Source organism: Oncorhynchus clarkii, chromosome 25, assembly GCF_045791955.1.
Source record: "Oncorhynchus clarkii lewisi isolate Uvic-CL-2024 chromosome 25, UVic_Ocla_1.0, whole genome shotgun sequence".
NCBI classification, from domain to species: Eukaryota; Metazoa; Chordata; class Actinopteri; order Salmoniformes; family Salmonidae; genus Oncorhynchus; species Oncorhynchus clarkii.
Window position 1 is genome coordinate 21,143,972 of NC_092171.1, and position 121,896 is coordinate 21,265,867.

Below are 121,896 nucleotides of genomic sequence, written 5' to 3' on the forward strand. Positions count from 1 at the left end.
TCGCTCTCTCTCTCTCTCTTAGCTTTGTTCTGTCTGCCACTTTATTTTGTCACTCTGTTTGTCTGTATTTGCTAGCACCAGTAAACAGTGTGTCCTGTGCTCCAGGAGTGAGGGGAATCAGTCTACATTGTGATCATAGTAATGTGGCATCAGTACAGTAGTTTACACCATTTGTTCATGCAGGTTGGCATTAGCTCAGACCAACACCCAGCACCTGCTCATGGAGTGATCAGCCAATTTGGTGCTCATCAGACAGCCAGTGGACAGTTACTGAGCAAAGAGGAAGACAGGCCAGGATAACACTGTGGGATATAGGCTAAGCTAGGGGGATGGCACTACTGGCAACTCATTTACATTATTATGTTAATGATAATATATTGCATTGTTGATATTTAGTACCATATCAAGCATTCATCAGCACCTTGGAATACCTTGACCTAGGCTTTCATACATTATGTTCTGTGAACAGGAAAAAGGAATAATTGAGTAGACATCTCTAGTTAGGATTTCCATAATTAGAGTCCCTGAGGATAATCTTATTATATTCTTTGTTGGGTTTATTATATGCGCAGACATCCTCTTGCAGATTATTAAATCATCTTCCGAAAATGTTCTACCAGGGTCTGTTCTCTTGTTAGATGAGTCCCAGGCCGACATGCTGCAATGTGTGTGTATTCATCCTAGATTGGACATTAGCATGCATTTCGCTGTGGTCAGTAGGATGTGCTCTTCCATAAGCCTTTTAAAATAGAATGAACCCTCTTGGTTTCCTCCAAGAATGCTGATGCTAATTTGATGCATGGTTCTGATGCCGCAACTCAACTGCTGTTAACAAGACTATACACCCAGTCAGATGACCAAACAAATCCCCAAAATGAAACATGGATGCCCAACATTTATGGAAAGAGTCAGGCCATGAACTGAGTGAGCAGTCATCCAGGCTACGCTCTAACAGCAATCTGCCGTAGCAATTGAAATAGGACATTCTCAGTGACTGAAAAATACATTTTGGGTGGTTAAAATCATCTGCAGTATTTATGATCTTGACATGCTTCCTGTACTAATTGACTCGGAACATAACTCGTGTATAGCGTTTTCGAACATAAGCGAAGGGTCCAGCACACATTCTTAACATATAATACGAATTGCAGGATGTTTTATTTGATTTTTTACAGCACCTAACATATCATATGAAATGGAAGACGTCGTACACAATTGTGCACCATTTTTGGGGCACATTATGGCTCGTGAGTGCTACTTTCAAAACTACTGGCTGAAATTATACAAAACCTTTATAATGAATCTTAATGTCCCCAACATGGTGAAAGTCACATGACTGTCTTTCCATAGGGGACCATCAGTGTTTTAGATGTGTCTAACCTGGAGCAGCGAGTCGACAATGCTTGGTCTTTTGTCCTCCATTTTATATCATCATATGAATCACAGATTGGGGATTAAAATCTCCCGCCTCCTCCCCCTCCTTTCTTCCAGGGGATGGGTCTGTCAGCCACACTGCACACCTTCCTGCATAATTTAACAGCCTTGATTAGTTTAACATTTTCCAGGTGTATTTATTCCATTTAAGTGGGGTGTGAAATCAGTGGCAACATGGGTAAGTAAATTGAAGCTCTTTGCTTTGCTCATTTGAGTGTGAGAGTACTGAATAATACAGAGCTAGTGTCTCAAGATTACTCCTTTCAACTCTCAAGTCCTGTGGTTTTAATTATGCTATTGGAATTCTGTCTAACTGTATTGCTTGCCTAAGTACATTTCTTGATTATTTTTGAATTGGGGTTAGAACAACAAAATATTCACTTAAATTGTTGTTTATATCTAAAAATTGAACAAATTGTCTGGACTGTTTTGCATTGAATTTGAGTCACATCTCATTTTAGTCACGTTTTCTTTGCGCTTTTAGATTTTTCTCAGAATTTGGATCGTTAAATGCACTCTACCTCAGAATTGAAGTTGATTTGGGTGGAAGAGCACATGGTTGTTGGTCAGAGGTAGAGTTAAGAGAGTGTTAAGAGAGTTGATAGAGGAGCTGTATACTGCTGAAGGGAATGACCAGTGGTCCTCCCCTCCAAGCTGCATGCTGGGCCCTTGTGTGCTGTGTGTGCAGGTGGAGGGATGCAGGGGCTGCTCTGGCCCTGGTCCCCCAGGGCCCTGACAGATGTGGGATTATCAGCCCCAGCACCCCTCTTCACGGGCCGGAGAGCCACACATGTAGGGCCTGGTGTATTGTACAAAGACCCAGGGCAGGACCCACTGCTTCTATGAGGGGCTGGAAAGACACATCACACCCCCCACTCCTCACACGCATACACACGGGTGCATGCAGGCAGGGACAGACATACACACACATACGCTGTCTAGTAATGGATGAAAACACAACTAGAACAAGCTTAAAAGTGGAGGTGATGGAGCCATCCCTGGTTATCACCTGGGTGGAAACCACATTTTCTATTTGGTCCAATGGCGCTGGGCTGAAAGCGTTTTGGGGTCTAAATCATTGAACTAGACCACTTGCTTGCTGAGCATAATTGCAGCAGGAAAGGAGATGATGTTTATATGTTCATACCCTAGTCCCCAGATATGACACACACACACACACAGACACACACAAGTCCTTCCCTCAGCCCCCCTGCCACCTCGATTCCACATACAAACACAAACAAGCCCACCCCCCTAGGTTATGTTACACGCACAGACACACCACAAAACACAAATCAGCATATCCCTTTCTTCAAATTCACACACTGTCCCATATTATCATCTGCACCAAAACATGGAATCAGTCTGTATCAGATACAGAAAAAATATATATTTATCTAGGTAGCTCGCAGGATTGCAGATTGTCACTACTGAAAAAAGCGGTGATTAAAGGCATTTTAAAAGGACAGGCACCAACATGTACACATACCCAACACATACATTCACAGACACATATTTGACAGCATGCATCCAATAGGATATCTTTCCAGATGAATTAAAATATACTCATAAATATAAATCTGACATCAGTTCAGAAACAGATAGAGATGACATCCCTTGTGTGGTGTTGTCTGGGTGGTTTAGGCTGGGCAGAGATGGGGGAGGAGATGTGGGTAATGTGTGCAGAGAGTAGCCTGAGGGATCCCCTGCCCTGCTCCACTGCCCCATGCTGGGACTGATAATGGCTGGACATGGCCCTCTCCCTAACAGGCAGCTGCTCTCTGTCCTTGGCCAGGGGAACTAGAGGAGGGTTGGGGAAGAGGTGGGGGGAGGTTGGACCCAGGCAGTACCACAGTCAATGGGCTGGTGTTGACAGCAGAGCCCCTGGCTGGCCTGGCTGGGAACAGGACAGTGAGTACTGGCCAGTCATCATGGTTCAGTCTGGGTAATCTGACCCAGAGCCATGCCAGTAGTTCTGGGTCCAGTGGTATCAGGCAGGCAGGCATGTTGATTTACTTTACTTGCTTTATTGTCCCCATGGGGATTTATTTTTGCAGTGTCATTTACACGCTTAAAGTGGGGTTAACATTTTTTTTTTTACGACAATACAACTTTAATAACAGTTAAATACCAATAAAAAGAGACTAGCCTGCTGGCCTTACTGGGTCAATGGGAATATTAGACCAAGCTATTTAAGAGGGATATCACACCTGGCACAAATTATTGTCTAATTCTATTTTTCCTGCTGAGGGTTGTCCTATACCTGCTCCCAGAGGGGAGTAGTTCAAAGTCCAGGTACAGGGGATGGCTTGGGTCTAAAATGATTTTGTGAGCCTTGCGGAGGGCCCTGACCTTAAAGACCTCATCCAGGCATGTCTGTTTGACTCCAAGTACCTTGCTTGCTGTGGTGATAATCATTCTCAGCATATTTCTCTGGCTGACAGTGGCATTGCCAAACCAACAAACAATACAAAAAGTTAAAATACTCTCAATAAAAAATTTGTAAAACAGAGTCAAAATAGTAGTCAACATTAAGATCCCAGCTTTTTGAGAAAGTACGGTCTCTGTTGACTCTTTTTGTGGATCAGGTCTGTACATTTACTCCACTGAAGCTTATTGTCCAAGAGGACACCCAGGTATTTGTATTCCTCTACAATCTCTATATTCTGACCTGATAGATGTTGCAGAGGTAGGTGTTGTACGCTTCCTGAAGTCTATGCACATCTCTAAGCGTTACCGTAGGTAATACTTTTTTGCCTCTTGTCCCCAACTCTGAGATGTTCTTGAAATCTAATCATGCTAAAACTCCTACACCTCCATCTCCCTCCCTATGTGTCTCTCTGTGTCTGTCTCCCATGCTCACATCTGTCGTTGGTGATTGAAGAGCCTGTTTCTCGCCAACTGATATTTTCCTCTCTTCCTGTGTTGTTTCTAGAGTATGTGATGTGTGATTCCTGAGACAGCCGGTGCTGGTTAGGCATCATGCTGGGGGACTTCCTTTGCTCAGGTTCCAAGAAAACAACACAGGTTAGCATGGAAACCAGATCTAAAGAAGGGAAAACTGAAGGTGACAGTGAGAGACCCGCCCGTATCCACCCTGACAGACGAACGGCTGGAGGAAGTTAGACTAGGGAAGGGATGGAGAGTATTTTCAATGCACCAAAGTGGGAAACATGTCAGATAATCAATAATACACCACTTGGTTAAGAAAAGAGAGACAGAAAAAGTGCGATATGAAAGGGCGAGAAGGAGAAAGAGCGAAGAGGCTTTGAGGTAGAAGACAATTAGAGGTAGAATTGGAGAAGGGTGATAGAGGGAGAGGGGACCCCCACCAGATGTGAGAGCATTAATTATGCCTAATCAAAGCCAGTGTCAGTCTGGTGACAGCAGCAGACAGCCACGAGACAGTCAAGGTCACCAGTGACACACACACTCCTGTGTCTCCTGAGTGTGTGTGAGGAATGGATAGGAACACTGACCCACACCATGACATTGAGTTCCCAAATCCTTCTAAAGTTACAGCTCCGCATCCCTGAAGCTCAGGATGTAGTTTCCCTTTCATCCATCTTGGGAAAGACAATGCTGGTGTTTACACAATAAATAAATAAATCCTATCATATGGAAATGTATGAGGTTATTTACCCACTAACTATGGTTAGTGTTAATGTGTGTTCTGTTGTGTCTGCGTGGTGTTGTATATTAAATTAAGAGGATTACAGGTTGCTTGTTGAAGCGCAGGACTGGCTGATGGAGATAACGCGGTGTGAATGTGGTGCAGGTGTTGTACTTAGAGCTTGACAAGGTGCACTGTGTTAGCTGGCATCTGTAGCAGATGTAAAATCACATCGCACCACAAAGTTCACCCCAAAGTTCCTGAAGTTGTGGGACATCATTTTCCTAACATGGTACATACAGTATAACCTCCACAGGTTTCGTTAGTTTAACCGGATTTTTTTAATCTCTTGGGATTGTCCTTGATCTTCTTTAAGGGTAATCATTGTCATTGAATTTGAATGGGTAAAACAGCTTTGGCTGATTCACCACATTTACATGGCATTCAGCTGTTATTTATATTGATGGTAATATGAAATATGTACGTATGACCACACCTGTTACATGATAGATATTGGTAAGATACTATTGTATTTTAATCTGTAATTCAGTTCAGGTTGGAATTTGCTTGTGCTCATGTAATTACTCCTGTGTGTGCTAATGTAACTACTCCTGTGTGTGCTCATGTAATTACTCCTGTGTGTGCTAATGTAACTACTCCTGTGTGTGCTAATGTAACTACTCCTGTGTGTGCTCATGTAATTACTCCTGTGTGTGCTAATGTAATTACTCCTGTGTGTGCTCATGTAACTACTCCTGTGTGTGCTCATGTAATTACTCCTGTGTGTGCTAATGTAATTACTCCTGTGTGTGCTAATGTAATTACTCCTGTGTGTGCTCATGTAACTACTCCTGTGTGTGCTAATGTAACTACTCCTGTGTGTGCTCATGTAATTACTCCTGTGTGTGCTAATGTAACTACTCCTGTGTGTGCTAATGTAACTACTCCTGTGTGTGCTCATGTAATTACTCCTGTGTGTGCTAATGTAATTACTCCTGTGTGTGCTCATGTAACTACTCCTGTGTGTGCTCATGTAATTACTCCTGTGTGTGCTAATGTAATTACTCCTGTGTGTGCTAATGTAATTACTCCTGTGTGTGCTCATGTAACTACTCCTGTGTGTGCTAATGTAACTACTCCTGTGTGTGCTAATGTAACTACTCCTGTGTGTGTTAATGTAACTACTCCTGTGTGTGCTAATGTAACTACTCCTGTGTGTGCTAATGTAACTACTCCTGTGTGTGCTAATGTAACTACTCCTGTGTGTGTTAATGTAACTACTCCTGTGTGTGCTAATGTAACTACTCCTGTGTGTGCTAATGTAACTACTCCTGTGTGTGCTAATGTAACTACTCCTGTGTGTGTTAATGTAACTACTCCTGTGTGTGCTAATGTAACTACTCCTGTGTGTGCTAATGTAACTACTCCTGTGTGTGCTAATGTAACTACTCCTGTGTGTGTTAATGTAATTACTCCTGTGTGTGCTAATGTAACTACTCCTGTGTGTGCTAATGTAACTACTCCTGTGTGTGTTAATGTAACTACTCCTGTGTGTGCTAATGTAACTACTCCTGTGTGTGTTAATGTAACTACTCCTGTGTGTGCTAATGTAATTACTCCTGTGTGTGCTAATGTAATTACTCCTGTGTGTGCTAATGTAACTACTCCTGTGTGTGCTAATGTAACTACTCCTGTGTGCGTTAATGTAACTACTCCTGTGTGTGTTAATGTAACTACTCCTGTGTGTGCGAATGTAACTAATCCTGTGTGTGCTAATGTAACTACTCCTGTGTGTGTTAATGTAACTACTCCTGTGTGTGTTAATGTAACTACTCCTGTGTGTGCTAATGTAACTACTCCTGTGTGTGTTAATGTAATTACTCCTGTGTGTGTTAATGTAACTACTCCTGTGTGTGCTCATGTAACTACTCCTGTGTGTGCTAATGTAACTACTCCTGTGTGTGTTAATGTAACTACTCCTGTGTGTGCTCATGTAACTACTCCTGTGTGTGTTAATGTAACTACTCCTGTGTGTGCTCATGTAACTACTTCTGTGTGTGCTCATGTAACTACTCCAGTTCTTAAAGAGAATGATTGAGAAATCCCAGATTGGCTTCAGATATTACCCATGAAACCTAATGTTCAAATTAGGAATATACGGATGGACATGCAAATGTGTCTGTGTATTCAGTGTCTTACATTTCCCGGCTCAGTTGAGCAAAAGCACACCTAGATGGAGAGTGGTGGCTGTCATCATTCCAACCCCTCTCTCCCTGGGTCCCCTGGGGGCCTCCGTACCATTGGCCACACTCCAGTGCTAATAGTCCCTGTTTGAGAGCCGGCCAGTTACCTTTCTGAGGTAATGCGCCTCACCACAATTTAGCCTGCTGCCATCCTACTGTAGGGAATTTCCCCAGTAGAATCTCTTTCTTCGATAGCCAGAATTATGAATGATAATGCAGAACAAGCCAATCAGTCTGCCATATACACAGAAATGTGTGCGTGTCTGTCTGTCTGTCTGTCTGTCTGTGTGTGTACATGCATCCATGCATGTGTGTGTAGTATACATTATTGCGTAAACAGTACTGTGTGTGGCCCCTGATGTCTTTTTTGCTGCTGAGTGAACAACAACTGGCAGCTAATCAGAGTTCCCCACAGCTTCATCCTCACCCTGTGGTATGTGATATTGTGCCTAGTATGGATGATATTGATATTATTCTGTCTGCTACTGGTCGTCATGAATGCCTGAGTCTCCTCCTCCCCTATCTGGCCCTGTAGGCAGACCATAGAGAGAGGAGCTATAAGCCTCAAACCTCCTCAGATAGGCTTGGCTGGGTAATCGAGCAGCGCTCAATATGAATGCTCAGCCCGTGGATTACTCCTCAATATGGGTTTACAACCCAATGAATGAATGGAGACACAATTCTGCAGCTCAGCTCACAGAGCTTTAATACACCAGAGATTTAGAGAGAACTGAAAGGGAATGTCTTCTGATCTGTATCGGTTACAGTAGATTGCTACTGTCTCGTGTCGTTGTCACACTGCAATACTTAATCCTGGATACATATCTCAAGATGTGACACTCTATAATCTTAATGCGAAAGTATGTCTGAAAGTCCTAGCTATAGTTCTGGACAGGATGAACAAGAAAGACTGAATGACAGGTTTTATCTGTCAACTTAGTCTCTGTGAAGAACAGTGTGTTTCAGATTCAGTTTCAGATTCAACACAGTATGTCTCCAATGGGTTTGGCACTGTCACTCAGGCCTCTGTGGTCTGACGGGAGTGACCCCAGTCTCACTCAGGCCTCTGTGGTCTGACGGGAGTGACCTCAGTCTCTCTCAGGCCTCTGTGGTATGACAGGGGTGACCCCACCCTCACACAGGGCTCTCAGTGTGAGTGTCAGTGTGTGTCTGAGGTACTGGTGATGTCGGTGCTGCGGACCCATTTTCCTGGGTTCTGTCTGGTAGGTATCAGCCAGGAGCAGCAGGACAGGTTTAAACCTAACACAGCCATCCACCTCCAGCCCGACAGGGTCCTCACAAACAGCCCCCCACCCGCCCACTCCACCCTGCCAGGATGCCAGTCTTCACACGTTTTTCTCTTAATTAAACTGGTGCATGTTCACTGTGTGTTCACTGTGTGCTCACTGTGTGTTCACTGTGTGCTCACTGTATGCTCACTGTGTGCTCACTGTGTATACCGTGGCTAAGACACAAGACAGCAGTTTCCTAAGTTGCCCAACAGGAAGGAAGGGCTTTCTACAGTAGCAGAGCCAGCTGATGCTATTGGATCAAGATAGCCTGTCTTTGTAGAGGGATTCAAAGAGGGTTTTCAGTGCTAGTCAGAGAGAGCATTCAATGGTACTTCAACATGGTCAAGGGCATGAGCCGGGCACTTAGTAGGCATTACTGCGTGATATCAATATTTGTTTTTCATGAAAAGTAAAAGGAGAAAGTAAAGGGAGTAAGAAGGTTGGTTGAGATAGGAAGGTTATGTTAGGAGAACCCATTGAAAACTGTGTATTGGGTTCCAGCTCGAACCCTTTTGAGTTCCATGTAGAAATCTTTCCACAAAGGGTTCTACATGGAACCCAAAAGAGTTCTATCTGGACCCCAAAAGGGTTCTCCTATAGTCACAGTCGATATTCACATAATTCCCCTTGACCACGCCCACAAATTGGGGAAAACCAACATTCTTTCTTATAGACCCCCATTGTAAAAGAGGCAAATTCGTCGTTTGCTGCTGTGTTGTTCAAAGTGCATGTAGCCAGGTAATAAATTATAGCCTACAGTTCGCAATACTCCCACATAGGGAAATAGAGCCTGTGAAAAGAGCCCTGTGGCTATTCAGTGTGGGAGAGTGTAAAATGTGGGGACCTGGTGTCCAAGTAGGCTACACGTAGCTATGTGTGTGGAAAACATTTCATCACAGGTAACGCATTTAACTTGTCCATTTGTAACTCCACTCACTACCTGTAGCTGTATAGTCTCTTTGTTTGTGTTGTTGGTGTTGGCTAGCTTAATGTTCCAGTCAGTAGCTACTGCAACTAGCACTCACTCACTCAAGTGGCTGCTAGCATCGTCATGAAAAGGGGCATGAGGGAAGCCTTACAACATAACATTTTTCTAAGTAGTGAGAACACTAGGGAGAAGGCAATGTTTAAAAGTAATATTTGACATGTCGTACTTGGCCTCCTGAGTGACGCAGCGGTCTAAGGCCCTGCATTGCAGTGATTGAGGCATCACTACAGACCCGGGTTCGATCCCAGGCTGTGTCACTAGCGGCCATCACCGGGAGACCCATGAGGCGGCACACAATTGGCCCATTGTCGTCCAGATTAGGGGAGAGGTTGGCCGGCACGGATTTCCTTGTCCCATTGCACTCTAGTGCCTCCTTGTGGTGGGCTGGGTGCATGCAAGCTGACCTCGGTTGGCAGCTTAATGTTTTTTCTTCCGATGCATTGGTGCATTGGTGCTTCCGGGTTAAGTGAGTGTCAGGGTCGTGTTTCGGAGGACACATGGCTCTCGACCTTTGCCTCTCCTTAGTCCATAGTGATGGGACAAGACTGTAACTACCAACTGGATATCATGAGAAAATATAATACATGTTGTACTTTTCTAAAATGTAGTTGTGTAATTCACTAAAACAAGCAGACTACAAGAACATTGTGTTTAACAAAGGGCAAGTTTTTGCTGTGAGAGAATGGGGAGCCAATGGGGTAACCACAGGTTGTTTTCCCCACAGGCGGACATTCTATCTAATACTGACTGGGTCTATGGGGACAGCTGAAGAACCCTTTAGGTATCTTCTTTTGTATGAGTATGTGATGGTCTGTTTAAAGTGGTTAGTCTATCACCATCCAGCGTTTCCTTCTATCTGCCAGTAGAAGTGGAATTGTGATTATCAGAGAGGATCTAAACTGGGTGAGGATATTTCAAACGAGACACTGTTTTCCTCTCACTGTCTTCCCCCTCTCCATTTTATTATTCTATTCTCCATCTCTTTCAAACCACTTGAGCAGATTTCAAAACCACTCTGCATTTGGAGTTTATCATTCGAGAGATGCCCTTTAAGAATAAAGGGAGAAAAGACTACCTTAATTGTGAGCATGGAGAAGTACACGGAGCTATCCTTCCATACTGGCAGAGGCCCTCCCTTTTGTCATAAAAGGAGTAATCTCAGTCAAAGGAACAGGGAAGCCTTTATGGTGTAAATCAAAGCACCTCGAAGACTGGCCTCCTCCCAGGCAGCCAAACAGGGGGCTTTTGACTTCAGCTCTCTATGTCTCTCTTTTTTACCCCCTGTACTGTCTCAGTTCTCTCCCAGGCCATCTACCTCCAGTTAGAGCAGAGTAGGCATGTGTTGTGTATTTCATGTGTGTAGAGATGAGACTCTGTTGAAAGGGGTGCATGTGGGGGAATATCTGTAGTCTGTCTCAACACACAGCAGCATTCTTTAGAAAGCATGGTTTAAAGACTTGCATACTAACATGTAGGGTTGTTGTAGCCTTGGAAGACATGTTTATCGAACTACACAGCCAACTGGAATAAGGTCTTTATATTTCAATGTCACATTTTATGTGTTTTGAGTATCACCACAGAATGCCCAATAGGACTACCAGGGACTTCAACTCTAGGGGAAACGGTTTGGTTGTCACACTCTTTACTCACATGTGTATTTCCCAGGACCAGTACATCTTACAAGACTATTTTTGACATTAATAGAAATACCAAGGTCTTTGGATGAAATAGGGACCCTTTTTATCCTCATATCTTATTCCAACAAGGAGTTATAAGCCATCAAACACACTCTGTCCACTTGTGACAACCAGCCCCATCGCAGGGTTTATGCTTCGAGAACAACGTATTACATTTTGAGTAAATGTGTATGTGTATACGTGTTTGCACATGCATGTGTTTATGTGTGGGTACGTGACGGAAAAAAAACATGTCTGTGAGAGAGAGCACAGATACCTCTGCCCAACGGATGAACAGATGATGCATCGGGAAGATGCCGTTTAGACATCATTTGCTAATTGGCAAGAAGTCTCACAGATGTATTTAGAATACCTCCATTCTAAATTCTACAGTTTATACATCAACATTCTATTCTGATGTCTCGGCGAAATCTTCCCAAACACCCTCCATATTCCCTACACATTTTGATATGTCGGCCAAAGGTGTTCGTGTTTACTGGGAAGAGAGCAACAGCAACAGCCCAAAAGAGCTGGGGATTTACAGTATACTGGCAGTGGCAATGTCCCTGAACAATAATGGAGTTGATAGTGACAACCAACTATACATTTCATGTGACAACCATCCCCCCAATGCTAATTAAGATGCAAATGACCTCGTGGCTTGACCTAGCAACTCACAAGAAGGTTTGGAATGTAGCTCTCTCTTTCCTCTTTTCAACAAACAGATTTTGTCATGTATAATCCCATAATTCAAACCTTTATAAAGAAAATACCAAGACATCTTTCTCACCTATGAAAAAAGACAAATTCCCCTCACCTCAACATTTTGTCATGCCGACTTGAATTGACAAGGTGGAGAATTCACACATTATAATCTTAAAATTATTACACAGCACCCTCAATATTGGGAGTAATAAGCACTGTGACAACCAACCAAATCAAATCAAATGTATATATATAGCCCTTCGTACATCAGCTGATATCTCAAAGTGCTGTACCGAAACCCAGCCTAAAACCCCAAACAGAAAGCAAAGCAGGTGTTGAAGAAACCTAGAGAGGAACAAGGCTATGAGGGGTGGTCAGTCCTCTTCTGGCTGTGCCGGGTTGAGATTATAACAGAACATGGCCAAGATGTTCAAATGTTCATAAATGACCAGCATGGTCAAATAATAGGTCTGGGACAGGTAGCACGTCCGATGAACAGGTCAGGATTCCATAGCCGCAGGCAGAACAGTTGAAACTGGAGCAGCAGCACGGCCAGGTGGACTGGGGACAGCATGGAGTCATCATGCCAGGTAGTCCGGAGTCATCATGCCAGGTAGTCCTGAGGCATGGTCCTAGGGCTCAGGTCCTCCGAGAGAGAGAGAAAGAAAGAGAGAATTAGAGAGATCATACTTAAATTCAGAGACAGCAAGGGTGTTTCGTTGCTCCAGAGCCTTTCCGTTCACCTTCATACTCCTGGGCCAGACTACACTCAATCATATGACCCACTGAAGATATGAGTCTTCAGTAAAGACTTAAAGGTTGAGACCGAGTTTGCGTCTCTCACATGGGTAGGCAGACCATTCCATAAAAATGGAGCTCTATAGGAGAAAGCCCTGCCTCCAGCTGTTTGCTTAGAAATTCTAGGGACAATTAGGAGGCCTGCGTCTTGTGACCATAGCGTACGTGTAGGTATGTATGACAGGACCAAATCCGAGAGATAGGTAGGAGCAAGCCCATGTAATGCTTTGTAGGTTAGCATATAAACCTTCAAATCAGCCCTTGCCTTGACAGGAAGCCAGTGTAGGGAGGCTAGCACTGGAGTAATATGATCAACTTGTTTGTTTCTAGTCAGGATTCTAGCAGCCGTATTTAGCACTAACTGAAGTTTATTTAGTGCTTTATCCGGGTAGCCGGAAAGTATAGCATTGCAGTAGTCTAACCTAGAAGTAACAAAAGCATGGATACATTTTTCTGCATCAGTTTTGGACGGAAAGTTTCTGATTTTTGCAATGTTACGTAGATGGAAAAAAGCTGTCCTTGAAACAGTCTTGATATGTTCGTCAAAAGAGAGATCAGGGTCCAGAGTAACGCTGAGGTCCTTCACAGTTTTATTTGAGATGACTGTACAACCTTTAAGATTAATTTTCAGATTCAACAGAAGATCTCTTTGTTTCTTGGAACCTAGAACAAGCTTCTCTGTTTTGTCCGAGTTTAAAAGTAGAACGTTTGCAGCCATCCACTTCCTTATGTCTGAAACACAGGTTTCTAGCGAGGGCAATTTTGGGGCTTCACCATGTTTCATTGAAATGTACAGCTGTGTGTCATCCGCATAGCAGTGAAAGTTAACATAATGTTTTCGAATGACATCCCCCAAGAGGTAAAATATATAGTAAAAACAATAGTGGTCCTAAAACGGAACCTTGAGGAACACCGGAATGTACAGTTGATTTGTCAGAGGACAAACCATTCACAGAGACAAACTGATATCTTTCCAACAGATAAGATCTAAACCAGGCCAGAACTTGTCTGTGTAAACCAATTTGGGTTTCCAATCTCTCCAAAAGAATGTGGTCATCGATGGTATCAAAAGCAGCACTAAGGTCTAGGAGCACGAGGACAGATGCAGAGCTTTGGTCTGATGCCATTAAAGGGTAATTTACCACCTTCACAAGTGCAGTCTCAGTGCTATGATGGGTCTAAAACCAGACTGAAGCATTTCGTATACATTGTTTGTCTTCAGGGAGGCAGTGAGTTCCTGCGTAACAGCCTTTTCTAAAAAATTTGAGAGGAATGGAAGATTCGATATAGGCCGATAGTTTTTTATATTTTCTGGGTCAAGGTTTGGCTTTTTCATGAGAGGCTTTATTACTGCCACTTTTAGTGGGTTTGGTACACATCCGGTGGATAGAGATCTGTTTATTATGTTCGACATAGGAGGGCCAAGCACAGGAAGCAGCTCTTTTAGTAGTTTAGTTGGAATAGGGTCCAGTATGCAGCTTGAAGGTTTTAGAGGCCATGATTATTTTCATCATTGTGTCAAGAGATATAGTACTAAAACACTTGAGTGTTTCTCTTGATCCTAGGTCCTGGTAGAGTTGTGCAGACTCAGGACAACTGAGCTTTGAAGGAATACACAGATTTAAAGAGGAGTCCGTAATTTGCTTTCTAATAATCATGATCTTTTCCTCAAAGAAGTTCATGAATGTATTACTGCTGAAGTGAAAGCCATCCTCACTTGGGGAATGCTGCTTTTTAGTTAGCTTTACAACCGTATCAAAAATACATTTCGGATTGTTCTTATTTTCTTCAATTAAGTTGGAAAAATAGGATGATCGAACAGCAGTAAGGGCTCTTCGATACTGCACGGTACTGCCTTTCCAAACTAGTTGGAAGACTTCCAGTTTGGTGTGGCGCCATTTCCGTTCGGGTATTTTCTGTATACCAGAGAGCTAGTTTCTTATGATAAATGTTTCATGTTGGACAAAACCCACTGAGTCGATGATGGCTCCGAAAGCCTTTTGGAGTGGGTCTGTGGACTTTTCCATGTGAATATTAAAGTCACCAAAAATGTGAATATTGTCTGCTATGACTACAAGGTCCGATAGGAATTCAGGGAACTCAATGAGGAACGCTGTATATGGCCCAGGAGGCCTGTAAACAGTAGCTATAAAAAGTGATTGAGTAGGCTGCATAGATTTCATGACTAGAAGCTCAAAAGATGAAAACGTTATTTTTTTTTTGTAAATTGAAATTTGCTATCGTAAATGTTAGCAACACCTCCGCCTTTGCGGGATGCACGGGGCATATGGTCACTAGTGTAACCAGGAGGTGAGGCCTCATTTAACACAGTAAATTCATCAGGCTTAAGCCATGTTTCAGTCAGGCCAATCACATCAAGATTATGATCAGTGATTAGTTAATTGACTATAATTGCCTTTGAGGTAAGGGATCTAACATTAAGTAGCCCTATTTTGAGATGTGAGGTATCACGATCTCTTTCAATAATGACAGGAATGGAGGAGGTCTTTATTCTAGTGAGATTGCTAAGGCGAACACCACCATGTTTAGTTTTGCCCATCCCAGGTCGAGGCACAGAAACACGGTCTCAATGGGGATAGCTAAGCTGACTACACTGACTGTGCTAGTGGCAGACTCCACTAAGCTGGCAGGCTGGCTAACAGCCTGCTGCCTGGCCTGCACCCTATCTCGTTGTGGAGCTAGAGGAGTTAGAGCCCTGTCTATGTTGGTAGATAAGAAGAGAGCACCCCTCCAGCTAGGATGGAGTCCATCACTCCTCAGCAGGCCAGGCTTGGTCCTGTTTGTGGGTGAGTCCCAGAAAGAGGGCCAATTATCTACAAATTCTATCTTTTGGGAGGGGCAGAAAACAGTTTTCAACCAGCAATTGAGTTGTGAGTCTCTGCTGTAGAGCTCATCACTCCCCCTAACTGGGAGGGGGCCAGAGACAATTACTCGATGCCGACACATCTTTCTAGCTGATTTACACGCTGAAGCTATGTTGCACTTGGTGACCTCTGACTGTTTCATCCTAACATTGTTGGTGCCGACGTGGATAACAATATCCCTATACTCTCTACACTCGCCAGTTATAGCTCTAGCCAGCACCATCTTCAGATTAGCCTTAACGTCGGTAGCCCTGCCCCCTGGTAAACAGTGTATGATCGCTGGATGATTCGTTTTAAGTCTAATACTGCGGGTAATGGAGTCGCCAATGGGTTTTCAATTTGTCAGAGCTAATGGGAAGCTTCGGCATCTCAGACCCCGTAACGGGAGAAGTAGAGACATGAGAAGGCTCGTCCTCAGACTCCGACTCGCTGCTTAATTGACTCAACCCTTGAGTAAACCACCCCCGGTCCCACATACTTTGCATTGCTTTGATGCTAAAATCTTTTTAGAACCAGTCTTCCTAACATTACACATAAGCCTTCCCTGTGACATTTGCTTCATGTCAATGCCTCTGAAGCTTCAAGGACATCTGAAACTTGCTAGTGACTCGTTATCACCTAATTGATATATAATTTATGAGCAGTCCTGGGAACGCTAATTGCCTGTCACTCTTCTTTCATAGCGTTCCTCTGATGTTTATCAACAAAGCCCAGTGAAATACAAACTAGTCTACATTCCTCACTGAAAAGACAGTCTTCTCAGCATCTCTGCTGACTCAAAAGTAAGCCCCAGCCTTGGTTTAGCCCTCATATTATTGCGGGTCAATTTGACCCATTTCCACTTTTGAGTTGTCTAAAATACTAGTGAACCTCTTTTTTCTCCATTAAATTAAATGGCTTTTCCTCATTTAGGGTCATGAACCTAACTTCATAATGTGGACACACTGATTTGTTGTGGAATGTCTGCGTAGATTTTGTGTACAAACATGATGTTGTGGGTCATTTTGACCCAGAGCCTTTCATGTGTATAGATATTTGCACGGGTCCAAAATAAACAAGTGTCTTTGATGTATTTTGTTTTGACTGGTTCTGGATGCACTTTTATAATTCTGTTTGGGTGAAAAGGAGCTTTCTCAAGCTTCTCTTATTGCGAAAGCAGCAGATCTCTGACACAGACACTCAAAGATGAACTCCAAACAGAAATTGCTTGTTTTTGAGAAAGGTCATATGTTTAGCAAATAAATCTTAAATATAGAGTTTTTGGAATCAAATGTTCTTGTATTTCTTCTTCCTGAAAGGTCTGACAAGACTAAATCAAGTTTGGGCTGTTTTTACTTGATTCTTTGACTGTCTTGAGTGTGTTTAAACTGTGCGGGTCAATACCATAATGGACGTTAAAAAAAAATCAGCAAAGCACAACAGTTAGTTTAGCGTCTACAGATGTAGGATCTTAATTTGATTACTCTTTAGTTGTTGAGAATTTTTCTGCACAGTTTAAACATAAACTTTAACATTTCAGATTGTGTTTGCCTAACAAAAAATGTATCAGCCCCTACAAAAAATGTCAATGAATTATAATCCACATCATAATTCACATTTCCTGTTGCTGAAAGATTGTTTTCCTGCTGTAGCAAACTGGTTCAAATTAAGATCCTACATCTGTATGTGCACATCTCATATGTGCCGCTATTATGTCTTTCACGAATCATTTCCCCTCAGAATTATTATCAGTGTATGCATGCAGAAGGTTGTCTGCTTATTGAACACAGAGTTCCTTTGTAGCCAATCAACAGAGTGGTGATATGTTCTGTAACAGAAAGTTCTTCATTATCACATTGAAGCCCTCAAAGGAATTGACAGTATGTGCGAGGCCTGCTGTATGAATGAAGAAGAAAGAAACACCCTTAACTGTAGATTCTCCGTTTGTGTGGGCTTAAATCTTTCCTCTTTATAACCCAGACCTGGTTCCGTGAAATGGCTTTCATATCTCTGGAATTGAATCATAGGTATTTCAGAGAACTGCCTCTGACATCTGGTTCTCCTTCCACACACCTTATTCCTCAGCAAAAGTGTAGGCGGCTGGCATACCAAATCAATTTGCACACTTCTACTGCAGACACAGGAGACAGATTGTTGTTTGGCATTCCTTACAGCCACAGAAAATCTGCTTTTGGACAGTTTCCCATGCCATATGTGTACAATATGTTGTATACATGGTATATGTGTGTAGACTCTTGAGGAGGGAATGTGCAGAGGCTCTCACATAAAGGAAAGGCATTGGTAGTTGACTCTAATCCAGGCTGTGATATTAATGAGGGGAGGGTAATCTGTCATTTTCCACTCTGTGTCTGTCAGCCTCATTCAGGCGGCCATCCATCAGGCTGCCAGGCCAGGCAGGACTGCTGTGTATGCCCACCGAGTGATTGTGTTTAATGACCACACATAATTCATGCCGCAAGATTAAGACGCTCCACTTTCTCGCATTGACAAACTACCCGTTTATTTAAGATTAACACTCAAAACGGCTACAGGCCATATAACTACAGAAGATAAGGACCCTGTCTGAGATAGAGGCATGAGGGTTTTAATTCCAGATAGTTGTCTCCCCTCAGTGGTGGCTGTAGGAAGCGAAAGCTACTGGTCTTCTGTTGCACCCAGGGGTGCAACTTTGGTTTTAGAAGTGTGGGGGCACAAGTATTATACACTGCTCAAAAAAAATAAAGGGAACACTTAAACAACACAATGTAACTCCAAGTCAATCACACTTCTGTGAAATCAAACTGTCCACTTAGGAAGCAACACTAATTGACAATAAATTTCACATGCTGTTGTGCAAATGGAATAGACAACAGGTGGAAATTATAGGCAATTAGCATGACACCCCCAATAAAGGAGTGGTTCTGCAGGTGGTGCCCACTTACCACTTCTCAGTTCCTATGCTTCCTGGCTGATGTTTTGGTCACTTTTGAATGCTGTCGGTGCTTTCACTCTAGTGGTAGCATGAGACAGAGTCTACAACCACCACAAGTGGCTCAGGTAGTGCAGCTCATCCAGGATGGCACATCAATGCGAGCTGTGGCAAGAAGGTTTGCTGTGTCTGTCACCGTAGTGTCCAAAGCATGTAGGCGCTACCAGGAGACAGGCCAGTACATCAGGAGACGTGGAGGTGGCCGTAGGAGGGAACAACCCAGCAGCAGGACCGCTACCTCCGCCTTTGTGCAAGGAGGAGCAGGAGGAGCACTGCCAGAGCCCTGCAAAATGACCTCCAGCAGGCCACAAATGTGCATGTGTCTGCTCAAATTGTCAGAAACAGACTCCATAAGGGTGGTATGAGGGCCCGACGTCCACAAGTGGGGGTTGTGCTTACAGCCCAACACCGTGCAGGACGTTTGGCATTTGCCAGAGAACACCAAGATTGGCAAATTCTCCACTGGCGCCCTGTGCTCTTCACAGATTAAAGTAGGTTCACACTGAGCACGTGACAGACGTGACAGTCTGGAGACGCCGTGGAGAACGTTCTGCTGCCTGCAACATCCTCCATCATGACCGGTTTGGCGGTGGGTCAGTCATGGTGTGGTGTGGCATTTCTTTGGGGGGCCGCACAGCCCTCCATATGCTCACCAGAGGTAGTCGGACTGCCATTAGGTACCGAGATGAGATCCTCAGACCCCTTGTGAGACCATATGCTGGTGCGGTTGGCCCTGGGTTTCTCCTAATGCAAGACAATGCTAGACCTCATGTGGCTGGAGTGTGTCAGCAGTTCCTGCAAGAGGAAGGCATTGATGCTATGGACTGGCCCGCCCGTTCCCCAGACCTGAATCCAATTGAGCACATCTGGGACATCATGCCTCGCTCCATCCACCAACACCATGTTGCACCACAGACTGTCCAGGAGTTGGCTTTAGTCCAGGTCTGGGAGGAGATCCCTCAGGAGACCATCCGCCATCTCATCTGGAGCATGCCCAGGCGTTGTAGGGAGGTCATACAGGCACGTGGAGGCCACACACACTACTGAGCCTCATTTTGACTTGTTTTAAGGACATTACATCAAAGTTGGATCAGCCTGTAGTGTGGTTTTCCACTTTAATTTTGAGTGTGACTCCAAATCCAGACCTCCATGGGTTGATACATTTGATTTCCATTGATAATTTTTGTGTGATTTTGTTGTCAGCACATTCAACTATGTAAAAAAATAATATTTAATAATAATATTTCATTCATTCAGATCTAGGATGTGTTATTTTAGTGTTCCCTTCATTTTTTTTTAGCAGTGTATATATTATTTTTATCCTGTCGGATAAACACTCCAAACAGCCTACTGGACTGCTCGGAGTCGTCCGAATGCTTCTAAACCACACCGTTGACTCGTATCATATCACATTCCAATGATCAAACCGATGGGGACAAAAATGCAATTTCAGAATGTGGGGGGGGGACATGTCCCCCTGTCCCCAGTGAAAGTTGCGCCCCTGGATGCACCTATCAGAGATAATAAAAGGTGATCATAAGGACCTCATATTTCCTGCTTATGTCATCAGTTATGGTGAAATGGTCAAAGCTGATGCAATGTGCAGTATTGTATCTGACCGTTCCATCCTCATATGCTATTATTACTGTGTGTTTGGAAAAATGTGTTATTCACTCTCTCTTTGTCTCCTTCCATCACCCTCTCTCTCCTTTCCCCTTTCTTCCCACCTCCTTCTATTGTTCTCTCTCCTTTCTCTCCATCTCTCTCTTTCTCTCTTTCTTGCCATCGCTCTCGCTCTCTCTTCCTCATGGTCTCCGCAGCCTTAAGTTCTTTCTACTAAACCCACCGTAGTGTGCCTAATGAACAGCATTCATGAAAGTCCTATCCCTTTGATCAGAGCAAATTCCCTCTGCTGTGCCTAGTACTGTGCTCTCCAGATCCCCTCTTGGCTATGCCTAGTACTGTGCTCCCTAGATCCTCTCTGCTATGCCTAGTACTGTGCTCCCCAGATCCCCTCTGCTATGCCTAGTACTGTGCTCCCCAGATCCTCTCTGCTATACCTAGTACTGTGCTACCCAGATCCCCTCTCGGCTATGCCTAGTACTGTGCTCCCCAGATTCCCTCTCGGCTATGCCTAGTACTGTGCTCCCCAGATCCCCTCTCGGCTATGCCTAGTACTGTTCTCCCCAGACCCCCTCTCGGCTATGCCTAGTACTGTGCTCCCCAGATCCCCTCGGCTATGCCTAGTACTGTGCTCCCCAGATCCCCTCTGCTATACCTAGTACTGTGCTCCCCAGATCCCCTCTCGGCTATGCCTAGTACTCTGCTCCCCAGATCCCCTCTGATATACCTAGTACTGTGCTCCCCAGTGTTGTTCTGCTGCCATTCCCTATACACTCGTAACTTGTCATGTAAAAGGCACTCCTATATTGTACTATGTTATTATAGTGCTGTCCTCCCCCTACTCTGCTGCGTAATGCGGCCATGTTGATATGATGTTCTCCAACACTGAGCGTCTTATTGTGTGATGGATGCATAGCACTGTGTGAGAAAGAAGAAATGACAGAGAAAATATTTTTTGCTATCTCTTCAGTTTCTCTAGAAAATATAATTTGTCCACCAATAACCCACCAGATATCAATTTAGAATGGCATTCCGTTGTGTTGATTTAGGGAGAACCATTTTGATTCCGTTACAGTACACAGAGACTCAACAATGAGGTACAGGCATTATTCATCCATAGCCATCAGTGGATGAGCTCAACCATCCCGATAAAGCCTGTGATGCCCCCATTCACTCCAAATGGCTGCAGAGTCATTAAGCAGCTCCTGTGTGTCTCAGAAAGAAAGGGAGAGAAAGAAGAAAGAATAGTGTGACAATGGTCATGTGGTCAGGGTCTCGGGACAGATGCAGGGGGAGGAGGAAGAGGAGGCTTGTTGGCAAGATAAATCTATTAACCAGTCTTACAGATTTCCCTCGCTGCGTACATACCCCAATCATCCCCACCACCACCCCTGCCAGTGTAAAAACTCTGGTCCGACCATTAGCATTCATCAGGCTGTAAAGAGAAAATGATGGTCTGTTTGCAGCTGGGGCCTGTGCCATGTTTGGCCCGCCGAGCGATCACTCGTGGAGGGGATCCAGCACCCTCAGAACCCCTCCATCTCCCTCCTAATGAGGGACGGGATACACCACCACAGCTAATGGAACAGTGGTGAGGCAAGGCTGGCTATGGATCATCATCTTCTGCTGCATTCCACAAAGCCAGTGAGGCAGGTTGGGGTGTAATTAACTAAGGTTTTATTCAGACTGAGGAGATGGGGACCTCACAGAGATAAATCCATTGGAATCACATGAGTACACTACCTTTGTGTGCATCCTTTTATGTTTGTACTGGGATCTTGTGAATGAGAGGAGACATTGGGGTATCTGTGTCTACATACACTGAGTGTACAAAACATTAGGAACATTTTCCACTGACCAGGTGAATCCAGGTGAAAGCTATGATCCCTTATTGATTCACGTCAATCAGTGTAGATGAAGGGAAGGAAACAGGTTAAAGAAGGATGTTTAAGCCTTGAGACAATTGAGACATGGATTGTGTATGTGTACCATTTGGAGGGTGAATGGGCATGACACATTATTGAAGTGCCTTTGAAAGGGGTATGGTAGTATGTGCCAGGCACACTGGTTCGAGTGAGTCAAGAACTGCAATGCTGCTGGGTTTTTCACATTCAACAGTTTCCCATGTGTAATGTGTATCAAGAATGGTCATCCACCCAAAGAACATCCAGCCAACTTGACACAACTGCGGAGGCGTCCCTGTGGAACGCTTTCGACACCTTGTAGAGTTCATGCCTCGACAAATTGAGGCTGTTCTGAGGAAAAGGGGGGGTTCATATCAATATTAGGAAGGTATTCCTAGTGTTTTGTACACTCAGTGTACTGTGTGGAGAACATCTCTGCTTTTAATGAGTGTGTTCCAGTAAACCTGTTACTGAAGGGTAAAAGCATAAATCCACACTCTATTAGAACACAATTGATGCATATTGAGTTTCAGCTATATATTCAACAAGAACCTCAGGCTAGTCCTGACTCCTAACGACTCTGCCGAGCACTGTGGCATGAACAGCCATTCAAATCCTAAATAGAAATGTTCAAATGAAATATCAATTAGGCTGTAAGAGAAGGCTAGTGTTACTTTGTGATTAAAGGGGCTCATTAAGAGTGCCAGCATTATTGTTAAAGCCGTCAGAATTTTCCCACAGACAATCTAACTAGTCTGTGTTAGACTTTTATTCCCCGTGTGGAAACCTTTGTTATCAGACTGAAGTTTCACCATAGTGGGGAAGCATAAATCTGAGAAGGTCCTTAAATATATATTATGATGTTCTAATGGGAGTCCATAATCATCATAATAATCACTTCATATGCATAGATGTTTTTGTGAGCTCTATAAAGCGCTCCGTATCATTCATGTACTGTATCACGCCATCTGAATTGAGCTACAGCTGGTCACTACAATCAGTTTTCACGTATTTATGCATACATATTTTTGAGGATTCTGCTTTTGATAGCATAGGGATTGAGGATAATCATTCCTGCTGATGTAGGCTATTTCAGCTCTCATCACGGGAGACAATAAGAAAACATACATTTTTAATCATGGGTGGGTTTTTTATTCCTATTCTGACCTTCAGCCCATAAAAATTCCTCTCAATAATTCATTATTTTCCCTCTATGGACCACACATATATACAGTGCCTTGCGAAAGTATTCGGCCCCCTTGAACTTTGCGACCTTATGCCACATTTCAGGCTTCAAACATAAAGATATAAAACTGTATTTTTTTTGTGAAGAATCAACAACAAGTGGGACACAATCATGAAGTGGAACGACATTTATTGGATATTTCAAACTTTTTTAACAAATCAAAAACTGAAAAATTGGGCGTGCAAAATTATTCAGCCCCCTTAAGTTAATACTTTGTAGCGCCCCCTTTTGCTGCGATTACAGCTGTAAGTCGCTTTGCGTATGTCTCTATCAGTTTTGCACATCGAGAGACTAACATTTTTTCCCATTCCTCCTTGCAAAACAGCTCGAGCTCAGTGAGGTTGGATGGAGAGCATTTGTGAACAGCAGTTTTCAGTTCTTTCCACAGATTCTCGATTGGATTCAGGTCTGGACTTTGACTTGGCCATTCTAACACCTGGATATGTTTATTTTTGAACCATTCCATTGTAGATTTTGCTTTATGTTTTGGATCATTGTCTTGTTGGAAGACAAATCTCCGTCCCAGTCTCAGGTCTTTTGCAGACTCCATCAGGTTTTCTTCCAGAATGGTCCTGTATTTGGCTCCATCCATCTTCCCATCAATTTTAACCATCTTCCCTGTCCCTGCTGAAGAAAAGCAGGCCCAAACCATGATGCTGCCACCACCATGTTTGACAGTGGGGATGGTGTGTTCAGGGTGATGAGCTGTGTTGCTTTTACGCCAAACATAACGTTTTGCATTGTTGCCAAAAAGTTAAATTTTGGTTTCATCTGACCAGAGCACCTTCTTCCACATGTTTGGTGTGTCTCCCAGGTGGCTTGTGGCAAACTTTAAACAACACTTTTTATGGATATCTTTAAGAAATGGCTTTCTTCTTGCCACTCTTCCATAAAGGCCAGATTTGTGCAATATACGACTGATTGTTGTCCTATGGACAGAGTCTCCCACCTCAGCTGTAGATCTCTGCAGTTCATCCAGAGTGATCATGGGCCTCTTGGCTGCATCTCTGATCAGTCTTCTCCTTGTATGAGCTGAAAGTTTAGAGGGACGGCCAGGTCTTGGTAGATTTGCAGTGGTCTGATACTCCTTCCATTTCAATATTATCGCTTGCACAGTGCTCCTTGGGATGTTTAAAGCTTGGGAAATCTTTTTGTATCCAAATCCGGCTTTAAACTTCTTCACAACAGTATCTCGGACCTGCCTGGTGTGTTCCTTGTTCTTCATGATGCTCTCTGCGCTTTTAACGGACCTCTGAGACTATCACAGTGCAGGTGCATTTATACAGAGACTTGATTACACACAGGTGGATTGTATTTATCATCATTAGTCATTTAGGTCAACATTGGATCATTCACAGATCCTCACTGAACTTCTGGAGAGAGTTTGCTGCACTGAAAGTAAAGGGGCTGAATAATTTTGCACGCCCAATTTTTCAGTTTTTGATTTGTTAAAAAAGTTTGAAATATCCAATAAATGTCGTTCCACTTCATGATTGTGTCCCACTTGTTGTTGATTCTTCACAAAAAATACAGTTTTATATCTTTATGTTTGAAGCCTGAAATGTGGCAAAAGGTCGCAAAGTTCAAGGGGGCCGAATACTTTCGCAAGGCACTGTATATACAGTGGGGAGAACAAGTATTTGATACACTGCCGATTTTGCAGGTTTTCCTACTTACAAAGCATGTAGAGGTCTGTCATTTTTATCATAAGTACACTTCGACTGTGAGAGACAGAATCTAAAACAAAAATCCAGAAAATCACATGGTATGATTTTTAAGTAATTCATTTGCAAAATACATTTAGTATTTGGTAGCATTGCTTTTAAATTGTTTAACTTGGGTCAAACGTTTCGGGTTGCCTTCCACAAGCTTCCCACAATAAGTTATATATATATATATATATATATATATATATATATATATATATATATATATATATATACACACAATATATATACACAAACACTCACAATCACAGTTGAAATAGAGGAGGGTTTGTGGGGGATGAGAGTTGCCTGCTGATGATTTACTTGGTTCTTTACTAGAAAATTGCAACATCGGCATCGGCCTGATATCGAGTTTAACAGCGATGTGAAAAACCGATGTCAAAGCTGCATACCTATATAACGACGTCATGACGCCGCGTAAAATCTTGCGCTACACGTGCAACACAGCATTCCTAACCTAGCTCACAATGTCTGCTGTGTGAATCGAGCAGTCAACTAGTCGAGCAGTCATTTGAAAGAGTAAGAAAATTTCAGCGAGACAACTCTAAGGTGAAATCCATTAACGCCAAGATAATGGAATTCATTGCCCTTGACAATCAACCGTTCTCTGTTGTGGGTGATGTTGGCTTTCGCGACTGGTCGAGCACCGGTACACACTAACGTTACCAAATGTGTTATTGTTCAGATGTTGTCCTACCGGAGTTACACAGTAATAGCGTCACTGCTATTAGCTACACGACATACTATGGAACGCCTTTTGGGTCTTTGCGTGTCAGAAAATATACACATCAAATTTGACAATAACACTATTTGACGCGTTAAATAAGCTTTTCATTTGACACGTCAAATAACCCAGTTCTATTATAGAATGTTGTGTGTTCTGAATTTGCACGTGAAAGCCAAGCACCACCACTACTATCAGTTAGCACTGTCAAAACTGTACAAAAAGTCTGCAAACAAGCAAACACCGGCCACAAATGATGTGTTTACAATACTACATTGGTAATAAAGCATTATTTCTTTGACCTCAACTTCTGGGATAGCTAGCTAGCTTTAGCTTGGTACCTAGCTAGCACCAATAGAACCAGCCTGAATATAATAACCAGCAGAAACTGCAGTCATTTTCACTATTCTAAGCAATGATTTAGGCATCCTTGTGAGTAAGTATTAGCTAGATACCCACTTGTTGTTCGCCTATTGAAATTTAACTTTAGTTCATAAAAATAAATAGCTAACCAGCTACTTAACCCTGTTGCCCAAAGCGAACGTTATAAGCAGCAACTAGCTTCATCTGGCTAGTGAGGCTTGACCTGGCCGGGTTATGTGTTATGAAGCTAGTACAATAAGGATTAGGGACAATGGTTGAATTTGTGGTTTGCCTTCAAAATAAAAGTACCTCTTTGAGCGTGATGCAGAAGGTTACAATTGGTGGAATCGTGATATATTTAGACTAGATATTGTTAAACAAGGTTGGAATGTGAAGCAATGAAATGGGGTATCAGTCTAATCGATGACACCCACAGAACACAACTGGGAAGAGTTTACGCAAATATTAGCGATGTAGTTCTTATCGCGGGACTGTGACTGTGTGATATCACCTCCCCAGTCAGCCTATTGTGTGTATTGACATTCATATTGCACTGTACAGCTTTTTTCTAAGGATTGGGATCAATGAAAAGGGGTAACAGTCTACTCAATACCCAATATATTTTTTCCCAATGTCCTCCTCAGAGTTATCAGACTCCAAAACATCCACTCAGTATTGTTTTTCTCTGGTAGTGTTTTTCCTCTGTGTTCAATACACATAGGTTGTCAATAAATGTGGCTCAATTCACAGAAGTTTCAGAGTCCCGCTGTCACGAATCCCGCTTCCTGAGTCTGTGTTTGCCTGTGTTTCTGTCCTGGAGTGTGTTTCCGGTGTCCTGGAACGCACCCTGTCTGGTTGCCGGGCGAATTAGCTTGTTGGGAGATCGGTGTTCACCCTCACCTGTATCCCATCAGTAATCTGCACACCTGTCCTGATCATCACCTCTCCCCTTCAAAAGCTCTGACCTGACATCCATTCCCTGCCGGATCGTTAGCCATAAACAGTATGTTGTGCCATAGTATCAGCCTCAAGTTGGATAGAATTTGTTTGTTTTTTACGTATTGCTTGCCTTAAACTTTCCTCCGTTTGTTCTGTCTTCAGTTACTCACCCGGATCATTTACCCCATTCCCGCCTGGTCGTCGGAGGATTCCGCTACCCCATTGGATCCACCTATTTACTCCCATCAACTCACCACCGCTGCCCGCTACGCCACCTGGATATATCTACCCATTCACATTCACTTGTAAATAAATACTCACCTTCTTCCTACTCTCCTTGTCCTGGTCTGCTTCTGGGTTCGATTTTGAAAGAACGTGACACCCGCAATAAGAACTACAATACTAATGTTGTCTGGCTGTCACTGAGTAGACTAATACCCCGTGTCTTCCATTTCCTAATAATTGCTCCCACAGTTGATTTCTTCAAAGTGGTGGCCTAGCCAGTCTCCAGATCTCAACCCCATTGAAAATCTTTGGAGGGAGTTGAATGTCCGTGTTGCATATATATAGGGTATATAACAAAGTATTGAGAAACTTTTGTTATTGACGAAATGCTTATTTTCCACCATAATTTGCAAATTCATTAAAAATCCTACAATGTGTAAAAATCCTCATCTTTTTAAGTGGGAGAACTTGCAGAATTGGTGGCTGACTAAATACTTTTTTGCCCCACTGTATATGGTTTGTGAAGTGGCCAACAAACTTCTTAAAATGAAGCACATTAATCCACTCTACACCAGTTGTAAAGCGGATTATCTGGCAAACATATTCAGCGCGTGAGTTTCAAGTTAGGGAAAGATGATTTTCACCATAATGCACCTTTATAATAAAAGCTTTACATGCATAATTGCATTTGTTACTTTTAAGAATGTTTTTTTCCTGCTAATGGAACATTCGAGCTTATACTGCCGTATGCGCATTGCTGCACTTATAATGTGAAGAAACAGCTCAATAGTGTATCAACATTTTAAGCCAAGCATTCTCATCTGTTTCGTCAGGCTCATTGCTTAAAACAGTTTTCATGCTAGTGGTTGTATTCATTTGGGATCTATCGCATACCACAACTGTCCTGGACTATTTAAAAAAAAAAAAAAAAAAAAATAGGTCAACTTTTGCACTATGGGGGATAGTAGATTGACATAGGCTAGTGCGTTTATTGTTCGTTAGGCCTACACATCTTGGGCACAGGGACTATGGTGGTTTGCTTGAAACATGTAGGTTTTACAGACTGGGTCAGAGTGAGGTTGAAAATTTCAGTGAAGACACTTGCCAGCTGCTCAGCGCATGCTCTCAGTCCAGGTCCTGGTAATCCGTCTGGCCCTGCAGCCTTGTGAATATTAACCTGTTTAAAGGTCTTACTCATATCAACTACTAGAGCGTGATCATACAGTCCTCCAGAACTCATCTGGTCGGCTCACTTCCCTGGGCAAATCTCGGCTGGTTTCCCTTTGTAATCCTTGATAGTTTGCAAGCCCTGCCACATCCAACAAGCTTTAGAGCCGGTGTAGTAAGATTCGATCTTAGTCCTGTATTGACGCTTTGCCTGTTTGATGGTTCGTTGGTGGGCAAAGCAGGATTTCTTATAAGCGTCTGAATTTGTGTCCTGCTCCTTGAAGGCAGCTCTAGCCTTTAGCACAGTACGGATTGCCTGTAATCCATGGCTTCTGGTTGGGATATGTACCAGTTGAGGCTCCTCAGAGAAGGAAGGGGAGGGACCATCCTCCTCAGTAAATTTCATACACATAAAAATAGTGAAACATTAATAAAGTTATCATTTTTAGATCAAACTATACTAAATATATTCACATCACCAAATAATTGATTAAAACACTGTTTTGTAATGAAGTTCTATAATAGCCTCAACTGCGTTCTGTAGGGTAGCACCATGGTGTAGCCGGGGGACAGCTAGTGTCCGTTCTCCTCTGGGTCATTAACTTCAATCCAAAACCTAGAAGCCTCGTGGTTGTCACCCCCTTTCCATAGACTTACACAGTAATGATGATAAATTCTGGCAGACATCCTCCAACCTATCAGAGCTCTTGCATCATGAACAGACATGTTGTCCACACAATAAAAGGATCAGAGAATGAATCTAGTACTGAAAGCATAGGCTACAGCTAACTAGCACTGTGTCACGCCCTGACCTCGGCGCCTTTTTATGTCTCTATTTTGGTTTGGTCAGGGTGTGATTTGAGTGGGCATTCTATGTTCTTTATTTCTATGATTTATATTTCTATGTTTTGGCCGGGTATGGTTCTCAATCAGGGACAGCTGTCTATCGTTGTCTCTGATTGGGAATCATACTTAGGCAGCCCTTTTTCCCCACCTGTGATTGTGGGAGGTTGACTTTGTTAGAGGCATTATAGCCTATGTCAAGCTTCACGGTCTTTGTTTTGTTGGCGACATTTACCTAAATAAACAGAAATGTACGCTCACCACGCCGCACTTTGGTCTACTTCTTATGACGCCCATGACACACTGCTTGCATACAATGTGTTGAGTAGTCTCTCTGAGAGAAATACAATAGTTCAACAGTTTTGAACAAATTAATTTCTTCAAAAATGAAGGAGAAGCAAGAGCTATATTTCATATTTTTTCACTTTCACTCACTTACCCGGCAGCTAGCGAGGTTAGCCTACTCAAACACCCGGCTCAAACAGAGAGGGATGCTATGTTACCTAGCTGGCTATGGCTAGCTATCCAACACTCAAATTCTTCCAAGTCATGGTATTTTTGTGTGTAGTGATTAGCATGTATAATATGTTTTTCTTTAGCTTAGTCACAGACAGCTGATGTGTTGTGCACTGAAGTCCACCAGCAAAGTGAAAAGGTAAGAGGAGGAGTGAGCGTATATGCGAAAAGGAATTATACAACAATCTGGCTGCTTTGAAAGTGAACTGTTTGCATCTAATCATTCCACCAATTCTGTTGAATAATATTTCTTAAATGGAAGCAAACTGAACGAAACTGGGATAAACAACTGAACTGTTGGTATTGAACCTGTCAATGTCTGTCAACTTGATTACTCAAATTTCTCTCAACCTGTGTACCTACGTTGTAAACTTTAATGTATAGGCTAAATTGTAGCAACCTCATGATGGGTATGGGGAAAATAAGAGTATCATGTAGTAGCCAAAAACCTATCGCTGTTACATTGAACTGGCTGAATGGAATATGAATAACAGTCATCCAATATGCTGTAATAGAAGTAATCCCTCATCATAAATGGCACAACCCAGCCCCTCTGCTGCACTCTACACCTGTATAACAACCCAGCCCCACTGCTGCACTCTACACCTGTATAACAACCCAGCTCCACTCTACACCTGTATAACAACACAGCCCATCTGCTGCACTCTACACCTGTATAACAACCCAGCCCATCTGCTGCACTCTACACCTGTATAACAACACAGCCCATCTGCTGCACTCTACACCTGTATAACAACACAGCCCATCTGCTGCACTCTACACCTGTATAACAACCCAGCCCATCTGCTGCACTCTACACCTGTATAACAACACAGCCCATCTGCTGCACTCTACACCTGTATAACAACAAAGCCCATCTGCTGCACTCTACACCTGTATAACAACCCAGCCCATCTGCTGCACTCTACACCTGTATAACAACACAGCCCATCTGCTGCACTCTACACCTGTATAACAACACAGCCCATCTGCTCCACTCTACACCTGTATAACAACACAGCCCCTCTGCTGCACTCTACACCTGTATAACAACCCAGCCCCTCTGCTGCACTCTACACCTGTATAACAACACAGCCCATCTGCTGCACTCTACACCTGTATAACAACCCAGCCCATCTGCTGCACTCTACACCTGTATAACAACCCAGCCCCTCTGCTGCACTCTACACCTGTATAACAACCCAGCACCTCTGCTGCACTCTACATCTGTATAACAACCCAGCCCCTCTGCTGCACTCTACACCTGTATAACAACCCAGCCCCTCTGCTGCACTCTACACCTGTATAACAACCCAGCACCTCTGTGTCTCTCTACACCTGTATAACAACCCAGTCCCTTTGCTGCACTCTACACTTGTATAACAACCCAGCCCCTCTGCTGCACTCTACACCTGTATAACAACCCAGCTCCACTCTACACCTGTATAACAACCCAGCCCCACTGCTGCACTCTACACCTGTATAACAACCCAGCCCCACTGCTGCACTCTACACCTGTATAACAACCCAGTCCCTCTGCTGCACTCTACACCTGTATAACAACCCAGTCCCTCTGCTGCACTCTACACCTGTATAACAACACAGCCCCTCTGCTGCACTCTACATCGGTATAACAACCCAGCCCCTCTGCTGCACTCTACACCTGTATAACAACCCAGCCCCTCTGCTGCACTCTACACCTGTATAACAACCCAGCCCCACTGCTGCACTCTACACCTGTATAACAACCCAGCCCCTCTGCTGCACTCTACACCTGTATAACAACACAGCCCATCTGCTCCACTCTACACCTGTATAACAACACAGCCCATCTGCTGCACTCTACACCTGTATAACAACCCAGCCCCTCTGCTGCACTCTACACCTGTATAACAACCCAGCCCCTCTGCTGCACTCTACACCTGTATAACAACCCAGCCCCACTGTGTCTCCACACCTGTATAACAACCCAGCCCCTCTGCTGCACTCTACACCTGTATAACAACCCAGCCCCTCTGCTGCACTCTACACCTGTATAACAACCCAGCCCCACTGCTGCACTCTACACCTGTATAACAACACAGCCCATCTGCTGCACTCTACACCTGTATAACAACACAGCCCATCTGCTCCACTCTACATCTGTATAACAACACAGCCCATCTGCTCCACTCTACACCTGTATAACAACACAGCCCATCTGCTGCACTCTACACCTGTATAACAACCCAGCCCCACTGCTGCACTCTACACCTGTATAACAACCCTGCTCCACTCTACACCTGTATAACAACACAGCCCATCTGCTCCACTCTACACCTGTATAACAACACAGCCCATCTGCTCCACTCTACATCTGTATAACAACACAGCCCATCTGCTCCACTCTACACCTGTATAACAACACAGCCCATCTGCTGCACTCTACACCTGTATAACAACCCAGCCCCACTGCTGCACTCTACACCTGTATAAAAACCCTGCTCCACTCTACACCTGTATAACAACCCAGCCCCACTGCTGCACTCTACACCTGTATAACAACCCTGCTCCACTCTACACCTGTATAACAACCCAACCCCTTTGCTGCACTCTACACCTGTATAACAACCCAGCCCCTCTGCTGCACTCTACCAGTGGCCTTAAGGTGAAGAAGATTAATCTTCTTTAACAATGACTTGTGGCTTGTTTGAAATGCTTTCAGTGTTGTGTCAAGATTAGCAGTTTTGTAGAATTAACAAAGAATGATAATATCCATTGGAACTTGAATGCTTGTGTAGGTTAATGAAGAAGAGAAGCACCCAAAATAACAGCTCAACCACAGCCATGAGCAATTGAGATGGCACCGAATAGCAGTGTTCACACACACGCAAACACACACAGTCCCGGAGCGTACAGGCTGTGTTGATCCTGGCGCAAATTCTGGCGCTTGAAATGGGAAGCATGTTACCATGAATTATGCAACAAATTGCATCAGACTAACAACCTGTTCCTCTCAACTGGTGGTGCCCCCTGGTTCAACTGATTAAGAGAGCTCAACTTCAAAAGTCTAACAGTAACCAAGCTGTGAGTTTCCCAGGTCCACTGTGTACTGTCGTTGCTACTCCCTTTATGCTTGTTTGGTTGACGTCTCATGAACCAAATGTGCATGCAGTAGATTCAAAACATTTTTCTTTCCTGTTTAGATGACATATCACATGTAAATCAACTCTATGGAAACTGAGGATTGCCGTTGATCTAAACACAGTACTGTACCGGACCAGTAAGACGAGTCTGGCCGTCTGACACATTTGTATGGATTTGAAACGGATGCTATATTTGATCTGAGTACCTGTCATTTCCTATAACATACCAAGTCTCTAACTTAATCCCTTTCTAAATCTTGAAGCATGGCAAGTTGATTAGATATGAGCTTTACCTAGATGTTTTAAAGGAGAGAAATCTACCCCTCAAATACCTAGCTCCTATGGTATGATAGTATTCATAGATCTTTAAAGAACCTAATGGGAGCTTAAGACAGATTGTCGTACAGTTCCGTACTGAAACTATATGCAGCAAATACATGATATCTTTATGTGGTTCTGTATTGCAGGGTTTATACAACTACTGTTGATTTTATAACTCTTCAGTGTTCCAGTAACTACTGGAAGTGATTGGCCAGAGAGACACCTCACTCATGAGGCAAGGCTTAAATCCACTGCTGCTTGAAATGGAACAACGAAAAGCAGTAGCAGAGACTACTGCTCTCAAGGACGGCAGCAGCTGAGCATCCCTGCAACATAACAACCTCAGGCGGATTTATAGAGCTGGTAGAATTAGCTGTATGTCTCTGCAGGTTTACACTATTTCCATCTCCTTCCATGACATTTAGAGAGCAACAGAGATCCTGTGTGGCAAAGCATTTATCCTGGCTCTCCTCAATAACTCCCCTGAAGAACCCCATAAAGTCCCTGCTCCAGGGAGGGGGAGTGAAATGCCAATGGACATTTGGGAAATTGAAGGGAATTTGATTGTTCATGGTCCATAGCAGATCTAGGGGGGTAATTGGTAATAGTGTAAGCTATGATATTCTTACCTCATCTGTTGGTGGTGTGTAAAGACAAGTCCATGCTACTTCCTCCATCCCCAGGACTGGATCAATACTGAATTAGCCTCGCTGAATTATTCAGAGTTGACTTATGATGGGCTCTCATTAGTGTTACACTGCTGACTAACAGCAGGTGGCCATTTGAGCCTGAGAAAGGTCCCGTTTCACTAAACAGGTTCTATAATTCACACTGTGGAGGCCAACATCTAAAACTACCTCACTGACTGTCTGCATGAATCCATTTTATATTCTACTGTATGCTACAGTATATATTGCAGCAGGCCTTTGTATTTGTCCTTCTTACTCACCACAGTGTTACCAACCTGTCTTTCCCAAACCAGCAGCACGCTGGGCCAGGCATAGTGTGGCATAGTGTGGACACCAGATGTGGTGGTGGTACTGGCGGCCGCTTGGAGGAAATGGTGTCACTCACCCAGCAGACAACCTAGTTCTCCTCTTGATCACTGTGTTGAATATTTCAGGAGGTGTGTGCTGCATTCTCCTGAGTTATCTGCCATCCCACTGATGATACCAGGTCATTATCATTAGTCTGAATTTGTGCATGTTCAGTCAGATTATAAATAATATTTTAAGGAAACTGCTAAATGGAACGTGGGAAACATTGTTATCTGAAATTGAACTAGACAGTCTGGATTCTAGGGTGGAATTCGGTCACGGAAGGTGTATGTCATCAGGTGGAGATTGGGATGGTTGCCAAGCGGAGATAAATGGCTGTGTATAATTATGTGTCTTTTATCAGGCTGAGGCAGCCAGGCGCTGGTACACAACAGCTCTGCTCTGTCACGGCTCCTGAATGGCAGCTTTGGCCAGGAAGTACCATGCCAGCATGGAGGGACCAATGGCACAGAGAGACAAGGTGCCTTTCAGGGAACTTACGCTCTTTATGCAGCGCAAAACCAGCCAGACTAACACAGCTATTGGAAAATACTGGAAGTTACTCTTTTTCTACTGTTACCTTTCCTCCTCATTTGTTGTTGTGAGTTTTTCATGTAAGGCTGATATGAAAATATTCCAGAGGCCTTTGCTGCAACCATCATATTTTTCTGTGACTGCGGTCATTTACTATGTTGAGTGTGGCTTGGTAGACATGGGTAGGGTCACAAGCTATGTTTCTGTGCTACATGTATATTGTGATGTACACTGCCCCCTGTATTCCATATGAAAACATGCTGGAAGGCTAAAGCAGGAAACTTTCATAGCAGTATGTGTCAGTCAAGAATTCTACATGCAATTCAGTTACAGAGAAACCCCTCCTGTCTGAGTGCTGGTGTTTGTGTATGGTATTTGTGGGAGGCATTATAGACAGAAACGGGTACATCTTACTACCCTGCTCAGCATTCTTAATACAGCCTCCATTTGCCCTGACTGGGGATTTCAGATGGGTTTTAGCCCCCCTGCCCCACCTACTGTAGAGACGCACATACATACATCACACCTGGTGCGTGTGATGTGAGTTGACACTGGAACACTTACTGTATGCTGGAATATTCAGGCCAATGAGCCATTACCAGTAGATCAGCAGTGCCTGGGCCAAGTGACAAAAGGATGCTCCTTACACGCTGCGTTAGAGCACTGTCCCGGAAAGGGAAGACAAGACGTGTCTGCTCCCAAGGTGAAGCAGGTTATGCAGCTGGAAAGGATGACATTCAGTTCCTCATGCAGACACACACATGCATGCACGCGTGCACACACACAAGATGAGTAATCGATAGGATAACAAAATGTAGAGGAAGCTACCATGGCCCTATCACTAATCCAAAAAGTAACAACTATAGCAAATGAACAGTTATGGGATAGCTTTCTCTTATCCTCTCTTATTTTGGTTGGTCTGTTTTGTCCTTTTTGACACAGGTCTCCCTCTTCCCTCTCACTGTCGGCCATTTTGGCCTTATCTTCAACTGACTCAAGGTGACAGTTGCTTTTTCTTTCAGCTGAGGCCATTTAGAAGATGAAATAGGAGTTAAGCTTCAATAATGTGCTCTGTTTTATGATGAGTAACATTATCAGGGAACAAAGAAAGCATTAGGATGAAAACAGACTCCCATTTACTTATTCATTTGGTTTTCTCAAGCCACACTTGATTTAATCTCCAGCCCAATAACGCTCTTCAAATTACAAATATTTTTGTGAAACACTCACATCTTCCCAGATGCATTACCACTGTAATAACCAAGCTTTATCCCCCAGTATCAATTCACAGAGAAGGCACCGGTGAGATCAGCATAAACCTGATTACAGTATGACCCGTCGGTGATAAAGTCATTTCCGTAAGCTGTTTGGAGGCCATATTACATGTCACACGTCTTTGAGATAATGCACTATTTAATTAGAAACGGGATATCCCACATTGTTTTTTACGAGGGACACTTTCAAAAAGCTAGAAGAGGCATCAGAGAATTAGACAGAGGATAGGATGGATAATTGTTGCTCATGCAACAGGGATGTATTTCTACTCGAGCTCTATTCAGAAATGTTGTCCTTCTGATTCACACCCAAATTGACAGAATTAATTCTGATGGATGTCATTTCATGTGGAGGATGACGTTTTCTAATTTGCAAGATCCTAGGAAGTTTCTGATATTCTTTGTCTTTTATTTATTTTCTTATAGTATGCTCATTTGAATACATTCTACCACGTAGTTAACGCTTTACTTGACATCCAGCGTCATATGACACGGTCATAACCATGTTGTGATATGTCATAACTGACATAACTTGTCATGACCCATATAGTTACATCTGTGTCATATGACACGGTCATAACCATGTTGTGATATGTCATAACTGACATAACTTGTCATGACCCATATAGTTACATCTGTGTCATATGACACGGTCATAACCATGTTGTGATATGTCATAACTGACATAACTTGTCATGACCCATATAGTTACATCTGTGTCATATGACACGGTCATAACCATGTTGTGATATGTCATAACTGACATAACTTGTCATAACATTGTCATGACCCATATAGTTACATCTGTTGTGACATATATTGCATGATTTTATGGCTGGTTATGACACCTACATAAGAGTGTCAAACCCACATTTATTAAAATGTGTTTTTTCCCTGCCAAGAAGTTTCCATTCCTTGTTCGGGCGGTGTTCGGCGGTCGACGTCACCGGTCATCGCCGATCCATTTCTCATGTTCCATTTGTTTTGTCTTGTTTTCACACTCACCTGGTTTCCATTCCCTAATTACATGTTGTATATTTTCCCTCTGTTTCCCCCATGTCCTTGTCGGGAATTGTTTATTGTAAGTTCTTGTGCGATGTGTTACTGGTGCGCTACAGGTTTTGTACCCATGTGTTGTTTTACATGCCGTTAGTTTTATGTATTAAACTGCTCCGGCTATTCGCCAAGTTCTGCTCTCCTGCATTTGACTTCCCTGCCACCAGTTACGCACCCCTTACAGAAAGTTTGTTTCTTAAGTTATTTGTGATTGTTGTAGTGAATTCTTTAAAGTCATTTTTTTTTTCTTCATCATATTTTGAATAACTTGTAGAAAATACACTATGACACTGTCATGAAGCATTATGACCATCATAAACATGTAAGCCAGATAGGCCAATCACGTACATGCCCTGATGTCAGTTATCAGTAACAGAGGGTGTCTTGTCCTGATCCTGAAATCTGCTCCTGCATTCATCCCAGTCATCAGCAGCAGAGGTAGGTGCATGTCTGACATTGGGGTAGATGCATGTCTAACATCAATGTGTGCACTATTACAATGATAGTTTAATAATGTCAATATCAGAATGTTAAAATAACAAACATAATGTTGACAAGTAGTCTATGGTGTAATGGAATGTTTTGCCTTGTGTGGTAGTTTTTTAGGGTTTTGACACTCTTATGTAGGTGTCATAACCAGCCATAAAATAATGCAATATGTCACAACAGGTGTAACTATATGAGTCATGACAGACAATGTCAAGTTATGACATGTTATGACCATGTCACAATGTGTTATGATGCTGGGTGTTAAGTAAAGTGTTACACAGAGAGAGTGTGTGTGTGTGTAAAGCCGGTCCCATCTGTGCAGTGTAAATTACATGCTAATGTATTTGTTTGCTTGGGCAGCGTGACGGACGCATCGGAGCATGAAAGCTTGGTGGTTGGTTGGTGCAGTGTTTCAGCAGGAGTTCCTCAGCCAGCAGGACACGGCAGGAGGGACGCCCAGGGGCTTTGACCTTGTACCATGTCACTATCCTGGGGTGAGAGGGTGCCAAAATACTGGCCCTACTCAGACTGTGGGCCACTGATAACACTACTTAAGAAGCATTAAATATTGGGGGATTTTTATGTGTCCAGTCCCAAGTGAGACTTTCAGAAAAATACATTTTAAGGAAGAAGAGACATTGCTAGGTGGAAAGGTTGAGGCAGAAATGAACTTATGATGACTCCACCTCCAACCTCCAATGCATCTGATCTAACTTAACTAGCATACGTAAGGACTTGTCAGCCGTGCAAAGGTTAATGTATGATGTGTCAGCTGTTCATGTATAATGTATATCTTTTTGGGGAAAAAATGCACATTTAGATGTTATATTCGATTAGCAGCAGCAGCCAATCGTAACCGGTGTGATTTGTATGTGAGCTCAGCATACCCCTCACAGTGGAGATGTACTCTGGGTAATCACAATCCAACCTACAGAAGCACACCCACAGTAAGCTCTCCCTATAATATATTCTTCTCATGTTATGAGGCTTTGGCACCTAATTTGTACTGGGAGGTGGAGAGTTGATAGTATAGAAGGTCTGATAGGAACACTGAGGAGATCAACATGCTGCTAATGGGATGTATGCTATCATGGTTTTAGCCTCCCACAGGCCCTGAATCCCAGGTGACAGCTTTGTGACACACCAAATGTCTATAACACATGTCCTGTGAGGAGAGCAGAGTTTGAACTATCAAACTGTGATCACTTGTGGTCCACAGCAGAGAATAAACTAGGATGGCAGGACCTCCTGACAGGGCTGTGACATGCACCTCTCCACTCCGCACCACACTGGGAGGCACCACTCTGATTTGTGACCTCACTCCTCAGTGTCATGCGGAAGTGAGGGAATAAATAAAGACTGGACACCTGTCACCTAGAGAAGTATAAACAATTTGTTCTAAATTAGATGCCCATAAAACACTCACCCACTTTCTCAACTAAGGCCTTATTTTCTCTCTTTCTCTCTCATTTAACTGTTATGAAAAGGAATCGGCTGTTCCCTATCAGTCAGTGAAAGTAGTCCTCAGCATGTTACAACCGCTGTCCTGACCGCTACTCGATCCGCCTGTAACATCCAGAGCGTTGTGCCTCATTGCCCCATCTCCCCAAAGCATGATGTCTCCTGCTACTGGCTGAGTCTGCCAGGTCTGTTAAAATTAGATTAGAATTTATGAAGATTGCCTCACCTGGCTCACTGGTGTAATATATGCTGTTGTAATTCACGTTCGGCCGTTCATTTCCTAAGCAGCCAAGGGCCCCAATATTTCACCATGACAATGTAATCACAGGTCCACATTAAAAATATTGTTGTTTAGAATCGGGGCCGAAAAAAAACTGTATAAAACTATAGCTGTCTTGTCATTCACGTGGATGTTTACCTAAGAACCGAGGTCAAAGTGATTTAAACGCACAGCTTACAACCTTATTGATCACAGGGGGGCTTTTCACAGACACACACACACACACATAGACAGACATGCAGAACAGAGGATTCACAAGCCCTTTGTGTACTGTAGCAGGAAATCTCAGTAATGAGATCCAGGGAATAAGTAAATGTAAACTAAACTAAATGTTTTGATACCTTAAAGCAGGTCTAATCTGTCTTGGCGGTATTGCTGTCTGGTCTTCGATGCTTGATATCTTTGCATGCATTGAGCAACACATAATTTCTTCTGTCACTACTCACTTCTGTTTGTCTACCTGATTTAGTAGTTGACCTTTGGGCATTTTGTCATACCGTTGTATAACATTACAGATTTCAATAGCCTGTGAATTAGGACAACTGTTTGGTATTAAAACAGTTTTCTGCAGTCAAATGATCAAATCGCCCTCTACATTTACCACTCTCCCTCTGTCGCCCTCATTTCCTTCCTGACAATGTGTTTCTGCTGCAGAAGAAACATTGGCAGGGAACGAAGGAAATGAGTGAGCAACAGGGGGGGCTCAGGGTAGGATAGAATCAGAGAGTATATAAAAGTTAACTTCTTCAGTGGTTCTGAGATGATGACATACGGTCTGAAATCGTTGGGCTGTCTATTGTCAGAAGGATTTAGCCTTGGCCAATGAGAAAGGAGTAGGAGTGTGGAAATCACAGGACGCTATAGAAGGCAGTGAAGATACATCAAGGTATGGTTTAAAAATGTCTTCTATACTTTGTTGCTGCTGATGGGTTTTCTTTAGTGCATTAATGTAACTGTTTCTCAGTGCTGTTTCTGTTTACGGGGGCCATTTCAGAGCCATTATCGAGCTTGTCAATTCCCCTTTCCCTCCCTGTTTTAATGAACATGTTTTCTAAGCAGATCAATACTTTATTTTTCATGTCTCACTCTTTTCGCAAATATTCCTTCGCAAATCAATACAGTCCTTGATGCGCTGCATCACCACCTCCCCCACATGCATTTCCTGCCCCACCTTCCAAACACACAAGGTCGTCACTGCATGGTAAGACGTGTAGTGGTGCTCAGCTTTAATTCTATTCATCTTATGGGCATTGCTGCAACCTTTTTCTGCCTGATCAAGACTTTCACTAAATATTGGTATTTATTTAATATAAGCTTAGTGAATACGTTGTTGACCCAGGGCAAATGTAAGATGTACAATCAGGAATATATCACAGATTGTATGTAAAAACAGAGCAGTACAGCACAAAAGGTTTGCTGAAAAGGAGCAAGTATGATGTCATCGCTAGCCTCAGCCCTCTTCTAGCCGATGAAATCGATTTAAACATTAAACAGACTTATTTCCACATGGGAGCAGAGAGGTGGTTCTCATGAAACACATATCCATTCTCAGATAGTTGCAGGTCTGTGTTAGATTGGGGACTTTGTTTTAGATGGAGATGTTGGGTTGGTAGGGGCTTGTGTGATTACTTCTTACACTGATTTATGACTAACTTTGAATTATCTGAGGGGGACTAGAGCCTGTGCCAACATCAACATCCTCTGAAATTAGGACAGGAAGGGGAGAGGGAGCCCTCTCTGGTTACCGCCCCTGCCCCTATTGTCTGAGACTGAGACGGGGATTCACTCTGCCTCCTGGAGTTTCAGCAAGCCTCAGTGGACCAGGCCAGACGGATGTGTCTGAAATATATACCTGGTATGGGATCTGAGGATTTCTAATGGAAATATGAAGCCATGTTCTACTGGACATGGAAGTCGAACTAACGTTCCCTGGTGACCTATAAATTAGACTGTTGTGAGGGCCACACAAATCACTGCCTCAGCCTATCTCTCCTCTACTGTAGAAAGACACTGGCAGCTCCTGAGTTATAATGACTTTGTAGCTGTCTATACACGGTACAATTTTTGATAAATATCCACACAAAATCCCAGTTGAATATGAATTTTATATTCCTGACTTTCATTTTAGGTGTTATCCCTAATTGGATTCAGTTCGCAGTTCAACAAGTGGCCAGCTTTATCATATCTGTGATTTATAGTAATCATCATGTCATTTCCATTGAAGGGTTAGTTTATTTCTGCTGAGAACCTTGAAGGCCATTAAATCTTGGTAATGAGATTTTCATTATAAAAAGAGCAGGAGACGATTCATGGCCCCTCAGAGGCTGAGCAGCAACATTACTCCCACTTCCTTCACATAATCAATGAAGATAACCAAAGTCAAAGGATCATGACTCTTCTGTAAATATTGTTGTTTCTAAACTCACATGAGAAAGAACTAACAGTGAATCAGATGTGTGTGTGTGTGTGTGTGGTTGTATTTCTGAGGGAGACATTCCTTACCTCTCGATTGGCTGTTTACATTCACAAACACTAAGTAAACAATATGCTCTGTCTGAAACCATCCCAGAGGAATCTTTCAGCATAGCCTGTCTGCATGGCATCTGTAACAATGCTCTCCCTCTCTCATCTCTTTTTCGTGCAAGAATAGCATGGCGGCTTATGTAAGGCCTAACCCCTGTATTTCGAGGCAAATTGAGCCGTAGAAACTCATTGGTGTAATTTGGATAATGAATTCCGACAATATCCCCACTGCTTTGGTAAGCCTGGTATGATCGATGCTCATGTTAATTCTACAGCCTTGTTCTTTAAATCAATATTAAGCCTTAATTTCTGATTCATTTGTCAACCTGTGAGTTGAATTTAGTGAGGGTAGCCAGGAATGGCTTACATGACTTCCATGACAAATGAATTTGATAATGGAAATGAATAAAGGAATTATTCCACGGTATGAACACACGCCCCCCCCCCCCCCCCCCCCCCCTCCCCCAGTCTCATTGTGGAGTCTTGAAGTCTGAAGGGTGGTGTGCAACATCCAACATATGTTATGTCCCTAAAATATGAAAAAGACAAGGGTTGTTACAGCAAACACACCAGAACCAAAAAAAAACATTGGACCCACTGACAGTAATATTGTTTGAAGTAACATGTTCATTACCATCATGATTATCATAAATTAGGAGTTTTGGGAGCCTGTAGAGCAGTGGTATTCAAACTTTTACAACGGGGACCCCATTTATTTTTGGCAGAATTTCTCGCGACCCCACCTCACCCCAAATATAATGAACAACTTAATTGTTGCATTTATTCAAAATGTTATTTTCAAATGATCTTTCTCAAAAACATTTGTTGTCCCATACAATAATCTGTACTCTTAAATAATTAATTGTTAAAAAAAATTGTAAATGAAATAAAATGGTGAAACACTGCAGTTCCTCGAGTTTGACTACCACTGCTGTAGTGGGAGGGGACTAGGGTGAGAAGGGTTATTTTGGAGCAGGACTGTTTTTGTCTCTCATAATTATTTTTTATGTCAGTCATTAAACTGTCCCTTGGGGGATTGTTGCAGCAGCAGTCATCTCTGTTTGGGCCTTAGATTATCATCAGTGCTGCTTTTCCATTAACCTTCCTCTGTTGCCTTATCCCTTATCCCTCAGGATGCAGTCACTGAGGCAGTTTCTGCTAATCCAAACAGTTATCTAAAAATGTACACTCCCCTACGTATTCATTCGGACAGTGAGGCTTAAATATGTCAACATTTGGCTCTATACTCCAGCATTTTGGATTTGAGATCAAATGCTTCATTTGAGGCGACAGTACAACGTCAACTTTCAGTTTGAAGTTTTTTTTTCATACGTTTTTGGACAAATCAACTTATAGTGTATTAAAGTAGTCATTAGTATTTGGTCCCATATACCTAGCAAGCAATGACTACATCAAGCTTGTGGCTCTGTATTTTCAGTGTTTCGGATTATGTTTTGCCCAATAGAAACTTTATTTAATAATTCAGTGACATTTTGAAGTCACTTTTATTGTAAATCAGATGTTTCTGAACACTTCTACATTAATGTGGAATCGTGGATAATGTTATGGGGTCATGATATTTGTGCATCATTTGTGCAATCCAAAACACAATCAAAACAAGGTAGCCTAGTGGTTAGAGAGTTGAACTAGTAACCGAAAGGTTGCGAGATCAAAACCCTGAGTTGACAAGGTGAAAATCTATTGTTCGTCCAACGGACAAATCTGGGTTTAGAGAACGATACCTGCCCCACATTGTGCCAACTGTAAAGTTTGGTGGAGGAGGAATAATGGCCTGGGGCTGTTTTTCATGGTTTGATCTAGGCCCCTTAGTTCCAGCGAAAGGAAGTCTTAACGCTACAGTGACAATGACAATCTCAACGATTCTGTGCTTCCAACTTTGTGACAACAGTTTGGGAAAAGCCCTTTCCTGTTTCAGCATAACAATGCCCCTGTGTACAAAGCGAGGTCCATACAAAAATGGTTTGTCGAGATAGGTGTGGAAGAACTTGACTGGCCATTGAACAGCTTAGGGATGAATTGGAACGCCAACTGTGAGCCAGGCCTAATCACCCAACATCAGTGCCCAACCTCACTAATGCTCTTTTGTCTGAATGGAAGCAAGTCCCCACAGTAATGCACCAATATCTAGTGGAAAGCCTTCCCAGAAGAGTGGAGGCTGTTAGAGCAGCAAAGGATGGGGACCAACTCTATATTAATGCCCATGATATACCCCACAAGACATGCCACCAGAGGTCTCTTCACAATCCCCAAGTCCAGAACAGACATTCCGAGGTACACAGTACTACATATAGCTATGACTACATGTAACTTTATTCCACATCAGGTAACTGATACAAGCAGTAGAATCAGATTTTTAAAAAACAACTAAAAATACACCTTGTGGGAGAGTGGGGACTGTGAATAGACACACACAGCTACAGACACACGGCTACGCACACGTACATTGTAATATTGTTATATGGTGGTATTATACATTTTGTATTGTAGATATGTAATGGTGTAATAATGTTATATGATGTACTGTTTAATCTTTTGGTTTTTTTGTGTAATGTAAGTGCCTTAATGTGTTTGGACCCTAGGAAGATTAGTTGCTGCCTCGGAAGCAGCAAATGGGAATCCTAATAAATACAAATACCAATGATTTTGGAATGAGATGTTCAATGAGCAGGTGTCCACATACTTTTAGTCATGTAGTGTACATTAAGGTAGTCATGGTTGACTGCTGAGCAGCGTTTTGAAATCACTGAAGTTTGGTAGTCGGTCTCCGCCTCCTCTTGACTTCACATATCCTTTTTCCCGTTCCCAGAAACATTCCACTCTGCACCCAAGGTGTGGCTGTTGGTCATCCACATGTTTTCTTTCTGACTGGTGAGAGAAACCAATAAACTTTTGCTTTGTCTACGATGTAAATTGATATATTAAAGTCCTTCTCTGAAAGCAGGTTGGTTTAAATGATCATTTTTATGACTGGTCTAAAAAAGCCCACAGTAAATGCAATCAAATGGTAGCATGTTACAGTATTTTTACCTTTTAATTTAACTACGCAAGTCAGTTAAGAACAACTTATTTTCAATGACGGCCTAGGAACAGTGGGTTAACTGCCTGTTCAGGGGCAGAACGACCGATTTGTACCATGGGGATTTGAATTTACAACCTTTACGGTTACTAGTCCAGTGCTCTAACCACTAGGCTACCCTGCCACCCCAGTATGTGGTAAATTCATGTAGAAAAGTGTTTGGTCAAACGTTGAAGACCGAATAAATACTACAAGACTTCGCAATGTTGGGTTGTTGGGCAGATTTTGGGTAGTGTGCCAAAATAGGAAGTTTCATTTCTAAGAGAGCCTTAAGTTTAGTTTCTATCTCTCTCCCACTCACACACCTCCTATTCACTCACCCTTACTCTCCCTCTTACGCGCACACGCACACACACATACATACACACATACACACATACATACATATATTTATATATATACTCTCATTTTAACTCATCTCTCACTTACTCTACAGCACTCCTGTGAGGATGGCAGCCAGTTTCTCTCTCCTGGAAGAGGACCTGTCGTGTATAGTGTGCTATCAGACATTCAGGGAGCCAGTGATCCTGCTCTGCAGCCACAGCTTCTGCAAGGCCTGTCTGGAGGAGAGCTGGAGTAAACAGGAGACGCAGGACTGCCCAGTCTGCAGAAGGTCCTCCAGAGACCAGTCGCCTCCCAACCTGGCTCCGAGACATGTCTGTGAGACTCTACTGAGGGAGAGGGAGATTAAGGACACTCCTGGGCCCACAGAGGAGGCGACAGAGGGGCCCTCACAGGGTGAAAACACCATCCACAGGGGGTTAGAGGGTGTGTGTGGTTTACACTCCCAGAGGCTCCAACTCTTCTGCCTTGAGGATGAATGTCTGGTGTGTGTGGAGTGTGTGTCGGAGCATGCAGGCCACAGCTTCTGCTCTCTCGTGAAGGCAGCAGACCAGAAGAGGGAGGGGCTCAGACCCACACTGGAGGCCTTGGAGGAAAAAATGTCTGCCTTCTGCAAAGCCAAGCTAAGCTGTGACAAAATGGCTGCTCATATTAGGGCGCAGGCCCAGCTAGCAGAGAAGCAGATAATGAATGAGTTTGAGAAGCTACACTGCTTCCTGAGAGAAGAGGAGGTGGAGAGGCTAGCTGCTCTGAAGGAGGAAGAGGAGGAGAAGAATAAAAGGATAAAGGAGAGAGTGAAGGAGATAAGTGAGATGATGTCATCTCTGTCAGACACAATCAGGGCTGTGGAGGAGAAGCTGGCAGTGAATGATTTGTTGTTTCTGCAGCGCTACAAGACTATGATGGAGAGAGTATGGAGTGCGCCTAAGGACCCACAGCTGGGCTCAGGAGCACTGATCAACTTGGCCAAACACCTGGGCAATCTCAAGTTCCAGGTCTGGGAGAAGATGCAGGGGGCAGTGAAATACATGCCTGTAGTTCTAGAACCAAACACTGCACATCCCTATCTCTATCCATCTGAAGATCTGACCAGCCTACGATCTGAAGATAAAGGACAGAGTCTCCCAGACAACCCAGAGAGGTTTGATTCATACCGTGACATCCTGGGTTCAGAGGGGTTCACTTCAGGGACACACTTCTGGGATGTGGAAGTCGGAGAAAATGATGACTGGAGGGTAGGGGTGGCCAGTGAGTCTGTTAGTAGGAAACATGAGTTAGATGAAGAAGAAAGTGGAATATGGGCTGTTGGGGTAGCTAATGGGGAACCTTATAAAATGAAGAAGAAGACCCAGAGGATCCGAGTTTCGCTGAAGTGGGACAAACAGGAGGTGTCCTTCATTGATCTTAGTTCATACACACAAACCCTCAGAACATTTAATCACAAATTTACAGAGAAGATGTATCCATACTTTTATTTGTTAAATGGTCAACCACTACAGATCCTTCCAGGGAAAGTCTCTGTAAACGTGGAAAACCATGTGGAAAACCATGATATGGAATTGTTTTAAGGTGGCTATACCATGGATCATTTAGTTACTTGATTTAGAATTTTAGGATTATTTGATAAAATATTGAGTTTGGTCTTTACTGCTATAGCCCATAGAAATGCATTGAATAACACATTAATAAATGGCAAAACAGACAGTCCAAAAAAAATCATAAGGATAAGGTTTTGAAGTGTCTGTCCTATACAGTATCTAAGATATACTGTTTCAGAAAACTCAGGAAATATGTATATGTTTTTTACACAAAACTACTTCCACACTTTCATAATTCTTTACAACCGGTATTGGGTTACTTTCAGACGAGTCCTGTGACACTTGTAGAACAAAACAGAGAACGCTTTCGTGTCCGTGAGGGTCTCCCCTTTCCATGTTAGTTTTTTGACAAAACCGTTCGGATGCTACAGACCTCATCTTTCCAGGATATTTTAGATGAGACCAGAAGAGAGATCAAAGTATAACATTTATTTTCTCCTATTCTCATCAATGTTACTTTCCTTTGGTTTTGTGGCTTTTGATGCTAAACAGAATCTATCCCATTGTTATTTAAAAAATATGTTTTGAGAATTTCTGTGATTGAACTAAAGTAGATTCATGCCTATTGTTCATTTAGAATCGTCAGCTTGCCAAACTCCTTATCAATGTGCAAGACAGGACTTGTATAAAAAGGTAAATATTGAAAAAAGGCTAGTAAATTGATTTATTTCTTCTTCAACATAAGAGACAATGGGCAAATATTTACTGTTTTGGGTTGTTAACTTCCAGAAGATGGAATTCCAACCCTTCTAAATGACCATGCCTGGTGTTGAGGATGACCAGACACGGAGAATCTGCTTCGTCACGCAGCTCTGCCTCACCTTGTCTCAATCTCTCCATCCTGTCTCCTCTCCTTTCTCCATGGCCCAGTCGGCTTGATCGCATCAATAGAAATCCTATTCAAACCCATACTGGAGAAGAGCTGAAAATCAATGGTTTGCATATCACCTGATTAGATCTGTGTGTGTGTGTGTGTGCCGGCTTGTGTGTGGGGTGTGGGGTCGGGCCCCGCGGGCGGCAGCCCCTTTACATGGACACAGTAATGAGATTACCCCGGCCTCCAGGACCCCACACAGCAGACACAGTGATCAGATTAGGGAAAAGGACACTGAAACTTTTAGAAAGCTGTGACTTCATCCCTGTCTGTCTGTTTGAGGGGAATGAAGCTCTCTGTCAGTAGGCCTACTGTTTTTACTTGAGCCTTTCGACCAGTTCTCTTTTTTCTCTCTGGTGATCGTGCATCAGTGTTCCTGTGTGCCTGCCGCTATGCAAGTGTGACCGCTTTGGGAATCGTGGCGAAGCAGCTGTTGGGTGTGTAGAGGCTCTTGGCTGTCTGCGGAAGCCTGCGCTAGCTGAAGGTGTTGGCCATGGGGGGGTTTATCATGTCACTTTGATGGATTAGTGATCTCATTGCTAGCTCCAACGATTAGGTCACCGGCCCAGGAGACAGCAAACCACCTACCAGGAGACAGCAAACCACCTACTGGGAAATGCTGATGCTAGACTTGTCCACCGGTTCTAAGTCACCAAGAAGTGCCCCTTGCATCAATGCCAAGCAGAGCTCCAGATAGTCAGAGGGCCTCCGTGAATAATAGGCCAGAGTCCCCTTAGAGAGGAAGGAAGCAGATATCATGGAATCAGTGCAACACACCCACACACAGAAACACTTACTGTAAACCCCCAGTCCAACTCTCTCACCACCAAGAAGTGCCCTCCCTCACCATAATGAGATTCCTCTCTTCCCTTGAGCCCACCTTCATTTGCTCAGTGGTGCATTCGCTGGCTGTTAAACTGAAGGATGGACTGTACAGGTTGTCTGGCTTTTATCTTTTTCCATGATTCATCTTCATCTCTCCTTTGAAAGGGAGAGGTACACCAGTGTTTTTAGTAATTATTCCATCTGAGAAGCAGATCTAACCAGCACAGGAGAGGAGGTAAAATAGACTTATCATCTTATGAGGGTCTTCCCATACTTTCCTGGAGACATGGAAACATTACTGTACCAAGAGAGATGATTGTATTAAGGTTTCTGGGATATTACAGTAGATGCTATGGCATCAGGTGGCCATGCTCTCGTCATTCAGCCAAACGATGCCATGGTGACATCCATCTATCCCAGACCACTTTACAGCTGGATTCACATGACATAAATGTGATTAAGTTGGGAAAACAGTTTGTTTTATTACCGCTCCAGAAATCACACTATTGTTCTCCATAATAACCCCATTTTAATAAAGGGCCCATTTCATAAGTTGTAGCTTGTCTATTTCAACTTAAAGCTCTCTATGTTAGAGAGGGACATTTGTGTTTCTGCGGGTTTCAGCATGTTCCTAATGACAGACCCGGTCAGATATCTGGAAATATTCACTTGCTATATTATATTGTGCAATTCCATCAAAATCAGACTGGACTGTATGCCTGGCAGCAGCTTTAAGAACATTATTCCCTTCCTTCTCCCTGTCTCTTGCGGGGGTCACTTAGAGGTCATTTTCCTACAATTAGTTGCACCAACAGCGTGTACTTTCATGGAATGTTGATTTCTCTGTAATACTGTATGTAACCACACACTACAATCAGGTAACTCATTTCAAATGGTGAGTCTAATAATGTAACTGTCTGTCACAATGTAACTCTTGGTACATTTTATCCAACCTGTATTCTGGAGAAAGTACAATATATAGTATGTAAGGACATTTCACATTGATATTCATATCTTAGTATATGTAGTTTCTGCTCAAATAAAGCAGTTGGCATTTCCATATCGACGCCTCAATAAACAATAGCTATAGCAGACAAACAATGCTGGATAGGAAACAATGGGAGGGTACACGTTAGGTGTAAACTAAAAGAAGAGGACCTCCAGCTGTGGTAAAAGCCTAAGCCATGTGAAGCAGAGGCAGCAGCATCATAAAGATAAGATGGGCGTTCTCTCTGCTTTCCATTCTCTGGGCTCCTGCAGAGCCTTTTGTCTGCATACATACACAACTGTGGATGGATGCGTTTTATAGCCTGTGTCATGGAGAAATACACTCCTATTCTCACTGATTGCTGTCGCCTGCCGGGCATGCGTAAAACATTGTCATTGTTTTATTGGCGTAACGAATGGATCTGATAAGACTGCTTCTGCCAAGGACCTGCACATGCCATGTGTACAATAGCATGCTTTAGTAGTTCTGAAGTACAGCAGCTCAGGTGTAGAAATGTACAGTGTTGGTTGTTAACGCGACAAAGTCTCTTTTTGTGTGTTAGAAAACAATACCGTGTTGATATATGCATAGCAGTTGATGATCATTTCATAGGAATGTTTCGGTAAATGAAATTAACTGTAAATAAAGTTCATACATCTTTGTTCCAGATCACTAGCCAAATTATTGAACTATGTTCCTAATATTGAGTTTCATCCCCTTTTGCCCTCGGAACAGCCTGAATTTGTCGGGGCATGGACTCTACAAGGTGATGAAAGCTTCCACAGGGATGCTGGCCCATGTTGACTCCAATGCTTCCCACAGTTGTGTCAAGTTGGCTGGATGTCCTTTGGGTGGTGGACCATTCTTGATACACACAGAACTATTGAGCATGAAAAACCCAGCAGTGTTGCAGTTCTTGACACTCTCAAACCGCTGCGCCTGGCACCTACTACCATACCCCGTTCAAAGGCACTTCAATATTTTGTCTTTCCCATTCACCCTCTGAATGGCACACATACACAATCCATGTCACTTAAAAATCCTTCTTTAACCTGTCTCCTCCCCTTCATCTACACTGAAGCTATGGCCGGGGCGGCAGGATAGCCTAGTGGTTAGAGTATTGGGCTAGTAACCGAAAGGTTGCAAGTTCAAATCCCCAAGCTGACAAGGTACAAATCTGTCATTCTGCCCCTGAATAGGCAGTTAACCTGCTGTCATTGAAAATAAGAATTTGTTCTTAACTGACTTGCCTAGTTAAATAAAGGTAAAAAACTGATTGAAGTGGGTTTAACAGGTGACATAAATCAGGGATCATGGCTTTCACCTGGTCAGTCTATGTCATGGAACGAGCAGTTGTTTTGTACACTCAGTGTATATTACAGTCTGAGAAATAGATTTGTTGTGGAGAGCCCTCTAACTGTGACTATGTTCAAAAGAAGTCTTGTCTGCCCTCTTCAGGTCTAGTCAATGAATGAGAACAGCTACAGTATATCTGTATGCAGATCCTCAAGGAGACTACTGTTCTGAACTCAAACCTTCTAGAGAGTCTAGGGAATATCTTATTTGCATTTAGATTCCTTTTGATTTGGCCCATTTCTCCTGACCAGCACTCTATCAACTACTGCAGGAGTCGATTCATCCAACTACGGCCCAGAAAGACAATTCCATAGATGGCCCCATAGAGAAGTCAAATTAGAAAATTCCTAATAAGACACAACACTTTTGTCATCACATTTGTGCACAAAACACCCATTGAATTATTCAAATAATTGTTGCTGAGGCTGCTTTCTTTTCCATCACTCACAGCTAAAGTTTTTAAATGTTATATTCAAATAAAATATAATTGTATTTGTCACATGGTTCGGTCCTTTTCCAACAATGCAGAGTTAAGATAATGGCAAAAAATATAAAATAAGAATAATCATGCCCAGCTGGCAAGGGGAAGTGCTGGTTGGTTTGTTTAGCTGTCCAGATAGGGCTGCACAATTAATCCAATTCACATCGAAATTGCAATATTGACATGTGCCAATATCCATATCGCAAGAGATCCATATCACATGCAATATTTTGAAACACCACTCAGACGGGCGTAATGTTCATTTTTATAGTTTACGACATTTGTTGTCTCTCTCCGCCCCCTGTCACTCAAGCAGCACAGTTCCTCCTCCTTGTTGTTAGATTCGTGTATGGTTTGCATGCTGTTCTGTTAGGTCAAAAGCAGTCTGCAGATTGTTCCAAACAAGAACGATGCTGCTTTCCACTTTGCTTCTTAATATGAATCCAATGTAAATCATGTTTATTTGATTCCAACAGTTCACCCAAGTGTTTTGATCTATACTGAACAAAAATATAAAATCAACATGCAACAATTTCAATGAGTTAAAGTTCCTTATGACTGGGGAAACAGATGTGCATCTGTTGGTCACAGATACTTTAAAAGAAATGGGCCTCACAAAGGGTCCTCAGGATCTTGTCATGGCTTTCAAATTGCCATAGATAAAATGCAATTGTATTTGTTGTCCGTAGCTTATGCCTGCCCATATCATAACCCCACCCTCACTATGGGACACTCTGTTCACAGTGTTGACATCAGCAAACCGCTTGCCAACAGGAGGCCATACATGTCTGCGGTTGTGAGGCCGGTTGGACGTACTGTCAAATTCTCTAAATCAACGTTTGAGGTGGCTTATGGTACAGAAATTAACATTAAATTATCTGGCAACAGCTCAGGTGGGCATTCATGCATTTAGCATTGCCAATTGCACGCACCCTCAACTTGAGACATCTGTGGCATTGTGTTGTGTGACAAAACTGCACATTTTAGAGTGGTTTTATATTGTCCCCAGCACAAGGAGCACCTGTGTAATTATTATGATGTTTAATCAGATTCTCTATATGACACACCTGTCAGATGGATAGATTATCTTGGCAAAGGAGAAATGCTCACTAACAGGGCGTAAAACATTTGTTCACAAAATTTGAGCGAAATAAGCTTTTTGTGTGTATAGAACATTTCTGGGATCTTTTATTTCAGCTCATGAAACATGGGACCAACACTTTACATGTTATATTTTTGTTCAGTGTATATCGCAAGTGAAATTGCAATCGCAATATTTGCCAATATCGCGCACCCCTATGTCCACGTGCTTGGCACGCTCTGGCAGAGTTCCCAGAGCATGTTCAAGCTATACTGCTGTCTGTCCAGTGGGTACTGAGTGCTAGTGCACAGTGCGCAGGCATAGTAATCCCAGTAAAACCGGATATAGAAAGGTGGCAGCAACCACGAAACGGTGTATGCGAACGTGAGTAGATTACGTTGAAAACGTCTTGGATGTTGTCTCTAGTTCATATATACCTCAGTGGGTTTTACCAGTAATACACATCCATCCTAATACTCAGCGGCCTCAGGTGACCTCAGAGAATGGATGCAATTATCGCAGACCTAATGTCCTATTGAACAGCCCTGTACTGTGGGCCTGCGTTCAGCCAGCTGGAGAGCAGCACTCAACACACACACCTTCATGATTGCATTTATAGGGTGACATCATCATACATCAGCGTACAATAAGAGACTGTAAATGGCTGTCAAGTCAGAAAGAGATTGTTTCTAACAGATGAAACGGACACAAACGCTGCTCCCCTCAAATGTTCCTTTCACAAGCATACAGTCAGAGACTCCCATCACACCAAACACAAATGAATCCCTATTCCCCTTTGACTGCCTTCTGAATCAGATTGACTCTGGGGTTCAGTGAGAATATGAGAGGGTTAATATCAGAGCTACATCAATCTGATTCATGATTACACATAGCCAGGGCCCCAATATTGAGTACTTATTATTCAGACAAGGGCCCAGAGTGACAGTGTCTGGTTCTATGAGTTATGACTTTATACAGTAATCTATGTAGCTATATAGATGACCTCCATACAGTAGAATGGACCAGGAGAATTAGAGCTGGACTCTTCTATCATTCACCAGTAACATAATGTAGGGTTTATCCCATCGGATGCATCAGTCCCTTCTGACAAGGAGTTAATAAAGCCAGATCCATCCAAACCCCACATGGTCGGTTTGGGGCAGCGGGTGTGAAGTGGATTGGGAAGATGGATGCTTGGGTTTAGTCAACTCCATGTTGCATTGGAGTGGAGAGGGGTTTTCCTGTGATTGTGCAGGCTTTTCTGACAAAGGATCAATCAAGCTGGATAGCCTGAACATTGTGCACTGAGTCCTCTCATCCCATCCAATGCACTGTGAAAAGACACTGGAGCAGATCAATGTGTGGGTTTAGTGAGGTCCATGGTGCTATAAAGCACCTGTCATGGTCTATACCCTCTTGACAAAGAATGAATCAAGTGAGATCTATCCAACCCATGTGTAGAGCTGTATGGTAGTGGTACTGTAGTAGTAAATGGGAGGATGAATTCTTGGGTTTAGTTAATAATGCCATTGAAAGAGTACTTGGGAAATAATGAATCAAGCAGCATTCTCCAGAGAAACTGTCACTCCAGTCCAATTTACCCTGAAGGGAATCACTGTGTTTGGGAAGATGAATGGTTGTCCAAACCAGCTGCCTCTTAACAAACAGGAAAATGATGTTTCTACAGACGTGCTGTAAATTCATACTGTAGTAGACATGGTTGTGAGGACCTGGCTGTGGACCCATATCTGGTCACTGTAGAGTTGGGTACCATCAAGCAAAAGAAGGCCATTGACACTATTGAAGATTCCACTGAATTGACTTTGAATGGTAAATACAAGACAAGACACTGACAGGAGTCAGATATGCGTGAGGTGGTGTGAGCTGAAAGTTTAGTGTTTATTTTGTGTGTTTGCTTCTTGGTTGTATCCCCCCCCCCCCTCCCTTTTGGTACAGTACTGGAGCCATGATATTGGAACAGAAAGCAGCATGAGGTTGGGATTCATCAGTGATAAAATGAATATTGCTGGATAATGTTCATGGATTTTTACCATATGCTGAGCACATTTCTCCTGGAGGGGAAACTGTCAACCATTTGCAGATGAATTTGGGGTTTTATTAGCGCACAGTAAAATAAATGCTTAGATCTGGGGAATTAAAGCAATAGCCCAGCTTTACAGTCAAAGGGATCTGTAATATAAAAGCTGAACGCTTGAGTGGTGGCATACTAATGCAAAATATGGTGGGAAATGGAGGTATTGGATATCTTTTGTTTTAATTTGATGCCACGCGTTTTAATGTACTTCTGCTTTGAAGCCATTATTTTAGGCTCTTTGTACATTTTCTCTTTCGATTCATATCAGACTGAAAAAGCCATGAGGCAAACTTTTTGTGAATATTTTATGTAGATATTGTCCATTTTTTTTTATAATGACAGAAATGTGTTTCATTATTCAGTATTGGAACAGTTAAGACCACAGCCACCCCATTGAATAGGACTCCCTTGTAATAGTCAATAGATCAATAACATAAAACTTTTAGCAGAAATACAAATCTGTAATTTACAATCTGTTAAAACTACGAGAATAGAAAGGTTCAGAACATTTGTGAAACCTCACAGCACAGTTGAAGAATATGAAAAATATAAATCTAATATGGGTGGTGTTAATAAGGAAAGAAATTCCACAAATTAACTTTTAACAAGCCACACCTGTTAATTGAAATGCATTCCAGGTGACTACCTCATGAAGCTGGTTGAGAGAATGCCAAGAGTGTGCAAAGCTGTCATCAATGCAAACAGTGGCTACTTTGAAGAGTCTCAAATATCAAATATATTTAAATTATTAGCACTTTTTTGGTTACTATATGATTTCATATGTGTTATTTCTTAGTTTTGATGTCTTCACTAGTATTGTACAATGTAGAAAATAGTAAGAATAAAGAGACCCCGGAATGAGTAGGTGTGTCCAAACCTTTGACTGGTACTGTATATATGTACATATACAGTTGAAGTCGGAAGTTTACATACACCTTAGCCAAATACATTTAAACTCAGTTTTTCACAATTCCTGACATTTAATCCTAGTAACAATCTCCAGTTATAGGTAAGTTAGGATCACCACTTTATTTTAAGAATGTGAAATGTCAGAATAATAGTAGTGCGAAGGATTTATTTCAGCTTTTATTTCTTTCATCACATTCCCAGTGGGTCAGAAGTTGACATACACTCAATATGTATTTGGTAGCATTGCTTTTAAATTGTTTAACTTAGGTCAAACGTTTTGGGTAGCCTTCCACAAGCTTCCCACAATAAGTTGGGTGAATTTTGGCCCATTACTCCTGACAGAGCTGGTGTAACTGAGTCAGGTTTGTAGGTCTCTTTGATCGCAAACGCTTTCTCAGTTATGCCCACACATTTTCTATGGGATTGAGGTCAGGGCTTTGTGATGGCCGCTCCAATACCTGGACTTTGTTGTCCTTATAAGCCATTTTGCCACAACTTTGGAATTATGCTTGGGGTCATTGTCCATTTGGAAGACCCGTTTGCGACCAAGCTTTAACTTCCTGACTTATGTCTTGAGATGTTGCTTCAATATATCCACATAATTTCCCCCCCTCATGATGGCATCTATTTTATGAAGTGCACCAGTCCCTCCTGCAGCAAAGCAGCCCCACCACATGATGCTGCCACCCCCGTGCTTCACGGTTGGGATGGTGTTCTTCGGCTTGCAAACTTCCCCATTTGTCCTCCAAACATAACGATGGTTATTATGGCCAAACAGTTCTGTTTTCGTTTCATCAGATCAGAGGACATTTCTCCAAAAAGTACCATCTTTATCCCCATGTGCAGTTGCAAACTGTAGTCTGTCTTTTTTATGGCGGTTTTGGAGCAGTGGCTTCTTCCTTGCTGAGCGGCCTTTCAGGTTACGTCGATATAGGACTTGTTTTACTGTGGATATAGATACTTTTGTACCTGTTTCCTCCAGCATCTTCACAAGGTCCTTTGCTGTTGTTCTGGGATTGATTTGCGCTTTTCGCACCAAAGTACGTTCATCTCTAGGAGACAGAACGCGTCTCCTTCCTAAGCAGTATGATGGCTGCGTGGTCCCATTGTGTTTATACTTGCATACTATTGTTTGTACAGATGAACGTGATACCTTCAGGCATTTGGAAATTGCTCACAAGGATGAACCAGACTTGTGGAGGTGTAATCAGTCTTGGCTGATTTATTTTGATTTTCCCATGATGTCAAGCAAAGAGGCACTGAGGTTGAAGGTAGGCCTTGAAATACATCCACAGGTACACCTCCAATTGACTCAAATGATGTCAATTAGCCTATCAGAAGCTTCTAAAGCCATTACATAATTTTCTGGAATTTTCCAAGCTGTTTAAAGGCATAGTCAACTTAGTGTATGTAAACTTCTGACCCACTGGAATTGTGATACAGTGAATTATAAGTGAAATACTTTGTCTGTAAATAATTGTTGAAAAAATGACTCGTGTCATGCACAAAGTAGATGTCCTAACTGACTTGCCAAAACTATAGTTTGTTAACAAGAAATTTGTGGTTGAAAAGCAAGTTTTAATGACTCCAACCTAAGTGCATGTAAACTTCTGATTTCAACTGTATATATTTACAAAAATATATATATGGGGGATTGGAAATGATGCAGACAATTACATTTATGGAAGCTTCAATCTGCAATATTAAAGCTGACTTACCCCCTAAAAAATAAATATAAAGGACTCCCTTGTTGGGTCTTTGGGGAGGGGACTGGCTCCCAAAGATGAACTATATCTCACATTGTGACATGATACCCAGAGTCCTGTGTGGTAGAGAGTCCACATCTCAGTAGATCCAGATGGGTGATGTAAGAAATAATTGCGTAGATCAATAAATCTCTGTGTTTTTAAACCGCTTAGGTGGTGTAGGGGTCCTCCCTGAAGAGGACGAGGCATATGGGAATGTAATCAAACATCTCTCGTTCCCTAAACAACAACAGATGAGCCGAGGGGTGGGGGGGGGGTATGATTGGACCACAGAGGGACTGTACAATCCTTGCTTGTCTTTAGGCCTGGTATTGTACGACAGTTTAAACACAATAGGTCACAAAAGTGAACAGTGTCTCATCTGTTTCTGATTAAACATCAGATATCGTCAGCCGTCATGAAGCACTGTGGTGGACATAATTACGATATTGTGTAGGCTATCACTAAATAAATAGAGTTAGTGTAACCATATCACATCTCCATTCTCCATGACAGAGAATAGAGCAGTCCCAGCAGAGGTGATGGTGATCCTCCAGGTTAGTCTCTCTGATTCCCATTGTGGTGTGTCCTGTCAGGATGAGCAATGGCTGAGATTGGGGGATTGTCTGACCAGAGAGATGTATGGATCAGGAAGCAGTAAATCCAGCCTGGGCTTCCATTTGTTTACGTCTCCTGTTTCCCGCCAAACAAACTGTTAGATTTCCCAGGAGACCTCCTGGCCCTCATGCCGTGTCCTTAGTGGACATGCTTTATGGGCGGCTGTGCCAGATAAAAACAATTAAATCACAATTGTTTTTAAATCTGTGTGTGCGCGAGGGGGGAGGGTGTTGGGTCTCAGACACAGCTAAATTATTAGCGCAGAATGAGAGGACATCCCCATGTCGATCATGTACTTCATTCTGTTGAATTACCTGGTGTGATTCATTTCACAGGAAAACTATTACGGTCAAATGTTACATTAATCCGTCTCCTGATTCATTCATCAAACCCTGCATCAGCAAGTATAGGGGAGAGGAATCTGTTTTTCAAAGCAGCATCTAATTTCTGTGAGCCTGTGATTGATTATTGTAACGCCTTTCATCCTGGGAAGGAGAGGAGGACCAAAATGCAGCGTGGTTAGAGTTCATGTTTTTTTAATAAGAAAACTAAACATGAACACATACAAAATAACAAATGTGGCAAAACCGAAACAGTCCTATCAGGTGCAGAGAACACAAAGACAGGAAACAACCACCCACAAAATCCCAACACAAAAACAGGCTACCTAAATATGGTTCCCAATCAGAGACAATGACTAACACCTGCCTCTGATTGAGAACCATATCAGGCCAAACATAGAAATAGACAAACTAGACACACAACATAGAATGCCCACCCAGCTCACGTCCTGACCAACACTAAAACAAGGAAAACACACAAGAACTATGGTCAGAACGTGACAATTATGGAATAATCATGTGTGTGAATCTGATGTGACAGAGTGCTATCCAGAAAGTAGCTGCTGAAGGTGAGTGTGGATATGATTAAACTCTAGTGCCTATGGATAAAAATATACCATCTTGTCGTTATTTAAATACAGCATTTGTATCAAATGTACTTTTCTTTTGAATCTATGAACTGAATTAAATATTTGAGCTAATTTCAATAGTTGCTATTTTAAATCCGAACAAGGCCTCACCACTGTGCATTTTGTACCTCCCAAGAGCATAAAATTAATATTGGGCGGCAGGTAACCTAGCGGTTAACAGCATTGGGCCAGTAACCGAAAGGTCGCTGGTTTGAATCCCTGAGTTAACTAGGTGAAAGATCTCTGTGCCCTTGAGCAAGACACTTAACCCTAATTGCTCCCCTAAGTCGCTCTGAATAAGAGTGTCTGCTAAATGACTTAAATAATTTGCCATTTCATATAATTTGGGATTTTATCTAGGAAGATAGATACAAATTTGGAAGGAAAACCTGCACAATTATTGGTTAGAAGTTTAGCATCCAAGCACGAAGTTAAATTAAGTTGTTTACTCTGCATCTTCTGCTTGATTTGTAAGTATTTCTGTCTGAGTGTTTTACTAACGGGGTGGCTCACAGACAACATGACATATTTCACCAGTGAAGGATGTGACCCAGGTTGTTTATTTCCCATGATGAAATTGTCCAGAGTTTGATGACTTCGTAAATAACCCGTCCATGGAGCCACCAGCAGCAGTAGAACCCACCCACCCTCTGTGACCATCGCAATTATTGCTGTGTAATCAAAGGTCTGCCCTGCAGTCAGCAGGTACTGTAGGAAAGGCCATTAGCTGCCACATTTGCAGTCAAATGCCATAGCAATGGGATAGGACTTGCTGCATTGTCTATTTGCCAAGTGAAAATGCATTAACACTCAGATGTTTTCCTAATGGACTCCATCTTTGACATAGCCTAGTATGTCCTGATTTGGTTGGAATATCTACAGACCCTGTGGAAAGAGTTAAGAGTTATCCTGTTCCTCTGGTGCTGGATGACCTTGTCCATGTTCTCTCTGGTCTAGAGATAGACTGATATTTATGGACCAGATCCTTGGCTGCTTGTGTTTCCTGGACATCTCTGTTCCGCCTGTGCTAATGCAACCAACTCCTTTTCTGTAGCTATTCCACTTGCTGCACTCCTGTCCCACAGATAGGAACCCTTTCACTAACCATATCCTAGGTCTGTGATGCCTTTCTCACCATGGCTAACCCGATTGGAGTTAATCAGCAGACCTGGTCATATATAATTTCACAATTTGATCTAATTCACCACCAATTAACAGACGTGACATTAGGCAGACTATGTATTTTTGTAAATAACAGCTGGTGCACGATATCGAAGGAAGTCTCAAGCTATCGCTCGCCTGAGGTAGAGTATCTCATGATAAACTGTAGATCAAAATACCTACCTAGAGAGTTTTCATCTGTGTTTTTCATGGCTGTTTACATACCACCACAGTTAGAGGCTGGCACTAAGACAACATTGAATGAGCTGTATTCCGCCATAAGAAACAAGAAAACGCTCACCCAGAGGGAGTGCTCCTAGGAGCTGGGGACTTTAATGAAGGGAGACTTTAATCCAGACTTTAAAACTCTGGACCACCTTTACTTCACACACAGAGACGCATACAAAGCTCTTCTTCACCCTCCATTTGGCAAATCTGATTATAATTCTATCCTCCTTATTCCTGCTTAGAAGCAAACAATTTAAGCAGGAAGCACCAGAGACTAGATCAATAAAAAAGTGGTCAGATAAAGCAGATGCTAAGCTACAGGACTGTTTTTCTAGCACACACTGGAATAGGAGGAGTACACCACATCAGCCGTTGGCTTCATCAATAACTGCATCGATAACGTCGTCCCCACAGTGACCGTACATACATACCCCAACCAGAAGCTATGGATTACCGCCAACATCCACACTGAGCTAAAGGCTAGAGCTGCCGCTTTCAAGGAGAGGGAGTCTAAACAGGAAGCTTCTAAAAAAATCCCGCTATGCCCTCCGACGAACCATCAAACAGGCAAAGCATCAGTACAGGACTAAGATTGAATTGTACTACACCAGCTCTGACGCTCGTCAGATGTGGCAGGGCTTGCAAACCATTACAGACTACAAAGGGAAGCACAGCCGAGAGCTGCCCAGGGACACAAGCCTACCAGACGAGCTAAACTACTTCTATGCTCACTTCAAGGCAAATAACACTGAAACATGCATGAGAGCACCAGCTGTTCTGGAAGACTGTGTGATCACACTCTCCGCAGCCGATGTGAGTAAGACCTTTAGACAGGTCAACATTTACAAGGCCGCAGGGCCAGATGGATTACCAGGACGTGTACTGCGAGCATGCACTGACCAACTGGCAAGTGTCTTCACTGACATTTTAAACCTCTCCCTGTCCGAGTCTGTAATACCAACATGTTTTAAGCAGACCACCATTGTGCCTGTGCCCAAAAACACTAAGGTAACCTGCCTAAACGACTACCGACCCATAGCACTCTGTAGCCATGAAATGCTTTGAAAGGCTGGTCATGGCTCACATCAACACCATTATCCCAGAAACCCTAGACCCTCTCCAATTTGCATACCGCCCCAACAGATCCACAGATGATGCAACCTCTGTTGCACTCCACACTACCCTTTCCCACCTGGACAAAAGAAACACCTATGTGAGAATGCTACTCATTGACTACAGCTCAGCATTCAACACTATAGTGCCCTCAAAGCTCATTAATAAGCTAAGGACCCTGGGACTAAACACCTCCCTCTGCAGCTGGATCCTGGACTTCCTGACGGGCTTCCCCCAGGTGATAAGGGTAGGTAACAACACATCCGCCACACTGGTCCTCAACACAGGGGCCCCTCAGGGGTGTGTGCTCAGTCCCCTCCTGTACTCCTGCATGGCCAGGCACAACTCCAACACCATAATTAACTTCACTAGGGTAGCGGGCAGCATTCGGAATTTTGGATTTTGGATGAAAACCCATGTATAACACTTGTATGTTTCATGAATTTTTATAATATGTGTATTTCCCACACCCTCTAGCGAGGTTAAGTTTGCCGATGACACAACAGTGGTCGATTTGATCACCAACAACGACGAGACAGCCTAAAAAGAGGACCAAGCATGCCCTCATTCTCATTGACGGGGCTGCAGTGGAGCAGGTTGAGAGCTTCAAGTTCCTTGGTGTCCACATCTCCAAAAAACTAACATGGTCCAAGCACACCAAGACAGTCATGAAGAGGGCACGACAAAACCTATTCCCCATCAGGAGACTGAAAAGATTTGGCATGGATCCTCAGATCCTCAAAGGGCTCTACAGCTGCACCATCGAGAGCATGACTGGTTGCATCACTGCCTGGTATGGCAACTGCTCGGCCTCCGACCACAAGGCACTACAGATGGTAGTGCGTATGGCCCAGTACATCACTGGGGCCAAGCTTCCTGCCATCCAGGATCTCTATACCAGGCGGTGTCAGAGGAAGTCCCTAAAAATTGTCAAGAACTCCAGCGATCCTAGTCATAAACTGTTCACTTTGCTACCGCATGGCAAGCAGTACCGGAGCGCCAAGTCTAGGTCCAAGAGGCTTGCAAACATCTTCTAGCGCCCAAGCCATAAGACTCCTGAACACCTAATCAAATGGCTACCCAGACTATTTGCATTGCCCCCCCCTCTTTTACACCCCTGTTACTCTCTGTTGTTATCATCTATACATAGTCACTTTAATAACTCTACCTACATGTACATATTACCTCAACTAACCGGTGCCCCCGCACATTGACTCTGTACCGGTACCCCCCTGTATATAGTCTCGCTATTGTTATTTTACTGCTTCTCTTTAATTACTTGTACTTTTATTTCTTATTATTTTCCTATTTTTTTAATTGCATTGTTGGTTAGGGGCTCGTAAGTAAGCATTTCACTGTAATGTCTACACCTGTTGAATTCAGCTCATGTGACTAATAAAATTTGATTTGATTTGAGTTGTCTATCTGTTAATACCAGACCAGCTGAATGTGCACAATCACAGGAAATATGGAAGGTGCTCTTGCATTGTTCTTGGATTCATTCATGTCTGGGTTCATGATGATAGGCTGTGTGTGACATTTAGTTGATGCAATGGACTCATTGCATGCAAGCTCTATGACCGGACGGCTACAACAGTGAGCGTGTTTATATCCATGCCTCCATCTACAACAGTCAGAGAATGTACAGCAGAGCCATAGGATTATTAGCCTATGTTATAAAACCTCAATGATTGACTTTTCTAGCCCTCTTCTTTATGATGATGCTGTACAACATACTGTATTATCACAAAGTAATGATCCAAAGTATTGTCTTTGTAATTCACTGTGAAATGTTGTCATGTTGCTGTTCAGATCTGCCTCCATCCCATGCGTTGTCAGCGCAACTTACTGACCCAATGCATCCACAGTATAGGCAATCTATAAACACCTCCCCCCAACGCCTCCATGCCTGTATGAACCCGTGTGAGGAAGGGAGAACTTAAAGGCCCAAGTTAACGGGATCAATAAACATATTATGTGCGGTTGTTAATGGAAATGTCATCAGCAGAATCCTCACAGCTCTATCGAAAGATGAGCCAATCTCGCTTACTCTCTAAACCACTCACATGTAGAATAGCAGAAAGTTTCAAGGAGTGTTAAGTAGGTTACAGTTGCAACCATTAAAAAAAACCTGACCAAATTTTCTAGACGATTAAATTTAACTGCCCTTCATCCCAGGATTGAGGAAGAGGGAAATGATGTTATGATGGACTTAGAGAAACAGGGGTTTGGGGAAAGAGGAGAGCTTTGAGGATGAGTAACACATAAACATGTACTGCGTGGTGTCTCGTCTAGCCACTAGCCATCTGTATAGCCTTTGATAATCTCCTCGTTATTGAGTTACCATAAAGCCAGGCGGGTTTCTCTCTAAGTCCTGTATCAGTGGTTGATTGACCGTGACGCTGACCATACAGTGCCTTCAGAATAGATTCATACCCTTTGACTTATTCCACATTTTGTTGTGTTACAGCCTGAATTCTAACTTGATTAAATTGTTTTTATTCTCTCACCCATCTACACACAGTACCCCATAATGACAAAGAGAAAACATGTTTTTAAACATTTTTGCACATTTATTGAAAATAAAATACAGAAATATCACACCCCTGAGTCAATACTTTGTAGAAGCACCTTTGGCAGAGATTACAGCTGGTCGTCTTTTTTTTTTTATTTTTTAAATTTTACCCCTTTTTCTCCCCAATTTCGTAGTATCCAATTTTTGTAGTAGCTACTATCTTGTCTCATCGCTACAACTCCCGTACGGGCTCGGGAGAGACGAAGGTTGAAAGTCATGCGTCCTCCGATACACAACCAACCAAGCCGCTGCTTCTTTAACACAGCACACATCCAACCCGGAAGCCAGCCGCACCAATGCGCCGGAGGAAACACCGTGCACCTGGCCACCTTGGCTAGCGTACACTGCGCCCAGCCCGCCACAGGAGTCGCTGGTGCGCGATGAGACAAGGACACCCCTACCGACCAAGCCCTCCCTAACCCGGGCGACGCTAGGCCAATTGTGCGTCGCCCCACGGACCTCCCGGTCGCGGCCGGTTACGACAGAGCCTGGGCGCGAACCCAGGACTCTGATGGCACAGCTGGCGCTGCAGTACAGCGCCCTTAACCACTGCGCCACCCGGGAGGCCCCTGGTCGTCTTTCTTGATATGTCTCTAAGAGCTTTCCACACCTGGACTGTGCCACATTTGGCCATTATTCTTTTCAAAATTCTTCAAGCGCTGTCAAATGAAATGTTGATCATCGCATTTTCAGGTCTTGCCTTAGATTTTCAAGCAGATTTAAGTCAAAACTGTAACTCGGACACTCAGGAACATTCATTGTGTTTTTGGTAAGCAACTCCACTTTTGGCCTTGTGTTTTAGGTTATTGTCCTGCTGAAATTGTGATTAATCTCTCAGTGTCTGGTGGAAAGCAGACTGCACCAGAGAGCATACAGGTCATAGTGGTGGGTAGTATATGTACCTTTGGTGACAAAACGGATGGCACTGTGATATACTGCATCCAATTTGCTGAGTAGAGTTTTGGAGGCTATTTTGTAAATTACATTGCCGAAGTCAAGGATCGGTAGGATGGTCAGTTTTACGAGGGTATGTTTGGCAGCATGAGTGAAGGATTCTTTGTTGCGAAATAGGAAGCCAATTCTAGATTTCATTTTGGATTGGAGATGCTTAATGTGAGTCTGGAAGGAGAGTTTACAGTCTAACCAGACACCTAGATTTTGTAGTTGTCCACATATTCTAGGTCAGAACCGTCCAGAGTAGTGATGCTGGACAGGCGGGCAGGTGCGGGCAGCGATCGGTTGAAGAGCATGCATTTAGTTTTACTTGCATTTAAGAGCAGTTGGAGGCCACAGGATGAGTGTTGTATGTCATTGAAGCTCGTCTGGAGGTTAGTTAACACAGTGTCCAAAGAAGGGCCAGAAGTATACAGAATGAAGTCGTCTGCGTAGAAGTGGATCAGAGAATCACCAGCAGCAAGAGCGACATCATTGATATATACAGAGAAAAGAGTCGGCCCGAGAATTGAACCCTGTGGCACCCCCATAGAGACTGCCAGAGGTCCAAACAACAGGCCCTCCGATTTGACACACTGGACTCTGTCTGATAAGTAGTTGGTGAACCAGGCGAGGCAGTAATTTGAGAAACTAAGGCTATAAGAATGTGGTGATTGACAGAGTTTAAAGCCTTGGCCAGGTTGGTGAATACAGCTGCACAGTACTGTCTCTTATCGATGGAGGTTATGATATCGTTGTACAAGTCACTCGGATCCGTTATATCATCACATGGTCCCTCCTATCATTGCTTTGCGGATGATACTCAACTACTTTTCTCCTTCCCCTCTTCTGACACCCAGGTGGTGACACGCATCTCTGCTCGACTGGCAGATATCTCAACTTGGATGTTGGCCCACCACCTCAAGATCAACATTAACAAGAGAGAGCTGCTCTTCTTTCAGTGAAAAGCTTGCCCGCTCAAAGACCTCTTCATCACGGTTGACAACTCCAGAGTGTCGCCCTCCCAGAGTGCAAAGAACCATGGCGTGACCCTGGACAACACCCTGTCGTTCTCTGAAAACATCAAAGCAGTGGCTTGCTCCTGCAGGTTCATTCTCTACAACATCCATAAAGTACAACACTACCTCACACTGGAAGCGGCGCAGACTAATCCAGGCACTTGTCATCTCCTGCCTGGATTACTACAACTCGCGGTTGGCTGGGCTCCCAGCTTGTGCTTTCAAACCCCTGCAACTTATCCATAATGCTGCAGCTCGCCTGGTTTTCAACCTTTCCAAGTTCTCCTGTCACCCTGCTCCCCCGAAACACTCCACTGGCTTTCATTTGAAGCTCGCATACCATACTCCCCAACCCAAGCACTCTGCTCTGCCACCTCTAGTCTCTTTCGCCTTCCCACCCTTATGGGAGGGCAGCTCCCACTCAGCCCAATCCAAGCTCTTCTCTGTCCTGGCATCACAATGGTGGAACCAGCTTCCCCCCTGAAGCTAGGACATCAGAGTCCCTGCCCATCTTCTGAAAGAACCCTGAAACCATCAAAGAGTATCTTAAATACTGATTAAATATTGATAATTGTATGTGTGGGGTACAGAGATGAGGTAGTCATTCAAAAATCATGTTAAACACTATTATTGCACACAGAGTGATTACATGCAAGTTATTATGTGACTTGTTAAGGACATTTTTACTCCTGATCGTATTTAGGCTTGCCATAACAAAGTGGTTGAATACTTATTGACTCAAGACATTTCAGATTTTCATACTTTTTTGTTGGTGTAATTTTTACCCCTTTTTGTGATATCCAATTGGTAGTTTCAGTCTTGTCCCATCGCTGCAACTCCGGTATGGACTCGGAAGAGGCGAAGATCGAGAGCCGTGCGTCCTTCGAAACACGACCCTGCCAAGCCGCACTGCTTCTTGACACACTGCTTGCGTAACCCGGAAGCCAGCCACACCAACGTGTTGGAGGAAAAACCACACTGGCGACCAAAGTCAGCGTGCATGCGCCCGGCCTGCCATAAGGAGTCGCTAGAGCGCAATGTGACGGCCAAACCCTCCCGTAACCCGGACGACACTGGGCCAATTGTGCACCGCCTCATGGGTCTCCGTGCAACACAGCCTGGAATCGAACCCGGGTCTGTAGTGACACCTCAAGCACTGCAATGCTGTGCCTTAGACCTTTGCGCCACTCGGGAGAGCTTTTCATGTTTTATGAATTTGATAAAAAATCGACAAGCATAATTCCACTTTGACATTACTGGGTATTGTGTGTAGGCCAGTGACACAAAATGACACAACATTTAATACATTTTAAATTCAAGCTGTAACACAGCAAAGTGTGGAAAAAGTCAAGTGAATACTTTCTGAAGGACATATAGTTTCTGAGGCAACATCAATACATGGTCATGGTCCATGTCATCTGAACTGGTGGTGAGGCATTACCTTTTTACCACGTGTCTTCTTCTCTGTATCTGGCGGGGTGGCTGTACCTGTTTGGGCTCAGGCTACAGTAGCTCTTATGAAAAGTTGATGTTTGACCCAACGGAGAGGAGGTATACTTTCCTCAATGTCGTAGCCAGGATATTAGGCCTCTTATGAATATAGTGATGTGAGTCATGTAATATCTGCAACAGTACTGCCCTATCAGCAGGGCACCAAGCAATTTCTGATGTCTGTGTCAAATAGAGTCTCAGTGACTGGCTGACCTACTGTATGAGTGTTATTGTTACCATGGTGATTTTAACTCACAGCTGAAATGGAGAGAAGAGGACAAGGGGAAATAAACATTATCACCCTTTAGTTCAATTAAAGTCCGCTATCAATATCTCACAACAAACACAAAAGAGATTTTAAATATATGAAAACGTATTTAAGTAAATTAGAAGCCGTAAAGTGAAATGGATAATGTGCTCTGTGTATTCATAAAATGAATGGATTCATTGCACTGTGGAAAATAATAATAATGAAAAACATATTTTGGTTGATTTAACAAATGAGAATTTGACAGCGTACTGTATGTCTAAAATGAAAGATAGATTGAATTAGCACATTCCTGTGCTGGAGCGCAGGGACTTTCTCGTTAAACAGACCCATTTATTTGAGAGCGATTGCTACGAGGCCTAATTCCCACTGCAATCGAAATCCACTAACATGCATGAAAGGTGTAGAAGCAGATTCATCATAACCACATTTTTTAATTTGACAACTCCTATCTAAAAGTAATTTAACAAACGGTATGCACTTCGGTGAAAAAGAGGGTTTGATATAATCCGTTTGACTCATTAAAATACAACACTTCTGGTTAGGAGGATGGTTGTCGTCAAGAGAGCATGAATAAATTCAACAGTAATGTGACTACAGTCTGTTCTGATGAGCAAAAACAGAAACTGCGGGTTACATCGAACATCATACCCCTGGCACAGGATGTTAGCATTGGACCAACTGCTTGCTGTTCAAGGTATCACATAGGCTTGTGCGCCACAGTTTAAACTAATTGAGGGGAGATGAATTGTAGTTGATGAGGATACAGTGTTGTGATTCCATTGCTGTTTGATTTGAGTTGTGATTGAGATTCTCCTTTCAGTCCTGGCAGACTCTGCTGACTGAATCCATTATATTCAGCCCTGATCAGCTCATATTGCACAAACCAGGGGCCTTTGCTTTCCTAATAAAAGACTCCCAGATCCCATCACTATTTTTCCACTCGGTCACACTAACTGGGGGAAATCGACCAAATCCAGCAGCTTGGATGGGGTGGCCGTGTGGCCCACACCTGTACCATGACGCAGGAAGAAGGGGAACGAAGGAGGGAGGAGGACCATGAAAGGATTAAGACATCCATAACCTGCAGGTGTGTCTTGTTAGTGTTTGGCTGTGATTGTCTGGTGGTGTGTGGTCATCTCCCAGAGGGCAAAGCAGTAACCTGCCATCAGGCAACGGCTCCTGCTCCCCTTCTTTAGATACAAAGAGGACCATCAGCCAGCATATCTAATGTGAACATGGCCCCACAGATTTGGGTAGCCTAGGGGTGGACACTTTTAAGAGAGAGCCATTGACACACTCTCAGGTAAAGGCTGATACATGAGCTGAGGTACAGCACAGACATGTCAACAGTCAAATATGAGAATAATTTGTCTGACAGATAAAATGGCCATGTTTGTTTCGTCTTACGTGGATTATGGTTTCCCCTTCTGTATTTCCTTATTCTGAAGGTAGAACTGGTTGGTTGTCATGGGACTATACTGAGTAGTGTTGTAAATGCAGGTTAGCTGGCACTGGAATGTCGTGATTCTACGTTAATATAATTACCTTTCCCCCTGGTTCTCACATCATTTTCTCCACTTGAGTCAAGGAGCTCACATAATCATGGCCATGAATTAGTGTGTGTGAAGCACTGCAGCACAAATGGCAAACAAAAGGCAAAGGGGCTTGCTGTTAATGATGCTGCTTGCAATACAATCAATGAGATCTCTAACCCTGTGAGGATGACAATTATGCTGGCATGCTCCACCCTCGGTCCCAACAGGCTGAAGAACACCTGTGGCGTACTTTGTCCACAGTTCCCTACCAGACTCATAGCAGGGCAATATGAGCTGCTGTGACAACACAGCTGAGGGTAGAAGACAAGAGAGAGCATGGTATGATTGGCAGAGAGAGGAGAGGTGAATAGATGCAGTACTACTGAGGGGAGGCATCTGAGATCTAGACTGGGAGAGAGGAGAAGTACCGTTAATTGCGGATCAGATAGGCTTTCACCAGTTGTATTATGTCATTGTGTGAGACTGATTACTTCCACAGTGGGAGGTAAATTGCATCCCAGAACACTTCATAGTGTCTCCCAATTAGCTCTCCACACAGCAACAGTAATCCCACGCAGTACGCTCTTCTAATGTCAATCTGCACTCTTCTCCTGGCTCTGTACGTGGCTCGTCGTTAGAAATAAAGAGCTGAGAGTAGCAGATATTATTATTGTACAGCACGGAAATATCCATTATGAAATCTCCAAAAGTTAAACACATTTCAGTTGCTTTAAAGCACTGCCTCTGTGTGTAGTTACTAGAGGGTCGGTTATCTGCGGTAGACAGGCAAATCCCATTGAAGCTGGTAGATGTTTCTCCATTATCCACTGGGGGGCACTAGAATAGAGCAAAATATACAATACTCACTTCAGAGCAAGTACAGGCCACAGTTAATCAATTCCGAGCAAATGAATGGGAATGGTATTTACAGTGTAATAATAATGACCATCATTATAAACACAATCATTTTGTTGTACTCAATGTGAACATTTACAGAGACATTGGGGAGGACCTCTGGTGTGTACAAGCCGTTATTAGGTGACAAGTGTAATTAGTGTGAAAGGAACAATTAGCCTGAAGCCAAAACTGTACTTGATATATGATGAACAACAGTAAATGGCCTCCTGCACTATGCTCAAGGACAGTGTTTACTAGAAAAGTTGACTGGCTCTGAGAATTGAACAAAAAGTGAATGCTGGATGATTTATGAACGTGACATAGACATAGACATAGACATAGACATAGCTGGAGTTTGCCTTACAGTACTTACTGGGCCAGTGTTTGTCAGTAAAAGTCATTGGATCAGATAATTGAGTAAAAAGAGACAGATGGTGGCAGCGTTTACTGCTGATTACATGGAGGTCATAAAAGTATCTTCACTAGGAGAGGGGATGACCAGGCCAAGTACATAAAAACACCCAGAGCTTGAATCCTGAAGGGAATTCTTCTGCAGCCCGGGACTCACCAGGCTGCTGTACAGAGGAGACAGTCTACCACTGCATATCTAGATTGATTAAGAAGAAATGTTCTTCTTAATGATTTCATAGGGTCCTCCTTCCCTGTACCTTCTCGGGTCATTGGTCACTGGAGAAAGTCAACTTCTATAGGGAAAACAACGTCTATAGAATATCCATGGAAGATTGAGGTGTATCTTATATGTCCTCAAGTCAGTTAACTTGACGTTATTGTAACTAGGGACATATTCACTGACATTTCGCTGAATGTAACATTTTCCACAGCACAAGACCATTGGTTGAGAGAGGACTGCATACTGTTGTGTAGTGTATATCTGTATGGTGCAGTAAATATAAATAGTATGTGCTGATGTAGGGCCATGCGCAGTGATGTCCAACAACACAAGGACACAAGAGAAGCAAATTCCTTTTCTGAACTTGCTGGACTATGCAAAATTGACTTCTCCAACAAATGCTATACTGTATGAATCAGCTCTGGTCAGGTTGGTTCAGACACTGGGTCCTTTGGGGATAAAATGGCACATCCAAAGATGGCAAATGTTCACTTGGATTACTAGTGTTTAAGTCAGTACTTATTATACCATGTAGCTAACACTAGACACACTATTCACTGAGGACTGAGTTCATAAAGGCTCAACACCTTACTGTGCAAACACTTTGTAAGGTTACATCTTAACTATATATTATAAATGTATATATAAACTATGTATATTATAAACTATATATATATAAATGTATGGTGTATGGGCCTGTCTGAAGACAGGGGCCTTAGACAGTGTCTACTGATCACACTGATGTACAGTATTTGTCCAGGAAGCTTGCAGGTCAGGCAATCAATATTCCAATTGCAGGTAGATTATAGGGCCGTTGAACCGTTGAACATCAATCAATATGCTTGTCAAAACAAGTTGCACCACAGGTACAAGGTAGGGTCTGGAACACTGCAAGACTTACAAATCTAAAGCATGGTATTTAGAATAGCCATTATACTGCATAAGAAACATTAACAAAATCATATTTGAGTCAACGCATATGTGTGAATGTAGACTTTCTTTTTTTCAGAATAGGCCCATGCAGTCAGCAAGGAGTGGTCACCCTAGGGATATTAGAAAAGGCATCCTGGGTTAATTACATTTTTTATTACATAAGTGAAGGAATGTGTTCAGAACAACTACTTTGTTCTTTACTGTAAAATGGAGCTGTAGCTATTTCAATCGAGTGATATGCCAACTCAACCTCTCAAAACGTGACTAGAATTACAGTTTAAATGAGGTTGCAATAATACAATATATTCGCTATGGTTGCATCCCACTGTAACCTTCTCAGAACACAATGGCATGTAGTCACCTAGTATAACTTTGAACCTTTTCTGCGGGATAATTACAGAAGGGTGTTGTTCATCCTGATGCATGGTATGTTGTGGTAGGTGAAAGCATGTAATGCTGGTTGGGTTTACCATGGCATGGCTTGAAGCCTGATAACATGGACAGAGGAACATCCAAGGCCTTATCAGATCAGGCAGGTGTCGTTTCAGCTTGGTTGGCCTCTAATGTACAGATGGATCCTGTTCTGTTTCAATTTGGACAAAATGGCCTGAACAATGAGAGTCGGAGAGCTGCTCCGTCACATCAGGGGCTCCTGCTCTGCCAGCAGACTGAATCATGCCATGTAGTGAAACTGAATAGAAGTGAAGGAGAATGAATAGTGCGGACATCATTAGCATAATCAACTCCCATCAGTCCTCTTGATGCTATTAGCTGAGACGTAGTGCTCCATGGCGTGGCGTTCCCTCCCTCAGCCTGACCTGCCCATGCAGCTTTAATGCTCTCTGATCTTCCTGCGACTTGGCATTCACAGCCATTAAAATCCTATCCTGTGAAGCAAGGTGGATCAGACGTAAATGGAGACCGACTCTGGCCATTTGGTTTGTGCTTCCCCTTTCATTTGGTTTGAGAGCCACCATGGCTCTGCAGGGCTCTGTCGTCATAGAAGATGTCAGGTCTGGACGTCAGGACCCATTCATATTCACCTAGATCATGTAAAGTGTTGTGGGCAGATCACACCCTCTCCCTGGACAGATTGTCCCTGGTTTAATGTTGATTAGCAGAGTGTGAAGGAAGTGCAAACATCTGAGGCAGCCCGGCCGGTGGAAAAATATTAGTCATCCTTCTTTGGACAGTGGAGTGCTCTCTATCTACACATACAGCGGGTGTTACTAATGGCTCAGTGTTTACACTCACTGTCTGTCACGCATTACTAAACACATGAGTGTATGTATGGAAAGACATTTTTACATATTTTCATTGAATTTGTTATATTTTATATCAATACTACAATGAACACACCATCGTACACCGCCCTCCCCACCCACACAAAATGTCCATACAGTGCCTTCAGAAAGAACTAATACCGCTTGACTTACAGTATTCCACATTTTGTTCTGTTACAGTCGGAATTCAAACTTAATGTTTTTTCTCACCCATCTACAGTACACAGAACAGCCCATAATGACAAAGTGAAAACATATTTTTAGATTAAAAATGAAAATCAACTACAGAAATATCTCATTTATCTGATTCACACCCCTGAGTCAATACTTTGTAGAAACCCTTTTGGCAGCAATTACAGCTGTGAGTCCACACCTGCATTGTGCAACATTTGCCCATTATTCTTTAAAAATGTCTTCAAGCTCTGTCAAATTGGTTGTTGATCATCGCTAGACATCCATTTTCAGGTCTTGCCATAGATTTTCAAGTAGATTTAAGTCAACACCTGTTGTTCAGCATAAGAAGTGAATTGGTTTGCCAATTTCTTTGCAGTATTACTTTTGTGCTGTTCGATGGGGTTCAAGTCCAGGCTCTGGCTTGGCCACTCAAGGACATTCAGTGACTTGTCCCGAAGCCACTCCTGCATTGTCTTGGCTGTGTGCTTAGGGTCATTGTCCTGTTGGAAGGTGAACCTTCGCCCTAGTCTGTGGTCCTGAGAGCTCTGGAGCAGGTTTTCATCAAGGATCTCTCCATACTTTGCTCCTTTCATCTTTCCTTCGATCCTGACTAGTCTCCCAGTCCTTGCAGCTGAAAAACAACAGCATGATGCTGCCACCACTAAGCTTCATTGTAGGGATGGTGCAAGGTTTCCTCCAGACGTAACGCTTGGCATTCAGGCCAAAGAGTTCAATTTTGGTTCCATCAGACCAGAGAATCTTGTTTCTCATGGTCTGAGAGTGTTTAGGTGCATTTTGGCAAACTCCAAGCGGGCTGTCATGTGCCTTTTAATGAACTTTGGCTTCGTATGGCCACTTGACCATAAAGGCCTGATTAGTGAAGTGCAGCAAAGGTGGTTATCCTTCTGGAAGGTTCTCCCATCTCCACAGAGGAACTCTCGAGCTCTGTCAGTGACCATCGGGTTCTTGGCCATCTCCCTGACCAAGGCCATTCTCCCCCAATTGCTCAGTTTGACCAGACGGACAGCTCTAGGAAGTGTCTTGGTGGTTCCAAACTTCTGCCATTTTAGAATGATGGAGGCCACCGTGTTCTTGGGGACCTTAAATGCTGCAGAAATGTTTTGGTACCCTTCCCCAGATCTGTGCCTTGACACAATCAAGTCTTGGAGCTCTATGGACATTTCCTTCCACCTCATGGCTTGATTTTTGCTCTGCCATGCACTGTCATCTGTGGGACCATATATAGACAGGTGTGTGCCTTTCCAAATCATGTCCAATCAATTGAATTTACCACAGGTGGACTCCAATAAAGTTTTAGAAACATCTCAAGGATGATCAATTGAAACAGGATGCACCTGAGTTCAATTTCGAGTCTCATAGCAAAAGGTCTGAATACTTATGTAAATGAGTTATTTCTGTTTTTAATAAACATGCATCCTGGGGTATTGTGTGTAGGTTAATGTAGGAATGAGGAAAAATAATATTTCAATCCATTTTAGAATAAGGCTGTGACGTAACAAAATGTGGAAAAAGTCAAGGGGTCTGAATACTTTCCGAATGCACTGTAGGCACCCAGCTAGAACCCTGTGTTCAGTGCATGTGTGGGGTCCGATATGACCTTGAGGCTATTGGCTGCTGATGGTCTCCTCGAAAATGTCCTAGAGAGAGGATGGAAATTTCATGCCAATAATCTTCCCTGCTGTCTTGGTCAGTCTCAAGATTTTGGCTTTGAGCTGCACTGCCATGTTACCAAACAATGTAGCAATACCGTAGCGTAGGATTGATGCATTGATGGATCTATAAAAGAGGAGCATGATCTGGTTAACTGCATAGACCCTGAGGCAACACAGGAAGTGCAAGTGTGTTGGATGCGTGAGCACTCGCTCTCCACATCGGTGCACCAGCACAGCCCACTGTCAATGTGGACCCCCAGGTACTTGTAAGAGTTCACCTGCTCAATGTTCTCTCTGTGTACCACAATGGGGCTGTGGTCCCCAACGGACTTAGGGTCAATGATCATCTCCTCAGAATTTTTCACATTCAGTTGTAGGTGATGTTCATTATACCGTCTGGTGAATCCTTCAAACTCTGCCTTGTACCCATTGGTGTCAAAGCCTTTGTTTAAGAGCCTTAGGACATCGGTGTCTTCCGAGAACTTAACCACGTAGTCGTTTGTATACAGCGTGAAGAGGAAAGGGTAATAGAGGATAGGGGAATACCGTTAAAAGTGTGAATCATTTTGAATAAGATGAGTTTTGTGGTGGCAGCATCATGTTATGGGTATACTTGGTACCGGCTGGGGAGTATGTTACGATCAAAAGAAAAATGAAAGGACCAAAGGATAGGTAAGAAGTTAGAGGAAAACAAGCCATAGTCTACTGAAAAGCTAACCCTGGATAGTTATATTTTTCAGTGTAACAATTACACAAATGCTAATGCCAAAGACACACCAGAATGGCTTTCCAAGAGGTGTTGAGTGTTCATGAAAGGATCTTGTAGTCCCAGTCCTGACCTAAATCTGCTTGTAAATCAGTGACAAGAATTGAATATTGTTGTCCATCAATGAATCCCAATCAAATTTACTGAGCTTGAGTATTTGTGATAAAAGCAATGGATATGTTGCCATTAAAGTCATGCAAGGCTAGAAGAATCTTTTTCAAAATGATTCACAACTGTAATGGCTGCCAAAGGTGCTTCCACCACATGTAAGGGGTGTGTAACTGGTGCAGGGAAGTCAGACGCAGGAGAGCATAACTAGGTAATAGCCAGAGCAGTTTAATACCAAAACCAACGGCATCAAGAAAATAACAACATGGGTACAAAACCCGACACGCACCAGTCAACATGTGCACAAGCACTTACAAACAAACAATACCACACAAAGACATGGGGGAACAGAGGGTTAAATACACAACAAGTAATGAGGGAAATGAAAACCAGGTGTGTGGGAAAACAAGACAAAACAAATAGAAAATGAAAAATGGATCGGCGATGGCTAGAAGACCGGTGACATCGACCACCGAACACAGCACAAACTAGGAGAGGAACCGACTTCAGCAGAAGTCGTGACACCACATATTAACTCTGGTGTGTGAAGACACGTCATTAACACATTTTCATTTCTTATTTTTGTATTCATTTGTGAAATGTTCTATAATTTTTATTTTACTTTGAAAAAGAGGAGCAAATTGTGTAGATCTATAGGAAATAAATCTAGCCTTGCACATCTCTTTTAGATTACATTTTAAGGCAGCAAAATGTGAAGATTGTACAAGGGGTGTGTAGACTAGCGACTGTATGTAGAAGCATGCACATGCAATCCTGCCTTCATGAAGTGCATTAACATCCACAAAAATTGTTGATATAAAAATGGTTTAATTATTGATATCAAATATGTCATTATTGCTATAAAAAAAGATATATATCAATAAAAAAATGTTATGAATATATGTTAAAACGTCCATGTGCTTATGCTACTCAGGGAAACATGTAGACATTTTGAATTTCTTTCTCAAGCACATTCTCAAGTCTGTGTATGGACATTGCACATTTTCACAGGCTTCTCATTTATAAACCATAAGTAAAGCATTAAGATTTATTGATTTAATTCCTTTCCCCTAAGACATGTTTTCACACTTGCACGAAATTGCTGTACGAGTGCACTAGACAAATTAGGTCAGTGTATCCTGAAATTATATGAAATGAACAAATCTAATACATTAAGCGTGCACAGTAGTGAATCCTTGCAGAAGCTTAAAGCCCTGCTGTTTGGTTTCATAAGGAGTGAGGGAAAGCCAGCCACAGTGCTCATTCGACAGCTCCGTTTCCTACTTGCTGAGACTGCTCACACACGCTGGCTGGGCTACTGTACGTGAGTAAAACAGTGATTGGTCGTGGGCTCTGCCAGTCAGTGAACAAATCCCCTCTGACTTCCTCTCCTCCTTTCCTGATGCAGCGTGGGAGGAGAGGGAGGGGCGTGGATCTGTCTTCTCTCAGCCACTGAGCCTCTCTCAGCCTGCCTCCGCTTGCTCTTTAGCTCAGCTCGTCACCTGCCCTTGAGTTCCTGTGGATAGATGAGACTGAGTGGAAGCCGTTCTGTAGTCTGGCTCTTCTAAACCCTATCTCTGCTGTATTTTTTATCTCAGGGCTGTTTTCATTCTTTTTTATCCTCTCTGCTCTGGGGCTGTAGTGGAGTTGGGTGGAGTGGAGCATTTGTCCCTGGCTGGCAGAGCTCCGATGGGAGGCAGCTCTGCCTCTGGCTGGGACTGGGGATGCTGAACGGGGGGAGGGAGGGCCTGTTTCAGCTGGGACAGCAGCTCCAGCAGCAGGGGGAGTACCAGGCCGCCCTACACTGCTTCCTCAGCTCTCTGCTGGGGTTGAGGCATGTGCAGAGCTTTACCTCGCTGCCCAACTGCCTGCATCAGGTGAGCCAACGACCTTGATGTCTGGATGATCACTCACTCTCCCACACATATGTATACATGCACATACACGCACAAAAATACAAACACGCATACTGTAGATGCATGTTTGCGCACACAAACGTCCAGGGTCAACAGACAAATGCACACACTTGTGGTGTACATACATATGAGCACACAGACACAAAACACACTCACCACAATACTGATACCATACATACTGTAACATACAGTACTGACACTTTTACTGATTCGCAGTGTGTCTGTTACTCATACTGTACATTACCATATACTATACAGACACAAGTCACACTATACATACCAATACAACCTTCACCAATGTGAAACGTCATGTTGCCACTCACAGCACAGGATCAGCATGTTTCCTGTTGACAGTGCACGGTACACGGTGAAGAGAAGGAGTCTGTCTGTCTGTCTAGCACAAGAACAGACAGAAAAATGTCAAATGGCTCTTTTGAATGTAAGTAATGTGCCATAACGCCAAACTTGTAAATATGTAATCTGCTCTGCAAGAATAAGAGTGTTTGAACTGGTCCATGTATAGTGTATAATAAAGTATGTCAGTACGGAATTACCTACAGTTCTGACAGAGAGGAGTTGTCCATTCCTCACCACAATATAGTAGCTGATATGAGAATAGTGGACTGAGAAGGCTCATACATGGTGATCTGAGTAGAATGCAGATAGTAAATTCATTGTGTAGCGTATTCATATCATACAATCCTGATATGTGTTTTCCTCTGTGATTACAGATTGCTGAACTCTTCATCTCCGAAAATAATTGTATCCTTTACACACCAATAGAGGCCTTGTGAAACCAAACCCCTAGCCCTTATCTGACCCCCACTTCCAGAGAACTATTAGTGCTATCTTTGCATGAAAAGCCTACACCTGTGAGTATAATGGGGAACAGAAGATTGTTTCCATTTTTGGTGGCAGCGGGCATGGTGAATTCCAGCACAAAATGTGATTTGACTGTACAGAGAATGCACTGTAGAAAGAGTGTCCTTGGGCCAGAATATAATCACGGCTTTGTCCCAGAATGCTCAAGATTTTGAATAGGGCCCAAACCCTGTGTCTTTCTCCTAAGAGGATTTGTAAGTGCTTATCTCCCCACAACACAGAGTATGAGAAAACGAATTAACCTGTATTCTGCAGTGGCTGTGTGTCACCACCACCGCCATTATCCACTATAGGCCAGTGCAGTATAGTGCTCAGATAAGATGGGTGTAGTGTTACAGGATCTATAACCTCTTCCCATGGCACTCCTATCTGTTACTGAGACACTGAAACACTTTACACGCCAGGTCAACTTATCTGCCTCAGCAAGACCCAGCTCTTCACAACCCATCTCCCAAAATAGGTTGATTTACTGGGCTGACTTCATCAGTAGAGCTATTCATAGTCTGCTCATGTCCTCAGAATTCATCTAGTTAAGAGGCTCATCGGTCATGGCAGGATTGTCTTTGGACATGAACCAGACACATAGGATCATGAATAATTATGGAAGAATTGTTAACAGTAACATTATATAAACTTTATAGGCAGAGGTCATGGGTTGCGTCTCCATGTGAGCTACTCTGACTACAGCAAGTATATAATTAACACTGTAATGATTTAAAGTAGATATTTTTATTCATTCACAAAGTAATTTGAGTTGTTATTATGGAACTTTATGTGAAACTCAGTATGATCCAGACATGTATTTTTGTCGACACAGAGAACAGGCCAGAATAGTTGGATACATGACAGAGTCAGTTAGAGTCCCTGGTCCCTGAAGACATTAAAACAGGATAGTCATGTGGCTGGGCAGAGCCAGAGTTGAACAATGCTCTCTGGGTTGTACAGTTGAAGACGGAAGTTTACATACACTAGGTTGGAGTCATTAAAACTAATTTTTCAACCACTCCACAAATTTCTTGTTAACAAACTATAGTTTTGGCAAGTCGGTTAGGTCATCTACTTTGTGCATGACACAAGAAACTTTTCCAACAATTGTTTACAGACAGATTATTTCACTTATAATTCACTGTATCACAATTCCAGTGGGTCAGAAGTTTACATACACTAAGTTGACTGTGCCTTTAAACAGCTTGGAAAATTCCAGAAAATGATGTCATGGCTTTAGAAGCTTCTGATAGGCTAATTGACATCATTTGAGTCAATTGGAGGTGTACCTGTGGATGTATTTCAAGGCCTACCTTCAAACTCAGTGCCTCTTTGCTTGACATCATGGGAAAATCAAAAGAAATCAGCCAAGACCTCCACAAGTCTGGTTCTCCTTGTGAGCAATTTCAAAATGCCTGAAGGTACCACGTTCATCTGTACAAATAATAGTATGCAAGTATAAACACCATGGAACCATGCAGCCATCATACCGCTCAGGGAGGATACGCGTTCTGTCTCCTAGAGATGAACGTACTTTGGTGCGAAAAGTGAAAATCAATCCCAGAACAACAGCAAAGGACCTTGCTGGAGGAAAAAGGTACAAAAGTATCTATATCCACAGTAAAAGGAGTCCTATATCGACATAACCTGAAAGGCTGCTCAGCAAGGAAGAAGCCACTGCTCCAAAACCGGCATAAAAAATATAGAATACGGTTTGCAACTGCACATGGGGACAAAGATCGTACTTTTTGGAGAAATGTCCTCTGGTCTTATGAAACAAAAATATAACTATTTGGCCATAATGACCATCGTTATGTTTGGAGGAAAAAGGGGGAGGATTGCAAGCTGAAGAACACCATCCCAACCATGAAGTATGGGGTAGCAGCATCATGTTGTGGGGGTGCTTTGCTGGAGGAGAGACTGGTGCACTTCACAAAATAGATGGCATCATGAGGAGGGGAAATTATGTGGATATATTGAAGCAACATCTCAAGACATCAGTCAGGAAGTTAAAGCTTGGTCGCAAATGGGTCTTCCAAATGGACAATGACCCCAAGCATACTTCCAAAGTTGTGGCAAAATGGCTTAAGGACAACAAAGTCAAGGTATTGGAGTGGCCATCACAAAGCCCTGACCTCAATCCTATAGTAAATTTGTGGGCAGAACTGAAAAAGCGTGTGTGAGCAAGGAGGCCTACAAACCTGACTCAGTTACACCAGCTCAGTAAGGAGGAATGGGCCAAAATTCACCCAATTTATTGTGGGAAGCTTGTGGAAGGCTACCTGAAATGTTTGACCCAAGTTAAACAGTTTAAAGGCAATGCTACCAAATACTATTTGAGTGTATTTAAACTTCTGTCCCACTGGGAATGTGATAAATCCTTCTCTCTACTATTATTCTGACATTTCACATTCTTAAAATAAAGTGGTGATCCTAACTGACCTAAGACAGGGAATTTTTACTCGGATTCAATGTCAGGATTTGTGAAAAACTGAGTTTAAATGTATTTGGCTAAGGTGTATGTAAACTTCTGACTTCAACTGTATTTGGGGAGGTTCTCAGGGGAGTGCGGGAGGTGAAGAGTCAGACTAATCTAGCTGACTGATGGAAACTCATAGATTCACAAGCACAGACTCCATAGCATCAACTCAGCATCAAATGCCAGAATAATAACTCCCTGTTGCTGAAATTCTTCTCAGAGCTGCCAGAATTCAAAAGTGACCTCTGTCCCTCTGGCCAAAATCCATCTTGGCTCCATTTTGTTTATTGACATTTCTTCCATGGAAAGTATACTCATCTGTCAATTCAATTTCACTCTCAAATGATTTTGAAAGATTTGTGGAATCTGTGTGGGTAGCTGGATAGGTAGGATGACTGACAGTGAAGGTGAACAGGTCACCGGTCAGGTGACAGAGGAATGATTGAGACTGAGGCAGGAATTCCTTTAACCATAAAGTGGTACATTTACTGGGAAGTGTGGTTCATGGAGGCACAGAATGCCTGGATTAGATGGAGTTAAGGAAGAGAAAGCAACGAGATCGGTGGCGATTTTCCTCCTTTTAATGAGTGGAGATCTGTCGGACATTTCCACCTGACCTAATTAAAGAGCCCCTGGCCCAGATGAGCAAGTGGCCATGAATTAAAGGATTTAAATAAATTTGAAAGCACATTAATTTCAGATTGCACATTTCACTTTGGGCTGCTTTCTGTAACTTGCTTGAGGCATCACATTGTATTGAATGCTTGTTCATGAAAAAGTAAAGAGATGGATTGAGTGGGTACAGTTAATATGCCAGGAAATACAATGCAGTTCTATCTGTTTGGTAATCCATACTGAATGTATTAGTTGTGAACGCATCTCCAGACATCTGATTTATTGGCCTGTGAAAAGTGCTGTGTCTGTAATGACCATTAACAGTCATTACATCAGTGGCCCAGTAAACCCTGGAGTTAACCCACAACTGTCTGTCATCAGCCCAATATGTCTACCTCAGTCGGGCTTTTATATACGAGCTATAGGGCTTCATTTTCGGCTGCCATTAAGCGCAATTTTTTTCAAATCCTAGAGCCAGGATTGGTAATTTACCTTTCTAATATGACCTTGCTTGCACTGAGTTGGGAAGGGTGGCAATATCAGAGGTGTGTCCTTAGAAATGTGTACCAAAGTGCCAATTTCAGTATGCGCTGGTGAGGATATTTAAGAGCAACCGAAAGCTGGTTGTAGTGGTAACTTGGTTGGTTATGGCATTGATTTTGACAACGGAAGGGCAGCCTATCCAACCAGGACGCACATGGAACAAGAGGGATGTGCTTTTCGTGCCCGTAAACCTTGTATTGAGGTACATTAAAAAAAACAAATGTTTTTGCCCATTTAGTTTAATTTGATTAAAAACCAATCACAGCAATGAAGGCTGTATTTTTTGTCATGTCCAATGCATTGGCCAAGTAGTTAAGACTATCGATAAAGTGTTTGGCTCATGAGACATTTAGAAATAAATCTTAATCACCAAAGTTTTATTAAAAGATCAAGCTTGGCAGTTAAATGTCCATCATGGAATGAGAGATAAGATAACCTGGTGACACTCCTATTTAGATGTTGTTGTTGTTATTTTCCTGTAACAACTGCTTGTTTTCCATTTCATTTCATTAACAAACTTTGCCTACATGCTTTTGCATTATTCACAATTCACATACAGCACCAGTCAAAAGTTTGGACACACATTGCTCATTCAAAGGTTTTTCTTTATTTTTACTATTTTATACATTGTAGAATAATAGTAAAGACATCAAAGCTCTGAAATAACACATTATAACCAAAAAAGGGTTAAACAAATCAAAATAGATTTTAGATTCTTCAAAGTAGCCACCCTTTGCCTTGATGACAGCTTTGCACACTCTTAGCATTTGTGAGTAGGTGTGTCCAAACCTTTGACTGGTACTGTAGGTCTACCTGCAGTGCATACTCCATTCGGATGGTACCCATGCCTCTTGTCCAGTTACCAAAGATATGGTCCTCCAAACATAGGCTATTAAAAAGTGTCAGTCCTATAATGCCATGTCAATGGTAGGCCTATGCTTTATCTTGCTTATTGAGAACGTGCCTCACACATACAAAACAATTTGTGGGAGCCTAGTATTTTTTGTTTGAGGAGAAGTGTGATGTGTAAAGATATTTCGGCCTATACTCCTTGAAACCAATTTCATCTATGTTGACTGTCAAAACACTGGAGCTGTGTTCGAATACCCATACTAACATACGGTATACTACATACTTAATGAGTATATACTACATACTTTATACTATTAGTTAATTTTAATATACTTTAAATGAACAGTATCCTTTCAGTTGAGCATACTAGTACTTCGCCTGTCTACCGGCAGTTGATGCTGTCGCTATGGAACCTCTTGCTAGCTATTTAGTGTAACAACGTACTATCTAGACATCATACGACGTGTGTTCATAAATTCAATCTGGAGGGCCAGAGCGCGCTCTGGGCATTCGTCGCTCTCGGAGCGTTCAGAGTGCACACTGGATGCTTTGGCGGTTGATCCAAGCATTCTGACCTCACAACGGCAGTCAAGCACCCAAGCCAACTGGCTAACGTTGGCTAGCTTGCAAGCTACTTCCAAACACAATTGAGAGAACACCTCACTTTGACCATTTTACTCGACCTAACAGAGCTCGTTAGGCTGTTTTCATGTTATCCAGAGCATTGGTGATCGGGTTATATTCAATGGTGTTGAGCGTTCATAAATTCAACAGTTTTTCTGCGCTCTGGCACACTCAGACGAGAGTGTTCTGAAATCGGAGTAGATAGCCAAAGCGAATTAACAATGTCCATTGAGAAGGCACAACGACTATACCACTTAGCTAAGTTAAGAATGACGTGAATAATCAAGTCAATAAACATTGGGTAGTTAGTTAGATAGCATATAGATAATATACTGGCACGTTCGATGTATTAGTAACCAACTAACGTTACTTTAGGTAGCTAGCTAACATACCGGTACATACTGCACACCGGTAGCATAATACAATGCTATGCCGTTTTTCCTAGCCACCGTGCTTCTACACCTGCATTGCTTGCTGTTTGGGGTTTTAGGCTGGGTTTCAGTACAGCACTTTGAGATGTCAGCTGATGTACGAAGGGCTATATAAATACATTTGATTTGATGATAAGGATAGCGTAGCTAACAAATTGTCGGCCAACGTAACTTATTTTAAAAGTCATTACTTTATTACATTGCTCAATATTTTCTTAACAACTGTCATAATAAGTTAAAATAATGAATTTGTATCCGCTCTCGTCGGACTTCGGCTGCATATTTCCGCCATTTACTTCAAATCTGAAAATGTTGGTAAGTCACGCTCATTTTCAGAAGGATTGCATTATGGGCCCTAAAAGCACGGAAATAGTGTCCAATGCTTGTATACATCATACACTACCGTTCAAAAGTTTGGGGTCACATAGAAATGTCCTTGTATTTGAAAGAAAAGCATATTTTTTGTCCATTAAAATAACATCAAATTGATCAAAAATACAGTGTGGACATTGTTAATGTTGTAAATGACTATTGTACCTGGAAACTGCAGATTATTTAGGCATACAGAGGCCCATTATCAGCAGCCATCTCTCCTGTGTTCCAATGGTACGTTAGCTAATCCAGGGCAAACTGTTGGATTAGTTAGCTAATCCAGTTGAAAACTGTGGGGGATTTGTACAGGATAAAAGGGATCTTGAAGAAGGAAGGCTATCACTCCATTTTGTAACGCCATGTTATACCCTGTGGACGGCACTTATTTGGAGCCAATTTCCTCCTACAACAGGACAATGACCCAAAGCACAGCTCCAAACTATGCAATAACTATTTAGAGAAGAAGCAGTCAGCTGGTATTCTGTCTATAATGGAATGGCCATCACGGTCACAGGATCTCAACCCTATTGAGCTGTTGTGGGAGCAGCTTCACCGTATGGTACATAAGAAGTGCCCATCAAGCCAATCCAACTTGTGGGTGGTACTTCAGGAAGCATGGGGTGAAATCTCTTCAGATTACCTCAACAAATTGACAACTAGAATGCCAAAGGTCTGCAAGGCTGTAATTACTGCAAATGGAGGATTCTTTGACGATAGCAAAGCTTGAAGGACACAATTATTATTTCAATTAAAAATCATTATTTAAAACCTTGTCAACGTCTTGACTATATTTCCTATTAATTTTTCATTGAAAACAAGGTAATTTCTAAGTGACCCCAAACTTTTGAACGGTAGTGTATTATGATATCCGGGAACTTTTGGCATACTAACAATATCTATACTATGACCAATAAACATCCTACATACTCAATTGATGTCATAAATAGTACCGTTAGTGCAGTTAGTATGAGTATTCGAACACAGCTTTGATGTTTTTTACTGTTGTATTAGTCATGACTGTAGCCTATGACATTTCATAAACTGTAGTATCAATCCACAATGGACTAGGATGAGTATATTCTGTGCCCCCAGCTGAATTGGAGTTGATGACAATGCAAAGACAGAACTTGAAACAACGGAATGCAGTATTAAGCCATGAAACGAGTTGCAAAATGCATCATACCAACTGTATTTCTATATTTTGAAAGTTATATATCTTAAACTTGATTACTGACATAATGAAACAAATACCAAAATATATATTTTTTTTGCGTGGAGTTTTTAAACAACTTCAATTCAAACATTATGGGTTCAAATACACATACACTGAGTGTACCAAACATTAGGAACTTTCCATGACAGACTGACCAGCTGAATCCAGGTGAAACCTATGATCCCTTATTGATGTCACTTGTTAAGTCCACTTCAATCAGTCTAGAGACGAAGGGGAGGAGATCACGTTGCAAAGCACCATACTGTGACACATTTTAGAAATATTCAAATAAGGCTTTAGACATTTATAACTCAAAGGAAGTAAACGGAAAGAGAAATGTACTCTTCTGGAGTTGACTGTTTATTCAAAACAACACGAAAAGTCTAAAATGGCAATTGGAGTTACATTTAAGCAAGTCTCTGAGTTGGATTTTACTCCATTTAGTGAAGTTTTAACCCCAAAAATATCAACACCATGACCAGAGTAGTTTTAACACAAAATGGGGGTGAGACCATATAAACTCCAGTACATTTGACTCCATACGAGTTTAACTAACTCTTGCGATTTTACTGTGTAGTCATAAAAGTTAGCCTCTTTCCTTTCACATGGACAGTTATGTTCGGGATTTATAGGCTACTGTCTTCATAGGCTACCATTTTGTTATGTTTTCGAAAGAGCAGGCTTACATGTGCCCTTAAAACTGGGCTCAAGGGAGTGGTGCAGGCAGAGGACTCTTTCTTAGTGACACCATGAGTGAGACCAGCTGCTGTGTTTTTCAGATCCAAGTCAAATCATTGGTTTGTTTTTTTTTAGCTCTGACAGAGGTAGAAAGCTGTTACCAACATTCTGGTGGCCTGTATTCACTGTATACGACACATACTTAAAAAAAAAAAGCTTTAATTTGTATCTGTGCTACTTTAACAGAAGTCAATAGGTCACCCACAACAATTCAGAAATAGAACCAAGCAAAGGCTGGTCTCATGTGCAACAGAGAGCTCATACTTTTAAGTAGGCCGTTTCTGTCTGGGTTTATTTTAGGCACATTTTCCTTGCCAATTGTAAATGGTGTTGACTTACAAAGGAATGCATTTATTTCAGTATGCAGAATGCCTTTGACAAAGTGAACAAACTCGGCTCCTGAGTCTATATTTAGGGAAAACACATATTTAGTGTGTTATTATGGAATCAGATACAAGAGACTCTGGCACATCAACATGGACAAACAAGAGACTGTCCAGATTATTATAGTTCAGGCCTTCACAGAGAATCTTGGAATCTATGATTACAGTTGCTTGTCTGTTTAGAATGTTGGAATCTATGATTACAGTTGCTTGTCTGTTTAGAATGTTGGAATCTATGATTACAGTTGCTTGTCTGTTTAGAATGTTGGAATCTATGATTACAGTTGCTTGTCTGTTTAGAATGTTGGAATCTATGATTACAGTTGCTTTGTCTGTTTAGAATGTTGGAATCTATGATTACAGTTGCTTGTCTGTTTAGAATATTGGTGATGAGCTTGTTACTTGCTGAGGTCACGTTCAGGAGCCAATAAAAACAACAACACATTGCAATTGAGCCTGGCGACAGCACTGTTTCTGACTTCAACAACTGACTTAATCCCTGAGACAACTGATCCTTCACCTATATAAACAGACGGCAAGGCCCTGCAGTTCATTCAGGCTGAGAAGATGTTCTATGAGGTTGCTCTGATCGAGCTCACTGCTGTTCAGGGGAGCACAGGCAAGTACATTTAGATCTATACCATGGGGGCATTAAGGGGGTATTATCACTCTAACTTGGTGATTAGGGAGTGTCGTAATGGTACCCAAGGAAATGCAATTGCTAGAAGCCAACTTTGCGGTATACAGTATGACACATACAGTGTGTGTGGGGGGGGGGGGGGGGGGGGGGTTTACCTGCTTCTTGTTATATACAAATTTGAATTGATACCAGTGAGCAATGTGTGATTCTGTACAATAGAGAAACAAACCTCCACCAGAGAGCCTGGCGTATTTCTTACAGCCCAACAAGCACCATGTGATTCATTTAACCTCGGTCCATCTTTATTTGCTGTAAACATAGCATAGCTCTGAGACAGTGTTCACCTCAAGTGTCCAGTCATCGGTCACCTGCTGCCTCTCCTCTGCAGACATCTGCATTCATCTCTGTCTTTCTGTCTGTCTCTCTTTCTCTGTCTGTCTGACAGGAGGCTGCTCTTAGTTTGTCTGCCTAGAGGCTGTTCTCTGTCTGTCTGCCGGGAGGCTGCTATCTGTCTGTGTGCCCGGGAGGCTGTTGTCTGTCTGCCGGGAGGCTGCTCTCTGTCTGTCTGCCGGGAGGCTGCTCTCTGTCCGTCTGCCGGGAGGCTGCTGTCTGTCTGCCGGGAGGCTGCTGATGCTGCAGCAGCTCAGTGTTGCGTGGGCCGGAGGTAGCAGGAGTTATGAGACAGACAGGGAAGACTAATGGCCATGCTAGGCATTATCTCATAAAGAGTTGTGTGGCGCCATGGAATACTGAGGCCCCTGATTCAGCACTGTGCCTGCTCTCTGCTTCTGGCATCACAATCACTCCACCAACCTTCTGTCTCTCTCTCTCGTCAATCTCCTGTTCAAACCTTTGCCCATTTCCACATTCTCTCATTCTCCGTCAAAGATATTGGACCTAACCTATTTCCTATTCTTTCTTTTACCTCATCCTGTTCAAAGTTTCCGTCTGCTTATTGCCATTTCTGAACCACTTTACTTTTCCTTTTACCTCTGTAACATTAGGCTGTAAACGTTTCTATGTAGGCTAATCTCCACTTCCAACAGGGTCAGGTCAGTTGTGTATTTGCCTGTGTAAGCTGGTAGCTGTGTCACTGCTCTTGTGGGCGTGGTGAGTGTTTTGTTTTGACTCACAGTATCTTCTCCCTGCCCTCTTACCTCTGCTCCTCTGCTCACTATCCTGTTGGCTCCACTGTACCCTGCTGTTCAAACTCCATTCTCATCTCCACACTGCCAGCCCTGCCAGAGACCACGTCGCCAGCCTTTTGGATTCTGTTTACTTGCTGTGGAGAGAGACAGAGACAGAGCGAGAGGGAGTTAGGGGGATAGAAAGAGAGAGAGGGATAGAGCGTGAGAAAGAGAAGGATAGAGACAGACATTAGCGGGCAGCTGACTGCGTCTGATTACATGACCTGTGTGTGTGTAACAGGCCCCCAGGAGGAGGCTTTGCTGGGCTCGGCGGGGACAGGATGGGCGTCCTCAGAGGAGCTATTGGATCAGGCCTCTCAGGCACAGCACCTGGAGCAGCTAGCCCAGCTCTGCATCGTGAGTAAAAGGTGCGTAGAGATGAATAAAGTGAAAGGCTGTTTCCGCTGTGTGTTACAATACTGTATGTAATTAAAAATAGGCTAATTTATTATGTGTTCTGTGTGTCTAAAGGCTCTCTGGGCCCAGTGAACAAGTAGAACACAAAATGTCCTCACTTGCAATAAGGACAGTGTTGCTTAGTACTGTTGGTTTTCCTCTCATTAAAAAAGATGTGTAGCTGTTTCTGTTCTGCTGACCTTTCTGTACTTTTGTTGGTCTATACTGGGTTTCAAGTAAGGGCGGGATGAACAAGTAGAGAATTATCTTGTTAAAATGCCTGTTATACACTGAGTGTACAAAACATTAGGAACTGCATTTTTTATATTCAATCTTTAATATAATTGTTTTCATTTTTTATATCGCTAATTACATTTTTAATATCAATAATGTAATTGTGTATATTAATAATTGTCCAATTCTGCATATATTAGTATACACCAGTGGTGGAAAAGTACCCAACTGTCATACTTGAGTAAAAGTAAAGATACCTTAATAGAAAATGACTTAAGTCAAAGTCACCCAGTAAAATAATACTTGAGTAAAAGTCTAAAGGTATTTGGTTTTAAATATACTTAAGTATCAAAAGTAAGAGTAAAAGTATGAATAATAAAATAAATCTTATATTAAGCGAACTAGACGGCACAATTTTCTTGTTTTTTAAATTTACGGATAGCCAGGGACACACGCCAACACTCAGATATCATTTAAAAACTAAGCATTTGTGTTTAGTGAGTCCGCCAGACCATAGGCAATACGGATGACCAGGGATGTTCTCTTGATAAGTGTGTGAATTGGACCCTTTCTGTCCTGCTATGCATTCAAAACGTAACGAGTACTTTTGGGTTTCAGGGAAAACATATGGAGTAAAAAGAACATCATTTTCTTTAGGAATGTAGTGAACTCAAAGTAAAAGTTGTCAAAAATACAAATAGTAAAGTGAAGTACAGATACCCAAAAAAAACTCCTTAAGTAGTACTTTAAAGTATTTATGCTTAATTTTTATTTTTATTTAAGTACTTTACACCACTGGTATAAACTGAGTGTACAAAACATTAACAACACCTGCTCTTTCCATCACATACACTGACCAGGTGAATCCAGGTGAAAGCTATAATCCCTTATTGATGTCATCTATTAAATCCACTTAATCAAAGTCGATGAAGGGGATGAGACAAGTTCAAGAAGGGTTTTTAAGCCCTGAATCAACTGAGACATGGATTGTATGTGTGTGCCATTCAGAGGGTGATTTAAATGCTTTTCAACAGGGTATGGTAATAGGTGCCAGGCGCACCGGTTTGAGTCTGTCAAGAATGGTTGCTGCTGGGATGTTCACGCTCAACCGTTTCCCGTGTGTCCACCATCCAAAGGAAAATAAGCCAACTTGACACAACTGTGGGAAGCATTGGAGTCAATATGGGCCAGCATCCTTGTGGAACGCTTTGGACACCTTGCAGTGTCAATGCCCCGACGAATTGAGGCTGTTCTGAGGGCAAAAGAGGGTGCAACTCAATATTAGGAAGGTGCTTCTAATGTTTTGTCCACTCAGTATAGATGGTATAATATACAGTATTGACCAGGGGTATTCAACTATTACTAGGTCAGGAACCTGCTGGTTTCCTGTTATACCTGATAATTGCACCCACCTGGTGTCCCAGGTCTAAATCAGTCCCTGATTAGAGGGGAACAATGAAAACATGCAGTTGGAACAATAAATACATGCAGTGGAACTGGCTTCAGGGTCCAAAGTTGAGTTTGAGGGGTATAGAGGCAAAAAAAAAGGCTGTAGTTATATTTATGCTGTGTATTTTGATACTCAGTCTAGCTCTTTGTACTTTGCAAAGGCTGTATATGAGAGTACAATATCTTTAAAAGGTGATTAACAGTGATATTACTGTGCCAGAGGCTATCTCACAGAGACATTGTTTGCATTGTTTAAATAGAACATTTCTGAACTGTCTATGTGGTGGAACTGTCTCCAAAATGGTTAGCTTTTCTTTTCTTATTTCTAACAGAAATGTACCGTATTTAAACCGTAGATTGTCTCACATCTTCAGTTGATTGAACTCAGTAACACATTGCCCCTTCCCCTGATTGTTAGTGAAAGACGGATTATATCTTTATAGTGCTTTGAACATATGTCATCAGGATGGATATTTCCTCATCCAATAAACAAGTGCAGGAATAAGTGTTTGCATCCGTGGTCCCCATGCAAAAATTAATTGGTTGATTTCACTTGAGGAGTTGGAGAAAAGGGCCACCATCTCTAATGTTACCAGAACACAGGGATCTGGTCCTTGATGCAGGGGTACTCTGCCACAAAGACAGTAACATCAACATTTATTTGTCCATGTTGTCATTGGTTGGAAGATTAAATCATTAAGCCTGATTGTCTTGAGAGGGTGGAAGGGGGGAACAGGTGCATAGGGAGAGGGGTGTGATGGTTGGATAAGGTAAGGAAGCTGGTTCATCTTGAATGAGATTGTAGAGATTGTTTATGGCTGTACCCAGGGTCTTGGGTTTCTGGGCAAACAATGACAAGCACTAGTTGGTTTCTGCTGTTTGACCTCATTCTTGTACAATACTTTTGGTTTTGGGTCTCTAGCACAATGGTCTCATAGACTAGACGTAACATAGTAAATGTAAATGTAAATATATGTTTTGATTGGTATGGTTACATAAGACAGATGGTTACTGAAGGCAAAAACTAAAGTGGGTGGATTGGTCGGCGTATAACCCAAAGGTTCCGAGTTCGAATCTCATCAGGGACAATTTTAGCATTTTAGCTAATTAGTAACGGTTTTAGTACTTACTACTTTTTAGCTATGTTGCAAGTACTTGTTACTTAATGTAGCCGATGTGAAATGGCTAGCTAGTTAGCGGTGGTGCGCCAGGGTCCCTGGTTCGAGCCCAGGTATGGGCGAGGGGACAGACTAAAGTTATACTGTTACATTAACACTTAACCCTATTAGCTAACCCTACCCGTAAACCTAAACTTAACCCTTTAACCTAACTCCTAAACTTAACCCTAACTTCAACCCTAACCCCCAACCCTAACCCCTAGACTAGCTAACTTCAGCCACTTAGCTATAATTTGTGATCTAATAAGAGATAACTGGAAGAGATGGACAGGAACTTATTTTGGACTAATATAACAGGCTGTTGTAGTCGCCAGCCCCCATCTTCTCTTGTGGTGCTTCCTGAATCTTTCAACGCTGTGGCATGAAGTCCTTCGGCCGTTGAAGGGCTTCTCTGTACTTTGGCGATAGGATGTCCTCAAAGGACATTCTAAACAGTGCAAAAGGACACCTGGCCATTACTAATTGAAGGGAATAATGGTTGTGGAACAGCGATCCCGAAATCTGCCACACTAAACGGGGCTTGCTCTCATCTATGGCCACACATGAGGGTGATAAAGGACCTTGCGTGGTGTTACCCACGGGCAGATACAGATACAGAGAGCGCAGCAGAGTTGCAATCTGTAATGCCATGCTATGCCCACCTAACTCTGTTCCAGAGGGGGATAGCCATGGAAGGGTGCAGAGTAAACCAACCTGTGGGGGCCATGGCATTTGTAATTCACACTGGAACCAGGATGAGGGCAGCAGCTTGGCAGTTGGCAGGCCCTGGACGTTTCCACTGGCTTCATAAGGTTGGGTCTCTGGCCCTGAGCCCACAGCCCTATCGGCCCAGCCTCGTTACTCCAAATCTAATCACAGCTCAGCCCACGTGTGTTTGTATTTGTCATGCTGCTCTGCTTCAAACACCGACATCGATCCTCACACCTGACAATGCAGCACGTCCCACTAAGCTTGATTAAGGTCAGCCATTGTTGTGCTCCCTGAAAGGACTTATTTATGGGATTAAATTAACCAAGGGTGCCAGACAATATATATTTCAGCCCGAATCCAAGCCCAGGTTGATTCTTTGGAATGACATGAACTGCTTTTTCTAGTTCAAGTGTTATGAGTATACTGATACAAAAATAATCTACTGATACAAACTACTACTGATACAAAAATAATCCATAAAATGTTACTTATCTATGTGTTCCTGTCCTTTGTCTTTCAGACCTCATCTTGCTTTAGAGTACAGTGGGAAAGCCACTAAGATCCATCAGAGGGCCTTTGGCAACGACCACCCCATCACAGACAGGAGTCTGGAGCTGCTGGCCACCGTCTACGCAGAGATCGGCAAGACAGAATACTCAGGTAAAAGCCATAGACATGCTGAGTAAAGACATAAAAGCCATAGGCTTATTGAAATGGTCATGAGTGTGGCTGAGTGTGACAGCATGTACTGTACTGTCAGTATGACAGACAAGCCTTCCTTACAGCACACAGGCAGACGAAGAGTTTTATATTTGATAGTTTGTGGTTAAAAATGCACGCTGTACACTGAGAGGTGATGTAGTGTAGACCTTGTCACCACGTTAAAACAAAGCACTCTCCAGTGGCATGACAAACCCAAGAACAACCACCTTGCCTCAGCTCACACACCGCAATGTAAGTGGCATACAGAATTCCTATTAACCTTCGTACTGTACGATGTCAGCTCAAGGAAATGTTAAATTAAATAACACACTCACTGTGCTGTTGGACATCAAAGTGGTTTTATATAGAGCTGAACATAAAATACTTTGACAGTTTGAGGCCACTGTAATGTTGTGCTCATGCTTCGCTTGCATGAAGAGGAAGATGCATTTTCTATTATTTCCCAAAGTTGACATTTTTAGGGAAGAGAGGTCTGCATTGGGTGAAATGTGCCCTAGATGTTAAGATCAACTGTTGAGTCAGCTTTCACAGACTAGGGTGCTCAGTAAAGCAGGTTATGTAGAACCTGGGTTGCTAAGACAACAGTTCACATTGTACGTTGTCATTAATTCCGGTTGACCTTCTTGGCCATATCCAAGGTAAAATAGATTTGTAAATAAATACAGAGAACAGCTGAAGCAAGAACACAGTTTGTCTTTGCAATGTAATCCAGGTCACTATCGGGGTACACGTTTCATTCAAATGACTCTCTCTGTGTAACTCTCTCTGTGTCTCTGTTTTCTCTCTGTGTAACCTTAACTTAGTTTCATACACAAAGTGTGATTTCTCTGTGACTTAAAATCGCTGTCATGGAGTTGTCATTATGGGTGTGTGCTGCACGCCTCCTATAAATTCCTTTATTGATAGTTGGGCCGTCTACATGTTGCTTATTCATTCTATTGCACAGCTATCATAACACATTACTAGTGTATTGCTTTATAACTGTGTACATGGCCATGATGGAGTCAACACAGAAATGTTTGTTTTGTATTTTGAACTTTCATCTTCAGCTCTATCTACCCAGTATTTGTCTGCATGTTTACTTGTACCTTGACTCCAGGTTCCATTGACAGTTAGAGACTAATGGTTACTCATGGTTAACTCCTTAGACTCCCTGGACCAGTGTGTGTCAGTGCTGTCCAAGAGGTTTGCTGCTGCCGAGTCCTTCAGAGACAAACTCAACAACGGTCTTCCCCATTCCCACTCCCATTCCCATCGGGAGAAACACACTGAGGTCTGGCACAGGAAAGATCCCAGTCCACAGGATGACACACCAAAACCGAAGGTGACACTCCTTTGTTAAGAATACCTTTTTTTCCCAGTCAATGTACTTAAAACTGGTATCCATTGTGTCCTCACTTCTAATGATATCTCACCCTCTCCTCAGGTCACCAACGGTAAAATCCCTACGTCCATACTGAAGAGGTCTGGCTCAGGATCAGACTCGGAGCCCAGCCACAGATGGAAAGGCGAGCGACGGGTCCGGTTCCGGGAGCCTGAGACTACTGTGCATGGTGAGAGAGACACAGCAGGATAAGAGATCAAATACCAAACATAGGGAGGCCATGAGGACAAGACCTGTCCTAGCTTTAAAAGTCTGGGCCCATTCAGTGCATGTAACGAGCCAAGGAGAGATAAAGCGTGTGTGTCAGACTATAGCTGATGGAGAGGGTTACCTTCTGGTGCATTCTCACCTCTACCCAATCACTCTGACTTCTTTACTGCACTCGGAGGCCCTGGTCTGCAGAAACAAGAAACACATTTATCATTTGACTGACTCAGCTCTATTCCACTGGGTTTGGGGAGTTAAACACTCACTATATCAAAATGTATAAAGCAATTCTTAGTAATACATTGGTGAGATATACTGCTAAATCTACTGTTCTCCTCATTCTCTATGGGGCAATGTACCTCACAAAGGGGTCTGCATTGTTATGGCGTAGCTGTAAAAGAAAATGAACAAGATACAGTAAAATCCTGTGATTAGATCGTAAAACACTGTCCCTTGAGGATACTGTAGTATTTAATGCAATGCTGAATTTAGAAAAAGAACAAACATGTTCAAGTGATTTACACTTCATGATGAATTATGCATGCAAATGAGTCAGCATACAATCTGTGACACAGAGATAGCTAATGACGTGCAGCCATCCATTGTAGCTGTACGCCACCAGGCATGTGTGTACTGTGGCTGCAGCTAGATGTCTAGGTGCAATGTGAAGCTGTTATTTACTTGTTTATTATCTATCGGTTTCGCAGACGTTCCATACTATGACTGTTTAGTTGGTAAGTCTGTCTGAGAGTGGTCCCAATTATTAACTTACTAAGAGCATGAAGCAAGTGTCACCCTTACTGACTGGCCATTACTGACTTGTTATAGTAAACCCGTTTATGGAATACTGTTGTGTGGTGATTCATGTCAAAATATGCCATCATAGACATTTTAATATTGTACTGTGATGCATGGGTTTTCCTCCCTCCAGTGAGTTCGTTTTGCATGGCCCGTTGCCCCAGGTGGGAGGAATTTGCACATTAAGTGAAATCTTCACCTACCGGGGCACCGGGCCATGCAAAATGAACTGGCCCATTTGTTTCCACTGTTGATATTGCATATTCCAGTCCCATATCTGGTGTATGGAACATTTTATACAGTTAACAAAGAGCCATAACCAAAAACACAAAAAAAGCAGGCCTCTAGCTACAATGGGTGGAGAAAATTAATTTTGGAATCAGGAAAATGCCATGCCCCTCACACCTGAGCGGGCAGACTGGATGAGCCTTTGCAATTCATAAATCATTCAACAGTTTGTTGTTGGTCTCTTTTGGTTCACAGCCTATGACACGTCACCGCCACGCCCCCACCTGGCCCTGTTCACCTGCTTGTTCCTGCTGATGTCACTGCTGGGCGTGGTCATGTACAGCACGGACCGCCGGCGCCCACAGCGTGTGTGTGAGGAGCTGGAGGCCTCATTGGCTGTCTATCTGATACACATGAAACAGCTGCTGTGGGGCTGCTGGATCTGGCTAACTATGCAGTGACTGGGAGCCACCGAAGGGGGAGATGTGGGGTAGTGAATTCACTCTCTTCCTCACTACATGTCCCTTAAGGTGTCCTTACCCAGCTTGGTCCACGAGCACACCTCAGTCATACACACTGACTATCTATCTATGGTGTTGAGATGTGCACCCCTACTGCTACGCTCACACCCATATATGGAGAAATGTGTAATCTCAGAGATACAGTACGTATCCTCCACACCTGTACACTGGTGGTGGGTATGCAGCCATGTTTGTTTTATCGATAAGACATTTTGCACATCAGCAATGTTGACACTCACTGATTATGCTCACTTAATTGCTACAATCATTTACATTTTCCATTCTTGACAAAATCTATTGTATGTGAGTAAATGTTTAATGGATTGCAAAATCAATTGTATTTATTTTATTACAGTTCTACAGTACGTAATTTTGTGTACTTAAAAGATTACTACAGATATGAATGTCTATATACCGTATAGTAAGGATTATCACAATATTACGCCTTGTTATTGCACATAATTGAATGTAGAAAATGTGAAAACTGCTTTACATTGGCAAAAAAAACACCCTTACTGTCTAAAATAAGGATTATAGATTGAGTCAAGCACAATGTGAACACCTTTTTAAAAAGATTTCTGAAACAGACACAGGACTGCTTCAATTCACAGTGCCAGGTTGATCTAGCAAATTGATTGACAAAGCCATCTTTCTTTTACAGCATAAGAACTGTAGTCTGACCATTTTTAGGTCAGATAAATGTTGTGATCCCAGTTGGACAAAGATGACAACTTCAGCACAATAATATGAACGCTCTCTTTCCTGGGAATGTACTCAAATTCAATGAGTGATTATGACAGTGTACCTCTTGGTAAATGCTAAAATGCCACAAGTAATATCCTCTATCCTCTAAATGTTATTTATTTCTTATATACTGCATATCTGCATCTACTCAAATATCCATATATATCCAATACTTTTGTTTTCTTTACACATTTTGAAAGGGCTTTTGTTGCATTTCTATTTTTTGATTGATCCGATATTCAGGTTTTAATCTTCATGTCAAATGCTTTAAAAGCTGTGGATTATTTGGGGATTGAAACATACTTTAAATTAGAGCAAATGTTTATGATGCAAAGTAAATAAAAGGTATGTACATTAACTGTACGGTCCAATGATCTAGGGTAAGATGCAGCAACATTGTGACACTAATTGAAGCATCACTGTGGGACCTTCATTAACTGGCACCATTCAAATATAGAGCATTTAGAAATTGAGTCTCTTCTTTACAGGTGTTGAGCTTTAAAGGGCAATGTGATGCTTATCAAATACATGTCAATCTGAGCAATAAAACACAAGACATTGTTTCCAATGATACATATTCTTTATACAGCTTTCAGGGAACACAACTATAGGAAAGAGTCAGTGTTGGAAAGAATCTGAGCAATACGATGCAACCAATGTCTGAATGGAAGAGATACTGAGACTGAAGGTTTTCTCTGCACTCTCAAGCCGAACTAATGTCATTAGCAGCACAAATAACTAGCAAGTAAACATGGCCTGTATCTGCACATTTTGGTTAGTAGCTGCATTTCACTGCTGACAATCTGTATGTGGTCACTTTGAAAGAAGTGCCTTTTAGAAGGATTTCTTAGTTTCTATCTTTTTTTATTTAATTGAATAATTTTAAATAAAACTGTCATTGCATACCAAAGTCAGTGAGGGTGGTGACTAGCTTTTTAAAGTCTAACATGCTTTTGAATGTGTGTGTGTGTGTGTGTGTGTGTGTGTGTGTGTGTGTGTGTGTGTGTGTGTGTGTGTGTGTGTGTGTGTGTGTGTGTGTGTGTGTGTGTGTGTGTGTGTTCGCGTGTTGGCGTGAGAGCGAGAGCATGCATGTGTGCAATAAAATGATGATCCATCTTTCCACGCCGCAGGCTACATTTCCTCACGCACAACAACACAGAACTAGCCTTGGATAATGTGTCATCCCGTCTATGTTACAGGCTTCTCACTCACTGTCAAAACATTTCTTTTCCATCAAGATTGTGTCAAATAACAAAGGAGGGGCCAGCCTGAGCTTTTATGATTATCAGGATGAACAGATTGACTGATTTAGCTACTTATGTGATTTTCAGGCATTTCATCCTGAGATCTGTTCCAGTCAGTTTAAGTTCATTGACAAAGTTCTTACAAAGTACACTTTTCATTTAAAAAAAATACGGTTTGGTAATTGTAGATACTGCATAATAGACTGAAAATCATACATCATACTCTGTTGCTGCATGCATGCAAAGAATTCACACATTACTGAAAGCCTATCATGAATGTATTCGACTGTTACAAAATAATATATTGCCCAACACAAAAAAATGTCAGCCTGCTCACACTGTCTATATTCACACAGTACATGCAAAAAATGAAAACAAAGAAAATATGATCCATTTGAACCATTCTTTAACCACCTTGTGTGAGTCACCATCTATGTGCAGCTAAATGGAAATCAAGGTAAAAACGAGTCTCAATGCACCATTTCTATCCTCATTAAATGACCTTGATTTTCTGAGCTCATTTACGCTCCAGTGTGTGCCTTGAAGGGGAAGACATGTCAGCAGTAACTCATTATCAAATACAAATATAGCAAGTGGACAAATGGATTGAATCAGCTCCACAATACAGCCGGAATCTCTTTACCCTACAGCGCTTTACAGTCAACAGCAGCGTTTTCAAGGGGAAAATCAGGAAACATATGAGGAGGAGTATGTCCAAGCAAGACATTATTATGCACTCTAAATGGATCTCTAAATGGAACAGTTAATGGATTTCACTTGATTGAAAATTGCACTGAGTGGACAAAACATTAAGAACACCTGCTCTTACCAGGTGAATCCAGGTGAAGGCTATGATCCCTTATTGATTGATGTCACCTGTTAAATCCACTTCAATCAGTGTAGATGAAGGGGGGGATATAGGTTAAAAAAAGGATGTTTAAGCTTTGAGACAACTGAGACATGGATTGTGTTTGTGTGCCATTCAGAGGGAGGGTGAATGGCCTTGACAAAAGATTTAAGTACAGTATGGTAGTAGGTCTCAGGCGCACCGGTTTGTATCAAGAACTGCAACGCTGCTGGGTTTTTCACACTCAACAGTTTCTTGTGTGTATCAAGAATGATCCACCATCAAATGGACATCCAACCAACTTATCACAACCGTGGGAAGCATTGGAGGTAACATGGGCCAGCATCCATGTGGAACACTTTCGACACCTTGTAGAGTCCATGCCCCGACGAATTGAGGCTGTCTGAGGGCAAAAAGGGGTGAAACTCAATATTAGGAAGGTGTTCCTAATCTTTTGTACACTCAGTGTAGATTGACAGGGGCTGGCAGTTGGGGTAGGATAGGAGGATATGTGTCAGTAATGTGCACGTGCCCTCTGGGTGTTAGATCATGCCACTCTTCAACTGGTTGGCATCGGAGCCCCGGTGGGACGAGTGTCCCAGCAGCAGCTCCTTCTCATGGATCAGACTGTCCAGAAGGTCCTCCTGGCGGTAGTTGTGGTAGACCTTGAGGAAGGCCATGACCGTGATGCCCAGCCACGTCAGCCACGCTGCCCACAGACCAAACTGCACAGCAGAGACAGGGAGGCAGGGGAGGGACATTTAACAGACATTACATAGCCTCACAGATTTAAACAAGGGCTAGGGGTTTCCAAGTTCATTGAACATGTTTTAATAAGTCTAAGATAACAACACAGTGTATGACAATATACATCCGTCTGACCCTTACCTGGGCAATGGCAAACTGGTCATAGAACGAGGAGTTGTCCAATCCTAACTCCAGATCGGTGTCCTGCATGTCCTCACAGCTGAGATACAAGACAAAGTTAGCTTAGGAAAATAACTCTCCGGACTGTCCAAGAGCCATAAGATGGGGTCATGAGCCTCACCTGCTGGGCATGCCACCGCCCTCTGTGATGGCGTCACACCACAAGTTGAAGCCCACACTAATGATGGTGCTGGAGAGGAACACTGTGAACACCATCAAGGAGCTGATCAACAGATTCAGGAAGGCATTGAACAGGGAACTGCACTCACAGAGACAGAGTGAAAGAGCAAGAGAGAAAGTGAGAGAGAGAATGTAAGACAGGTTCAATAATGTAATTGTTCTATCATTACCATCCCTGGCTCATTTGCCTAATGTTATATGTATTGTACTTGATTAGATGATAATTCATTTAACTGTGACTATGTTGCGTTCTAATGGACGATATGACCAATAGAAGGAGATTGGTGGTGTATCTGTATGCCAATAATGAATGAATTATTAGTTTTAGATACATGTTTTTGAAGTGGATGGATAGATTACCCTATCCACCCTATGTCAGAATGAAACGACAGACTAATGAATACCTCTGCATTGCACAGTAGTAAAACGGTTATTATAAAGATGGCAAGTGTCTAATCATTATATAAGGCCTATTAATCAATGCAGTTTTTGTAATTGCACCTTTGTTGAAAGGCAGAAAATGGCATGTCTTCATTCTGGCTGATTGAACATATTGATTACGGAGCAAAGCAGCAAGATGGGCAGATTTTGCCATAGCAAAAACATACGTTAACATTTTTTGAGGGCTAGATCTGTAGACCTCAGAAAAAGCAATTGAACGTAAGGCTGTAATTAATCAAGAAGGATCACTGATCATTCGGGTGTGGGAGTGGATGGGCATGGGCTACTTGAAACACATCCCATCTATTTTCTCTATTTAAATCATTCAGATAGAATAAACACAAAGAAAACCTGGAAATCAAAACACAAGAACCACAAGTGATTTTGACACTCACTCGTCGTGGCCTTTGAAAAGAAACAACAGCAGTCTCCATGACTGCACTGCGGACAGGATGAGAGATGCTATCCCGACAAAAGTGATGAAACTGCAGGAAGACTCCGGTCCCCACTCTTCAACGATAAAGCGCTGCTTTGAGACTGTGATGTTCTCATTCTGCCACATACCACGCGTGAAAAGCAAGCATTTTCCATGAAAATCCTCCGTGTTTTCAGAGAGAGGCACTACGGCAATAAAACCAAACACAAACGCCAAAAAATAGAGGATGCATTGGGCGAAAATTAAATTATCAAGGGCCATTATTGCGTCTCCTTTCTCTTACTGCGTTCGTTGCATCGGCGACTGCGCAGTAGAGACATTTGAGCGTGGGCGCAGCATCAGCATCATTCGTGCTGGAGCAGCAGGCTCAATGGGGCCGATTCAGACAAAGCCTCGTTCACATAAACCATAAGCGCTCCTCCTTTACATTGCACCGGTTGTCATTCATTTCAATGTGGACGCCGACAATGGAGTGGAATCGCAACGCTCCCTTGCGGTTGAAGGCTCTGTTGCGAGACGCATACTTGATATTTTTCCAAACTTTGTGGGGTCTTCAGTCAAGCCAGAGGCTGCATTGCAAACACTTAAAAGACACACCCTCTCCCCTCAGCCCTCAATATAAGTGGACATTTCTGATGACCTATCATGACGTCTGACGAGTTGATACTTGCAGGGCAAGGGAAGAATTAATTAATTTTAAATGGACCACTCTTGCTCAGAAATGTATCACTACTCGTTCATCCCACTTGTATTTTCAGTCATCATGGAACTGTTGTGTGTGCCTTATATTCACTACAGTTAATTATGATTGCATTTCATATTTTGGCTAAAAGACAACGCATCCACAGACATCGTATGTTAGCCATCCTACTAACGTTATATCGAAAATTACAATGTATAAGTGTGATGTCACTGAAAGTAATGTGCACAAGCTAATGTTTCCAAAAGATAACCAAACAAAAACATTACTTTTGAGTGTTTGAGCCATCCTGTGCATTACTAGCACAATTTCTAACTTATTTACATTCGTTTTTACTTACACGTGTATGTTGACTTCTCCATATTAATGTAGGTTTTAAGTTTTGGCTGACTTTTCTTAGCACATGTACAATCATCGCAAATTAAATTATGGGGTGTTTCAGGCCCCAGAGTGAACATAATTGTACACTCGCAAAAACGAGGGCTGATGGGCTTACATTGTCAACTTCCCTTGCTTGGCTAATAATTTGGACCAACGACAAAGATGCCCGCGGGGATTCTCCCAAGGGCACAAGGCAAAGATAAATGGATGCAGCCAGAGTCCGGCAAAAACAGGTTACCAAAATCACAGAAGAAGATGGCTTTATGGGATAGCTAGCAAGTTCTAAGCAATTATCCATTCCTATAAGTGAGTACAATTAATGTTAAATAACGTTAATACACATTGGCTGTTAAGCTAATTATATTAAATTACTGTTGCCTCCAGTATATGTTAATTGTGATGGTAATGACATTTGTTTTTGATGGTAACTATTAGGTGGAAGTCACTAGCTACAATGCGGTATCTTCAACCTAGCCTAGCTTTTAGCTAGCTGGCTGCTCTGCAAGCAAGCTTGACTTGCTACAAAGTTAGAGAAACAAGTTGAGGAAAAAGTAACTTAACAAAACATGATTTATTATCACCTGAAACAATATGTTTCTCCTGTCTTGAATGAAAGGTAATATTTTGCCATCTCCCAAAATAAATGCGATCTCTGACGAGAGGCTCTAGTGATGCTACATTTGATGCTCCGAGGCATGCATAAAAATCTCTAAAGGCATCTACAGAGAATATGTAGACTGGGCCGATGGAGCGTAGCGCAGTGTTGCAATATTGTTTCTCATCATAAAAGAGGTGGCTCCTTGTAGTGGTCCAGCTGGAGTGAACCGTGCGCCAGGCTCCAGGTTTAAAATGCTACTATATGGTCTGTGTTCCATAATGATTCAAATAGGTTATATGTGATTCGTATCGGGAAACTAGGCGTATGTCGTGCTTCACTACTCTCCACAGGAGAGCCATTTGAAGGTAAACTTTAACGCAAAATGCGTTGTTTGGCAGAAATGCCTTCTGGAACATGTGAAATTTGATGTGCCTTAATAATAAACTTGTATGCCATCTGTAAATGCGAATAAAATTGTTAAATTACAAGCCTAATTGGTTTAGCCATGGTCAAAGGAAGGAACCTTCCGCTAGCCATGAGTGGCTGTGATAATGGATGGGCTGGACATGCCGAGAGATGAGTTCGGATTGGTCTGCCATGTAGCATGCTTTTGTCTATAATATGAGCTGGTCAGTATGTGTAGGTAATCATTTCTAACGCTGCATTTTTGAAAGATTTCACGTAGTAGAACTGCAAAATCTTGGTCTCCACTTTCTGGAGGACCGAGTTTTTAAAACAGTGGAATTAGAGTATGAGTTGCTAAGGAGATGGAGAAAATGCAGGTGTTTGATTGCAAATGTGCAGAGGAAATCGAAAAGAGAACACACAGAAGGTGATTCTATAAAACACCTGTCTCAGGATTACATCTTCAAATTAAGGGCAACCATGGCATTCGTGACAGAGAGGGAGAAGCGTCCATCCACGGGTAAGATAGTCTAGCTAGCTACATTTTCAGATATTACACATTTCTAATTTTGTCAGAAAGTCATTTTTATTAAAGTTAAAGCATACTGTTAGCTATCTAGGTAACATTAGCTGGCTGGCTCACTAGCTATCATTACGTGTATGATCTATGTAGTAATATTATTCATATCTCAGAGCCATTTGCATTGCTAGTTATAGCCTAATGTTAGCTAGCTAACATTGAACCTGGTTGGTTAGCTACCTGCAGATTCATGCATGGTAGTAACGTTATGAGTTGGGATTATGGTTCATTGTTTAGCTAGCTAGCTACGTCTAAACAAAAGACTCCACTGTCTATGGAAGTAACCATTTCAATAGAATGTTCTTGATGTCAACTGCGACAACTGTCGATAGACGTAGCTAGTAAATTCTCTCTGGCTATCTACTTCGATTTCAGAGCACTCTCGTCTAAGTGTGCCAGAGCGCAGAATAACTGATGTATTTACGAACACTCAACACCCGTTGAATATGGCCGGTGTCTGTAAACGTTGGCAAAATTTTTTTTAATTAAATTGTTGCCAGCAGCACAGTTACAGTCTGGATAACATAAAAACAACCTCAGATCTGCTAGGGTGAGTAAAATGGTCGGCGTGAGCTGTTCTCTCATTTGTGTCTGGAAGTAGCTAGCAAGCTACAAACACACCCCTAGTATAAACCAGCTTCTAGTATTGAAATCTTTCCCATTGTTCCTTGAATGTAGTGTATGATATACCATTTTCTACCTCTGTCTCTACTTTTATCCAATTTATAAAACACAATTTCAATTTTTTACATAAGATCGAATCGAGCCGGTTGGACACATATGTCTTAAATAAGTGGTTCCCAAACTGTGAGCCATGCCCCCAAGAGGGGGTGCGAGGAGTCCGGCTATAAACTTACTCTGGCTTTAAACTTACTCCTGAAAGTTGTAACAGTAGAATGCACAAGGAGCAATTTTGAAATTGGGTAGTGCATCATCAGTTCCTCATTGCATACCTTAGAGAGCTACACTTTATATACACAAAGTACAGTACCAGTCAAAGTTTGGACACACGAACTCATTCAAGTTTAAAACATTTTTTTTACTACTTTCTACATTGTAGAATAGTGAAGACATCAAAACTATGAAATAACACATATGGAAACATGTAGTAAACTACAAAGTGTTTAAAAAAAAATCGACAAATATTTTAGATTTTAGATTCTTCAAAGTAGCCACCCTTTGCTTTGATGAGAGCTTTGCACACTCTTTGCATTTTCTCAACCAGCTTCATGAGGTAGTCACCTGGAATGCTTTTCCAGCAGTCTTGAAGGAGCTCCCACATATCAAATCAAATCAAATGTATTTATATAGCCCTTCATACATCAGCTGATATCTCAAAGTGCTGTACAGAAACCCAGCCTAAAACCCCAAACAGCAAGCAATGCAGGTGTAGAAGCACGGTGGCTAGGAAAAACTCCCTAGAAAGGCCAAAACCTAGGAAGAAACCTAGAGAGGAACCAGGCTATGTGGGGTGGCCGGGTGGTGCCGGGTGGAGATTATAACAGAACATGGTCAAGATGTTCAAATGTTCATAAATGACCAGCATGGTCGAATAATAATAAGGCAGAACAGTTGAAACTGGAGCAGCAGCACAGTCAGGTATATGACATATGCTGAGCACTTGTTGGCTGCTTTTCCTTTACTCTGCGGTCCAACTCATCCCAAACCATCTCAATTGGGTTGAGGTCGGGTGATTGTGGAGGCCAGGTCATCTTGTGCAGCACTCCATCACTCTCCTTCTTGGCCAAATAGCCCTTACACAGCCTGGAGGTGTGTTGGGTCATTGTCCTGTTGAAAAACAAGTGATGGTCCCACTACGCGCAAACCAGATGGGATGGCGTATTGCTGCAGAACGCTGTGGTTGCCATGCTGGTTAAGTGTGCCTTGAATACTAAAGCACCACCACACCATCACAACTCCTCCTCAATGCTTCACTTTGGGAACCACACGTGGAGATCATCCGTTCACCTACTCTGTGTCTCACAAAGACACGGAAGTTGGAACCAAAAATCTCAAATTTTCACTCATCAGACCAAAGGACAGATTTCCACCGGTCTAATGTCCATTGCTCATGTTTCTTGACCCAAGCAAGTCTCTTCTTATTATTGATGTCCTTTAGTAGTGGTTTCTTTGCAGCAATTTGACTATGAAGGCCTGATTAATGCAGTCTCCTCTGAACAGTTGATGTTGAGATGTGTCTCTTACTTTAACTCTGTGAAGCATTTATGTGGGCTGCAATCTGAGGTGCAGTTTATTGCCAATTTCTGAGGCTGGTAACGTTAATTAACTTATCCTCTGCAGCAGAGGTAACTCTGGGTCTTCCTTTCCTGTGGCAGTCGTCATGAGAGCCAGTTTTATCATAGCGCTTAATGATTTTTGTGACTACACTTGATTTGACTGACTTTTGTCTTAAAGTAATGATTTACTGTCATTTCTCTTTGCTTATTTGATCTGTTCTTGCCAAAATATGGATATTATATTATTATTATCATAATATTTTATCAAATAGGGCTATCTTCTGTATACCACCCTACCTTATGACAACACAACTGATTGTCTCAAACGCATTAAGATGGAAAGAAATGCCACAAATTAACTTTTAAATCAAATAAAATAAAATTTTATTGGCCACATACACATGGTTAGCAGATGTTAATGTGAGTGTAGCAAAATGCTTGTGCTTCTAGTTCCGACTATGCAGTAATATCCAACAAGTAATCTAACAAATTCATAACAACTACCTTATACACACAAGTGTAAAGGGATTAATAAATACATGGGTGAGCGATGGCGTGCGGCATAGGCAAGATGCAGTAGATGGTGTACAATACAGTATATACATATGAGATGCGTAATGTAGGATATGTAAACATTATTAAAGTGCCGTTATTTAAAGTGACTAGTGATACCTTTATTAAGTCCATTTATTTAAGATGCCAGAGATTTGAGTCCGTATGTTGGCAGCAGCCTCTCTATGTTAGTTATGGCTGTTTAACAGTCTGATGGCCTTGAGATATAAGCTGTTTTTCAGTCTCTCGGTCCCAGCTTTGATGCACCTGTATTGACCTCGCCTTCTGGAATATAGCGGGGTGAACAGGCAGTGGCTCGGGTGGTTGTTGTCCTTGATGATCTTTTTGGCCTTCCTGTGACATCGGGTGGTGTGGGTGTCCTGCAGACGGCACTATCCTCTGGAGAGCCTGCAATTGCCGTACCAGGTGAACAGGCAGTGGCTCGGGTGGTTGTTGTCCTTGATGATCTTTTTGGCCTTCCTGTGACATCGGGTGGTGTGGGTGTCCTGCAGACGGCACTATCCTCTGGAGAGCCTGCAATTGCCGTACCAGGCGGTGGTACAGCCCAACAGGATGCTCTCAATTGTGCATCTGTAAAAGTTTGTGAGTGTTTTAGATGAAAAGCCAAATTTCTTCAGCCTCCTGAGGTTGAAGAGGCGCTGTTGCGCCTTCTTCGCCACACTGTCTGTGTGGGTGGACCATTTCAGTTTGTCCGTGATGTGTACGCAGAGGAACTTAAAAATGTCCACCTTCTCCACTACTGTCCCGTCGATGTGGATGGGTGTTTCCTGAAGTCCACGATCATCTCCTTTTTTTTTACGTTGAGTGAGAGGTTATTTTCCTGACACCACACTCCGAGGGCCCTTACCTCCTCCCTCTAGGCCATCTCATCGCTGTTGGTAATCAGGCCTACCACTGTAGTGTCGTCTGCAAACTTGATGATTGAGTTGGAAGCGTGCATGGCCACGCAGTCATGGGTGAACAGGGAGTACAGGAGAGGGTTGAGGATTAGCGAAGTGGAGATGTTGTTCCCTACCTTCACCACCTGGGGGCGGCCCGCCAGAAAGTCTTGGACCCAGTTGCACAGGACGGAGTCGAGACCCAGGGTCTTGAGCTTAATTATGAGTTTGGAGGGTACTATGGTGTTAAATGCTGAGCTGTAGCCAATGAACTGCATTCTTACAAAGGTATTCCTCTTGTCCAGATGTGTGCAGTATGATGGCGATTGCGTCGTCAGTGGACCTATTTGGGCGGTAAGCAAATTGGAGTGGGTCTAGGGTGTCAGGTAGGGTGGATTTGATATGATCCTTGACTAGTCTCTCAAAGCACTTCATGATGACAGAAATGAGTGCAATGGGGGATAGTAATTTAGTTCAGATACCTTAGCTTTCTTGGGAACAGGAATAATGGTGGCCATCTTGAAGCATGTGGGAACAACAGACTGGGATAGGGATTGCTTGAAAAAGTCTGTAAACACACCAGCCAGCTGGTCTGTGCATGCTCTGAGGACGCGGCTGGGGATGCCGTCTGGGCCGGCAGCCTTACGAGGGTTAACACGTATAAATGTTTTACTCACGTTGGCCACAGAGAAGGAGAGCCCACAGGCTTTGGTAGAGGGCCGTGTCAGTGGTTCTGTATTGTTTTCAAAGCGAGCAAAGAAGTTGTGTAATTTGTCTGGGAGCAAGACGTCGATGTCCGCGACGGAGCTGGTTTTCTCTTTGTAATGCGTGATTGACTGTAGACCCTGCCACAAACGTCTCGTGTTTGAGCCCTTGAATTGGGACTCTACTTTGTCTCTATACTGACGCCTTGCTTGTTTGATTGTTTTGAGGAGGGAATAGCTGCACTGTTTGTATTCGGTCATGTTTCCGGTCATCTTGTTATTATTTAAACGGGGGTTCGTGCTTTCAGTTTTGCACGAATTCTGCCATCAATCCAACGGTTTCTGGTTAGGGAAGGTAGCAGTCACAGAGGGTAAGACATCTCCGATGCACTTGCTAATGAACTCTCTCACCGAGTCAGCGTATACATCAATGTTGTTGTCTGAGGCTATCTGGAACATATCCTAGTCCACGTGATTGAAGCAATCTTGAAGCGTGGAATCCGATTGGTCAGACCAGTGTTATATTGACCTGAGCACGGACATTTCCTGTTTTAGTGTCTGTCTATAGGCTGGAAGCAACAAAATGGAGTCATGGTCAGACTTGCCAAAGGCCGGGGGAGGGCTTTGTATACATCATGGAAGTTCTAGTAGCAATTATCCAGAATACTACCAGCTTGTGTCGCACATTCGACATGCTGATAGGATTTAGGAAGTATTGATCTTAGGTTAGCTTTGTTAAAATCTCCAGCTACAATAAATGCAGCCTCAGGATGTATGGTTTCCAGTTTACATAGAGTCCAGTGATGTTCTTTCAGGGCTGACGAGGGATCTGCTTGTGGGGATATACACGGCTGTGACTATAACTGAAGAGAATTCTCTTGGAAGATTATGCGGTCGGCATTTGATTGTAAGGAATTCTAGATCAGGTGAACAAAAGGACTTGATTTCCTGTATGTTGTTGTGATTTCACCATGAGTCGTTAATCATCAGGCATACATCCCCGCCCTTCTTCTTACCAGAGAGATGTTTGTTTCTGTCGGCGCGATGCGTGAAGAAACCAGGTGGCTGTACCGACTCTGACAACATATCCGAGTGAGCCATGTTTCCGTGAAACAGAGAATGTTACACCTTGTTATCTAGAGATTGGACATTGGCGAGTAATTTGCTCGGAAGCAGTGGATGGTGTGCTGGCCTTCTGAGTCTGACCAGTAAGCCGCTCCGTCTGCCTCTCCTGCGGCGACCGCGTTGTTTTGGGTCAGCCTCTGGGATAATATCGCATGTCCAGCGTGGAGGTCCGAACAAAGGATCCACTTCGGGAAAGACGTATTCCTGGTTGTAATGATGGTAAGTTCACATCGCTTTTATATCCAATACTTTTTCCCGGCTGTATTTAATAACACTTGAGATTTTCTGTACTAACAATGTAAGAAATAATACATAAATAAACAAACAACTGCATAGTTTTCTAAGGGCCTGAAACGAAGTGACCATCTCTGTCGGCACCATTTTCATCCTCAAGGCACACCTGTTAATTGAAATGCATTCCAGGTGACTACCTCATGAAGCTGGTTGAGAGAATGCCAAGAGTGTGCAAAGCTGTCATCAAGGCAAAGTGTGGCTACTATGAAGAATCTCAAATATAAAATATATTTAGATTTTTCTTACACTTTTTTGGTTAACCAATGATTCCATATTTGTTATTTCATAGTTTTGATGTCTTCACTTATTCTACAATGTAGAAAATAGCACAAATAAAAAATAAAACTTGAGTAGGTGTGTAGGGGGGAGATCAACTTTAATATTGTAGATAGGTTGTGGCTTCTATCTGCATCATTTACAATCCCTCATCTTTTTGTAAATATATACTATATATTATTATTATTTTTCATATATTTTCCTTCTTTATTATTTTTCCCCTAAATAGCAATCCTCAGGAACAACCACAACCACACTAACATGACATTGGAAAGAAAGGTAAATAGAATGGTGCAAAATGTAAGGAAACTAACACTAAAGTGACAGTTATAAATGTATGTGGGTATAACTGACAGTGGCTACCAATAGTGGCTAATATAGAATGGTGCAAAATGTAAGGAAACACAATACAAATTGTTTAAAAAAATACAGCGAAAAGTCTGGGCAAATAATTAAAACAACTGTTGATGCAATAGTAATCATAAACCCAAATTGAGAACCTTTTGTTTGATTAAGGGTGAATTTGTGTGTGAGAGATATATTATGTATAACCTACCTGAAAGCATGAGATCGCTATGTGCACAGGTAAGATCAGGATATTGCCTCTGCGTATTTAAACAGGTCGGTATTGTGGTGAAATGGAAGAGGAAAGACTAAGTAACTATTGTGACCTCGTACCAAGATATACACTTCCTCTTATTCAAGAAAGCACACCAGATATACCCTGGCATTGTGTGGCTGAGTGATGAGGAGAAACTGAAATGTTTTTTTGTCCATTGTGTATTTCCGTTAGCAGAATATTTAGATAAAGCCTGAAAAAAAGGGCTAACAATAATTAAATAGTAAAAATATTTAGCGTCTATGTGGTAAATGGCACTTGTGTATATAGATTATGTATAGGCTTGTCTCCGATATGAATATTCTCTTTGTGCCAGACTGGGTTCTGACTTCTGTTTCTTTTTTTTCTGTATTTATTTGTCTGTATATGGATGGTCGGAAGTCGGAAGTTTACATACACTTAGGTTGGAGTCATTAAAACTCATTTTTCAACCACTCCACAAATTACTTGTTAAGAAACTATAGTTTTGGCAAGTCGGTTAGGGCATCTACTTTGTGCATGGCACAAGTAATTTTTCCAACAATTGTTTACAGACAGATTATTTCACTTATAATTCACTGTATCACAATTCCAGTGGGTCAGAAGTTTACATACACTAAGTTGACTGTGCCTTTAAACAGCTTGGAAAATTCCAGAAAATGATGTCATGGCTTTAGAAGCTTCTGATAGGCTATTTGACATTGTTTGAGTCAATTGGAGGTGTACCTGTGGATGTATTTCATGGCCTACCTTCAAACTCAGTGCCATTTTGCTTGACATCATGGGAAAATCAAAATAAATCAGCCAAGACCTCAGAAAAAAAATTGTAGACCTCCACAAGTCTGGTTCATACTTGGGAGCAATTTCCAAATGCCTGAAGGTACCACGTTCATCTGAACAAACAATAATACGCAAGTATAAACACCATGGGACCACACAGCCGTCATACCGCTCAGGAAGGAGACGCCTTCTGTCTCCTAGAGATGAACTTACTTTGGTGCGAAAAGTGCAAATCAATCCCAGAACAACAGCAAAGGACCCTGTGAAGATGCTGGAGGAAACAGGTACAAAAGTATCTATATCCACAGTAAAACGAGTCCTATATCGACATAACCTGAAAGGCCGCTCAGCAAGGAAGAAGCCACTGCTCCAAAACTGCTATAAAAAAGCCAGACTATGGTTTGCAACTGCACATGGGGACAAAGATCGTACTTTTTGGAGAAATGTCCTCTGGTGTGATGAAACAAAAATAGATCTGTTTGGGGGATGGTAGGGGACGCCATGTGTGACTGACGTGTTCTCCGTTTGCTCCCGTGGTATTCTTAAAGTTTATGTGAATTCTGCAGCAGAACCGTATTTATTTTCAAATATTAATTTGGTGATCCCTTTCCGTAAAAACCAAGACTACTTTGCTTCCGAATGTCAGCATGTCGACCAAACATAAGGCCAAGAGCATGACTTTGAGAAAACCCGGCCTACAAGACCCGCTCTCATCACCACCCTCTCCTGAGTCTGAGGGCCCGGGGACGCACACTTTACCCGGGGGCGCGGCTTGGCCTGGCTGCGCTGAAATGAACATTCTCGAGGCCATCAAACTACTACGCTCTGAGATAGTTGAAATGAAAACACAGGTGGTTGCTACGATTGAGGCCAGAATACAGGAGGTTTCTGATACTTTAAAAGCAGATTTAACCATCCTGTGTACGAGACTGTTCCGGCAATTACATTACTCAAAACAACAACTGCGTCACACACTACAACGATTACAGCACTGGAGGCCTCCGCTACTAATGTCTCCGATTTAACTACATCCCTGGAGACTGAAGTTAAACGCCTAGCTGCGGATTTGAAAAAGGTGAGGGAGAGCTGTGTGAGTTTAGAGGGATTCTCTCGCCGTAATAATCTGAGACTTGTATCAGTCCCAGAGTCCGCGGAAATGCATTGCGCCACAGATTTCGTTTCAGGGCTGCTGAAGGATGTTCTTGCCTTAGATGAAAAGCCCCTGACTGATCGAGCCCACCGGTCGCTGCGCCCAAAGCCCCGGGATGGGGAGAGGCCCCGTGACATAATTCTTCGAGTGCACTTTTTTCATGAGAAGATGGAGATCCTCCGAAGAGCCCGCAATACCACTCTGAGCTTTCAAGGACAGAGCTTTTCCATTTACCAGGACTACTCCCCCACTGTTTCCAGGCAGCGCGCAGCTTTCGGACAGGCCAAACGACTACTTCGCGACCATCCAAGTGTGAAGTATGGACTGCGATTCCCGGCCCGTTTATGGATATCTCATGAGGGTAAAGACCACACATTTGAATCTCCGGATGAGGCTATGGCTCACATTCAACGTCACATCAAGAAGTCTTGAATATGCTCACAGTGTGGATTGTAAGTACCCCACTTGTGGTACAATTATGTTTAGATATAACAGGCTAGTCTTGTATAGTTGGTGAAACTATTCAGGCTTATTTGATGTGATCTAATGTTTTGATTATCTAGTGTGCGTGCCTTATCTCGCTCACCTATTTAGTTTGTTTACACATTGTCTCAGTGACTCAAAATAGTTTTGGTTATTTGTTTACTGCATCCGTTTGCATTGACCCAGTAAACAGTAAATGTCTCCCGAGGCTACACGGTTTCCGGGGCCTCACTTTAATTTTAAAAGTTTTGAGCGTCATTTATGCCCAGCAAACGTTCAACGTTGCGCACACGTAGTTTTTTGGTATTGGTTGTAAGCTGTCTCAGCTTCAACTAGACTACTATTATAATTACTATTATTTTTGATTGTCTAACTACGATTTCCTTACTTCAAATTAGGTTTTTGGCTGAGAGCCTTTATACATTTTATTTATTTTCTCTCTCAATGCCTGTTATAAGACGGGGAATACAATTATATACATCTACAAGTGGTGCTTTTGTCATTCCGTTTGCACAAGGGATTCGCCTTTTTTTTTTTTTTTTTTTTTTTGAAAAAAGTACATACAAATCTTTCTTTTTGCTGCTTGATCCACTAACAAAACGCGACTTTAAAGAGCGGGACTGTGGGTTTAGGTTTAAGACCGCACTCTCACAGACATACTGTGCGAAGAGAACATGTTCTATTTAGGCTTGTACCTCATTTGGGGAGGTATTGTCTGGGATGGGGGGAGGGGGTGGGGGGGCAGGTTGAATTGTTCAGTTCTAATGTTGTCATTCTGTCTTTTTAGTTTTTTTTTCTGTTTTTTTTTCTGTACTTTTTCCAAACATTTACCACCGTACATTATTACTCTGAGACAAGTTATTCTGGGGGTTTTGGGCGCTCATTGCTTTTCCATTCTATGCTCTAATGACAGGGTTGAATAACGGAATAATACGATCAAGTACATTTCTTGGAATACCAAAGGGGTTAACAACCCGGTGAAGCGTAAGAGGGTGTTGACACACTTAAAGGGTTTGAATGCAAATATTGCATTTCTACAAGAGACTCACTTGAGGACTGGTGAGCATTTTAGGATGCGTAAGGACTGGGTTGGTCAAGTGTTCCACTCAAACTTTCATAGTAAATCAAGAGGTGCTGCTATTCTGGTTGATAAAGCTACTCCCTTTGTAGCTTCTGAGGTTATTGCTGATCCTAAGGGACGATACGTCATAGTAACTGGTGAACTGTTTTCCACCCCTCTTGTTTTGGCTAGTGTTTATGCTCCCAATTGGGATGACACAAGTTTCATTTCTTCCTTTCTGTCTGCTATTCCCAATTTAGATTCTCATTTGTTGATTTTAGGGGGGGATTTCAACTGTAAAATGTCCCCAGTTCTGGACAAGTCCTCACAAACAAATACAGGCCCATCTAAATGTGCCCTACTTATTCAATCCTTTCTTCAGAAATATGCTATGTTTGAGGCCTGGCGTTTCCTACATCCTACAGATAGACAGTATTCCTTTTATTCTCATGTTCATCAAACATACTCCCGGATTGATTACTTCTTTTTGGACAAAAAACTTCTGCCTAACCTTCGGCAGTGTACTTACGAGAGTATTGTTATCTCTGACCATTCACCATTAGTGCTTGAACTAGAGTTTCCCCAGCGACCTCCTAGGTGTTATCAATGGCGTCTCAACCCCATTTTACTCTCAGATAAGGAGTTTGTCAATTTCATTTCTTCTGAAATTGCCATATTCCTAGAAACGAATTCAACACCAGGTATGTCCTGCTCTACCATATGGGAGTCTCTCAAAGCATACCTACGTGGCCAAATTATTTCTTATACAGCCAACCAAAACAGAGTTCGCTCCCAGCGACTTCGGGACCTGAGCGAGTCCATAGCCACATTGGATGAGAAGTATGCTACGGATCCTTCCTCTGATCTGCATAAAGAGCGCCAACTACTCCAATCTGAATTTGATGAGCTTTCTACCAGGCAAGCTGAACAGTTACTCTTGCGAGCTCGATACAAAGTCTATGAACAAGGCGACAAGGCCAGTAAACTCCTTGCACATCAGATCCGTAAATCTGAGGCCTCACGGCTAATCCCACACATAAGGACCCCGTCTGGTGCCACCACAGTTATACATAAAGAGATCAATGATCAATTTAAACAATTTTACTCTGCACTATACACCTCTGAATCCCCTCAAGACCCTTTGCTGATTGACTCCTTCTTTAATGGCTTGAATATGCCTTCAATTGATACAGACTCCCATGACTGTCTAGAAGAAGAATTTACGCTTGAGGAGATTGCAACAGCAGTGTCCGCAATGAAAAGTGGTAAATCACCGGGTCCGGACGGTTTTCCAACCGAATTTTACAGGACGTTTTCTGGTCTGCTTTGCCCATTCTTGTCCCGACTATTTGCAGAGTGCCTCAATACTTCAAAGCTGCCGCCTAGTCTTTATCAGGCTTCAATTTCATTACTACTAAAGAAAAACAAAGACCCCCTGGATTGTGGATCCTATCGCCCAATCTCACTTTTAAACTGTGATTACAAAATCCTAGCTAAGCTTTTAGCCATCCGTATGGAAGGCTCGCTACACCAAGTAATACACTCTGACCAGACTGGCTTTGTGAGAAATAGGCATTTATTTTTCAATATTAGGCGCCTTATGAATATACTGTACTCCCCAGCGTCGGGGGACCCGGAGGTGGTGGTCTCACTTGATGCCGAAAAAGCGTTTGACCGCGTTGAGTGGGATTACCTAACAGCTGCCCTTTATAGATTTGGCTTTGGCCCCAAATTCATTGCGTGGATAAAGATTCTTTATTTTTCCCCCATGGCTTCGGTACGGACTAATAACTTGTCCTCTGACTATTTTCCCTTGCACCGCGGATCCAGACAGGGTTGCCCACTCTCCCCCTTGTTGTTTGCTTTGGCAATCGAGCCTCTCGCCATTGCACTACGCTCTGATGATGCCATTCAAGGCATAATCAGGGCGGGCTGGGAACAGAAAGTCTCGCTATATGCTGACGACCTCCTTTTGATTATCTCCAATCCCGATACCTCATTGCCACGTGCCCTATCTGTTCTTAAAAAGTTTGGATCAATCTCAGGGTACAAGCTGAATCTAGGCAAGAGTGAGCTTTTTCCGGTAAACAAGGCTGCTTTAAAGTGCTCTTTCACAAGTTCTCAGTTTAGGATTGTCCAGGATCAATTCACTTACTTGGGAGTAAAAGTGACAAGGAAATATTCAAATTTGTTTCAGGAAAACTTTGTTGCTCTAGCAGACAGATTGAAACAATCTTTTACTTTTTGGAATTCGCTACCCCTTTCTCTTATCGGAAGGATTAATGTCATTAAAATGAATGTGTTGCCCAAATTTTTATATTTATTTCAATGTTTACCCATTTTTATTCCAAAATCTTTTTTTATTTCACTGGATCAAACATTCATGCGTTTTATTTGGGATGGCAAGGTACCACGGATTGGTAGAAAACATCTACAGAAGCCTAGGTCATTGGGGGGTTTAGCTCTACCAAATTTTCAGACATACTATTGGGCTGCAAATTTTAGAGCCGTTCTGTACTGGCTGCAGACTGATCCTACTGGCCCTAGACCACTCTGGGTCCAGATGGAGTCTGAATCGTGTAAACCTGCAGCACTTTCCTCTGTGCTGTGCTCGTCTCTCCCAGTGTCCCTAGGCAAAAGGTGTGCCAACCCAATTGTAAAGCAGTCTCTTAAAATTTGGAATCAGTTCCGTTTAGCCTTTAGCCTCCGAGGCTTTTCTCTATCAGGCCCAATCAATCAGAACATTTTATTTCCTCCATCTTTGAATGATGGGGCTTTTGGCATTTGGCACTCACTAGGCCTTTCCTCGCTAGCCCAATTATTCTTTGATGGTACATTTGCCTCTTTTTCTCAGCTGCAGGAAAAGTTCAATCTCCCCCAATCCCACTTTTTCCGCTATCTCCAGACTAGAAACTTTGTCAGGGCTAACACACCTGGATTTCCCAATAGGCCTGCGAATACAGCTATGGAGAGCATCTTGGAGCTGAACAAGCTTCCTAGGGGCGCAATTTCAGATGTATATGCAATCATTCATGACTTACAGAACCCTTCTTTGGTGCCTTTAAAGACTCGATGGGAAAAGGATTTGGGGGAGGAACTTGGGGAAGACGTCTGGGAATCTGTACTGCACAGGGTGCACTCGTCCTCTTTTAGCACTAGACACAGCCTCATTCAATTCAAGGTGGTTCACCGTATCCACTGGTCGGGGGCCAAACTTGGAAGAATATTCTCTGATTTTGATCCTACCTGTGTCAGATGTAAGGTGGAACCAGCCACACTGTTGCATATGTTTTGGGGCTGTCATAAACTGTCAGGTTTCTGGGAATTAATATTTAAATGTTTCTCTGATATATATGACACTGTTATAGAGCCGTCTCCCCTTACAGCCCTTTTTGGAGTACTGCTCATGGGTACCCCCCTATCAAGAATCCAGTCGGACACTGTTGCTTATACAACTCTTTTAGCTAGACGGCTAATACTACAGAACTGGAAGATGGCAGCTCCCCCATCTTATAAATATTGGGTGAGGGATGTGTTGTGCTCTCTGAAACTAGAAAAAATTAAATTCAATTCACGTGGGAACCCCAAACTGTTTGATGAGGCTTGGGCTCCATTCCGGTCTTACTTTAAACAGTCCATCCTCTGATGGCATTCCAATTAATACTAAAATAAGTCTGTGACTTAAGGGTTGGAGTTTCTCTCTGTGTTTTTTGCTGGGGGGGGGGCATTAAGATCCATGTGCTTATTGATTGTGGTCCGCAGATGCCTTGTTCATCTTGCCCAGGCAGAGACTGAAGTGTGAGCTTGTTTTTCCCAGTTATTTTTACATTTTGTTCACGCCTACATGAATAATCATTTTTTATTTTAAAGCATTGTAAACTTTTTTTTTGTCCAGTGGATGGTCGGTCTGTGGCCATGACTCTCTGTGAGTGGTTGCATTTCTCCACCCTTATCCCTTGAACAATGGTGAGATGTTTGCCCTGTCCCTGTACTATAGATTGCCCCTTTAACCTCTGTAGCCTTCTGCCCGGTGTGTTTAACTTGTCTAAAGTATGGTATCTTTAAAGCTATTTTTTTTCTTTGTATTTTTCTTTGTATTTTTTATTTTATTTTTATTATTATTTTTTCTAGTTGAGTATATTATTTATATTGCTTTGTCTTGTCTGTGTGTGTGTATGTTCAAAACTTAATAAACAGAGTTTAAAAAAAAAAAAAAAAATAGATCTGTTTGGCCATAATGACCATTATGTTTGGAGGGAAAAGGGGGAGGCTTGCAAGCCGAAGAACACCCTCACAACCGTGAAGCATGGGGTTGGCAGCATCATGTGGTGGGGGTGCTTTGCTGCAGGAGGGACTGGTGCACTTCACAAAATAGATGGCATCATGAGGAGAGGAAATTATGTGGATATATTGAAGCAACATCAGTCAGGAAGTTAAAACTTGGTTGCAAATGAGTCTTCCAAATGGACAATGACCCCAAGCATACTTCCAAAGTTGTGGCAAAATGGCTTAAGGACAACAAAGTCAAGGTATTGGAGTGGCCATCACAAAGCCCTGACCGCAATCCTATAGAACATTTGTGGGCAGAACTGAAAAAGCATGTGTGAGCAAGGAGCCCTACAAACCTGACTCAGTTACACCAGCTCTGTAAGGAGGAATGGGCCAAAATTCACCCAATTTATTTTGGGAAGCTTGTGGAAGGCTACCCGAAACATTTTACCCAAGTTAAACAGTTTAAAGGCAATGCTACCAAATACTAATTGAGTGCATGTAAACTTCTGACCCAATGGGAATGTGATAAAAAAACAACCATTATCTACTATTATTCTGACATTTCACATTCTTAAAATAAAGTGGTGATCCTAACTGTCCTAAGACAGGGGATTTTTACTCGGATTAAATGTCAGGAATTGTGAACAACTGACTTTAAATGTATTTGGCAAAGGTGTATGTAAACGGCTGACTTCAACTGTATGTATGTATGTATATATATTATTGTACTGCTCTATGGATATAATTATTGTTTGGATAACCTTATTTACTATTATGTATTGATATTTTTTTAACCCTTTATGCGATGCGCAATACAGAGAACACCGGAAGAAGAATGATCATTTAATTGCCATAGTGAATTATTGTAATGTTTGTTTATGTGTTGTGGCTGACCAGGGGGTTGGGTCAAAACGTTTACACAGATCAGACACGGACAGAGTAGGATTAGCTCAGTTTCAAAAGGTGTTTATTAAAATAATAGTCCAAAAGAGAGACCCTCTCTGGGATACCGTCTTCTGGGCTCCGGGTCTTGCTGTATCCTGCGGGGATCAAAACTGAACTCCCTCCTGTTACCTCTGGTACTGTCTCCAACTATACAGGAGTCCTTTCCTCCCCCAGTCTCTTCCCTGTGTGCCGCCCTTCTAGCAGCTTTATGGGACTTGTACAGCTGGTGAGCAATCAGCCCTTGATTACTCACCAATCAGCCCCAGTTAGTCCTGGCCGGAGAGCCCATCGAGACCTGACACGTCCAGCAGATGGAGCCATCGCCTCGTGATGTATACTCCGTCTGTCACCAGGCCTCGACGAGCCTCCCCCTGGTGTGGCTGACCTGCTGTACGCCCCCCCCCCCCCCCCCCCCCTCCCCTTAGCTCTGTAGTAGAGGGGACTGTCATCAGTGCGACGTATGTCTCCCTTCTCGATAGGGCATTCGTGTTTCCATGCTTTGCCCCTGACCTGTGCACAACAGAAAAAGAGAAGCGTTGAAGGGACAAGAACCACCTGGTTACCCGATCGTTTGTGTCCCTTTCCCTGGCCATCCAGACCAGGGGAGCATGGGTGGCACCGACTCTGGACCCTTAGATACAGATTGGTCAACCGTTTGCTTCTGGGCCACTCAGGCGATGGGTCGTCCTCTCTCTCGTCTTCGGACGGCTCCTACCTTCTTCCTCAGCTTGTGCCCCCACAGGGCCGTGAACAGTGGACAATCTCGTCCCACTAGGAAAGGTACCGGCAACTCTGGTACTGCACCCACCATCATCTGGCAGTTCCCTTGTGGCTTCACGATATTGGCCCATACGGTTGGATACCACTTTGTGTCCCCGTGAACACAGGAAATGGACATCGTCCTACCACGTTTGGTCTTCTGGTTCAGCAAGCTCGTGGTTACGAGGGTAACCATACTTCCAGAGTCTAATAGAGCTTCCATGTCATGTCCGTCAACCTTCACCGGGACCATGGGTGCAGTTGATTTGTGGTGTGCCCAACAGTTCACTGCGTGACCCACCTCGCTTCCGGGGCTTGCTGATGGCATCGACTCCTCTCGAGCCGGGCATCTCCAGGCCATGTGCCCCCTGGCGCCACACTCAAAACACCTCCTTTGGTCTCCATCTACCTGGGGTCATCGGTGGCGGGTCAGCCCTACCCCAGCCTTCTCTCCATGGGTTTGCGGTCCTTTGGCCCTGCCGACTGTCGGTTCAGGGTACCCCGCAGTGGGGCTGTCCTTCCGACTCCTTGAATGGGTTGCCGACTCGGCCCGGCTCCCACTCAGCAGGGCCTGAGTGTTCTGATGCATCTCCACTGCTCCCAGAAGGCCCTCCAAGGTCTGGGGTGCGCATAGACTCGCTGCCCTCTTCATGTCGTGGGGTAGTGCCCGTAGGAAGCGATCCAGGACCACTTTGTCTAGGATGGAGCGGGTGGGTACGTCGGTTAGGAGCCTTCCCCTGGTGACGCGCAGTAGGTCGCTCATCTGGGCTCGGGGGGATGCGTTGGCTACGAACCTCCAGTTGTGGAATAGTTGAGCCCGATGGGCCAAGCTGTACCCGTAGTGGCTGAGTATTTCCCGTTTGAGTCCATCGTAGTTAGTCGCCTGTTCATCGTTCAGGTCCCAATACACCTTTTGGGCATTCCCAGAGAGGAACGTAGTGCTGTCCGTTCAAACGTACAGAGGTAGGTTTCGATGTTGTCATCTTCTGTTAGCTTGATTAAAAACTGGTTTGGATGTGATTCAGTAGACGCTCCTCCTTGTAGCTTCCTGATTTCCTCAATGAGGTGGACGTTTTGTAGCCGCTGTTCCTCCAGCGTTCGTTCCTGAACCGCGTGTTGGGCCCGGTTGGACTGAGCTATCAACTCGTCCATGCTAATGTTGCGTAAACGTCAACCCTAATCTGACCACATTGTCAGAGTGCCCACATTCTCCATCGCTTGTTGGATCTAAACGTTTACACAGATCAGACACGGACAGAGTAGGATTAGCTCAGTTTCAAAGGTGTTTATTAAAATAATAGTCCAAAAGAAAAGAATAGGTCTCCCCCAAGAGACCGGGTCTTGCTGTATCCTGTGGGGATCAAAACTGAACTCCCTCCTGTTACCTCTGGTACTGTCTCCAACTATACAGGAGTCCTTTCCTCCCCCAGTCTCTCCCCTGTGTGCTGCCCTTCTGGCAGCTTTATGGGACTTGCACAGCTGGTGAGCAATCAGCCCTTGAATACTCACCAATCACCAATCAGCCCCAGTTAGTCCTGGCCGGAGAGCCCATCGAGACCTGACACGTCCAGCAGATGGAGCCATCGCCTCGAGATGTATACTCCGTCTGTCACCAAGCCTCGACGAGCCTCCCCCTGGTGGCTGACCTGCTGTACGCCACAGTGTCAATTAATCCCATAAGGGATTGCCAATTGGCGATTTGACACGAAAATAACATTTAGTTAATTCATTCATTAATTCAAAATATTCTAGAAATCATAAATTAACTTGTTAGGTTAGGTGCTATACTATCATTTGTGCATTGCTACAGATGCCTTTTGCTTGGTCAGCTAAGGTCAGCATTTCATAATCGTCACTGTGGA

The 121,896-nt window shown here is 42.8% G+C and overlaps 2 protein-coding genes, 1 long non-coding RNA gene and 1 pseudogene across 5 annotated transcripts; 2 read left to right on the plus strand and 2 right to left on the minus strand.

Annotated features, from left to right (window-relative positions):
• Positions 1-40,219: 40,219 nt before the first annotated feature.
• LOC139384087 (E3 ubiquitin-protein ligase TRIM35-like) lies at positions 40,220-50,372 on the plus strand (annotated as a pseudogene).
• A 25,585-nt stretch (positions 50,373-75,957) lies between these two features.
• Positions 75,958-88,818, minus strand: LOC139384090 (uncharacterized). The gene is made up of 3 exons (XR_011628814.1): positions 88,580-88,818; positions 77,946-78,059; positions 75,958-77,265 (listed from the first exon to the last, which is right to left on the minus strand). It is a non-coding gene; the product is annotated as an uncharacterized lncRNA (long non-coding RNA).
• Positions 77,184-98,071, plus strand: LOC139384088 (uncharacterized). Of its 3 annotated transcripts, XM_071128731.1 has the most exons (10): positions 77,184-77,626; positions 77,991-78,104; positions 78,397-78,427; positions 87,315-87,401; positions 88,851-88,977; positions 93,077-93,216; positions 94,428-94,603; positions 94,706-94,832; positions 95,578-95,604; positions 96,152-98,071. In XM_071128731.1, the coding sequence occupies exons 1-10, from the start codon at positions 77,474-77,476 to the stop codon at positions 96,355-96,357; spliced, it is 1,188 nt and encodes a 395-aa protein (XP_070984832.1). In that variant the 5' UTR covers positions 77,184-77,473; the 3' UTR covers positions 96,358-98,071. The 3 variants fall into 3 exon arrangements, with proteins under 3 accessions (XP_070984832.1, XP_070984834.1, XP_070984833.1); XM_071128733.1 differs by lacking the exon at positions 77,991-78,104; XM_071128732.1 differs by lacking the exon at positions 95,578-95,604 and having other exon boundaries at positions 77,459-77,626.
• Positions 98,072-98,131: 60 nt separating this feature from the next.
• LOC139384089 (transmembrane protein 179-like) lies at positions 98,132-101,498 on the minus strand. The gene is made up of 4 exons (XM_071128734.1): positions 101,196-101,498; positions 100,301-100,438; positions 100,141-100,219; positions 98,132-99,977 (listed from the first exon to the last, which is right to left on the minus strand). Exons 1-4 carry the CDS (start codon positions 101,495-101,497, stop codon positions 99,795-99,797), a joined length of 702 nt encoding a protein of 233 aa, XP_070984835.1. The 5' UTR covers position 101,498; the 3' UTR covers positions 98,132-99,794.
• Positions 101,499-121,896: the final 20,398 nt, after the last annotated feature.

What these genes read in the sequence shown, in the direction of transcription:
- LOC139384088 (XM_071128731.1), top strand. Translation starts at nt 77,474, where the DNA reads ATGCTGAACGGGGGGAGGGAGGGCCTGTTTCAGCTGGGACAGCAGCTC. An exon ending in CTCTGCATCGTGAGTAAAAG is followed by an intron (nt 88,978 to 93,076) that starts GTGCGTAGAGAT and finishes TTTGTCTTTCAG; the next exon opens with ACCTCATCTTGCTTTAGAGT. An exon ending in ATGACACACCAAAACCGAAG is followed by an intron (nt 94,604 to 94,705) that starts GTGACACTCCTT and finishes CCCTCTCCTCAG; the next exon opens with GTCACCAACGGTAAAATCCC.
- LOC139384089 (XM_071128734.1), bottom strand. Translation starts at nt 101,497, where the DNA reads ATGGCCCTTGATAATTTAATTTTCGCCCAATGCATCCTCTATTTTTTG. An exon ending in CTTTTCAAAGGCCACGACGA is followed by an intron (nt 100,439 to 101,195) that starts GTGAGTGTCAAA and finishes CTGTGAGTGCAG; the next exon opens with TTCCCTGTTCAATGCCTTCC. An exon ending in GGCGGTGGCATGCCCAGCAG is followed by an intron (nt 100,220 to 100,300) that starts GTGAGGCTCATG and finishes CTTGTATCTCAG; the next exon opens with CTGTGAGGACATGCAGGACA.